This window comes from Notothenia rossii (genome assembly GCF_949606895.1).
Source record: "Notothenia rossii genome assembly, chromosome: 1".
NCBI classification, from domain to species: domain Eukaryota; kingdom Metazoa; phylum Chordata; class Actinopteri; order Perciformes; family Nototheniidae; genus Notothenia; species Notothenia rossii.
Window position 1 is genome coordinate 56,249,631 of NC_136912.1, and position 144,179 is coordinate 56,393,809.

General features: G+C 40.4%; 6 protein-coding genes and 2 long non-coding RNA genes across 35 annotated transcripts in view; 4 read left to right on the plus strand and 4 right to left on the minus strand.

Annotated features, from left to right (window-relative positions):
• Positions 1 to 8,516, minus strand: part of espnla (espin like a) — a 34,292-nt gene extending 25,776 nt beyond the window's left edge. The window contains exons 1-2 of the mRNA XM_079691827.1: positions 8,450 to 8,516; positions 7,865 to 8,341 (exon numbers count right to left, since the gene is read on the minus strand). Of these exons, the coding sequence (XP_079547953.1) occupies positions 7,865 to 8,164 (300 nt within the window). The 5' untranslated portion in view covers positions 8,165 to 8,341; positions 8,450 to 8,516. The remainder of the gene's footprint in view (positions 1 to 7,864; positions 8,342 to 8,449) is intronic.
• On the minus strand, positions 8,029 to 38,352 carry scly (selenocysteine lyase). 4 transcript variants are annotated; one of them, XM_079691765.1, is made up of 14 exons: positions 38,237 to 38,352; positions 34,519 to 34,620; positions 34,241 to 34,350; positions 34,002 to 34,102; positions 33,730 to 33,907; positions 33,228 to 33,355; positions 32,361 to 32,516; positions 32,168 to 32,274; positions 32,004 to 32,040; positions 30,573 to 30,656; positions 30,372 to 30,471; positions 30,146 to 30,221; positions 8,847 to 9,032; positions 8,029 to 8,052 (listed from the first exon to the last, which is right to left on the minus strand). In XM_079691765.1, exons 2-13 carry the CDS (start codon positions 34,608 to 34,610, stop codon positions 8,879 to 8,881), a joined length of 1,323 nt encoding a protein of 440 aa, XP_079547891.1. In that variant the 5' UTR covers positions 34,611 to 34,620; positions 38,237 to 38,352; the 3' UTR covers positions 8,029 to 8,052; positions 8,847 to 8,878. The 4 variants fall into 4 exon arrangements, with proteins under 4 accessions (XP_079547891.1, XP_079547890.1, XP_079547889.1 ...); XM_079691764.1 differs by lacking the exon at positions 8,029 to 8,052 and adding an exon at positions 8,348 to 8,510; XM_079691763.1 differs by lacking the exon at positions 8,029 to 8,052 and having other exon boundaries at positions 8,645 to 9,032.
• A 3,707-nt stretch (positions 38,353 to 42,059) lies between these two features.
• On the minus strand, positions 42,060 to 106,653 carry kif1aa (kinesin family member 1Aa; the record flags this gene model as incomplete). 23 transcript variants are annotated; one of them, XM_079691552.1, is made up of 50 exons in its annotated part: positions 106,330 to 106,653; positions 104,039 to 104,206; positions 88,409 to 88,482; positions 88,084 to 88,266; positions 87,932 to 87,997; positions 87,658 to 87,836; positions 86,973 to 87,084; positions 86,623 to 86,700; positions 86,386 to 86,451; positions 86,281 to 86,298; positions 85,817 to 85,895; positions 85,660 to 85,738; positions 84,616 to 84,758; positions 82,835 to 82,873; positions 80,717 to 80,919; positions 80,136 to 80,215; positions 79,904 to 79,979; positions 79,207 to 79,286; positions 78,551 to 78,657; positions 78,373 to 78,453; positions 77,917 to 78,097; positions 77,571 to 77,643; positions 77,050 to 77,140; positions 76,812 to 76,960; positions 76,543 to 76,721; positions 75,907 to 76,044; positions 73,530 to 73,838; positions 70,807 to 70,925; positions 70,600 to 70,706; positions 70,380 to 70,509; positions 68,184 to 68,343; positions 67,975 to 68,065; positions 67,768 to 67,886; positions 67,621 to 67,676; positions 65,704 to 65,812; positions 65,322 to 65,388; positions 65,152 to 65,236; positions 64,961 to 65,066; positions 62,700 to 62,726; positions 59,943 to 60,057; positions 59,711 to 59,844; positions 59,563 to 59,624; positions 59,339 to 59,484; positions 49,839 to 50,024; positions 49,569 to 49,640; positions 49,160 to 49,281; positions 46,573 to 46,713; positions 46,306 to 46,498; positions 45,297 to 45,415; positions 42,060 to 45,209 (listed from the first exon to the last, which is right to left on the minus strand). In XM_079691552.1, exons 2-50 carry the CDS (start codon positions 104,142 to 104,144, stop codon positions 45,167 to 45,169), a joined length of 5,478 nt encoding a protein of 1,825 aa, XP_079547678.1. In that variant the 5' UTR covers positions 104,145 to 104,206; positions 106,330 to 106,653. The 23 variants fall into 23 exon arrangements, with proteins under 23 accessions (XP_079547678.1, XP_079547689.1, XP_079547688.1 ...); XM_079691563.1 differs by having other exon boundaries at positions 70,600 to 70,685; positions 80,717 to 80,850; positions 106,326 to 106,653; XM_079691562.1 differs by having other exon boundaries at positions 80,717 to 80,850; positions 106,326 to 106,653.
• LOC307045854 lies at positions 88,538 to 93,747 on the plus strand. 2 transcript variants are annotated; one of them, XR_013810007.1, is made up of 4 exons: positions 88,538 to 89,915; positions 90,686 to 90,769; positions 90,850 to 91,020; positions 91,093 to 93,747. It is a non-coding gene; the product is annotated as an uncharacterized lncRNA (long non-coding RNA). The 2 variants fall into 2 exon arrangements; XR_013810006.1 differs by having other exon boundaries at positions 90,686 to 91,020.
• Positions 94,026 to 94,970, plus strand: LOC307045860. The gene is made up of 3 exons (XR_013810008.1): positions 94,026 to 94,504; positions 94,610 to 94,779; positions 94,890 to 94,970. It is a non-coding gene; the product is annotated as an uncharacterized lncRNA (long non-coding RNA).
• LOC307045833 (zinc finger protein 862-like) lies at positions 94,967 to 96,596 on the plus strand. The gene is made up of 6 exons (XM_079691805.1): positions 94,967 to 95,128; positions 95,216 to 95,473; positions 95,557 to 95,766; positions 95,843 to 96,073; positions 96,190 to 96,342; positions 96,410 to 96,596. The coding sequence occupies exons 1-6, from the start codon at positions 95,009 to 95,011 to the stop codon at positions 96,584 to 96,586; spliced, it is 1,149 nt and encodes a 382-aa protein (XP_079547931.1). The 5' UTR covers positions 94,967 to 95,008; the 3' UTR covers positions 96,587 to 96,596.
• Positions 106,654 to 106,884: 231 nt separating the features above from the next.
• Positions 106,885 to 110,185, plus strand: LOC307035414 (uncharacterized protein). Its single transcript, XM_079674690.1, has 3 exons — positions 106,885 to 109,025; positions 109,316 to 109,465; positions 109,707 to 110,185. Exons 1-3 carry the CDS (start codon positions 108,861 to 108,863, stop codon positions 109,797 to 109,799), a joined length of 408 nt encoding a protein of 135 aa, XP_079530816.1. The 5' UTR covers positions 106,885 to 108,860; the 3' UTR covers positions 109,800 to 110,185.
• A 9,062-nt stretch (positions 110,186 to 119,247) lies between these two features.
• Positions 119,248 to 134,388, minus strand: LOC307046912 (tetratricopeptide repeat protein 39C-like). 2 transcript variants are annotated; one of them, XM_079693579.1, is made up of 14 exons: positions 133,806 to 134,388; positions 132,468 to 132,516; positions 129,020 to 129,148; positions 127,935 to 128,049; positions 126,744 to 127,104; positions 123,373 to 123,541; positions 122,724 to 122,817; positions 122,524 to 122,631; positions 122,322 to 122,431; positions 122,097 to 122,220; positions 121,897 to 121,994; positions 121,707 to 121,811; positions 121,575 to 121,613; positions 119,248 to 121,449 (listed from the first exon to the last, which is right to left on the minus strand). In XM_079693579.1, exons 1-14 carry the CDS (start codon positions 134,033 to 134,035, stop codon positions 121,360 to 121,362), a joined length of 1,821 nt encoding a protein of 606 aa, XP_079549705.1. In that variant the 5' UTR covers positions 134,036 to 134,388; the 3' UTR covers positions 119,248 to 121,359. The 2 variants fall into 2 exon arrangements, with proteins under 2 accessions (XP_079549705.1, XP_079549706.1); XM_079693580.1 differs by lacking the exons at positions 126,744 to 127,104; positions 127,935 to 128,049; positions 129,020 to 129,148; positions 132,468 to 132,516; positions 133,806 to 134,388 and adding an exon at positions 125,672 to 126,743.
• Positions 134,389 to 144,179: the final 9,791 nt, after the last annotated feature.

Genomic DNA, 144,179 nt, shown 5'->3' on the forward strand with positions numbered 1-144,179 from the left:
GCCTGATTTGTGAGTACTTATAAAGTTGAATTAAATTGTACTTTTTCTTAACTTTCACATGCATTGTGTTCACAGAAACCTTTCACAGATCTTGTGCCCTGGGCCTTGGGCAAGTCTTGGTGTGGATGATGTCCAGGTTAGATTTGTTAAAATTATTCTACTGAAGAGTATGATGTAACTGTCATTTTTGACACTTTTGACTTTTCACACTACAGGGCCTACCTACCAAGACAAGGTTTCTCGAACAACTGTGGGGTGTTTGTTTTGATGGTAAGATACTGGATATACAGTATACATATAGTAGTCCTATTTTTCTGTTTATAATAATGTATACAAATGTATAATGCTTTCAGCATGCTATGCACTCCATTATTGCTCATAGTTAGGGACATGCTGTGATTTATTTATATCCAAAACAACATTCACGTAGGAATATTATTTGTCAATGAACACCATATTATCACAACAACCTAACATAATATACTATTTCTTTATTTACAGTACGCATTTTACATTGTGGCAAGAGCCCAATTTGATTTCAATGAGGTATGTATAAATAAGGGTTTAATATTTCAGTTCTTCATTGATATCACTTGTGGATACAAGACTTTTCAGGACATATGTTGTTGACCCATCTGGTTGTGAGCTTTTTATATTCCAAGACAAACTAGGAACTGGTTGTGCCTAGATCTCCTGAAAAACGTTCCCATGCCGTATGTTTCTTTAATTTTACAATTTACATTTGCATTCTTGAAACTATTTCTTACACTGTAACTAGACTATATCATTTTTAATTAATGTTTTTAATGTTTGTCTTTGATTCACCAAGGTCTGACTCTGAACAAGAGAGGTCGCAAGACTGCAAGAGGCGACGGGAGGACTGCAAGAGGCGACGGGAGGAAAAGGCAATGCAGGTAGAAGTTGTTGAATCACAAATGATAAAGTCTTGAACCAGTGTGAGTGTTAAACATTTAACCTCTCTTTGTCAAATATATTTCAGGATGAAGAGGTTCCACAAAAGAAGCAGGCCATAATTTGAAGGCGTCATGAGTGAGCGCTGCTGGGGGGGAACTGTTACAATCTGTATTAGGTTCACTAATGCCTCAAAATGTAATAGTCTGTTTTATTTTGTCCTGTCCCTGTCTCTGTGTTCAATCAAATTGAAAGTCCTGAACTCAAAGTGTTTCTTAAGTAAAAGAGTATAAGGATTATCAGCTAAATGTACTCGAAGTATCAAAAGTAGAAGTACAGTATGCCGAATGGCTCTGTTCACAGTATTATATTACCATTGATATTATCCTGTAAATTCTATCGATTTGTCAATACAATGGCAGTTTTTTAATATATTTTTTAAAATACTGGTAGGAAATACCGTACTATATGATTTCATTTATATCACATGTTTTTCAGTAAAAAGTGAGTAAATATACAATATTGCCTCTGAAATTAAAATTAAATTAAAATTAAGAAGGTGTACGTTAAAAAAACAAATATATACAGTGGGGCAAAAAGTATTTAGTCAGCCACCAATTGTGCAAGTTCTCCCACTTAAAAAGATGAGAGAGGCCTGTCATTTTCATCCTAGGTATACCTCAACTATGACGAGACAAAATGAGAAAAAAAAATCCAGAAAATCACATTGTCTGATTTTTAAGGAATTTATTTGCAAATTATGGTGGAAAATAAGTATTTGGTCACCTACAAACAAAAAGGATTTCTGGCCCTCACAGACCTGTAACTTCTTCTTTAAGAGCCTCCTCTGTCCTCCACTTGTTAACTGTATTAATGGAAGCTGTTTGAACTTCTTATCATTATAAAAGACACCTGTCCACAACCTCAAACAGTTACACTCCAAACTCTACTATGGCCAAGACCAAAGAGCTGTCAAAGGACACCAGAAACAAAATTGTAGACCTGCACCAGGCTGGGAAGACTGAATCTTCAATAGGTAAGCAGCTTGGTGTGAAGAAATCAATTGTGGGAGCAATTATTAGAAAATGGAAGACATACAAGACCACTGATAATCTCCCTCGATCTGGGGCTCCACGCAAGATCTCACCCCGTGGGGTCAAAATGATCACAAGAACGGTGAGCAAAAATCCCAGAACTACACGGGGGGACCTAGTCAATGACCTGCAGAGAGCTGGGACCAAAGTAACAAAGGGTACCATCAGTAACACACTACGCCGCCAGGGACTCAAATCCTGCAGTGCCAGACGCGTACCCCTGCTTAAGCCAGTACATGTCCAGGCCCGTCTGAAGTTTGCTAGAGAGCATTTAGATGATCCAGAAGAGGATTGGGAGAATGTCATATGGTCAGATGAAACCAAAATAGAACCTTTTGGTAAAAACGTGTTTGGAGGAGAAAGAATGCTGAGTTGCATCCAAAGAACACCATACCTACTGTGAAACATGGGGGTGGAAACATCATGCTTTGGGGCTGTTTTTCTGCAAAGGGACCAGGACGACTGATCCGTGTAAAGGAAAGAATGAATGGGGCCATGTATCGTGAGATTTTGAGTGACAACCTCCTTCCATCAGCAAGGGCATTGCAGATGAAACGTGGCTGGGTCTTTCAGCATGACAATGATCCCAAACACACCGCCCGGGCAACGAAGGAGTGGCTTCGTAAGAAGCATTTCAAGGTCCTGGAGCGGCCTAGCCAGTCTCCAGATCTCAACCCCATAGAAAATCTTTGGAGGGAGTTGAAAGTCCGTGTTGCCGAGCGACAGCCCCAAAACATCACTGCTCTAGAGGAGATCTGCATGGAGGAATGGGCCAAAATACCAGCAACAGTGTGTGAAAACCTTGTGAAAGCGTTTGACCTCTGTCATTGCCAACAAAGGGTATATAACAAAGTATTGAGATGAACTTTTGTTATTGACCAAATACTTATTTTCCACCATAATTTGCAAATAAATTCTTTAAAAATTGTGATTTCTTTTCAATGTGATTTTCTGGATTTGAGTTGTCATAGTTGAGGTATACCTAGGATGAAAATTACAGGCCTCTCTCATCTTTTAAGTGGGAGAACTTGCACAATTGGTGGCTGACTAAATACTTTTTTGCCCCACTGTATATATATATATATATTTATATATTTATAAGATAAGATAAGATATAATATGTTAAAATAGTTAATACTCTGACGCTATGATTAACAGAGGATGCAAAACGTCATCAGTGAAGCTTGTCACGCAACGCGTCATCAGTGAAGCTCGTCACGTGCCTCAAAGGTTGAGAAGGAGGGGCCTAGACAAACAGCAAGAACAGCCACGGAAACTGAATATGTGACGTGGACCATACATATATCAGCAATTAAACAACATCTTCCATTTCTTTTCACACAATACGTCTCCTTGCAGTATCAACCTTAATTCGGCTGACTTTTATATTTGATCCAATTGGTAGATATGTTATATTTACACCATAACGGTGCACAGCTGATAGAAAAGGACTTTTTCTTTGAATATAAGAATATAAATACTGAGTTGAGAGAATAGTCAGGGGATTTGGGTGATGGGAGACACATCTATGGAATCACAATTTCAATAGCTTACCATTAAATGAAGGATATACCTTTCTGCCTGTGATGTTTTACAAATCAGATATTAATGTTAGAAGTAAAACATGAGAAATAGTATAGCAATATCCTGTAAAATTATGTAAAAACATGAATAAAACTACACATCTTGAGAAGTTATACATACATAAGTGTCCTACACTAATAATACAAAGTTATTATTAGTATGCTGTGTGTACCTTGTGTGCACCGTCTAGTGGTTAAAGCACGTTATTGAATTATTTTTGTTGAATAATGTTATTTCATGAACAAAATATTAAGAGTACATACTTTCATAGGGGGAAAGTAGAAGGTCAATGATAGAAATATAGAATATAAAAAATCATTAAGATACTGTAAGTGATCTCTACAATAAAACAGTTTAGTGCACGATATACAAAGATATTAATATGAGGAGGTGCAAAACAGAAAAACGAATTAACCTTTATTTAAACATTAAATAATATTTTAGATTAAGGTCTTTTAAATAAGAAAAAAGCTTTGGGGGTATCTATCTACAGATAAATATTAAGCCTGAGAAAGTACTTAACGTCTAATATATTGCTTTCCTGCAATGTTAACTATGTTGAAGCACTTATTTTAACTGATATCATACATATTAAATATACTCTTATGTATGTAGATAGTATAAGAAATGTGCAGAATTTGACAGTTTAATGGTGGAGGTGGAGACACATATTGATAGATGTCTTGTAATGCACTGTTGAGGAACCTGCGACCCAAGTTTTTCATTCATTGCATAACTACACCGTAGTTGTGTATATGATATATCAATAAACCTTAGAAAATCTTGAAAGGGATGTGCAAAATAGTCATCATATACAGTTTTTAATTAACTATTAGTAGTAGAGTAGTGAATATACTTTATAGAGATCTGCAGATAAATGTTTAGTCTTCTCAAGCAACAACTACAGTATCAAATATTTCTCCTGATTGTTGGCACTTGACAATCACCTTCCCTACATTTTACTCAGGTATAACTAAAGTCTGCTTTAAGGGTTGTTTATATTTCACATCAATAATCAGAATGTGGGTATATATTAATGATGCCCATTATTGATAATAAAATCAATAATCTTGGCTTGATATTGAGTAATAACATGTTTTTATGGACCACACAGCTTCCGGTCTTCTCAGACCCGACCGTATCCATTTGCGTCTCATATGCACGCAAAACTCGGACTCAGAACTCAATGGGAATAGTTGGCGTATGATAGGCATGCAAAATCGGACTTTAGCGTATCTGTTGCACGCATTTTGCAATGTGTAAAGTCGTGTCATTTTTACGCAGACTGAGAGTAATGTCAAATGACAGTACAATTGACCATCATATCTTCCCTCTAAATGGGCGGGCTTTATTTTCGCAGAGCGTGCGTTGACGCTTCACCATTCACTTTGAATAGGGTGACTTTTCGCCGAACTGCATTGTGGGAAGCGATGCGGGGCGTTGCTGGCGTGGCTTGCTGCAAAAGTTGAGCAATGTTCAACTTTTGACGCCTCGGCAGAAGCGTCAGCCAATCGAATCATATGCCAGTACAAGCTCTAGCAAATCAAACCGCTGCTTGTGTCAGGGGCGGGAGATTCTTGTGATTGGTTGTTGGTCGAGTTTCAGACACGCCCGCCGGCAAGCGACAACGCACGCCGCTGTGTGGACGGGCCGTCCTAACACACGGAAGTAAGCTGCGCTTGGGTTCCCTCGACAGAAAGCAATGGGATTTCTCCTTAGGATTTTGGAAAATAGCTGTAAATAAGGTCTGTGGAAAGCGAACCTGTTAGATAAATGCACGTTTTGTTCAGCCGGATAATATCCACATGTCTACCCTACTTTTATTATTTTCAGGGGTCAGAGGGTCAGAGGGACTAGGTATACAGGACTGTCTCAGAAAATTAGAATATTGTGATAAAGTTCTTTATTTTCTGTAATGCAATTAAAAAAACAAAAATGTCATACATTCTGGATTCATTACAAATCAACTGAAATATTGCAAGCCTTTTATTATTTTAATATTGCTGATTATGGCATACAGCTTAAGAAAACTCAAATATCCTATCTCTAAATATTAGAATATCATGAAAAAGTATACTAGTAGGGTGTTCAACGAATCACTTGAATCGTCTAATTAACTCGAAACACCTGCAAGGGTTTCCTGAGCCTTGAAAAACACTCAGCTTGGTTCAGTAAACTAAATCACAAGTATGGGGAAGACTGCTGATCTGACTGCTGTCCAGAGGACCGTCATTGACACCCTCCATCAGGAGGGTAAGACACAAAAAGAAATTTCTCAAAGAGCAAGCTGTTCACAGAGTGCAGTTTCAAAGCACATCCACAAAAAGTCTGTTGGAAGGGGGAAATGTGGCAGGAAACGCTGCACAACCAAGAGAGATGACCGCAGCCTTAACAGCATTGTGAAGAAGAGTCGCTTCCAGAATTTGGGGGAGCTTCAAAGACAGTGGACTGAAGCTGGAGTCCAGGTATCAAAATTCACTGTTCACAGACGTGTCCGGGAAATGGGCTACAATAGCCGTATTCCCATGGTCAAGCCACTTCTGAACTCAAGACAACGGAAGAGGCGTCTGACTTGGGCTAAGGAAAAGAAGCACTGGACAGTTGCACAGTGGTCCAAAGTCCTCTTTTCAGATGAAAGCAAGTTTTGTATTTCATTTGGAAGTCAAGGCGCCAGAGTCTGGAGAAAGGCTGGAGAGGAGCAAAATCCAAGTTGCTTGAAATCCAGTGTGAAGTTCCCACAGTCAGCGATGGTTTGGGGAGCCATGTCAGCTGCTGGTGTTGGTCCACTGTGTTTCATCAAGCCCAGAGTAAATGCAGCTGTGTACCAAGAGATTTTAGAGCACTACATGCTTCCGTCTGCTGAAAAGCTCTATGGAGATGAGGAATTCATTTTCCAGCATGATCTGGCACCTGCCCACAGTGCCAAAACCACCAGTAACTGGTGTACTGACCATGGCATTACTGTCCTCGATTGGCCTGCAAATTCCCCTGACCTGAACCCCATAGAGAATATGTGGGGTATTGTGAAGAAGAAGCTGAAAGACACCAGACCCAACAATGCTAATGAGCTAAAGGCCGCTATTGAAGCATCCTGGGCATCCATAACACCTCAGCAATGCCACAGGCTGATTGCCTCCATGCCACGCCGCATTGATGCAGTAATCCGTGCAAAAGGATTCCCAACCAAGTGCTGAGTGCATTAATGGACATTTTCAAATGTTATATTGTGTTTTGCTGTTATAAATCTTTTTTTTTTACTTGGTCTGAGGAACTATTCTAATTTTTTGAGATAGGATTTTTGAGTTTTCTTAAGCTGTATGCCATAATCAGCAATATTAAAATAATAAAAGGCTTGCAATATTTCAGTTGATTTGTAATGAATCCAGAATGTATGACATTTTTGTTTTTTTAATTGCATTACAGAAAATAAAGAACTTTATCACAATATTCTAATTTTCTGAGACAGTCCTGTAAGTCACGGCTCGCCACTGTATTTGATAAACATTTATTTGTGAAAATATGGAGAACCTTTTATTTATTATTCTATTATTTAGATTCAAGAAATGATCCGGTGAAGAGTAATTTCTGTGGACAATGCAGTTTCTAAGCTAGTTGGACTTTTTTAAGTACTTAAAATGTTTTGATTATATTGCCATAAATAAAGTATCTTTGGTATAGATCATGATGCATTCTTGTTTTTAGTTTTTTTGTTTGTAGTTATTGTGAATGACATCACAACTGCAATATTAATCATATAGGATATTTTTCCACTTCACTTTATTTTATTGTCTTGTTTTGAGTAAAGCAAATGTATTTTTTGCTATATATTATTATTATTAATATAAAGGGCTGTATATCATGGTGTTAAACATTTAAATAATAACAACAAATCGAATGTATTCTTTAATTTAAGCTGAAAATTCAATCATGGATTTCATCATTTCTAGAGCCTTACTTAATAGCTACATTCAGTGGGAGCATCTGGACATAATTACATGTTCTACTTCATATTAATGGATACCCAGTTAGTCATCACCAAATGATGTAATGGAGGTTAAAAGGTAGTGTACAGTACTCTTTACAACTGCAGGGATGTAACCTCATACTGGGAGCAATTAGATGACCATCTAAAGCCACCGCCTGAATTTAGACTCACAGTCAGTAGAAATGACCAGAGAAGCTGAATATGTGGCACATTTCGAAGGTATTGAAGCTCTCGAGATATGTTCTCTCTCTCTTTCTCTGTGGAGATTGTACAGAGTGGATACACCTACTTCAATGTTGCAGCCCCCCAGGTCTAGCAGCCACTGCAGCTCCCGGACGTGCCCTGTCGCTGCTGCATCGTGGGCAGGGGTGGCCCTGTTGGAGGCCCGGGCGTCCGCTGCCATCCCCAGCTCGCTCACCAGGAACTGCAGGCACTCCAGGCGTCCACACCTCGCCGCGTGGTGCACCGGGCAAGCACCTTGAACATCAGTAATGGTAGGTGAGAGGTGACCGGAAGACGCCAGCTCCCTCAGGAGTGCGACATCCCCCCCTCGAGCAGCCTGGAAGGCCCGATGGAGCACCATCCTCATGGCTGCTTTGAGCTACTGATGGCCCACAGAAGCAGCTCCCTGCAGCTCTCTGGCTCCCACCAGGATATCATCTCTAACTCACTCATGCTCATTCAATAACAAAAACTCAGGCACTCATGGCCTCTTTTCTGAGCCAGGAAAGTGACACCTGAGCTGGCAGCCAGCTGGCCAGCATGGCTGTAGGGGAGAGGAAGGGGGGGTCAGTACGAGTAAGATAGAAAGGTAATGAAAGACGGTGGAGGCGCGTAACTCGCAGCCTCCCACTGTCCTTTGTGTGGCACTGACCATATGCTGGCACACGCACCAATGCTTCAGTGGAGATGGGGGAGCTGAGGCGGCACGGAAACTTAAGTAATGGGAGAAGTAAGAGGAATGGTGCATTACAACCACTGTTATTTTGTACTACTATTATAAATAATCATCTCAATGGGGATGGCTAAACAAATTACACATTTGCTAAATGATTGTCTACAGATCATATTTTATAGTTGATTGAATTTGTTTATTTCTCTCATAAAACTCATACATGTTGCCCTGACTCTAATTAGCTGATTAGCTCCTCACATGACATGATGGAAGCTGAGAACAGTCATCTCTCTATCATCCCTCAGGTTCCCCTTTATTATTTATACTCAATATTTCATCCATTTGACATGATCAGGTAGTGGAACAAAACACACACATGATGTTATTATTTGACCCAGAAGAAGGTAATCAGAGCATGTCTTCCAGCAGCTGCACAGTCTCTCTCAGGTCCTCCACAACTGCATCCACATCTGACTTGGTGGTCCCCCTCCCCACGCTCAGCCTCAGGGCGTTCGCTGCCCGCTCTGAGGGGACGCCACAGCTCAGGAGGATATGGGAAGGCCTGATGGAGAGACATTGCAGGGTAGAGGTATGTGATGACCAGGCTTGGGGAGTAACAGATTACATGTAATGGGATTACAAATTAGAATACAAAAAAAGGGAACTGTATACCCTTAAAGTTACACCTGCATTTTATTTTAGGTGTCTTCAGTGTGCAACTCAATTTTCACAGAATAACAACTGGTGACTTCTAGAATTGTGTGAGTAACATTCTGTTTTTAGACTTCTCTGTTTCAGTGTGTGTACTCTGTATAAATGCTCTGTAGTTGATCTGACTGAAATTGTGATTTTCAATCTCAAAACCGCTACAGTATCTGTCAGGCATAAACTTGGGACAAGTAATTTGACTGAAACCTTAAAACTGAACTAACTGACTGCTAGGGTTAAACTTTGATTTAAACATTTGTAGAATACTAAGAGCTTTATTGAGTAGGTGTAACTGTATTAAGGGTTAAACTCATAACTTTATAACTTAGGGTTTAATGTAATTGGAAAACCATTGTGACAATGAAAATACAATAACAACTCAGGAGGGAGCCAGTCTAGATTTCCTTTTGAGGGCCACTAGCTGCAGAGAGTTAACTAATTAAAGGGGCGTGGCCCCACAGCTGTGAGAACTCAGCAATCAGGTGTCCATTTTAGGCAGCACTTTCCTGGAGCGTTAGCGTCAGACAGACGAAGACTGACAAAGATATTAGAGTCCTGTTGGAGTCAGACTGACAAAGACATTAGAGTCCTGTTGGAGTCACAAGGGAGGCAAAGAGGAGGCAAAGAGGAGGCAAATCCTACTTTGATTGAGCTAAGTATCTCTAGTATTTTATTTTATTTGGTTTTTTAGCCCCTCATGCTATAATCATGTGTATTTTCTCCATTCCTGTTTATGTGTCTTCTCGCAATTATCACTGGCCCTGTGTATCTCCTAATCGATATAACCGGCCTACTCTCGTCTATCCCACATGCTCCACTGAGATCCAACATCTAGTTTCAGGGGGCCTGTGGAACTGCCAGTCAGCTGTTCCTAAGGCTGCCTTCATCTCTGGCTACGCTTCCCTGCAGTCTCTGGATTTCCTTGCTCTCACTGAGACCTGGATTACTCCATCCAACACATCCACCCCAGCAGCTCTCTCCACAGCATATTCCTTCTCCCACCCCGCCCTCTGGCAGAGGAGGTGGCACTGGTCTCCTGCTCTCTCCCAAATGGAGCTTTTCCCTCTTCAAGCTACCTAACTTCACTCCTTCCACCTTTTATTCCATGCCGTCATAGTAACCCATCCTATACAATTAACCATTGTTGTTCTCTACCGTCCACCAGGCGCCTTGGGGGACTTCTTGGAGGAGTTAGATAATCTCCTCTCACACATTCCTGAAACTGGCCCTCCCGCTGTACTTCTCGGAGACTTCAACCTCCAGACAGGGAAGATAGCTGAACTAACATCTCTGTTAACCGCCTTTGCTTTCTCACTGTCTCCATCCCCACCAACTCATAATGCTGGCAATGTCCTTGATCTCATATTCTCAAGGAACTGCACTGCTTCTAACCTCTCTGTAAACCCACTTCACACATCCGATCACTTCTTCATTTCATTCTCTCTACCCCTTTCCAAACATAACAAACTAATCTCTTCTAATTTTGCACCTGTCCGCCGCAACCTCCGTTCCCTCTCCCCCTCTACCTTTGCCTCATCGATGCTCTCAGCCCTCCCTTCCTCTGACTCGTTCCAACTCCTGCCTCCAAACTCTGCTGCAGAAATTCTCCTCTCTACTCTCTCATCCTCTCTGGACTCTCTCTGTCCTCTCACATCTCGGCAGGCTCGTCAGTCCCCTCCTGCTCCCTGGCTAAATGACGCACTGCGTGCTAAAAGAACCATCCTTCGGGCAGCAGAGCGGAAATGGTGGAAATCCAAAGACCATGACGACCTCCTAACCTATCAGGCTCTCCTCTCCTCTTTCTCTGCTTCGATCTCTCAGGCAAAAATCACTTTCTTTCAAGATAAGATCCAATCTTCCTATTCCAATCCCAAAAAACTATTTTCCATCTTCTCCACCCTCTTGGGCCCCCCCAAAGCCCCTTCCCCCTCCTCCCTTCTGTCAAGCGACTTTGTTAACCACTTTGACAAAAAGGTTGATGATATTCGCTCTTCTTTTTCTGACTCACCTTTACTCACCGCTGGGTCACCAGACCCACCTTTCACCCACACACTGACCTCCTTCTCCCCTCTCTCTCCAAGTGAGGTTCTTCTAAGCCTTCAAACCTCCTTCAAACTATCGCTCCTGATATTCTACCGTTTCTCACCCATTTCATCAACATTTCTCTAACTTCTGGTCACTTTCCAAACAGTCTCAAGGAGGCAAGAGTAAACCCTCTCCTAAAGAAACCCACTCTCAGCCCGTCTGATGTTATAAACTACAGGCCTGTCTCTCTCCTCCCGTTCCTGTCTAAAACACTTGAACGCGCTGTCTTTAAACAACTCTCCTGTTATCTCCATCAGAACAACCTTCTGGATCTGCACCAGTCTGGTTCTCAAGGCAGGTCACTCAACAGAAACTGCCCTCCTTGCTGTCACTGAGGAACTGCACACTGCTAAAGCAGCATCCCTCTCCTCTGTCATCATCCTTTTGGACCTGTCTGCAGCATTCGATACGGTGAATCATCAGATCCTCCTTCGCACTCTCCAAGAACTTGGAGTTTCAGGCTCTGCACTTTCCCTCCTCACCTCATACGTCAAAGACCGCACCTACAGGGTAACTTGGAGAGGGTCAGAGTCGGACCCTTGTCAATTAACTACAGGGGTCCCTCAGGGCTCTGTTCTTGGTCCCATCCTCTTCTCCTTGTACACAAACTCGCTCGGATCAGTCATTAGCCCGCATGGTTTTTCATACCACTGCTACGCTGACGACACCCAATTAATTCTGTCCTTTCCCCGCTCAGAGACCCAGGTCGTCGCACGCCTCTCTGCTTGTCTAGATGACATCTTTCAGTGGATGTCTGCTCACCACCCCAAGTTCAACCTTGACAAGACTGAACTGCTTTTCCTTCCGGGAAAAGATTGTCCCACTCTTGACCTAACAATCAACATCGGCACATCTATTGTTTCCCCGACTCAGACTGCAAGGAATCTGGGTGTGATCCTAGATAACAAACTGTCCTTCACTGCAAACATCGCTGCTACAACCCGCTGCTGCAGATACACTCTTTACAACATCAGGAGGAAACGTCCCCAGCTGACCCAGAAAGCGACGCAGATTCTGGTCCAGGCTTTCGTCATCTCACGCCTAGACTACTGCAACTCCCTCCTGGCTGGTCTACCTGCATGTGCCATCCGACCTCTGCAGCTCATCCAGAATGCAGCGGCTCATTTGGTCTTCAACCTTCCTAAATTCTCCCACACCACGTCGCTCCTCCGCTCCCTTCACTGGCTTCCAGTGACTGCTAGAATCCACTTCAAAGCAATGGTACTTGCGTACCATGCTGCAAATGGATCTGGCCCTTCCTACATCCAGGACATGGTTAAACCGTACACCCCAGCACGTGCACTCCGCTCTGCATCAGCCAAACAGCTCGCTGCACCCGCACTGCGAGGGGGACCTAAGTTCCCATCAGCAAAAACACGTGGGTTTGCTATCCTGGCTCCAAAATGGTGGAATGAGCTCCCCATTGACATCAGGACAGCAGAAAGCTTACACATCTTCCGGCGCAGACTGAAAACTCATCTCTTTGACTCCACTTCGAGCGATAGAACTATTAACAAAGCACTTGTATACTAATAAAGGACTGGCTTATCTAAAGCCAGTTAAGTAGCACTTGAAATGTTTTAGCTCTATGAAACCTGATGTAATTATATGATTCTGTTTTCTTCAAGTTTGTACTTTGTTGGTCGAACGCACTTATTGTAAGTCGCTTTGGAAAAAAGCGTCAGCTAAATGCAATGTAATGTAATGTCTTATTTGGTTTTCATTGAGGCTACCTTCATTCTTTATTTTGAATATATATATATATATATATATATACAGTTGCAGATTTTGTAAGTTTACCCACTTACAAAGAAATGAACAGTCTATAATTTTAATGGTATGTTTATTTTAACAGTGAGAGTAAGAATATGACAAAGAAAATCCAGAAATTGACATTATATAAAAGATAAACTGATTTGCCTTTAATTGTGTGAAATAAGTATTTGATCCCCTAGCAACCAACAAGAATTCTGGCTCCCACAGACAGGTTACATAAGTCCTCTTCCTTTAAGAAAGTACTCCTAATATCAACTTGTTACCTGTATAAAAGACACCTGTCCACAGAATCAACCAATCAGATTCCAACCTTTCCACCATGGGTAAGACTAAAGAGCTGTCTAAGGACCTCAGGGAGCAGACTGTAGAACTGCAACAGGCTGGGACTGGCTACAAGACCATGAGAGAGCAGCTTGGCGAGAAGGAGACAACTGTTGGTGCTAGGGATGGGTATCGTTAGGATTTTATCGATACCGGTACCGGTACTGCTTATCGGTATCGGTATTTTTCGATACTCTTATCGATACTTTTCAATAATTTGGTGCTCAAAATTATAGACATGAATACAAGATGTGAAGATTAAACAGTAATTGTATTGTAATTTTCTTGCAGAAATAACTGCATAACTTATACATTAGCTTCTCAGAAGCAGACACAAATAAATAAAATAACTTATAGGGGCCTGGCTCGCCCTATCATGCTTTTTGGGGTTTTCCCTCAGACAGAGGACGAAAAGAGGATTTTTTTTTAACATTTGTAAATCATTTACATCTTCATCCAGACATTTCAAACTGACAACCTAGCTCGACAAGAGATCCTTAAAATATTGTCCTACAGTGACATCATGCAAAACTGTGATATGAAGAAATTGGTCCAAAGGCTAAGATGGCAAAAAGATAAAGGCGAGTACTTATATTATTCCGGATTGTACTTTTAAATCATCACAAAATAAATGATGTGCTGAACTGAAACACGTCAAAATGTGTTGTGACGAAGGTAACGTCACTGTGGGACTGACGGCTTCGGGACTTGTAACTCAGCACTTTAGTGAACAGTTTTGCACTTTATTAGCGTGATTGCACAGTGCCGTTTGGCATGGCATATTTGCACGTTTTATATAATTTATGCTAATTATTGAGATAGTATTTATTAAAGGATTAAACCGTATTAATTGGGATGCCGTCTGGCAGACGCTGGTCGGGCTCTCGGCTCCACCTGGAAAGAAAGGGGAGTGATAGCGAGAGCGGCGAAAGTGCTGGTTTGTGTAGATTGACAGCGGTTAAGAATAATCCGGGTGCAAATAATATGTGGGGGTGTAGACATCATAGCGTTAAGTGGCATTCATTGTTCAAGTGCTGACTGCGTTTAGTTGGGTTTGTATGTGTGTACTTCTGTTCAGTTATATGTTTGTGTTTGAAAAGTGTTCCCCTTCCCGTTATGTCTGTTGCTTGATTGTGTGCACCTGGTGCCCTGTGTTGTCTCCTCCCCCCTCACCTGTGTCTAATTGCTGATTAGTGTGTGTGTTGGTATTTAGGCTCTGTTTCCCTGTCTGTTAGAGGCAGGGAGTGTGTGTGAGATCCTGGTGGCTGCGCTCACATGAACAGCAACAGCAACAGCAACAGCAACAGCAGGATTGAGGCTGTGGGTAATGTGTTCATGTTTTAATAAATGCCCACACCGGGTTATCATTTTGGACGTTCTGCCTCTGCCTCCTTGCTTGGTCGGGCTGCTCTATTGTCAGCTTCACATGTGTCTGAAGGTTTAAACATAGAACAACGTATTTGAGCTTAAAATATGTCAATTCTTGGTAAACGACCAACAATTGCTGAACCATACATTGAAACATTGACCTTTAACAACATTTAAATGCAGTTTTCAAATTCACAATGACATCTGTAAGTTTAACTGGTTTATAAAGCATTCAATGAAACGCCAAATTATTATAGGTGTAGGAGTTCACATTAATACACTGTCAGTGTTAATAAACAAAAAAAAGACAAGGCGATGTGCCTGTAAGACTTGTTGGAGATTTGGAGGATGTTTAAAACCAACCTCGTCTCCGCGTGTCGTTTTATAAGCTGGGTAAATTCGTAAAAAGGAAGGGATTAAGAAACACCAGAATACAAGTTAAACAATAATCTTGCTTTAATGATAAACAGTAACAACACAAAATACAGATACAAATACAAACACAAATACAAACACAAAGGAAGTACTTCCTGCTCTTCCTCCAATCTCACGGATCTGGTCAGTTTGAAGAAAAGAAGAGGCTGGTCTAAAGAAAACATCGGCTTATATCCAAAACCCCAGGAGGAGCTATGCGGCTGCCCCCCCCCCCCCCCCGAGGGGTCCTCCACTTAGAAAAGACAGCCAATCAGCGCGAGCCAGAGGCGACCCTTACATTCGAGATAACAAACCCCTCCTTGCAAGTTTCACATACTTTTGGCATTTTATAAAGATAGTTTTAAGATATAGTTTTTTATAGTTGGATTATACAAATAACACATGTGAGTTACCTTAACCTCAAACAATAATAACAAGAGGAAAACATCAGCTCTGATCTCAAGCAGTAAAAAGTACCGCACACTCATTTAGCCTGCAGCTCTTTCAGACACTTGAGCTATTGTTCTTTAAGAATATTCCCTGCAGAATCTTTATTTCAAATAAAAGGTTTCACATTGCATATTTCCAGCTTCCTTTACACATACTGTTATTATTAATACAAAGTATTCAACCACACACATATATTTAAAACAAGTAGATTTCCCTGATCATTTGACATGCTGCTTCCATTTCCCATAGAGTAATAAAACATGTTTAAGCTAATTTCTCCACACTGTTTGTAGCCCTCCAGTACCCACATATGAAAGAATAAAAGCAGAGGAATCAAATAAATCACTAATACAGGAATAGTTGATAAATGATTATACAGGACATCTGATCACAGTAAGAAATACACACACATATTCTCTAGGAAGTGACCCTGGTTATAGGTCCGAATGTCCTGTCCCCTGAAAGTCATGAGTTTTGGTTGATTAACAGAAGTTTAATTGTTCTTGTGGCTTAATGGCTTCCCTGAACTTCCCTTCACCCCAAAGTCAGCTTACTAGGAATGAATACATTTTATTGATAAGCTCAAAAGGACGTTTATCTTGGTTACTGCTGGGTGACCCAAGTCTCCAGGCCTGCAGGATGTGTAGGCGATAAACATTAATTCCACAAGACTTTAACTACATTATCTGAAAATGTATCTGGGACTTCCCCTGTTAATGGCAAGGACTATTGATAATGAACAGAGAGACCCTAGGGGCCTCTTCTTGGTATCTGCTAGGCAGAAGTCAATCAATGCAGAAATCACAAGTTTAACACATATCTTATATAAGGTGACATTAAAATGAATATACCAGATTTAACTTTCCTGCCATACCACGTTACTTTAATCCTTCAAATAATTCAAATAATCCTTCAATTTCCCCCTTTTGGTCTCGCATTAACGAGACCAACACACATAAGACATTTGAAACAAAACTACTGTCCTTCTTTGATACTGTGTCTGTCCCCCTTCATTAAACCTTTGGGAACAGAAAACAACCTCCAATGACAGTTAAGAAAGACCAAACTATGTTAAAAAATTGTGTCCTTGTTTGCCGAATCATCATACTCGTCCTCTCCCTCCGCATATGCCAACAAGGGCATTTGGTACAGTGGGGGAGGAGCAGCTTTTCCTTCAATGGTGGAAATGATAAGTTTGACACACAAGGAGCGGATGCACGGCACACAACAACAACCACATGTTATTAAAATGGCCACAAAAGTAGCTACAGAAATAAAGAGAGACATTATTAAACCTTTCCATTGACCAAACATGTTATATTGTGAGCTCCAACCCTTCTAGTGTCAGTATACGTCTACTCTAACCCCCAAGTTATTAAAAAATGCTGTGAATCACTGGGTCACTCAACCATGATTTTAAAGGTTACAATGTACATACAGCAGGGCGAACAAGTAGATTATTACTCCTAACACTAGTAGTGACCAACAGGTTATCAAGAAATTCAGGGCTCCTTCAGACATTTTCTATTCTTCTCTGAGAGGTTTTGGTCCCTGTGTCAGTATCACATGAGGTAAAAAGAAAGACAAATCCCTTAAATATAGATTTTTTAGAAAACAACTCCCTAAATTTGGGTTTATAAATGGGGTCTTCTTATAGGTTAATAAAGAACTTTAAACTGTGGATTAAGATACCACTTCCCTCAAAAAATGGGTTAGTAAATGAGGTGCTATGTGTAGCTTATAGCAACCTGATCAGAGGGGAGCAGGTTCCTCTGTCTTCCCGTGAAGTCCTGTGTCTTCGTGCTCCGGCCCGCTGATGGCGACTTCTGGGCTGTCGGTTGTAGGGATGTCCTCGTTGTCCTTCTCCTCCAGTCCGCTGATGCCTGCTTCCAAGTCGTCTGCTGTAGGGATGTCCGCGAGGTCCTTCTCCTCCAGTCCGCTGATGCCTGCTTCCAAGTCGTCTGCTGTAGGGATGTCCGCGAGGTCCTTTTCCTCCAGTCCGCTGATGCCTCCTTCCAAGTCGTCTGCTGTAAGGATGTCCTCGTTGACGATAGCCAGGTCCTTCCTGATGTCCTCCATGGTCCTAGCCGGTGATTTCCTCGCCGCACACTGGCTCCAGTAGTACCAGATGTCCCCCTTTGCTCCTCGGCGGACGGCATGAGATGTCCTCTGGGTCACTCTGTAGAGGCCGGAGAACCTGGGGTTGAGTCACGTAGGCCTGACGACCTTCAGCCAGACGAACTCCGCTGTGTCGGCCTCCTGCTCCTCGGGTCCCCCTTTTGGCGTCAGCAACCTGTGTGGAGAAATCTGATACCCACCCCTCAAGTCTACGCTCAGGGCTTCTGGGCCCTCAGGGGTTTGACCCACCACTGGTAGGCCGCTTCAGAATTCTAATACTTGGCCTGTGTCAACAAAATAAACCCCAACATCTTCAGGTGAACTAAATATCTCAATAGCTCTGAATTCCTGACAAGCATCTGTGTTATTATAAATGAAATCCTTGAGATCCCATTTAAAATCGAAATATAATATGAACTGCTAACGTCTCTGGTAATGGAACACACTAATGTTATGGATTAAAAACAACTAAAATCATGATACTGACAAAGTGAATAATTTCCAGGCGAGACTGCTTCTACCTGTCACTGCTTGGATATTATCAAGCTGAAAAATGAATACAGAAATCCAACATACTGTCATCAAATGTCTTTCTATTATGACTTTAAATTAAATGTACATCCCCATAATGATCTAAACAGTCTATGGCTTTTACTTCTTTACCAGGCTAGTTACAAGATGTTGTCTAAATTAAATTCTATCTCATTACATTACTATGTTTTAACTTAGCTGTAATATGTTCTTTCTACATTTCAAACCTCAGTTACTTTAATACCTGTTGAAATATTACCAAATTGTTTTCATTATCACCGTTCACCTTCTCATTCTCATTCTGGAATTACCTCTCTCAGTAGCCCCTTGGCCACTGATTCTGCATCTGTGTTACCTGTTATAACTCAATCAATATTAGAAACATGTCAACATTAATCAAACATTATCTTATCCCCAGATAGGGAGCAGGTTAAATCTAAAACTGTCAATCAATGGTCAGATTGAACATCTGAGTTGGGGCGGCAGGTTTCTTCCAGTCCCTAAATAAAAATATCCCACACTCCCCCTTTTTACACATGTAAACATGTGTAATAAAATCCTGTATGGGAAGAAAACCTTCAGGTAACCAGTGGTTATAAGAAAATACCAAACATCATTCACAAAAGTATATCCATCATTTTTCACAGTAAACACTCCAGGGAAAATAAGTGTTCATTTCCAGCTGGCAGTCCTAAAAGAAACAGGATCTTTAGATTTTAGTTTGAGTTTTACATTTGCAAACCGCCAACTCCTGTGGGAATTAGAAACGGGTCACATGTGCTTTTTTCCAAATGTGTGGAATTGTAGGAAACCTGTGTTTCCCATGGAGCTCCAAAATAATGTATTAGTCCAAAGACATGCTCGGTTAGTTATTGTTTTAGAATCATGCAGTTACACTGATCACATGCAGAAATTCATTCACACTCACACTGTCAGGTAGTAAAGTCAAGTTTGGTCAGCCCCAGAGTCAGTCATTGATAGTGCTGTTCTCAAGTCACACTGTCAGTCAGGGTCAAAGGTCATTTGGTCTCAGTTTCATTGGCCATGTGTCGTGCTCTGCAGAGACTTTAATATTCTACTAGCTGGAGTTGTACTAGTGACATCATTGTGTTGATGTCAACCAATGCAACAAAGTTTTTCTCGTGTTCGCAGCACCATTTTCTTCAGATGTTTAACAAACAAATGATCAATACACTTTATTAATATACCGCCCCTAGGAAACACAATACCAAATGTTCTGACAAATGTTCATGCAAGGCATTCTTAAGTGAACCTGCAGAAAACGGCCTTTTGAATTAATATTCCAAATTAATCAATAATAATAATAATCCATTTTATCAATTTGTTTACCCTTAGAAGTGAACATACCTCATAATGTTACATCAGGATGTTAAACTAAGCTTTGGCCAAATCAATCATTATTACTGTTTCAGATCTAACTGGAGGTTGAACACACAAAACCTTTTTTTTTGTTTACATCATGCAAACCACTAACATATTTTCCAATTTCAGCATCAGCCTTGTTACTCTCAAATTACATCCTAAATAGGAATATTAGGAATGAAACAAATATTTAATCTTCAGAAATGTTCTTAACAAATAGAGAGTAATGCCATCTTTCTATCTAGTGAATAGCCAACATATTTAAAAAATGTCAGATATACAAAAATAAGCCTAAATACTCTTTTACTATCAAAGTCTAAAGCTAGACCTAAGCTGAACAGTTTTGGTAATGGAAAATTTAATCTAGAAACAAAACAAAACTGGACCTGTGTTCTTGTGTGTTCTTCAAAATACATTAGTAAATACCTTGTGAAGTATTCACAATATAACTAATCCTCTCTAGGATATGAAATCCATTCATCTTTAACCAGATACTATTTCCCTATTTATTTTTAGTTCATGATAATAATGGTATAACGTCCACACGTTTAACCATAGCTAGTCACTATGTCAAGATTATCATGTGTGACATAATAATCAGATGTCTTGTTTGCCAAACAAGGATATTAAACCTTAACCCTTTCAGCATTCCAGACCATCATTAAACAATCAGCCTCCTTTCCTAAACACTAAGCATATCGTTCTACACCACCTTCTGATAAACTCTTGCACAGTTATGCTGTAAAATCATTGCATGATTTCTTCAGAGTCTGAACAGACTGAGACCAGCCTGTCTCAAAATCTTGTCATATTGAGAACAGTCAATGATTCATTGTCCTCTTCAGCTGTAGTCAGTGGCAGGGCCCCCAAAAAGCTAGAACCGGCCCTGGTCAGTGGGCTCCAAGGAAACTCTCTCTGGCATTGGGATGTCCTGAGGGGGAAGGGACCTCTGGATCAATGTGATACAATCAGCAGACACACGTTGTCCTCTGTGCCGCAGAAATCCCCCAAAACTGCAGTACCTCTTCACACCACTGTTGCCTTGACAACGAGGCACAAGCAAACTGTGAAACCCTCCTCTGAGATGTGTTCTTTGCACAGTTCTTCTGTTTGCAATGAGCAACTTTTCACCAACACCCTGATTCAGAGTACAACCCAAAGGTGGCGCACAACTATCCAATGCTGCTGTAATCACAGCAAATCAGCTACTGAGAAAAACTCAATGTAAATCTCTCCCCCAGCGGGTGACAAAATAAAACAGCTGAGTGTCTATATGGTCAGGAATGCTGAAACATGTGAATGTTAAACCCATTAATGGTAACAGTCTTCCTATTCTTCATTACTTCAGTTCTCAGTTAATAGGCAAAACAAAAAACTTTTCTTAACCCCTATAGATTCATCTTTAATCTTCTTGCTTATTCTATTCTTTTCAAATTGTTTATCGAAGTTGTGTGTTACAAGCATGGTTAGATTTGTAACAGAATACAAAACTAACTGTATCCAGCGCTATATATTTAAAACAAGTAATCTGACTACAGTTAATGAATATATTTTGGAACACTTAAAGGAATTATTACAAAATGTAATCTTCATTATTACTAAAGCTGAAACCTAAATAAATCATCACGGAACATTTTTCTGTCCTTACTACTTAATTGTTTCAATAAAAACTAAAAGCATTGTGAAAACTCCCATTTTTGAGAACATCTCTCAACACTTTTATTCCATCTAAGCACGAATGTTTATGACAAACTCGTCCTATTAATCCCAAACGGTCTTTAATGGTATCAATTGTGAACATTTCTTAATATTAATTGTAAATGCAACGTACGTTCTCTTTAGAACAAAGATAGGATAGTTGCAGCTGAAACTGGTTAATAGCAATGTTCTGTTAACCTAGATAAGCCTGTTGTTCTTATATCTAGTAAATATATTCTTATTTCATGTTACTCACAAAACAATATGACATTTTCCAGAATAGTAGTAACTCTATATAACCTGTACTCTCTCTATACTTCTTCAAACCATCTGACTTTTCTCTCTCTCTTCCTCTCTGCGCCCTGCAGCTGCCGGCCCAAGCTTCTCTCATCAAAACCTCTTTTGTTCTCCAACTGTGTGAGATGGCTTTTAGCCTCGTGCAGCACCTCTGTCATGCTTGAACATTAACAGATTCCCTCTGACAAACTTCCAAAAACCTTCTTTTTACTTTCTACTCCTTCTTCATCAATTAAAAAACACCATTGTGGTGAATCGTTTACGTTTTCAGTTTCCTATCTACTTTAAACAACCATCAACTGAGAGTAACTGTATATGATAACAACTCCTAAATAACCTTACAATATATATTTCTTCCAATGAGTTCGTTATTTCATGTCTAACAAATTCTCCTCTTTCCATGTCGTATTCTAGATGGAAAAATCCACCTATTATATCTAATTTGAATAAAGCCTTACATTTAATGTACTTCATATACTCAGTAAACCTCTTTTTACTTTCCCCTAAGGTTGATGTATGTAATATAATTTTCCTTGAAGTATAATTAAGTACAATCCTTAGTTAATGACAAATACCATGAAATTCACAACGCAATGCAACGGTATCAATCATTTCTCAAAGACTATGTTTAAATAGCAGCAAATCATTGTTTATTAATTTCAATATATCTACCACTTCAAATCACACCTTGATCTGTTAATTTTCTATGTATTTCAGTCCAACTTCAGATCACTAGAGAAAAAAGCAAGCAGACACCCTCCGGGCCGCTGCTGCTCTCGAGAGGAAAAAGGGTGGGGGGAACTCTCACAGACAAATATTGACACCCCCTTCTCTCTCTCCTGCTGTAGCTCTCAGCCTCCTTTGGAAAAGGAGGGCTTCTTTCAACAATTAACACTTCTGCTATCCTTTTATTCAATTTTTTTTTTTTTGTTTGAACCCACTGTCCTCGTAAGCTCTTAACTCACGCTCCTCTCATTAAAATTCTCCCTTCATTATGACTTCGTATCTATTCATCTGACTTAGGCTGTTTCTGTTACCAGTCAATATTCACAGACTTCATATATATTGATCTGACTTACTGTCCTTGTTACCAGTAAATATTCACAGAAAAAAAATCCCCGTACAGTCTATTCAGCTTTTATTGTCCGATGTTTATTCCAACAAGTTTAGCAAGCCTCTCAGCGCGCTTCAACACCGTCTTTCAACGATGTGACGCATGGAGCCGAAACTCAGGCCCACAGAACTCTTTATCGTGACGTTTGGCTTTATAGATTCAACCCCCACAGAACAAAGGATTAATGAGGTCCGGTCACTTCAAAATTGCTTTTTGAAGGTTGCGTTACTCTCCTTTGGATTTTACTTATAACTCAACTTCGATTCCTATGAACCTAAGAATTGTTATTCAGATTCGTCTCCTGGATGCCGTCTGAAAACGGTCACTGGACGTCCCCCAACGAGTCTTCAGCCGTCTCCTTTCTGAAAAAAGTACGGGGCCTTTCACCTTCGTCTTACATACCTCGTTGATTCACTTTTATGTTATATAACTTTCCTACCTATCTAAAATATGTATCTGTACTGTTACCATAAAAACACTGTAAACTTCGTCTGACAACCCTAAAATTTGGAATATGGTCAAATCACAGATTTCAAATTAAACTGGCATCTGTTTACCTGTTATTGTCAGAGCTCTGTTGTTAGTTGTCAGAAGAAGCCGAGATGTTTAGCCCTGGACTATTCCGTCCGCTTGCTGCTGGTGGTCTCTTCCCCGAAAACACCCCACTCAGACACGTCGGGTCACCACTTGTTGGAGATTTGGAGGATGTTTAAAACCAACCTCGTCTCCGCGTGTCGTTTTATAAGCTGGGTAAATTCGTAAAAAGGAAGGGATTAAGAAACACCAGAATACAAGTTAAACAATAATCTTGCTTTAATGATAAACAGTAACAACACAAAATACAGATACAAATACAAACACAAATACAAACACAAAGGAAGTACTTCCTGCTCTTCCTCCAATCTCACGGATCTGGTCAGTTTGAAGAAAAGAAGAGGCTGGTCTAAAGAAAACATCGGCTTATATCCAAAACCCCAGGAGGAGCTATGCGGCTGCCCCCCCCCCCCCCCCCGAGGGGTCCTCCACTTAGAAAAGACAGCCAATCAGCGCGAGCCAGAGGCGACCCTTACATTCGAGATAACAAACCCCTCCTTGCAAGTTTCACATACTTTTGGCATTTTATAAAGATAGTTTTAAGATATAGTTTTTTATAGTTGGATTATACAAATAACACATGTGAGTTACCTTAACCTCAAACAATAATAACAAGAGGAAAACATCAGCTCTGATCTCAAGCAGTAAAAAGTACCGCACACTCATTTAGCCTGCAGCTCTTTCAGACACTTGAGCTATTGTTCTTTAAGAATATTCCCTGCAGAATCTTTATTTCAAATAAAAGGTTTCACATTGCATATTTCCAGCTTCCTTTACACATACTGTTATTATTAATACAAAGTATTCAACCACACACATATATTTAAAACAAGTAGATTTCCCTGATCATTTGACATGCTGCTTCCATTTCCCATAGAGTAATAAAACATGTTTAAGCTAATTTCTCCACACTGTTTGTAGCCCTCCAGTACCCACATATGAAAGAATAAAAGCAGAGGAATCAAATAAATCACTAATACAGGAATAGTTGATAAATGATTATACAGGACATCTGATCACAGTAAGAAATACACACACATATTCTCTAGGAAGTGACCCTGGTTATAGGTCCGAATGTCCTGTCCCCTGAAAGTCATGAGTTTTGGTTGATTAACAGAAGTTTAATTGTTCTTGTGGCTTAATGGCTTCCCTGAACTTCCCTTCACCCCAAAGTCAGCTTACTAGGAATGAATACATTTTATTGATAAGCTCAAAAGGACGTTTATCTTGGTTACTGCTGGGTGACCCAAGTCTCCAGGCCTGCAGGATGTGTAGGCGATAAACATTAATTCCACAAGACTTTAACTACATTATCTGAAAATGTATCTGGGACTTCCCCTGTTAATGGCAAGGACTATTGATAATGAACAGAGAGACCCTAGGGGCCTCTTCTTGGTATCTGCTAGGCAGAAGTCAATCAATGCAGAAATCACAAGTTTAACACATATCTTATATAAGGTGACATTAAAATGAATATACCAGATTTAACTTTCCTGCCATACCACGTTACTTTAATCCTTCAAATAATTCAAATAATCCTTCAGACTGCACTCAGGTAAACAAAACATATTACCCGTGCGCAGCAGCTAACCTGCCTGCGAGCCTTCACTCAGGTCACTTTTACACACGGTGCGGCTGAAGCCCGCTAGCACTATTAGCACTAGCAGTATCGCTAGCACCGTTTTAGATTCAATGAGTGTCTCGTTTGCAAATGCTTCATTAAGTTGCATGTGTTACCCCCTTTACAAGCAACTAATTGAGTACATAGATTGCACCTTGCACTATCACCACTACATTTTTTTTAAAAGTGCACCCCGACCTTCGATCGCTTCGCTCTGTCCGCCAGCGGCTTAACGGTATACAAATACCGTCAAATCAGGTACCGGTATTGACTTAGTACCGGTTCTCGGTACCCATCCCTAGTTGGTGCCATTATTCAGAAATGGAAGAAAGACAAAATGAACATCAGTCGCCCTCGGTCTGGGGCTCCACACAAGGTCTGGCCCTGTGGGGTATTGATGGTCATGAGAAAGGTGAGGGATCAGAACTAACAGGAGGAACTTGTTAATGATCTTAAGGCAGCTGGGACCACAGTCACCAAGAAAACTATTGGGAACACACTACACCATAATGGATCAAATGAGAAGAGAAGAGAGATGCTGACTATAACCCCAGAACACCATCCGTCAGCATGGAGGTGGAAACATTCTGCTTTGGGGTGTTTCTCTGCTAAGGGGACAGGACCACTTCCCTGCATCGAGGACAGGATGGACGGGCCGATAGCCTCCTTCCCTCAGCCAGGACACTGAACATGGGTCATGGAGGGGTCTTCCAGCAGGACAATGACCCTGAACATACGGCCAAGGCAACACAGGGGTGGCTAAAAAAGAAACACATTTAGGTGAGGGAGGGGCCTAGCCAGTCTCCGGACCTTAATCCTATAGTATAGAACATCTGTGGAGGGAGTTGAAGCCTCAAAACCTGAAGGATTTGGAGAGGATCTTCAGAGAGGAGTGGACCAACATCCTTCCTGAGATGTGCACAGACCTGGAGACCAACTACAAGAAGTGTCTGACCTCTGTGTCCAACAAAGGTTTCTCCACCAAGTAATAACACATGTTCTGCAAGGGGGTCAAACAGGGGCGTGCACAGGTACGGGCTAATGTTGCCCGGGCAACGGCCCGTTTGGCCTTTTTGGCTGACCTGCCCCTCTGGAGAGAGCGAGACTTTGTTTTTCTTTTTTCTGTTGTGGCCGAATCAACATGATGAGCCCACAATTAGTATTGTAGCGTCTCGCTGCGGGAAACACACTTTGTCAGCGCTGTCATCTGCCGGTGCGATAAGACCACCTCAGTGTCGGATTTTGGAAACTTGATTTTGAATTGTCTCATGGCGCAGTTAGGGTATAAGTGACACACCAGGGGACTTTACTTCCTCTTGATACCGTCGGTTATTTACAAAAAAACACCTAAATATAGCCTACTTGTTGTTTTTGTGCTTCTGTCTTTCTGTGTCTTTTCATCTGTAAACTCCGTCAACGGGGCCGCTCGCTCTCTTTGCTTGATTTCCCTCTCACGGGTGAACAGTTCAATGTCCCGCTTCATTGTAGGATTTCTGCCATGTCTCTACCACTTTAGTTTGACCATCTCTGTTACTAAGTTATGGAATACTAAATAAATAAGTAATTAGATACCTTACCGTTACAGCGCTCATAAAGAATGATAAGAATAAGAATAATGGGTATTGAACTGGTTTCATTAATTAGTTTAGTTAGGGTAATTAGTTAGAAGCCCTATTTTATCAGTATGTCTGCACAGCAGTTACAATGGTCAAACTACATTAGAACAGAATTGTCCCCATTTTGTCTTCAATAGTTACTAACATTAGGATATGGACCGCAAAACAAAAAATGTCCCTGGTTTTCATTTTTTAAATCAAGTCACTGAATGCAAGTAGTCGCCTCAGCTTATTTGGTTATGAGATGTGAATTACTGTTCAATTCAGTTGATGTAATAACGTTTGGTTTCTTTTACATTAAAAACAAGTTACAATTTTCTAAAGGTCTTATGTTGTTTTATGGGGGGAGGCCCTTTTTCCAGTTTAGAGCAATAGCCCTCCAAATGTCTGTGCACGTCCCTGGGGTCAAATACTTATTTCACACAGTTAAATGCTAATACATTGTTATCTTTTATATAATGTCAATTTATGGATTTTCTTTTTGATATTCTTACTCTCACCGTTAAAATAAACCTACCATTACAATTATATTCATAGATGTGCTGCAAATATGATTACCAAATTAATTTGAAGGAAGTAACGTTGGGGTCCTTGACTTTGCTCCATGTTGGTCAGCGATCCTCCAGATTGTTTTTCTGCTTCAGCACACGGCCTCCTGTCGGTGTGCTCAGGGCCGCCCCTCCCTACAGGCCGATTACGCGTGGGGCCTCACCCAGGGGCGGACTGGGACTAAAATTCAGCCCTGTAAACTGACCCAGTCCGGCCACATGAAATGTCAAATGTTAGAAATCCGCTGTTTATTATTTCAAGTTTTACGTCCGATTCGCTCCTTTTTTCCTCTGTGTACACAGCTCCAGTTTGGGCATTGGCCTGTCATCAGATTTCCTTTTTAGTTGCTGCTGTAGTGGAAGTTTAGTACAATTATTATTGATGAAATACTCCAAATCTCCACCCTCCATAATTGCACTTACTTCAGTTGCTTGCTACTTTTTAAGGGTGGTGGTACAGTACAAACTGAAGTTGATGCGATTTGATTGGATTGTGAGGCATGACGTGAGCCTCATCTGATTGGTCAATCCCTCGATTTGTTTTCACCAAGGGAAGTCAATTTTGGCTAGCCTCCTCTCGCAACAGAGAGTACAATCTACTGTTACACCATAACATCTAGAGGGTCGCTGTTTCACTCTTTCCCTCCGGAGTGGAGTCATGACGACTGGATCTGAATTATGTTTTTGTATTTGGTGGTTTGTGTCCCAGCTGTCGATCAGCTCTGCGCAGCGTCTCCACTGCAGCAACTCTATATCCACCAGTTAAAGGAAATACAACTAATGTGTTGTGTTATATTAGCTGTACAATTTACCACATATGGTGTTCTTAGTTTCCATACCTCCTGTGTTTTATGAGCGACTTATCAAGTCTAAGCAAACGGCATAAAACATGATTAAACATGATAGTATATTACATTACATTACATTACATTGCATTTAGCTGACGCTTTTATCCAAAGCGACTTACGATACGTGCATTCGACCAGGAAGATACAACCTTGAAGAAAACAGAATCATATAAGTACATCAGGTTTAATAGAGCCAAACATTTCAAGTGCTACTCAATTGGCTTTAGATAAGCCAGCCCTTTATTAGTATATAAGTGCTTTGTTAGTAATTCTATCGCTCAAAGTGGAGTCGAAAGAGATGAGGTTTCAGTCTGCGCCAGAAGACGTGCAAGCTATCTGCTGTCCTGATTTCAATGGGGAGCTCATTCCACCATTTTGGAGCCAGGATAGCAAACCCACGAGTTTTTGCTGATGGGAACTTGGGTCCCCCTCGCAGTGCGGGTGCAGCGAGCTGTTTGGCCGATGCAGAGCGGAGTGCACGTGCTGGGGTGTACGGTTTACAGTAACCATGTCCTGGATGTAGGAAGGGTCAGATCCATTCGCAGCATGGTACGCAAGTACCAGTGTCTTGAAGTGGATTCTAGCAGTTACCGGAAGCCAGTGAAGGGAGCGGAGGAGCGGCGTGGTGTGGGAGAATTTTGGAAGGTTGAAGACCAGACGAGCAGCTGCATTCTGGATGAGCTGCAGAGGTCGGATGGCACATGCAGGTAGACCAGCCAGGAGGGAGTTGCAGTAGTTTAGGCGTGAGATGACGAGAGCCTGGACCAGAACCTGCGCTGACTTCTGGGTCAGCTGGGGACGTATCATCCTGATGTTGTAAAGCGTGTGTCTGCAGCAGCGGGTTGTAGCAGCAACGTTTGCAGTGAAGGACAGTTTGTTATCTAGGTTATATAAAACCATGCTTCTATCTACAACCTATAGAAATGCAAAACGGCGTCAGTTAAGACGTAATTCTGTCCTCCTGCTTACGCATAATTTATGAGAAAACATTTCATAACATTAACACAACATATTCGAGGTGATTTTAAATAACATATTCGTATTTATTTATTTCTCCAAGTTATGTTTTTGTGTGAACTGAGGAGTCTCAAACAGGCGTTTGTTTAATCATTTTAAGATTGGCTTTGATCAATGTTTGAAAAATAAATTCTTCATATATGATAAATGAGAGGTAACATTTTATTTATGGTATTATTTCCACATATTTCTCTCCATTCTTCCTTCTGCCAACGGTGTCGCAGTTTCTCGTCTCTCCCGTTTTTGTGCTTAGTGCGTACGCATGGGTTGGAGTTTGCGTGGAGGACCGCACGTTTTCCCGTCAAGTTAGTATTGTACAAATCGCAAACATTGCGTAGAAACTGGCGTACGCCATTTTTTGAGCGTATATCCCTTTATAAATGAGGCCCGTGAAGCGCAAATACGCCGCACCTAGAGTGTAAGCGCGCCACAGTTTTGCCGCTGCGAGGCTCCACTTGCACCCCCGAAGCTCGCGTCACAGAGGGCCTCATCATATAACTGCGTGGGGCCACGAGTTGGTGTTGGGTGTGCTACGGCTACTATTAACGTGGCTATTATAGTAAGGTGCTACTTTATATATCAACTGTGCTTTTTTCCCCCAAAAGTTGTAAATGAAACAAGTGAAGTACATGTAACAAAGCCGTGGAGGGCGGGAGTTTATAAAGAGTAACCACCCTTACGGGACGCTCTAATAAGTAAAGCGAACGCACCCGCAAGGACACCTGGCCTCCACAGAAACAGCCTGAGTGCGAGGCAGTGGCGGACTGGCCATGGGCCGGTACCGAAGTGGGCCGGTCAGAGGATGAGGGCCGGTCGGATAAGTCACTAGCACCAACCCCCCCCCCCGTTGACAATTTACTAGCGGTACCGAAGTGGGCCGGTCGAGAGTCCCGGGCTGATTTGTAGTCCCAGTCCGCCCCTGGTGCGAGGAGAAGGTTTTAAGCTGGAACACGGGAAATCTGTGCAAGCAGCAATATATCTGAGTGCAAGTGTACAGTTTGAGCAGAAGCAGAGCAAATCTAAGCGCAAGCAGGCACTATTTGAGTGCGAGGACAGGGTTTGAGGGAAAGAAATATATAATCTGAACCTGAAATCAATAAATTGTGCTCTCAAATTTAAAGACCACGCTCTTGAATAAAGATAGGGAATAACCCCCATACTCTTTTACCTGTTTCCACTGTCTGAGTGGCAGGCGGCCCCAACGCTGGCCAGCAGCCTCCTGCAGCTGGACAGCACCCTCCAGCCTGAACAGAGAGATAAATCATTTAAAGCCTCTGTGCTTTACAGCCCGCGCAGGTCATTACTTCCCTCTCACTAACATGGGTTTAAGGACACTGTTGTGAACTGTCAGGCAAAGCAGAAATAAGACGGAGACAGATGAGTGATGACATCACCTTGTAGTGTTGGGCCCAGGATGGATACGTTACATGTGTTGGGAAGGACATCAGAGCCCGGGAAGTGGCTGTTGAAGTGAATTTTGTCTTTGAAGATGGCCTGAAAAGAAAAGCATAGTGATGGTAGTTTTCATTAAAAAAATGCAACATGTATACAATATATACAATAAGAATATTAATTGGAATTGGAATCAAACTGACCTTCAGTCGTTCTTCCAAGTAGAGTTTGGTGGTTAGCATATGACTCTGATAATCAGACAGATGACAGGTCACCATATCCGCAGCCTAACAGACATATAATAAATCAGGAACTATAAATTATGCTTACCAACACAAGTATAGTGTCTAAATAAAGGAATTCTACCAATAGTAGTTATAGTCAGGGCTGGCCCTTGGCATAGGCAGTATAGGCGAATGCTAAGGGCGCATCAATCAATGGGGGCTGCAAAAATAAAATAAAAAAATTAATAAAAAAGTTAGAAAAAAGAAAAAGAAAATTGTATTTCATAACACAATTTCCAGATTTTGGATCAACAAAGTACATCTTATTATCTTATACTAACAGAACTACGCCTATGTTGCGTACAGCGCCCATAAACTATGGCGCACCCCCCCCCCTCAAATCAAGTTGAACTGCCCCAGCCCCAGTAAAAACCTGAGGTTTATGTGAAATAGTTCTTTTTTGAAATAATGGTTTTAGTGTGTAATTATAGGTTTTAAATGTTGTATTTGTATTAATTTAAAATAAATCAAACTCCCAAAAAACGTATACAGCTTTTATTAACATTGGAATTTACTGTGTAAGCGGCCGCGGGGGGGAGAGCTTTAGAGAGCTCTCTCCTGAAAGACTGAGCGGCTCTGATAACCTCAGCTCAGTGAGGTAAAGGCACACCTTTATATGATCATTATAGTTATACAAAAATAAGAGAATAGATTTTCATCTATTCTCTTATAGTATAAAATATTATATGACAGTAAAACAAGAATACAGTTTAAAAGGGGAGTGATTTGTAAAATATCCATAAAGAAAAAGAAAATCTGCTTCCAGTTCTGTTTCATATGGGTGTTGAGATATGTATCCATAGATCTCCTCATGTTGCTCTCAGAGTGCACCAGATTGATGCTTTTAACTTCAATATTTAAAAAAAAAATCTTCCCGGGGCGGGGGAGCATGCCCCCGGACCTCCCTATAGGAGGTGAGGTCCACCCCCCACTTAAATCATGCTCAAATGGATAGGATACTAAATACATTTGCACACATCTTGTGTCCATATTTTTCTGTTTTGGTGATGCCACAACCGTGCATGCATACGCGAATCATAGTGAGGGGGGGGGGGCGCCAGCTAAAATCTTGCCTAGGGCGGCAAATTGGTCAGGTAGCCCTGGTTATAGTCTTCCTTTAACTATTTTAGATAGAATAATAACAGCAACTTAATTGAATATGTCGTGAACGAGGTTTTGATTATGATAAAACAGTGCAGGAAAATAGCATAGAAGAAGTGTGCCACGAGTTTAGAGCAGACCCAACTGCTTTGACAAGTCATAATTCCTCACTCAAATGTGCACCATTGAATTAGGAACATATCTCAGACATTAAAAAGTGATATAAGTAAATATTCCAGGAGAACTTACCTTTCCCAGACCAGCAATCATTGGTGTATTTTCTGTGCTGTAATATTCAGAGAGAGAGAAAACAGACCCAATATGTAAATGCGCAGCTCTGATTCTGGCTGTTGTTTTATGCATATTTGGTATTTTATTGACTATTCCTCATGTAAGACCATATTGTATGTTACCCCGGTCTGAAGTTCCTCTCCTGTCCTCCTCCAAACAGCATGGGATACACAGGGGTTCTCGTCCCAGGGCCGTTCACATACAGAGCACCGATCCGAGGGGCATAGAACTAAATATTTAGAAAAAACATTTCAATCAAATGTTTTCCTTTTGTCCATCTGACAAACTATATATTTTATACAACAGATTCCTGACCTTGTGTCCTACTATGGTGAGGTAATCCACTCCCAGTTCACAGGCATGGACTGGTATTTTGCCCACAGCCTGAGCAGCGTCGGTGTGCAGCAGGATCTGCAGCCGCTCACGCTGCCTGTTCAGACGCTTTATCCTCTGGCAGATCTCTGGGAGTGGCTAACAGGAGGACGATGTCAGCATACAGGTCATTACACTGTACCGAGAGCTCTTTCTCTTTACATTGGAACTTCATTTCAATCGTATTCAATGCATGATACATGTAAGCACTAAGCTGCAACTGTCTGCTTCATCAGCACAAATTATTCCTTTTTAAAATGTCCAGATTGTTTATTCAACTATTTTTTATGATCATAAAAGTAAAAGGTCTTTGTTATCAGTTCGATACGGAAGCAATGTGATGAAAGTGAGGGAAAATAAATTTGAATGATCCTGTTTACAAGTCTAATCTAATTCTTGGTGAATTAGTAAACTATGTAACACTACTCTCATTTTTATCTTTTTAGTAGAAATGTTTGGTATATATGGTTGCCACCTTCTTGTGTACTGTGCCACCACTCCGATAATCCTGTATCCTGTATGGACCGCCTTCAAGTAAGTAATAACACATATCACAAACATTGAAAAACAGATTTTTACCGTTTCAATTGTTTCACAGATTTGAAAATGTAAGGAGTTTAGTAAGATTATCCTGGCAAAATATTTTCCCCACCTTTTCTCAAGTCATAAACACAGGGGGCAAACCACTCAGATCACTAAAGCGATCCCCAACATGTTCTTACTCACTTGCCGCTCAGGGCTTCCCTGACAAAGAGATAGAAGAGAAAATGAAAGAGAAGTACGGTTTGTAAGCCTCTATCTCCTTCTCACCATGACGACCCCGGTCTCATTGTTGGCCAGCATGATAGAGACGAGACAAGTGTTGGAGCGCACCGCAGCCATAATGTCCTCCACCTCCACACGGGCTGTCACCTTGGACACAGGCACATATGTCACATCTGTGACAAAAACAGAGAGAATGTGCAGGCAAGGAATCTAGTTGAGGTTAGTCTTTCAAATGAATCAGAATCAAGCCAGATACGTTTACACATACAAGGAATTTGCTGTGGTGTATGGTGGTGCAAACATAAACAACATAAATAAATAAGTTGTAAGAAAAGGTAAAAAATATAAAGATTATAAAAGAAAATATATTTTTTGAACAATTTAACATTAAAAAAGAATTATTTGTATTCAGACCAAACACACATAAAAATATAACACAATGAATATATGAGAATAAAGCCCGATTCCTTAAAAACAAAAAAGATAAGAGGAACATAAGATTTACTTTATGGATCCGAATTTGGGATTTTTTATTCTCTTCTCTTACCCGCCTTGCCCTCTTTCTGTAGTTGCTCAGCGACTAGTTTGACCGAGTCGTGTTCCACATTAGAGGTGATGATGTGAGGGAGGCCGCTGCTTCCATTCTGATGCCCCCCCCCTTCCTCTGCAGCCCTGCATCTCCTCCTGAAGTGCTCCACAGCAGTGTGGAGCACCAGGTTATTGGCCTGAAAGAACATTTCATTGTTATACCATTGCATGCACAATACTACTGTCCTGCACAAAATACTTTCCAGCAGCACACTTAAGGGTCAGGATTACCTCTGTTCCACCTGATGTGAAAATGATGTCTTCAGCTTTCCCTCCAACCATTCTCGCCACATTCTCTCTGGACTGATTAATTATCGCTTTGGCTTTAGCACCTAGAAGGCACATTTGTTTATTTCAGAAGTAATGCTTTATTGTTTGCATCCTTAGATAGATTATCTGAAAAGGCAAACAACGGAAAATATTACATTTCCATTCATCTCATAGTATAAAAGGTTTAATGATCTCTTTACCTGCTATATAACTGCTGCTTGGGTTTCCCCAGGCGTCCTGCAGGGCTTCAGAAATGGCCTGGATCACTTCTGGTTCCAGTGGTGTTGTTGCATTGTAGTCCATGTAGATCCTACATCCCATTCAGTACATTCATTGAAGAGAATATTTTTCAAATCGGCTGTGTTAAGCATATATGTTACTCATTAACAAGAACCGGAGCATAAAAATCATCCAGTCATTTTTTTGGAGTCAATGAATGAATGAAACAATGTGATCAATCCAAAACAGACCTTCTTACCTGTCCTGATTCATTTCTGAATAATGTTGAAAGGTATGGTCAGTGAAGGCGGGACCCTTTAACGAGCCGAGGTCATCATATTGTTTGGCCATAATAATACTCCTAGGGAAAAATAAAATATTTAGAAGGTCAAGTCAGCTTATTATTGGTCCCAGGTGGGCAATTTGTGCTGCCGCAGATTTAAAAAATATAATATATGTGTCCATCACAACCCCACATGGGCTATACATAATAAAAGGAAAATGTAATAATGTCAACATCACCTAGGCTTGTCACAATTACCAAAGTGATATACAACCCCTTCCACAGAATATGACTCATCTCTATGATTCTGAACATTAGCATCAAAGGCAAGAGCGTCACTGCAAATGAATAAATTGTAACTCCATACAGCACCAGGGAGCTCCTCCTGCCATCAGCATACCGTTTCAATGGAGACGGATGTCTGTTTAACATTATTACTCAATGTCCAGTATAAAACTACATTTCAACCCTATATTACTATTTGAATCAAAACCCTCTATTTTTGTACTTCACAGATTACATGTAAAGGGCTGTCATTACTTGGACAATACTGCGTTAGCATTGAGTGCAATGTGTTTTGAAAGTTGGTTGGACTGTAAGAGAAATATTTCTCCCAGAATAGGGACGACAGGTCATCAGCAGGTGTAATGCATGTGTCCTTTAGACAACTGCATTTATTCAAATGTCTCACCAAAAACGTTACTTTTAAAGATAACATTTGAACACATCATCATTTACCTTCATGTTATACTCATTTGTACATATATTAAAGAGTCACAATGTATCTGAATTGGACCTCTGATCACTGTTAACAAGCTCTCCTCCTGCTCATTTCAACAGGGATTTGATGTTCACAAGGTAGCATCATCAGTGTGGGAAGAGGAGAGCTTTGTTTAGCTCCATGCTTTTGGATAATGTTTTGTATCTCTCACTGAGACATGATACAGCATGTGTATTGTTTATTTGTACATGGCAAAATGTGGGAAAGCATTGATAAAATAAATCAAGAGTCACGGAGGAAACCGTTATCAACTGAAACCTGTTTTTCACTCCCACCCCTAACCAGGGCAGAAAGTGATACAACATTATTAAGTGGCCTCCAGGCGGCCCCTGCATGAAAGGTCCTGGACTGGAGAAGATGTAAAGCAGTGCCCCACAGGCTGCCCTACCATGGCCGGTTCTAGGGAGGGGCCACATGGGCAGGGTTGCCAACTCTCACGCATCTGGCGTGTGACACACGCTTTCACTCTCAATCTCACGCTCTCACGCTGCCCAAACTATTCTCACGCCAAAACAAGAATACCGAAGACTAGAAACGGTTTTGAAAACTTCTGTCACGTAGTGATCGTCTTCTCAATAGAACATCTTTGATAATGTCTTCTGGCCAATCAGAATCAAGATAACGGCGTGGTGTTGTTGCAGGAAGTCCCGACGGAGAATACTTTTGCTGTAGTAAATCTCTATACATGGATACAAAATTACGTGTTGATAGAAATCAACACCTAATGCAATAAGACCCCACTGTTTGATGATTGATAGGTGTGTGGGCTGTCTTTCATTTTGACACACAGAACAATGGGGGCTATATACCCTTATCCACAATGTAAAGTAATTCACACAGCCTCTTCCCTCTTCTCTCTGTGAGGAGCAGCAGGTTCAGCTTTCAGAAGTAACAAAAAACTAAAATGGCATTCATTTTTTTTAAATATGTCGTGTAGTAATAGATTTATTTATTTTTCTTCTCAAGAGAGTACCAGAATGTGCATTTGATGTTAGTATTTCAAAAAATCTCCTGGGGGAGAATCCCCCCAGACCCCCCTGCAAGGGTTGGGTTTTCAGCATGTCAACTCTTTCACCGGTGGTGAAATTGCAGGATTGGCTCCAGGTCACCCTTTTAATTTACTACAAGACAAATGTGCCTTTTTATTTCATACAGTTCCATTTGGATTGAGACAGGGAAATAATCTAAACCTCACACGTGGCGTTTCACTGTCAAGGGGAGCGTGTATGTAATTACATTGCAAATACTGACTTGAGCCCCACCACTTTATTGGTTAGGCCTATAGATTACCCAACAAAAATACTCCGGAGCCGCCACTGCCGACCCATATTGCGAATGCGCAGATCTAAGATCCAGTCGAAATTATAAAAAGTAAAAGTCTGCTGCTTATTGTTCTACTAGGCCAAAATTGATGGGGTTAAAGAGTATATGAGAGTGAGAGTGTGTTAATTCATATATTTCGCAGTTTGGAGTAAGTCTGTAGATTTGTTTGTGTGTGTGTGTGTGTTTCATGTATAGGCCTCTCACGATAATTCTCGATAAATCGAGTTCATTGTTATTTATCGTACGATAAGTCAATTAATTGCGTGTGTTTGACTTTCATTAGTGAATGAAACTGTGTGCCCTTTATAGTCTATATCCAATATTGTGTATTTTTATATATTGTATATATATGTTAAGGTCCCGCTACTGACACGATAGCAGTCATTTTGTGCGCATGTGTAATTAAACCCATCCATCCATCCATCCATCCATCCATCCATCCATCCATCCATCCATCCATCCATCCATCCATCCATCCATCCATCCATCCATCCATCCATCCATCCATCCTCTTCCGCTTATCCGTGGTCGGGTCGCGGGGGTAGCAGTTCCAGCAGAGAGCCCCAAACTTTCCTTTCCCTGGCCACATCAACCAGCTCTGACTGGGGGATCCCAAGGCGCCCCGTCCTAGGTCGTCCCCTTGATCTCTTCCCAGCTGGACGTGCCTGGAACACCTCCCTAGGGAGGCGCCCAGGTGGCATCTTAACTAGATGCCTGAACCACCTCAACTGGCTCCTTTCGACGCGAAGGAGGAGTGGTTCAACTCTGAGTTCCTCCCATGATATCAAAATCTCACTCCAGCCAGGTACCCAAAGTTGGCAACCCTGCACATGGGCCAGTGCACTGTAACACTGAGCCCCCCCCCTCTAGAGAGAGAAAAATAGTCTATTATTATTAGTGATTGTGTTGAAGCATCGATTGAGCCAAAGTTCTGGGAATTTGTTTGTTTTTGAAAAACAATTATTTAAGCTTTAAACATTTAACAAAGTTACTAACACAAATTCTGTAACTGAAAGAAATACCAATCATGGGCTTTTGTGGGTTTCTCTTGTGGCTATGACTTTACTAAACTAGCACTGTGTCCTGCATGCTGCCAGTGCCTTTTTTCATTTATTTTACCCCTGACCCTTAGACAGCTGGGATCCGCCTCTGTCCGGTACTGTAGAGACTACATGTTTTATTTACATGTATAGCCGACGTTTATGGTTCACACAACACACATGGAATCCGGTCTCCTCCATCAGCTGGCAGCACCTCTTCTGTCAGCACTCAGCAGCAGGGAGGTACTCAGCTAGGCTGTCGGGTAGCTTCCCGCTAACAACTGTGCTATGTTAGCACAGAACATGAGGAAACTTGTAACTGCAGCATGACAATGACAACAACCGCTCCATCTCTGCCAGACCTAGCTGGTGTTTGGCTAGCTAAGTACTGTAGCTAACATGTTAGCTTTGGCTAAAGCTAGCTGATGCAGGTAATTACTCCTCTTTGCTAGCACGGTTGCATTTAACTGATAGTCTGCTGTCAACATAACTCGGAGATGTTCCTCTGCGTGAGACACATAAGGCTGAGCTGCTTGGTTGTGTGTCTAACCTTGAGAAGTGATGTGAAGTTGTCCTGAAAAGGTTTACTGCTGTTTATCTGTGTTAATCATTAGCTAGTTTTAGCCTCTTTGGATGAAGCGCTACTCCACCGGGTTGCCAGGTGTCTTAAAGGGAAAGCTGCAATAAGAGGACGATTCAAATCATTTATAATAAAATAATATCATTTTAACTTTTTCATTTTACATTTGTGTATTTGTCATATTCATTGATTTCATCTATTTTTAGAACATAAGTAAATTAAAAAAAGAACATTCATAATGTGTACACAAAATGCTTGAACCTGTGACACAAAGGCAGGATGAAGTGTTTACTGACACGTTTTATTTATTGTGATATTGTCTGACAAGGAAGTTTTTCCTTGTACGATGTGAGGGTCTAAGGATAGAGGGTGTCGTTTTTCTCATACTGATGTGCTGTGCTGTTGTTTTAGCTGTAAAGTGTCTACTCTCTACCAGGGCCGTGGGAAGTAGGGGTGCTGAGGGTGCTGCAGCACCCCCTGGTGGAGGACAGGGGATCTGCACTTCCACAAGATATAATAAAAAAAAAAACGAATTTTCAGCCTTGATGTAACAACATTCATAATTAAATAAAGATAACACCCTTTTCACCCCGGTTACATTTTCCATTTGCCCTGTACGATGGGCGCTATAAGTGATGAAAGTGGGGGATGTTGGCTTAGCAGGCGCTCACAGCCAAAGTGAGAGAGATAGAGAGAGGGGATACCGCGGTACCGGCGGGGATTGTTGTTAGCTTCTGCTGCGCTAACGGATATAAGAAGCTGTTTCTACAATAATGTGGAGGGAGAGTTCTCCTGTCAGACTGAGAGGCTCAGTGAGGTAAAGGACTCTGAGGGCTTAGATAGTTCAATTTAGTCGAAGTTATCTCAGTGGGTCTCAAACGTTTTGATCACAATTTATGTAAACAAATATTTCCAAGGCACACCTTTATAATTATTAGGATAAATAAAAACAGGTTTCAAATCATTCCAATGTATACTATAGGACAGTAAACCAAAAATATTGTTTAAAACTGGAGAGATTTTAAAATATACATAAATAAATAAATGTTAACTGGTAAAATAAGATATGAATGAACAACACAAATAAAATAAGTTACATGTATTTGTTATTGGCTATGGTAGGTTATTGGAAATGTTCAAATACCTACTTATTTGATTAATAAAATGCAAACCGATCTTTTTCATATGGGTGTTTAGAGTTGTACCCCCTAGATCAGTCTCTAATTAGGCGCTCAAAGTGCACCAAATTGAAGCATTTTACTTTAAAATGTTAAACAAATCTTCCCGGGGGGGTATCCCCGGACCCCCCGAGAGGATGTGAAGTCCGCCCCCCCAATTAAGACATGTTATAATATATAATAAATTTGAAGCCTTGTTATATAAGCTGTGCACCATGTCAATATATTTCTCTTTTTGCAGTGTATTGGTCTTATGTAGAGGTTTTTCATTGCCAGCTAAAATCTTGCCTAGCAGCACATTGGTCAGAACCAGCCCTGGTGTCATCCCCACAGCACCCCCCATTTGAAACATGTTCCCACGGCTATGCTCTCTACTGTAGGGTATTTTTTATTATATGTAGGCTACAGCACTTTGGCTCGACCAAAAATCGTTTATAAATGTGCTATATAAATAAAACTTGATTTTATTTGTTTTGACAATCAGAGAAAAGCAAGATATTTGTCGAATTTGAAGAAAATCCTGGGAGATGATGTTAATTTGAGTCCAGAAGATAAGGATTACAAAAATAAAGATAAATGTTATATAAAGAGTGCTAAGACATGGCAACTCTGGATTCGGCACATACTCTTAAGGATGATTGATATCACTACTGATCCCAAACATATTCAAAATTATGATTGCAAACAATAACAACAATAAATTAAAATTACTCCTTAAGGAAAAGCTTTTTGGGGCAACATATAAATAAAAGAAACACACATCAAATATGTTCAGTTATTTGAGTATAGATGAGAGTAAAAAATGCGTCACTTCCGGGCAAAAATAACGGCTCCGCCCACTTTTGGGGGAAAACAATGCTGTCAGTTGAACGGCGGTCAATACAAATTCTGAAGTTTTTGCCAATCCGATCAGAAATGTAAGAAAACCGGAGATTTTTGGATCTTCAAAGAGCCCGATTCCAATGGCCAGACAGGCAAACAATTGCATTAAGCCATTAGAAATAGACGATCGGGCTCGATATATGGTGAAATATAGCAGTAGGCTATCGATTTTCATAGATGAGAGTAACATCTACGTCACTTTACGGCCCCGCCCACTTTTGGGGGAAACAACGGCTGTCATTTGAATGGCGATCGAGCCTGAAGCCACAGAGATCTTCTGTTACTGCCCTTTCTTCTTAAGACCCAGATACACTGGCCAGTCACCTGAGAAGTCGCCGACACCGACTGTTGCGTCGCCGGACTCTCCTGCGTATTTGCCGACTTTGCGCACTGGAACACACCGCAAATCCGAGCACGTATGAACTGCGTATGCGTGAGTGGCAATAACTCTCCTTACCAGCAGGCGGCGGTAGTGTGTATTAATCATTCAAAAGAGGCAACAACCGGAACAACCGGAAGACAGAGAAGAGCAGACGCCGTGATATAAACAAACAACAAATAGCGTTTTTCTTTCCATTTTCACTCTCGTGCATTGAAAACATGAACAAACAGGAGCTCTATAAACCGATGAGGTGAAATAGCCGTCCGTGTGTGTTCCATCTTCCATTTTAAATCCTTTGTTTACCTCCCTCACTTCCGTTAAAGCTTCTCATGCACTGATTCGCTAGCTGAACAGCCAATCAGTGTTATCCCTTTGTCCGACTTCCGGTGGTGTTCCCGACGCCGATTCAACATGTTGAATCGGCAGGAAAAGGCGTCAGGTCGGCAGAAAAGACCCGACGGTGCGGCGCACACACCACTCCGAATAGGGCGTGCCCACGCTCATGTTCGGCCCGACTCCCATTTACTGCCGATTCCGGGCCGGTGTATCTGGGCCTTTAGAGGAAGTACAGAAACATTGGGATTTGTTTTAATGTTTGAGGTGCAATAAACGACACAGCAGCTTTTTGGCATGATAAAACTATTATGTTCCGCCTTACTCATGAGAGTAACAGCAGGAGAAATTACAGCCTCGCCTACTGATTTTAATTTAACCATATATCAAGACTGAATGTCGATTACCAAAGATCGAATGTAATTGTTTGCCTGACTGGCCATTGTAATCGAGCTCTTTGAAGATCCAAAAATCCACGGTTTAAAAAAAAATTTTATCCGATGGGCAAGAACTTCAGAATTTGTATTGACCGCCATTCACCCTACTTTTGGACTAAATTACAATTTGCGCAAAAACATCATAACGTCAACATAGAGTTTAAAGTTGTGGTTATAGATTTTAAACATGACAGATTTAAGATTGAGATATTTGTAAATGTATAGAATAACCATGGCCAACTTTAAATACATAAATACCAAATACAATGTTATCCCCAATGTCACTGGATTTGCACTTAAAGTCTATGATTATACGAAGAACATACTACTGTCTACTTGTAAGGAGAACTCTTAAACGACAAATGTATGCCTATTATTATAGTTGTATTCCATTTTTAATAGAGATAGCCGAACAAATCTCCAAAAATACCCCAACATTTTTTATTTTAAGTCACTTTAAGTGCTGTGTATCAACTGGATCTGACCACAATTCATATATTTAATACAGTATTGTGTTCTTGAATGATAATACATACATGCTTGGTCAACAGTTTCAAAATCTAATTGAATTAAGAATAAAAGGAGGAGTCTGTTTCTTTGTGTTGCATAATGTCCATGTTTATTTCATATATGACAATGTGTTTAGTGTACACAAACATTTGACGCTAAACTCCAACACTCAGAGACACCGACCGAACTACTGCCCATTTCAGATTTAAAAGTGGGTGCAACTTTATAATACACTGTTCACAGCAATCATGTTATATACAATGCAAAGTCATTTGAAGAAAAAAAATGCACTTGTGCAACTTGAAAATAAATTAAGATGTGGAAGCATAAAAATGTAGATGATATCTTTCAAATGGGGTTAGAAAAAGTAGATGTTGTGAAGGCTGACAGCATGATGGTGAGGTTGAGATAAGAGTGAAAGTGTGATAATAATGAACCAGCCTCCCCTCTCATGTAAGTGGACAGACTACAAGAGGCTTATCCCACACTTTCGTTTAGTTCCCTGACAGTAACCCACCTACAATCAATCAGGAATCAGACTGTGAACACAGAAGACAACACAACCACTCCAGCAGAACAACTGTTTCCAATATTAATGTACATTCAGTGTGATTTTTTGTGTTTGACTGCACCAAGAAAGCTTTGGCTCAAAAGTGACACACAAAGAGGCCCATTAAAAACACGAGGAATAATCTCAACACAAAGATCAAACTGGAGCAATCCGAGGCTCACATTTTAAGATTGTGTTTGTAAAGGAAATGAGACACAATGAGTGCTTTTGACGGTGTCATTTACAGCAGGGCTTTCTCTCCATGTTGAAGCTGCGGCTGGATAAACAACAACTGCAGTCTCTGCCAGGAAAGTCTGTGATGGCAACAGGGATCACAGAACACAGCCAACAAAAGAAATGAACACACATTAGACCGCCTGATTAGCCACAACTAGTGACAGCTATGGAGGATTTACAAGGTTTTGAATGGATCACTTCAAACAATTGCCCACAACCGACAGAATACTTTCAAATCTCGGGATATATGCTTGAATAAAAACAAATACTTAAATTGCAGTTAGAATGTAATCCCCTGCTCCCATTTACTGTGCCATCTTACAACAAATCGTATTGTTAACAGTTGAATGCTTTGAGATGTTGTCTTAGTTTGCAGGTGAAATGTCTCTTCTGTAGCATGCTCTCTAGGCTGGCTGACCTGAGGCATGCTCATCCTTAAACTTCACACAACATCTCACACGCTGAATCTGTCACTAGTTCAGGAGCTGTTTCAGATTCATAATTATCAGGAATGCAATGTATACAAAATGCACTGTAGCAAAGATCGAAGGTAGCACATTTTCTAAGTCTGATCGAAATCATTTTCTTTTGTTACGAGTTATCAGGTGGAGAAAAAAGTTTTGCCAGGATAATCTTTCTTAGTTTCTACTTTGTTTTGATAGGAAAGTTTATTTTAAATTAGGGTTATTGGTTGTTGTTGTTGTTGTTGTTGTTGTAATACTCATTTAAGCCACAAGAGGCTTTAGTGCACCTCTACCATGTGTTTTAAATGGGATTCATGATTTCTAGCCAGAAGAAACATCACAGAAATGTTACAAACTGTACCTGAAAATCCCCTTAAAGAAGATTAGGCTTAGAAAATGCATCAACAAAATGATTTTCCTTCCTTTCAGGGTTCAAATCAGACGTTACGTCCTTGAAGTATACGCTGTGTTATGGACAATTAATGACAGCCGATTGCCAGTTAAGATATGTAATAGATTTCTGTCTGATAATGTAGGTGATGATGATAAGCAGAAAGTTATGATCCGCAGACACTTCCAGAACAGTAGCAGCATGGAGAATGTAGTTTCAAAGCAACTGGTGCTGAGGCACACTGTACAGTCTGATTGAAAAGAGAGGCACTACATTGAATCAATATACATATCATTCAGAAAACGAGTTTCTTATTCTGTAATGTGAGGAACATTTATACTTTTGATTATTTAACAAGGTAGCTTTGTGCAGCTGCGGATGGACACAATCGACCTTTTCAGATGTGTATTAGTAGGGGTCAAAGGTCAGGTGTGACTATCCAAATTTTACAGGGGACAGTATTATTCAAGTCATTTTCAGCTTCACAAAGAAATTGGCCAATCGTAAATGATTCAGCAGTTTAAATAGCTGTATGGGCACAACGCTGTCTTATTCAAACATTTAAGGAACTCATATTAAAAAGTGCGATGTGCAGAAATTGCACAGTACTACTATTTTAGAAATATAAATGTCTTTGTAAATAAATACATGCAGAAATAAATAATAAAGCTGTTAAATATCTAAATATATCACATTTTAAACAGATACAATTCAGGTAGAGAATGGGGTTCAATTGGGAGGATTATTGGTGATGACATTGAATTTCTTTTGGTGTGAATGTAGATACCCTCGGTGCTCCTAAGAGAAGCTAAAACATGACATGGATTGATCAGAATGCCACATAACATAAGGTCTAAGATGAGATGTTCCTTTGCCAGGCTGTGTGTGCTAAAGTTTCGGAGACATTTAGGAGTAGGACAGCAGATTGCTCCATGTAAGGATTCACGGTGCAGGTAAGAAGATTGTTCTAAAGAATTACACTCAACTGTCCTTTATTTTCTTTAAGCGTGTATTTTTTAGCTGAATGCAAACCAGTTTAGACACTGTATATACTGTATATAGCTGTAGAGAAGAGAACATTCTGGATGTTTTTTTCTATATTTACTGATGCAAATGAAGCAATGTGATCTCGCTGACATGACAGCTTCACATCAAAATAAACGTCACTGCATTTTTTTGAGGATTAAATGAATAAGGCTTGATGTGTCACCGACAACAACTACAGTACATTACCATACGTATGTAATCTGATATAAGAAACTGGTGCTACTTCCAGTCTTCTCCAATCGTCCAGCTATGAATAAACCTCAGTACAGGAAAGTGACAGCTTTTTGAAGAGTTTCTTCAGACTACAGTCACACCGCAGCAAAAGCCTGACACAAACATGGGCGCTTTAGGTGCTGAGGGCGTACAGGGGTAGGATAGTTATTGGAGACTGTTGTAGTGGGGCTGGGGGGGGGGGGGCAGCACAAGGGGAGGGACAAGGACAAGGATCTATGTACATCTTAGTCTCTGCGTTCATCCTTCTGTCTCGTCTCACATCCTCATCGGTCCGGCTCGTCTTCTCGACAGCTTTGACCTGAGAGGCCGAAAGGAGAATATATATTCGTATTAAGGATACATTTTCCACTTCTGTTTGTGTACTTTTAGCTGTAGTATTTTTTACCTGATAGTTCCTGCAAGGAGGGGATTAAACGCATAGAGCCAGTCATGCATCTCTTTGTCATTAATGGCTTGAAGCAATATTCCACGATGTTCTGTACACACGGCAAATGTGTACGGGGTCTGTGGAAAGAAAAGAAAAAACATGGAACCGTATCTGAGGCTTTCACCAACAAGAGCTGAGAGAGGGAGTAACAGATTACATGGAACAAAGGTAATGGTATTCAATTACAATTACATACAAAAATAAGTAATCAGATTACTTGTATATAAAAAAGAGATTACTACCAGGATAACATAGTTACAATACATTTTGAAATAAAGATCAATATATTATAGGTAGAAGTAATGAACACATTTTCTTTATGCTTTATATTTAGGCTACTTTAATTCTTCTTTAGAAGAATGACCGTGAAGATGTTTTATCTTCACGGTCAACTTATATATTTTCTACTTTCTAATGCTGTTTTATTTCTATTTTGAGATTTTTACAGTTTAGAATCGTTTATTTCTATTTATGTTTATTTTTTTCTTATTATGTGCAATGCCTTGTTTTACATGCTGCTGCAATGGAAACATTTCCCAATTTGGGATCAATAAAGTACATATTATCTTATCTTTATTTTAAATACATTTATTTTTTAATATAGTAGATGGACACCTGATGTATTAAACAAAAGGTACAGTCTATGCTTTTGTTTAATGCATTAAGTTTAAACAGCATTTTTAAACTATTACTGCATTTATTATAGGAAATATGTTGGTTTCTTCTTTTCTAAGGTTACATTGTTGCATACACTAAAGTAACAATCCTCTTATTGTTATTTATTGTATCGTTTTTATTTGCATTGCATTTGATATTGAGGTTTTCCAAAAGTAACGGAAAGTATTCAGGTTACATTACTTTTATATTTTGATACTCATATTAGGTTACTGATTAGATTTGTTTTCATGTAACTATTTATTGTAACGCATTACATTTTGAATGTTCCCTCCAGACCCTGATCACCGACCTTCAGCATGGCCTGCTGGTCCTCGCTGTACTCCACCTGAGCCGAGGACAGGTTGAGGATAGCGCGCTCCACAGAGTCTCTCTCTGTGTTGTAGATGTAGACGTACGGCCGCCGCACCACCACGTAGCGCTTCACCCAACCGTTAGTGTTCGGCTCCAAGAAATGTATGTATCCCTTCTTTGACACGATGGGGCTGCAAGAGTAGAGTTGAGAAATCAGCACATGTGAAACAGAAGAGTGTCTCCAAAGTCACTGAGGAACACTCACCTGACTCTGATCTCCTGGATGTCGGGGAAGAACCTGCGACTCCGGGCTCTGCTTTCAGAGGCCCTGGTGATGGACTTCTTCTCTGCGTCCTGCTGTGTGTCAGGACTGGAGCTGACCACACGGGAGCGAGGCATCGGGGGTCTGCGGTACAGGAACAAGAGGCTCATAAATCATAGTTATATGGCAGCTACCCACACCTGATGCAACTAAAGCACTCTGCAATGAGTGATATCACTGTTTTGTCAGAGCATCACACTACCAACAATTTTATTCAAAAAAAGGAATAAAAGAAAACAAAGTCTGCAGTATACAGAATGTGGTTAATCCAGACTCATTAAACAAAGGCAACGGAAACAAATACCCTGTGTGCCTCACTCCTTAAATGACAATGTCTGCATCCCTCAAAAATACAATCATCCAAAAATATGATGGCAGATTTTTTGATTCACAGTCTTGAAAATGCCAATGATTAGCAACAGCATATATTTTTCATACAATGCATAAAAACTGCAGTGCCCCATTATACAGCAGCATGTATTTATCCTGTAGCTCAATATGATGGACAATACTTATTTTGTACTATCCTTATATATTAATACCTACTATTGAAACTTATTTTCCTAGATTATTTATGTTTGCACCACCAGATACCAAAGCAAATTCCTTGTGTGTGTAAACGTACCTGGCAATAAACTTGATTCTGAATAGAAAAAACAAGAAAGCCAGGGCTCTGGATTGAAAGGCTGATGTACAGTGGGGCAAAAAAGTATTTAGTCAGCCACCAATTGTGCAAGTTCTCCCACTTAAAAAGATGAGAGAGGCCTGTCATTTTCATCCTAGGTGTACCTCAACTATGAGAGATAAAATGAGAAATGAAAAATAAATCCAGAAAATCACTGTCTGATTTTTATAGACTTTATTTGCAAATTATGGTGGAAAATAAGTATTTGGTCAATAACAAAAGTTCATCTCAATACTTTGTTATATACCCTTTGTTGGCAATGACAGAGGTCAAACGTTTTCTGTAAGTCTTCACAAGGTTTTCACACACTGTTGCTGGTATTTTGGCCCATTCCTCCATGCAGATCTCCTCTAGATCAGTGATGTTTTGGGGCTGTCGCTGGGCAACACGGACTTTCAACTCCCTCCAAAGATTTTCTATGGGGTTGAGATCTGGAGACTGGCTAGGCCAGTCCAGGACCTTGCAATGCTTCTTACGAAGCCACTCCTTCGTTGCCCAGGTGGTGTGTTTGGGATCATTGCCATGCTGAAAGACCCAGCCACGTTTGATCTTCAATGCCCTTGCTGATGGAAGGAGGTTGTCACTCAAAATCTCACGATACATGGCCCATTCATTCTTTCATTTACACGGATCAGTCGTCCTGCTACCTTTGCAGAAAAACAGCCCCAAAGCATGATGTTTCCACCCCCATGTTTCACAGTAGGTATGGTGTTCTTTGGATGCAACTCAGCATTCTTTCTCCTCCAAACACGTCTAGTTGAGTTTTTACCAAAAAGCTATATTTTGGTTTCATCTGACCATATGACATTCTCCCAATCCTCTTCTGGATCATCTAAGTGCTCTCTAGCAAACTTTAGACGGGCCTGGACATGTACCGGCTTAAGCAGGGGGACACGTCTGGCACTGCAGGATTTGAGTCCCTGGCGGCGTAGTGTGTTACTGATGGTAGCCTTTGTTACTTTGGTCCCAGCTCTTTGCAGGTCATTGACTAGGTCCCCCCGTGTGGTTCTGGGATTTTTGCTCACCGTTCTTGTGATCATTTTGACCCCACAGGGTGAGATCTTGCGTGGAGCCCCAGATCGAGGGAGATTATCAGTGGTCTTGTATGTCTTCCATTTTCTAATAATTGCTCCCACAATTGATTTCTTCACACCAAGCTGCTTACCTATTGCAGATTCAGTCTTCCCAGCCTGGTGCAGGTCTACCATTTTGTTTCTGGTGTCCTTTGACAGCTCTTTGGTCTTGGCCATAGTGGAGTTTGGAGTGTGACTGTTTGAGGTTGTGGACAGGTGTCTTTTATACTGATAACGAGTTCAAACAGGTGCCATTAATACAGTTAACAAGTGGAGGACAGAGGAGGCTCTTAAAGAAGAAGTTACAGGTCTGTGAGAGCCAGAAATCTTGCTTGTTTGTAGGTGACCAAATACTTATTTTACAGAGGAATTTACCAATTAATTCATTAAAAATCCTACAATGTGATTTCCTGGATTCTTTCCCCCCATTCTGTCTCTCATAGTTGAAGTGTACCTAGGATGAAAATTACAGGCCTCTCTTATCTTTTTAAGTGGGAGAACTTGCACAATTGGTAGCTTACTAAATACTTTTTTGCCCCACTGTAACTGAGTGCTTGTAAGCTGTGATGGCCATGGGATAAAGAAATGTGGTTTCAATGAGGACATTTGTGTCCTTAAGAATCTGAGTGTCTGTATTTTTGCTGAAAGAGCTGAGGTTGAACTCCCAAAATGCCAAATAATTATACACACCTGTGTATCCCATATGCAATAACACATTTAAAATTATAGACAAATTAACACTAAAAAGCCCAAAATGTTAACAAGTACTCACCTGAGTTCAGTGTTGCCATAGCAACCATCAACTAGCGAAGGGCATGTCGAGGAAGGTGTTATTGTGTTGAGAGCAGAGATTGAAGCTGAGTCTCTGAGCACTGTGATGGACATCTCTGAGAGCTGGACACACACACACACACACACACACACACACACACACACACACACACACACACACACACACACACACACACACACACACACACACACACACACACACACACACACACACACACACACACACACACACACACACACACACACACACACACACACACACACACACACACACACACACACACACACACACACACACACACACGTCAACTGTGAGGAACAATCAGACGTACATCATATCTTTTCTTTTTTTCATGTCTCGGTTTAAATGTGAGTGTTTTGAACACTACCTTGCTTTCACTGGCGCTGACACACACGTGAGTGTATTCTCGGTTAAAGGAGTGAGTGAGCAGCCGCAAACACTGTGAACAAAAGACAGAGAGTCTCTAAGATTAGATAACCGATAATGAAATCAGCAGATCTGTAATATAATCAAAATGAAGGTACCTTCAGCACAGATTTGACAAGACAGAGATCATAGAGTAGTAGTGTTACAAAAAACAATCAGGACTGCATGAAGTCAAAAATGAACTTCAGGTTTTATTTGTGATGTAGCTGACCTTGGCAGCGAGCTCCCTCTGCCTCTCGGTGATCTCAGAGCTGCAGCTGACCTCCTGCTCCACCTCGGGGGGCTGAGGAGTCTCATTCAGGTCCTTGGTGACGCAGGACTGCAGGGAATCCTGGCCCATGAGCATTGTAGACTCCAGTTTCTCCCTCAGCAAGAGGTAATGCTTGGTCTTCTCCACCTGATAGAATGGGAAGAGAAACAAGAGAAACAGCTGCTTTTCGTAACATAAATCATAACTGTGGGGGAAACTTCTGTAGCAATAGAGGAGTCAGGACTCAAAGAGAGACATGATGGAGAGCTGGCGCTCTGATGGCAAACACTGACGGTTTATTTGGAGCTTCGGCCAGAGAATTCACAAGACATGTTAAAGGGCCACAAGTTGACCACACGGTTGAGATGCCACAATCAATTCTGAAGACCCCTTCTGTAGCTCCAGGTTTTAACTAGTTCAGAGTGTAATAATCAACATTCTTCAATAGATAGACTAAACAGCTGAGGACACTGAATCACAGTTGTTGTCATCTACATCCCGAGAAGGATGTGTTCCAGGTGTGCCACAACAATAACTATCTCTGACTGAGAGTTGCCCGGTCACAAACTGGTAACATCAACAATATGCTAGGGCAGCCCCTCCTTATGGGAGATAACGGCTGCCCAAGGTTGGTCAGCTGCGTCAGAGGGCGAAGGAGGACATGCAGGGCAAATTATTCTCCAACAATAATCATAATGGATATTCTCAGAAAGGGTTTTGGTTTCGTATACTGTAAGGCTATGGAAAGTTTTTCTTCTTATGTGCTCATCTGACCTGTGGAGTCCCTCATGGATCCATCCTGGGTCCTGTCTTGTTCTTCCTTAGCTGTTAGTTATGCTGTGTCTCTGATTACTGATCCACCAGTGATACCCACTCTTGTGAAAACAGGGAAACGATCTAATTACAAAATTAAATCATTTGTTTCAAATGATGGTAGACTTAAATGTCTTATAGTTTTCTGCAGTTGAATCACTCTACAGATGGAGCACTGAATTTCGGACTCCAGCTTACAGCTTCCTGCCTACGGCCTGCCAAAGACCAGTATAGAGGAATGTTAAGCCCTCCCACTATTTTCCAAGAGGGCGTTGCCAGATTTTCAATTTCAGGTTTTAACCAGTAGATGGCGCTTCATTCACAAATACAGAAAGACAAGTTTCATGGACTTTCAGTTGTGTTTTGAAGAGCATTTGAACACATCAATATTTTACATCAACTAAAGTATATCTAATCTTGTAATTCAATAATATATAGTCTTTATATATTAAATAATCATAATTATAATGTAAATGTTTACATTACACTTCTTTATTTGTTATGCTCATACTTTAACCTTTACAATCGTTTGCTTTAATATGCAGTATATTTTTGTGTTTGCTTCCTCCTGCTCCCTTTCGGACACATACTGTATGATTTATTATTATTATTAATATGAAGATATTATTAAGATAAGATAAGATGTTACTTTATTGATTGAACATTTTAGTTTAGAATGTGCTGTCCCAGGGTAATTCAGAAGGCTCACAGGTCACATTCCGACCATTATTTAAACAATAGGTGCTTTCACACCTTCTACAGTTTGATTTGTATAGAGGGAGCTCTGTCAGTTTTCGAATTACCCATTTGCTTTCGGGGAGCCCTATTTTTCCGAGCACATCCTGCTACTAAATATGTCACACGCACGCTCTGTTGACTGGCGCAGCAGCGCGGATGCGATCAATTGCTATAAAAACACTCTTCTACTAATACAGACGGTGTCACTATGCCGGCGGATGTGGCCGTTGTTGAAGCCTCTTCAGGCTCCGCATCGGCAGGCCTCTCCCTCGGTGTGGAGCTGTCAAACTCGACCCTAACGCCGCTTACAGCCGGCCAACTAAAAGTTGTTTTCCGTTCACATTGTCATTTTTAGACTCCTTCGCTTCTTTGCTTGTGAATCCAAAAGCTGAGACGCTTGGCTGTTTTCGTTTTGCCATATTTTTTTATTACACAGCCAGAGTTAAAAAAATATCAATATGAACATTTCAAATACCGCGCCGGCATCACCGCCATAATCATAGCAACGTAAATAAGAATGCAGCGCCGCCACATACAGATGGCAACACCCAGACATATTCACAAATATAAAACAAATATTCAGAAACTGTAATGAACAATAACTATTATTTATTTCAAGAACTGTTATTTACAGAAACTCAACATTTCTAATCTGTGTGACACAAATATGCACGATTGTTTTGGGCTCCCCCTATTTATCTCAAAGTCAGCCTTCAGGGGAGCTCCCTCCCTCTTCGGGGGAGCCAAGCTCCTCCTAGCTCCCCCCCATTTCGAACAGTGTCTGTGGCTGAATGGCCAGCGATTAGGTGCGGCGCATTTGTCATAGGTGATCAGAGCTAACTGCCTGCCGTCAGATTTCATTTAAAAAACAGATCTGATTTTAAGACTATTTCTGCGCTCATAAAGAATGATAAGAATAAGAATAATGCGTATTGAACTGGTTTCATTAATTAGTGAGTTTATTTAATACTAGAACCGCCAATCGGGTCAATTTGTGTGATGTGTGTTGTGTGTGTGCAATGTCACTTTTTTTCAATAAAATATTAAAGTCTCCCAGTCCCTGACTTTTCCTGAAAGTGTGTTATGTAGCATCCTATGTTGTTAAAAATTGCATTCTAATAGCGGGATTTGACGGGTTTAGGTAGGCCTATACAAAAACCTCTGGCGGTTCTAGTGTTAAGGTAATTAGGTACAATAGAAGCCCTTTTTTTATCAGTAACGAATTTAGCAGTTGAACATAAAAGTCAACTAACTGAGGGTCACTTGCAATGACAGTGTTGTGTCTATTGTAAGCTTGTCACTCAGAGTAACCTACCGTTAATTTAGCTGCTGGAGAAGAAAGATCAAGGGGGGAGGGGGAGAGAGAGCTGTGGTTGATGGGCCATTAGTTGTGTAAATACACAGCTGAGAGCTGCCGTTTCATTCAGACTGTTTAAAAAACTGTAACAACGGACTATTTTTCTTAGCGGATGCATGTCAATTTAAATCAATACATACAACTATTTTTTAAATCAATACATACAACCACTGTTCGAAATGGGGGGGAGCCAGGGGCTGCTTGGCTCCCCCGAAGAGGGAGGGAGCTCCCCTGAAGGCCGACTTTGAGATAAATAGGGGGAGCCCAAAACAATCGTGCATATTTGTGTTACACAGATTAGAAATGTTGAGTTTCTGTAAATAAAAGTTCTTGAAATAAATAATAGTTATTGTTAATTACAGTTTCTGAATATTTGTTTTATATTTGTGAATATTTCTGGGTGTTGCCATCTGTACGTGGCGGCGCTGCATTCTTTACGCTACTTACGTTGCTATGGTTACGGTGGCGATGCCGGCACGGTATTTTAAATGTTCATATTGATATTTTTTTAACTCTGGCTTTGTGATAAAAAATATGGCAAAACGAAAATAGCCATGCCTCGCAGCTTTTGGATTCACAAGCAAAGAAGCGAAGGAGTCTAAAAATGACAACGTGAACGGAAAACAACTTTTAGTTGGCCGGCTGTAAGCGGCGTTAGGGTCGAGTTTGACAGCTCCTCACCGAGTTGAGTAAAGTTGGAACGATATTGGCAGATACAGATTTCACGGATCAATAACTCATGAAAAAAATGTTGTTCAGACTCAAAGTACGTCTCCTAAGTACCGTGGTAAGGTTGACAACGAACTACAGTCACATTTTGATTAAAAAAAAGCCAATACGTGCTGTCCTCCAAACTGGACACATAACATTGGTCTCTTACCGCAGCCGGAGAAGAAACGAATGCTCAGGGACCGTCTGCAAAGTGCAACTCCGAAAAAAGAGAAAACAATAATATTCAATCACTTCACATTTATAAAGTATATTTCTACCAAACTCACTACACACATCAATAGTCTCCTGTTGGTCATACTACAGCAGAGAGTTTGGAAGAATGTGCTTTTGAATAATTTTGGGGAATATTTATTATGTAAAATCTTCAATAAATATGGTATAATCTTCAATAACTTCACTATTATACAGTGGAGTGCTACCAAACTCACTACACACATCAATAGTCTCCTGTTGCTCATACTACAGCAGAGAGTTCGGAAGAATGTGCTTTTGAATAATTTTGTAGAATATTTCTTATGTAAAATCTTCAATAAACATGGCATCATCTTCAATAACGTTACTATTATACAGTATAAATATTCGCCAAAATTATTCCAAACCATATTCTTCCAAACTCTCTGCTGTAGTATGACCAACAGGAGACTATTGATGTGTGTGGTGAGTTTGGTAGAAATATAATAGTAATGTTATTGAAGATTATACCATATCTATTGAAGATTTTACATAAGAAATATTCCCCAAAATTATTCAAAAGCACATTCTTCCAAACTCTCTGCTGTAGTATGAGCATCATGAGACTATTGATGTGTGTAGTGAGTTTGGTAGTAATATACTGTATAATAGTGAAGTGATTGAATATTATTGTATTCTTTTTTCGGTGTTGCCCTTTGCAGACGGTCCCTGAGCACTCGTTTCTTCTCCAGAGAGACCAATATGATGTGTCCAGTTTGGAAGACAGCACGTATTGGCTTTTTTTGATCAACATGTGATTGTAGTTTGTTGTCAACCTTACCACGGTACTTAGGAGACGTAATTTTTGTCTGAATAACGTTTTGTTCATGAGTTATTGATCCGTGAAATCTGAATCTGCCAATATCGTTCTAACTTTACTCAACTTCCACACCGAGGGAGAGGCCTGCCGATGCGGAGCCTGAAGAGGCTTCAACAACAGCCACAGCCGCCGGCGTAGTGACACCGTCTGTAGTAATAGCAGAGTGATTTTATAGCAATTGATCGAATCCGCGCTTCTGCGCCAGTCAACAGAGCGTGCGTGTGTTATATTTAGTAGCAGGATGTGCACTGAAAAATAGGGCTCCCCCGAAAGCAAATGGGTAATTCGAACACTGCATACAACTATTTTTTAAATCAATAAAAGACATTTTCTAAATCCATAAAAGCATTTCAATTAATATTGGGAGTCATGTCGTTACTTTGTTGAGAATTTGGCCGTGTAATAAGCGGGATAATTTGCAGCGACTTGTTCCTTATGGGGAAAATAACACCCGTCATGTGTGTGTAGAGGTGTGTGTGGTTAAAACACTTTCATGAAGTGAAGGAATTTCCTTCTATAAAACAGCTGTGGGCAGCAGTGAGTGTCACGGACATGAATTCATAGATCAAGGCAGACTGGTGCACACACTCTCCTGTCCTGCCAGGCGACACGCCCGTTCTAAGCCGTGTCCCTCACTCCTCACATCCCAAGCATCCCCAAAAGTGTATTATGTTGTTACATCGTTTCAGATGTTATGTTTCAGTTGTGCTCTGTCTATGTTCAGTGATGCAAACTTGTCACCTTTCGGCTAAATTCGCCGTTTTGAATCCAAAATAAGTCGTTTGTGTGCTTCATGTAGATCAGCAATACAAATATTTTTGGGGTATGGGGGGGGCAGGGACCCGGAGTAATCTGCGGCCATGAGCTGTTATGTGCCATCATGACACGCATGGTGTTCTTTTTTTATATATTATAATGAAGTACGAGCTGTGTGCTCGAGTCTTCCTGCCTGTCGGCTCTGCTCATGGATGTATAATAAGGCTCTGCTGCTCCGAGATGATGGTCTAGCTTCAGCAGCTACATTACCTATGGGTGCGTTCGTTAATATTAACTGTGCGTCCGGAGTCACTGTGGCACAGACTGGACCGCTGGTGAACAGCTGTTAGAACGGGCTGTTGAGGTGCAGAGCTCCCTGTCGGAGCGGCAGAGCGTGATGTGAACTGAAAAGTTTTTCTGTGGCAATATTATTTAAGGAATCGTTGAGCTAGCTAGCTAGCATACATTGTCACTATCTGCTAACGTTAGCTTTAGCCTTCTATTTCTAATAGTTTTTTTCATAGGCTATAAACAGAGGTGGTATAAGTATATATATTGTACTTGAGTAAAAGTAGAAGTACTCAGATCTGGTACTTGAGTAAAAGTAGAAGTACTCAGGTCTTGTACTTGAGTAAAAGTAGAAGTACTCAGATCTTGTACTTGAGTAAAAGTAGAAGCACACAGATCTTGTACTAGAGTAAAAGTAGAAGTACTCAAATCTTGTACTTGAGTAAAAGTAGAAGCACACAGATCTTGTACTAGAGTAAAAGTAGAAGTACTCAAATCTTGTACTTGAGTAAAAGTAGAAGCACTCAGGTCTTGTACTTGAGTAAAAGTAGAAGCACACAGATCTTGTACTAGAGTAAAAGTAGAAGTACTCAGGTCTTGTACTTGAGTAAAAGTAGAAGTACTCAGATCTTGTACTTGACTAAAAGTAATAGTCCCAGAGTGTAGGAATACTCTGTTACAGTAAAAGTCCTGCATTCAAAATGTTCCTCAAGTAAAAGTAGAAAAGTATTATCATCAAAATATAGTGAAAGTAGCGACAGTAAAAGTAGTCATTGTGCAGATTGGTCCATTTCAGAATAATAGATATGATATGTTTTATAATGATTGATCATGAAAGTGTTCTCAAAGCTGCTAAAGGTGCAGCTAGTTTGAATGACTTTGTATACTGCAGGGTAGCTTGTGGATTTACTCCAGGTGGAACTAAAGTCTGATTTAACACTTGATTATATTTCACTTAATTAATCCAGATCTGTGAAGTAACTAAAGGTATTAAATACATGTAGTGGAGTCAAAGTACACCATGTACCTCTGAACTGTAGTGGAGTAGAAGAACAAAGTAGCAAAACATTGAAATACTTAAATAAAGTACAAGTATCTCAAAATTGTGCCCAAGTATAGTACTTGTTGAGTTGATGAACTTAGTTACTTTACACCATGTGGCTATAAAGATAAAAAGACTTAAGCCTTGCACAGAGGAATGAAAATACATTTTCAAAATGCTCAACAGTGCTGCCGAAATTATAAACTGACTGCTACACAATTTAAAATAAATGCTTTTATATATTTCTATTAGATGTGACTCTTTGGCGTTTCTGTTATTATTAACACTGCTGCTTTAGTTGTTCTGACTGCTAAAATCCTCTGTCATTCCGTGGGGTGGGGGAGCCGGGGGCTCGGATCCTTGTCACCTTTTTCATACCTGATGAGTTTGCATCCCTGTATGTTAAAAAGCCTCAGTTACTTTAATTCATGTAATAAAAACATCTCAGGTCAGTAACACTCAAAGCTAAATGTGCAATACCATGTTCAGCTATGTTACTATTTATAATGTTATTGTTGTTACATCAGAAGATGTACATATTGAAATGATTTCTTAACTTACAGTAGGCTATTTTTTACAATGTGTGTTGGAAGGATTTATTAAATTACAATGAATATTGTCATTGTTGAAGGCTTTTAGAGAAGGGTGAACTATAAGCCTGAATTACATAAAATTTGATACCTAAAAACATAAAAGCCACAATAAATAAGTCACAATTATTGTAGTTATTTTTACCTCCCGTATTGCTTTCAACCCACCAGCTTTTATGGTGTTGTTACATCACTAACTGTAAGCTTGACACATACAGTCTATGGTCACTCAGAGTAACCTACTGTTAATTTAGCTGCTGGAGAAGAAAGATCAGGGGGGGAGGGGGGGAGAGAGCTGTGGTTGATGGGCCATTAGTTGTGTAAATACACAGCTGAGAGCTGCCGTTTCATTCACACTGTTTAAAAAACGGTAACAACGGACTATTTTTCTTAGCGGATGCATGTGAATTTAAATCAATACATACAACTATTTTTTAAATCAATAAAAACATTTTCTAAATCCATAAAAGCATTTCAATTAATATTGGGAGTCATGTCGTTACTTTGTTGAGAATGTGGCCATGTAATAAGCGGGATAATTTGCAGCGACTTGTTCTTTATGGGGAAAATAACACCCTTCATCCAGATGAGGATCCCTCCGCTACACTTTGGGATCCTGATCGACCGACGAAACTCCATTAAAATATACATATTTTTGGTGAATTACTGAGTTTAGGCACGTTAATAACGTTTTAATGAAGTTGAATACAGTATATTCATAAGTGTCAATGATTTCATGTCAATTCGGCGAACATAAACATAAATGATCGTGGTGAAGATGATGATTAAATTAGGATTAAAAATCGAGAGCCAGGCTGCATTTCCTCCCGTTCGTTTTTTTCGAATAACAAAATTATTTTGTTAAATAACAACATGGTGATGTTTTGTAAATGATTACATGTCTCTTATTTAGCACAGTAGTATGATATCCGTGACATATGGATCTTAACAAAGTTCCGCTGTACATCCAGCGTACTGTATCTTACTTTATTTCACATGAGCTCCAGTGTGGAACCCCACTGCACCCCCTGGTGGATCAATGATCCATTGCAGCTGGCTTCAATATAATTACATTTATCTATCACGGGGGCGGTCTCAAGTCAAGCTGGAGGTTTTCCCTTGAGCGAGGGCAGATCACGTACCAATCACGGCCCTCGCGTTTCAAACCGTCTGAAATGAATCGCTACATCTGTAGATGTTTTTGTCTTGACATTTGTACACCTGCATGTAGGTTCCCTGGCTACTAACTTAAAGATTACATTACATTACATGTGAAAGATGAGCTATATAAACCTCAGATTCATTTATAGTCCCAGTTTAACTTAAAGAAACATCTTAGTGAGGTAGTCCTGTTATTTTTATTAAGAAACAATGCACTATTACGCCAAACACTGTAGCACAATTATCATTTGTTCAGCATTTGCTTTTCAAAGCAAAGTTTTTAAAAGCTTTCCTAATTTAGAACCTTTAAATATCCATTTAATGCTTATGGCATAAATATTGGAAAGGTTTCAATTTTATTTTCAATTTTGGAGGGATCAACACTAGTTCATTTGATTAACCTATAATAATGGGTGTAGACACTTCAAATGCAGACACTTCAAGAGACCCCCTAAAATATCTACATGAAACCCATTAAAGACAATGTTTGATTGCTATCGTAAAACCATGCATTCTGATTCTGATTCTATTATATCAGGCTGTTAATCCAGAGCCTTGGCTTCACATTTGTAGTTTATACTATTTCTCACCAAATAAAGCTATTTCTCTTGTTTTCATATAATGCCAATAGGATCTTTAACTTGTATCCACCTTTTGTTGCTGCAATATGGACAACTGCGTCAAACACTGCTTTGTTGTTGCTAATCACTGACATATTCAAGAATTAAATAAATGTCCTTTGATACAATAAAAAGAAACTGGCTTTTAAAGGGCTATGATTCTGGCAATGATTAATGTTTTGTAGTTATGATCTAAGACTGAAGTTGGTTATGAACTTTAACATATATTAATATATGATTTTGTATCATATATTCATCAAAGCAACACATTTAAAGAGATGTAAAAGGTGAAATAAAAATAAATTGCCGTTACATCTTGCAGAAGGCTGAGTTTCTCCAGCTCCCACTGGTGGTCCAGAATGAGGCTGTCACTTCGGGGCCTCCATCCGGCCAGGTTCTCCTCGCCGCGGACATAGGCCACGGAGGTGTCCAGCACCCGCCTACGTCTCCTCTGCATACCTGGAATGGTTAGAGTCAGTATTAGAAATGTCGCATAAGTGAGCAGATGCAAAATGAGGACTTAGTCTTGACGCTCACCTGGGCTTCCTGCATCTGCCAGGTTACACATGCTGACCTCATAAACTCCAGTAACACGGTTTCTACAAAGTCAAAAACAGAGCCCTACATTAAGAAAAATCACAGGAGCTGTTTTGATTTTTTTCAAGGTTTGAAGTTTAAAACTCACCCGTCTGCCGCTCTCAGGCTTCCAGTGCCAAAAAGGTTCCGGATGGAGCGCGAGGCTGAGAGCTTTGTGTCTCGTGAGTAAAACACCATGCAGATATCTTTGGTTATGATTGCGGGCTGGGTGCAGTTCTCCATCTTCAATTGATAAGAGAAAGAGGAAGGATATCAGACATGAATCACCTCCGACACTGTAAGAGCTATTTGTTCTCATGATCTCAGGCTCTGTGCTGTACCTCCAGGTAGGCCGAGAGGGTCATGTAGATCTTCTCTCCATATGGAGTGACTCTGTTTAGAAGCAGGGAGTTGTGCATGGAGCTGTCCCAAGCAGCCTCGAAGCGGAAGAAAGTCCTAAGTTGATCAAATGAATCAGCTGTTAAAATGTAAGTCCTTCTACCTGAACAAAAAATAAGCAGGCAGAGCTAAATACATGCTACTGTCTGTCTTTAAAATACATATATATGAGTAGGAGCTTGGAAGTTAGCAATGCACTGCTGTGGCCTCTTGAGAAAGGTCCACATAAAAAAAAATCAACATCAGTTTAAGCGTACACTTAATTAATTTTAACATGGAACTAAAGCTCTCTGCAAAGCCACCAGACTACTAAAATACAATAATTTGCAGACCTAGCAGAACACAAACGTTGTTGGTCTGCCGCTGCTTTGATCTGGCAGTTAGTTTGTATTATTGTGTGACTTTAGTGAATCCAAACTAACCCTTTGAATCATATGATTCAGTGTACATTTAAACAATGACAACATTTGTTGGGTGGTCATAAACATGTTTGCCTTTGCCCCCCATCCAAAGCAGTACATGTCTTAGCTTATTTACTGGTACTCCCGACTGCTTCTGCAAACTACGGGTGTGACAACTGCTATATTCTGTAATACTGTTTCTTATAGTTGAACCATCCCTTTAACAACAACTTTCAATATTAAAACATATTTCACAAACAGAAAGATAAAAATAGGATTTGGTAACATAATATTAGGCTTGGTAAAACAGATATTATCATTTTATGTTGTAGTAAGTATTCATCAAATGTAAGTCAAACAAAAGTGCTAATGAAAACTTTCTGCATGCAACAGGCTGATTTAGTTGAAGTACAAACCACGACAGAAATGCAAATAGAGCGGAGGTGACTTTTAGTACAGAAAAAGGAGGGGGGGGGGGGGGGGGGGTTGGGGTGAGAGACAGCCAGAGGAATGAGGGACAGGGCAGTGAAATACCTATGGTCAACTCCCGAGGAAATGCTGTGAGGAAGAAGAAATCAGCAAAAGAATAGAAAGTGAGAAAGTTTGTTTGTGGTTGTGCCGCGCTCGTGAGGCTGGGATAGTGTTTGTTTTCCACTCTGTTATCTCATTATGTTAACACAGATCATCTATAAGAGAACATGAGAATCCTGTGGAAGGTGCTCTAACCCTGCCCAACCATTGAGAGGGTTAAATAACGGCATTCCTGAAGCTAAACTGTACTGCTTTCTGCTACACTAATGTACACGTCTTTTCTCATTACCCCTGAGCGGAAATAGTCACACACAGGAAGCAGTTCTTTCACAGCATTAAACAGTATTTAAAAAAGATAATCCAAGCACGAATTGTAAAAGGAAACTAATGTTTTCGTAAGCCATAAAAACAGTCTGAAAGGAGTCTTCATGAGGTTCAGATGTTGGACTGTGACCTTGTCAGAGAGTGAACAATGTGTCACCCAGAATAAACAGACACAATGAACTGAGTGGACTCTGTAATGCAGAAACTCACTGTGGCTCTGTGTGAGTATAGCAGATTCACTGCAAAGATGGCCAGTTTTTAACTAATTAGCAAGTGCATTAACACCCACATCACACATATAGACACACTTATTTCCCAGTAGTAGAAAAGTGTTCACTTTCGTTACAAGGAAGCAATTTCCTCTGTCCACTACACCAACATGTGTTTCTCTGCCTTTTACTACCTCCTGCAGGAGCCAGGACTGAAGTCATGCTGGCGGAACATGCGAGGAGCCGTTTGTTCCTGGTGTTTGGCCAGTTTCAGCGAGGTAAACTGGCCACGATGTGGCAACATCGCAGACATTTTGAGAGGTGCTACTGGTGAGGTAATGGGTTCACTGGATTACATTTTAATAGCTGCATTTGAATGGCGTGCTGTACTGTAAGTGATGTGATCCATGTTACAGCACTTGAGTAACAGTGGATGACTAGTGTTCCTGTTAATACTCTGTTGCTGTGATGGGAACAACTCTCGAGGTAACTAACAAAATCATATCCATGGATTCAAAATATTTCTTCACTGCAAAGGTCCACAATATGAGAATAACAAACAGAGTGGAAAGGGCAGAACATGGTGAGCATTTTTTGTTTCAAAAGAACTGTGATCACTTCCATTCTCTACTGGCAAATGAATCTTACCAATATTGCATTTTTTTCAACCACATTGGGAGTGCAACCATGTTTGATGTGACTTTGCTGCATTTTAAATTCATCTGTTAATAACTCAACATCTAGAAACAATCAGGAAGACAGAGTAACATATATTTTAAATAAGATGTCTACAACATTTTAAAATGTCTTTTCCATCCAAAACAAATGCAGTGATCAAATATTGATTGTACAGTTTCTCACATCAGCCTTATTAGATAGTACAGCATCTGCTGAAGTGGGAACAGAGAGTGTGAGACTGAACACCACGACACCTTCAGCAGAGACACAGCCAACGGGAAGCAAAACCAGCGATGCAGACCCTGTCTATCATAAACCTGATAACAGCTCAAACACACACACACACCCAGCGCAGCAGCAAGAGGGGACATGCACAACCACACCCTGACTTCTCAGGAGGGGAGAAAACAAAGAGGCACGGATGAAATGCTGACAGTAATGGCAGAGTAGAAGAGAGAGTAACGACTTCATGGGAGGCTGGATTGCAGGGTGAGGAGGACGTTAGAGGGATGTTTGTGTCACTGAAGAGCATGAGAAGAGAGGCAAAATAATATACCTAGGCATGTCCGAATCAAGAAACTGTCTGCAAAAGCAAAAAAAACAACAACATTCCGTTAGTGGACTGGAGGGAAAAAAATGTTAGCATCCATTTACACCTTGATGTTAGTCTCGTCATGGACCCCCGTCTGGACCCGCCCCGCTGAGCCCTTACACCAGCATTATTGACCATTGAGGCAAAAGGAACGAGACGAACACTGAGGGCTGCGTGGAGCGTTCAGTAGATTTAGAGAAAAACTCAAAAAAATACTTTACAGTTTCCATAATTTGAACACCAGATAATGTTATAAGTTTTGCAGAAGGATATTAAAAGAGAGTCTAGACTTTTTTCTTTACATATAATACGCTGTAAATACACTGTAAGCACATATATAGTGTGATACCAATTAAGAGTTATTGTGCCATAAAACAGTGGTTATGGGAGGATAGGCAGGAGGATTGGGATGTTCAAAGACAAACCAGAAAAGAGTTGATTATGTTTTCATGCCATTAATATCTGTCATTCTAAAACCCAAGGTCTTATTATTTTGACTGTAGTCTTAACATAAATCTACTGCCATCTACTGGTGAGCCTGATAGGGACATTTTGGGCATTTTCATTGTTAAAGCATCTTGGCTGTGTTAATACATATGACAGAAATGTTGATCTCAGATATGTGACATTTTGGAATTAAACCAAAATGGCAATGAATATTTGGTAGTTATGATTAAGTTGTTCAACAGATTTTGCTTCGTTCAAAGTGGAAAATAATATATTATATATATATTTGTTTCTGACAGACATGTTTAACCCTCTAAGGACATCAGAGTAACTTGAAAAAAGTTACCAGGCCCATGTTCACAGTGGAAACTCCAGCAACAACATGTCACAGTCACAAAATGTTGTGGTTCATGTTAGTAAAACTTTTTTCATTTCAGTTTGGTATTAGCAATGGCATTGGTCTGTTGGGTTGTTGTTTCCTGTAATTGTGATTTGTATTTAGGCCACACCTTCTCCCCGCTATTCTACACACCAGACTGCAATCACACAACACCACCAGATTGATTCACATTTCTGCATTGTCATATCCAGTTTGGTAATGTTAAATATCAGGAGTTTATCAAGGGATTCAAGAAAGTGATGAAGACATATTGTTTCTCTTGAGTTCAAATACATAGAGTTTAGTGTTTTACACACAGATCCATGCTGGAGTTAAAAACACATGCAATTTTAATTTCGTATTGGTGTGCTATTGTAATAATTAATAAAGGCCTGTTCAGCAGTAAATACAGTGTGATGAGGGTTCTTGGTAAAAAACAAGTGGCTCTTAAAGTCTATAAGCAGGTGAGTTGGTAAATCTAATCTGTGTGGAGAAGTGACACGAGTTAGAGGTGAGGTGATAAACAAGGTCATACAGTATTCAACATGGAGGTACAATGATCAAACAAATGAAAAGCAAAGATTAACAACAAGGAGGGTCGCACAGCCAGCATGGACAAGGGAATTCATAACTGCTGATGAGGTGGAAAATAAATAACTCTTTGATTCACTTTGCTCATGCTCACTCTAGATATGTTATGTGTGGCCTCCTGCATTTAGAGAGAGGAAGCTATACTCATGCAGGTCATGATGATGAAGTTAACTAAATATCTAGGTGCATTCAAGCTGTGTCTCTTGCTATGCTTTGTCTCCACAAGTGCAGCTGGTTCCCTATGCCATGCGTTAGCCTGTGTGCTGTGTCTCAGTGCAGCTGACACAACAGTGAGATCCTGAGAGGCAAGAGAGAAAAACTATTCTGGTGATCCATTTTTTTAGTCTTCTCTAAACTGTTATCACATCTTTTACAGAAACACATCTTTCCAAATGATTTGCTATTTGTAAAAACAGCTGAAGAGAAAACGTTTTTGCAGATGTCAATGTTGTCTTGTACTCCCTTTGGGCAGGAGAGGCTGTGTATCAATACCCCATGAATTTAATATTACTCAAAACATAGATTTTCCTTCATATTGAGTCACCACTTGTTTTTCTCTCACCTGCCTCTCAAGGCTTTCTGTAGATAATTTTGTTGTTGAGATGTAAATCAGAACAATATAATGGTTTCCAAATTCAGCAATGCTGCCATAAACAAACATATATATATATATATGTCCACAAATATACGAATGACTACCAACCATATCATCTGAATCTGATAAAATGTGCAGAAGATGGGCTGGCCCTGGCTTATTCTCTATTTACAAAGATCTGACTGTTCACAGAAAGTGTAAAGCAGTACGTACCGGTCATCTCGCATGGGCCTGACATAGCCAGCAGACAGGATGTTGAGGGACAGGATGTTGGGGTCGATGATGGTCTCATCAGCTTCAGGCATGTTGCGGAGACGACCTAGGACGGCAGTCATGCCTCAGTTAGAACAGCTCGTAGACATACAGAGGCAATATGACTGATGATGCGATGGACCTTAACTTACCCACAACAAGCTCACGGATGTCTTTCCATTCCAATTCACCTCCTGACTCGTGTACAATAGTAACAGTGATTCTCCTCTGGAGGCCCTGTTTGTCAACAAATGATCAGTTGTCATGATAGGTTCATCTAGAAAACACTAAATGTTGTATTTGTTCAGTGTGATTTGCATACCTGATGCAGTAGGTATGTGCCATGGCAAGGCATTCCTCCTCTGTGGTCCACCACAGCAGGGATGTACCTGGGAAGACACAGATGAAAAACAGCTTCACGGATGTGGTCATGTGACGTTGTGACAGTGTGGAGACATTTGTTTCAAAGTGTGTCACGATCATTATAACTATTCTATGGGAGACTTTAGAGGTAAGTGAGACAAAAATCATATTTGATCATCTATGTCTGATACTAATTGTTCCATCAATTGAACTGAGAACAATTATCATAACAACAGGAGAGAAACAGTTTGGATCAGACTTTGAAAATAGATCACCAGAATTGATTTTCTTTACTTTTTCAAAGAAAACAAAACTGGATGTTTGTGATGCAGGACACTCACTCTCCAGTGGCCTCCAGCTCGCAGATTTCAAAGAACACCATGAGATCATATTTGCAGTGACAGGGTCCGGCCTGAGGGCGGGTCATGGCTGTCAGCTTGGTCGCCGGTACTGTGATGAAGAAGGAGATAAAGAGTGTAAGAGAGGTTGAGGGTAGACAGGGAGCAGACTAGTGGTAACAGCAAGGAGCTGCTCTAAACCTACAAGGAGAGTGAAAGGGAAGAAGAATGGAAATCAGTGATGCAGGGAAAGAGAGGAACCATTAGTCATGTAGAAGGAGCTCCTTTCTTCATTTACATTCTTTTTTTTATAAAACTTAACTCTGGTTTTGTGGGTTTCTCACTTTGCAACACAGCCCCTTGTAATAACAAATACTGTACATCCTGTGCATAAGGAAAAGTATATGCACAGACTTCTCCAACTCTACTTTATCAGATTTGATTTTGTTGATTGTTATTGATTAACTAATTCAATCTAGTCTAGCCTTGAGTTAAACGCAGTCCTTATACTCAAAGTAGTTCCCCAAAAGGAATTAAGAGAGGTTGAATTTGAAATCAGTTACATGCAGTTTAGCTCAATTCAGTATTTTGTACAGTATATTTAACATTGCCGACTGAGAGAGTATTTTTCATGACTGACTACTGAAGCAGAAAGGCGCCATGGTCCGGTTCAAAGAGGGAACTGCGAGGAGAATCCACCACACACACAGAACATCAGAGAGCCGATCCAACTGAATCCTGACACAATGAAACCCCCTTTTATATCAAGTCGTTTTTGTTTTGATGTAATACAGCTTCTAATAGTCATGGCAGTAGTAACCTCAGGTGTGGAATTTAAATGAAGAGCTCTGGGCCCCACCATCCCTCCTACAAACTGTATGAGAACGCACACTGATTGGTTGTTAAGCTTATTTTTGTTGTTGTTGTTTGTGTCTTTGAAGTCTCTTTGTAGTAAATGTGTGTATCCCTGTAGGCATTTTGTATTCCTTTGTGGTTTTTAGAATTTCTTTGAATTTACTTTGTGTATCTTTGTGGTCATTTTGTATTTATTTGTTGTCATTTTGAGTTTCTTTGTAGTTACCGTACTTGTTGTCTCCTTGCAGTCATGTTGTGCCTTTTTGTGGTTGTTTAGCCGAAGTAAATGTTGTTGTGATTCTCAGTATTTATTTACAGCTTTTTTGCATCTCTTTGTGGTTGTTTTGGTGACTTTATAGTCTTTTACATTTCTTTCTAGCTGAGTGTTTAATGTTCTTGTCTCTTTGAATTACATTTGATAGGTAAAGGACATACTGTAGACAGTTTGGGCCCTAGACCTGTCCCCGGTTGCCCATTCAGTAATCCTCCATCAGTAGATGTAATAAAAACATGCTCTTTTTTGTGAAACTCGCTTTTGTTTGTTGTCACGGTAGCTTGAGTTTTTAAACAAAGTTAAAGCTCATTAAATTGCAGTCAATAAGTTCATTGTAATGTGAAATGGCAAAATGTACTTGGCTTTGTAGTATTTTTCAAGTCACTTGAAGAAAAACACTTAATATAAATAGGCTTTCAGTGACAGGATACTCTTGGATCTGACATCATAACCAACCCGGATTCTGAGCTTTAATAACTGAACAGATAGAGGTGGGCGGGGCTGCCAGCTGAGCCTGCTCGTTTGCTTCCAGTAAGAAGGAAGCAGCCAGGCCAGCGGCAGACAGAGCGTGGCCTGACAACGAGTCCACCAGCGCCCCATTGAACACGTCTGGGACCAGGTATCGGATCAGATCCAGCGACTTCTCCCGCTCCGGCGAAGTGTCATCATCAACTGCTTATACCCAACAACATGGAGCTAAGATCACATGACTTCCAGAGAGACTAGTAATAATAGACAATACAACATACAATAATGGTAAAATAAGGTCGCTCTGGGAGGAGTGTGTTTACCTGGTTTGGACAGAGGCATCACTCTTGGAAACTGTCTTCTGCAGGGACGTAGTGGACTGGTAGTGGAAATAACATGTGTCATTATATGAAAACACAATGATATACATTGCATCTTTGTCTGTACGGTAAATCAGTTCTTCCAGGTACCTGATTATGTCTTTGCAGAGGGGGAGAAAAGGCTGTTTCTGGTAGTGTCCAAACACTTCAAACACAATGGGCTGAGTCTTGATGTAGTCCACAAAGGATTTAGTCACATCAACAGCAATCTATAAAAGAACACAGCATTGTTCAAACATGTCACCTATCAAAACAACACAGCTCTTTATTAAAGAGGATCTGAGTGATACTTCTTACATTCTGCACATGGTAGAAGCCAAGAGGGGGGCCGCAGCCTGTGTTCTTTAAGGGTTCAGTGGAGAAGGCCTCATCATGACGGTGGATGAAACTGAAATCAATGCAAGTCACATTGTTGAATTTGAAACATTAAAAAAAGTTACATAATGAATACTGGCGATCATAGGGCAAAAAATGTACAATGTAAACATTTTTGATGAAGTGCTTACTTGAACTGGCAGAAGATGTCAGCATATTCTGCAGAAATGCTGGAGGCTTGCAGAACAGTCACCCTGAAGGTGAAGACATTACCAATCCTCAGGTGCTCTAGGGCTGTGTCCAGTGGCCCATCCAGACTCTTTACTGGATTCTCGGGCTCATCGGCACCAGCTGTCGGGCCAACAAAAAAATCAGACACAGATGAAAGCTGGTATTCCAGGTAGTCAAGTGGATTTTTGGAGCAATCACGAGAAATTCCCAAAGAATGGATTCCAGCAGCTGATAAAACCAGGACTTGCCCTGTCCCGAGGTCTGACTCACAAAAGATATTGAGCACAAACACCATTATAGACTTATGTAGCTGAGTGCTATTTGCCCTTCTTTTGTGCAGGGAGAGGGAAGAATTTATTTTATCCAATTACGCTTAGCTTTATTCATTCTATTTAGAAGACCCATCTGTCATTGCATCATGTCACTGTCAGGCAAGGCAAGTTTATTTATATAGCACCTTTCAGTATGCGACAATTCAAAGTGCTTTACAAAATAAAAAAATAAAATACATTTAAGAATAAATACAGTAAAAACACATTATATAATGGCATTTTATAACAGGCATTAAAAGGCAAAGATAATAAGATAAACACAACAGTTTTACAATACATGAATAAAAAGCAAACTGCAGTGCGAATATGAGCAGTTCAATTAAAAGCAGTTCAATTAAAAGCAGCGGCAAAAATATATGTTTTCAGTCTGGATTTGAAAATAGTAAGAGTTTCTGCGAACGTGCACGATTCGGGCAGTTTGTTCCAGATTGTCTGGGCATAATAGCTAAATGCTGCCTCTCCATGTTTTGTTCTTACTCTCGGAACCGAGAGCAGACCCGTTCCAGAAGACCTGAGACACCTTGATGGTTCATAATTATGCAGGAGATTGTTGATATACTTTGGTCCTAAACCATTTAGTGATTTAAAAAGTAGCAATAGAACTTTAAAATCAATTCTTTAGCCGACTGGAAGCCAGTGTAAAGATTTCAGAACCGGACTGATGTGATCCACTCTTTTAGTGTTAGTGAGGACTCGTGCAGCAGCGTTCTGTATCAGCTGCAGCTTTCTGATGGATTTTTTTTGTCAGCCCTGTGAATACACTGTTGTTTTGTTTTATGTTGTTTTATGTTTCATGTGGAACCTAATTGCTGCAGGTCTCCCTTGAAAAAGAGATCTATGATCTCAAGGGACCAATCTGGTTAAATAAAGGTTTGAAATGAAATGAAATGACACTATTGCAGTAGTCGAGTCTACTGAAGATAAAAGCATGGACAAGCTTTTCTAAGTCCTGTTGTGACATTAGTTTTTTAATCCTAGATATATTTTTCAGGTGATATGCGGACCTAATAACTGTTGAAATGTGACTGTTAAAATTCAGGTCTGAGATTTCTTGCTTTATTACTTGTTTTGTAGTCTGCCAACTGAAGCTCTGCGATTACTTTTAATCGGTCCTTCTTTGCTCCAAAAACAATGATCTCAGTTTTTTGTTTGTTCAATTGGAGAAAGTTCTTAGTCATCCAGTCATTGATGTGCTCAATGCACTTGTCACTGTACCATGACAACTCTTTACCCAGCTACAGTCTGTGTGTGACATCTCTTATTGGGATAAATAATTATAAATGATACTGTAACTGTGTGTGGCTGTTAGCGCTGATCTTTGTGAATTAGACTGTTTTTGCCATAAGGCTCATTTGTATAGGAAGAAGGCATATTTTTTCTCAAATGCATGTATGTTGTTAACACATTGAAAGTTGTGCAAATAGCACAAGAGCATAGAGACGCTATTTGTTTATCAGCAGTTAGAAATGCATCTCGTCCTAAGTAGGTGCTTGGGAAATGACACATTTTAGTTTTTTCCTATTTGTGCAGGTTTATCGACCGCAACAAGGTGCAAGTCACTGATCAATTTGCCTCTCAGGTGTTTTGTTGCATGAAGAATTATGCATGCACGATCTATGTTTATGGTTTGAAGGCAATGATTTGGTTTGGGCACGGAATCATCCTGCCTATTCTGACTACAGAGCTACTGTCGTTCCACCTTGACATTTTTTTGCAGAAAGCATCAGTCTGGAGTGCCAGATTTAGGCCAAGTAGGAATATAGACAAAAACACACACTCCCAAACACAATGACACGCTCACCCATTAAATACAATTACCCTCACATGTGTTATTGTTGACCTCATCGGCTGAGGGTCCCAGCTCTGCAATCTGCCCCTCCCCCTCCACAATACGGAGCTCCTCCTGTGAAACCCCTGTGTGGGATAGTCCCACAGAGCAGGACTCGGACTGGAACTGCAAAAGCAGGTTGATGAGCAGCCTGGTTAGCAGGTGAGCATATCACAGTTCATCCTGTATGTTCTAAGTATGTTGTTTTTTCTCTACCTTTTCATATTGCTTATCCTCAAAGGAGATTTTGGCAGTGCCTGACTGCCTCACTCCTGAGCCGTAGTCTGGAGCTTCCTCGTCAGCTGGAGGAAAACACAGAGCACCTTCACTTCACTCCCTCAAGAAGTCACACACAACCTGTCCTTGTGATAGCCTCATGCCCCTACTAATCAAAAGCAGTGGGGCTAGGGATCCTGACCTTACCTGATATAGCCTGCACCGCCACTCGCAGGAAGCCCTTCACCTCGCCCTTCTCACTCACGATGGCCACCCGGTGGACCAGAGGAACTGGATACAGCAGGTTGCTCAGATAAACAAAAGCCCTGGATAGGAAGCAGAAAGAGATAGCAAGAGAGATGATACAATCTTAAAAACAAGTATTACACTTTTATTAAACATTACTGAACAGGACAACAGAACATAGAGCTGCAAAGCAACCAAACAGAAGCTGGGACTGCTCTTGCGACGGCCATGGCTGCCCTTTACTATCGCTGTGTGGGGGCTTCTCCTCACCACCCATAGATAAGGACATTAACAAGACAAGTATGGGTCTCATGCAGTATTGCTTAACTTGTACTGATGACATTTTGGTGAGGCTAAGGAGCATGTGTGTAAGGGTCAACTTTACATTCTTTAAATGAGTGCAAACTATGGTAAACCAGCTCACTAAGCTGGACAGCATTGCATATCTACTTATAAGCAATCAAATCCATCCCTGATATCATGTTTTTTTAATGTTTAATGATTATTAGCTACGGCACAAAGATTTGCATTGTGCTTCAATTTGAAAATATTACACTAAGTCAAGTGTATCATAAAGACTAACAATGTCTATCTGATCTAATAAACAATCTAATAAATGTGTGTTTACTCAAAATGCTACTATTTCCTGTTTTTTCGATATACTTGATCTTGCAATTAAGGTGTGCATTTTCTCATGGGGGGTAGACATGTGGTGACAAGTGTAAAAAGGGAGAGGCTTAAGACAAGATTGGTGAGGTGCAAAGAAGGCATGCTCAGGACAAAAAAAAGGAGAACAACAAATGCGTTCAACTTCTTGACTTAAATGAATCAAAAGCAAATGGAACAGAAATCATCATAGGTGACATAGCTCAGCCCGAATCAAAAGCTGCCAACAGTTTGATATAGTGACAGCAAAAAACTAAAACAAGAATGATATCAGAAAACAAAGTGCACCCCGGGCGGAAAGTGCTAATTTGTGCAGAGGGGCACTAGTTCCTCTTCAGATGAATTTAAGTAAAAAAATTGACAAAAAAGGTCAAAATGAAAAGACTTGTGCTCTGGCATGCCTAAAAGAGACAGCTGCAGTAGAAACCAGCTCTTTCATCTTGAGATTTTGAGTCTTCTTGAACACCATTTTGCTATTTCACGAGTCACTCATACTCATTCAGGTTTCACAGCAGGGAGAGAAGATTTTGCTGTTGGTTCCTGTGTTATGCAAATCAGACTGAATATTACTCCATGAGACATGTCAGTGCTTTATGAGTGAATGGTCTTCTGTAAAAGCCACAAGATTGCTTTTAGCCACAGATAAGTGAGACATACACTTCAAGCAGCGGTTGAGCATCAACTTTGCTTGAATTTCCATGGAAACAAGTGAATTGACCCCACCCTGGGCTGACATAAACAACTTGTTCTGAATTGTAATATGCAGAAAAAGAATTTAACCTGTTTAGTGCGAAAAACAAAACAGTTAGCAACAAAAGAAAACCAACAAAGACAAGCAACGTTCACATTTTTTATGAGATAAAAATGTAAAACAAAGGATAAACCTCAAAGCCCAGAAATGTCTACTCCAGTGTCTACGAATGCATAATCATGTTCATGAAAAAATATGTGTATTGGTGTGAAATTTGAGAACAATTGTCTCTTAAACATGAGGCAAAATGACAGTGACAGCTATGACGGAGAATAGAAACTAAAGTGGTGAACTGGACTTGCAGGAAGTGTTTAAAGGGTCAGTTCAGCTCAGGATCCAAAATACCTATTCTCCCTCTTAACTGTAGTGCTATTTATCAATGAAGATTGTTTTGGTGTGAGTTGCTAAATGTTGAAGACATTGAGCTGTAGAGATGACTGCTTTCTCTCCACTGCCACTAGATTACTAGTTTGAAAAAGTGCCGACAAAATATATTTGGAAAAACTCAACAGGAATTCCAGAAATCCTAACAAGGTAACTCAAGACCATCCTCAGACCTTGTGAGTAGTTTCCTGCAGACATTCTTTCTTTACCCACAAACAGTATCACATGACAGAAGAGGCTGGTGACAGTGAGCAGATGGAAAATTAGCTAGCTCTGGAGAGCCTTTGTCCATAAGTAAATGGATGCTTCATCGCGCGACGCGCTGTGAGAAGGTTGTCGGGTGTAGCTCAGTAGAAAGAATATGGATCCTACATAAAACTGCTCACAACACGGTTTATTGATAGCTTAAGTAACCTAAGCTTAAGAAAATAAATATTGCTGCTGCTAGTCCAATGTCTTTTTGCTGCCTTGAGCACCAGAGGCCGCTAGGGAGAGGGCAAACATATCTAAGAAGACCGATATCTCCTGGCAACAAACACCAAAGCAATTTATACTGATAAGCAATAGGGAAAACATGTATTTAGATTTTGGGGTGAACTGTCCCTTTAAGAATGTTTTTTCAAATCTACACTAGAGTTAGCCAACTTAAATGTCTCCATGTTGATATTACAGCTATTATTATTACTAGCTTCCTTGACCCAATTGGACAGTAGAGTGAAAAAGGGTCTTTGTAAAAAACCCTCTGACATCTGAATCTGTGTCATGCTTTGTCTTCAAAAATGTGGTTTCCTCTGTGCTGATGTCTACTGCAGGACACAGACCCCGTGTCTCAGCGTGAAAGAGCTAGTTTCCTCCACCAGCATGCTCCTGAAACCTCACCAACCTTCCCACTACACTGAATAATGGTGAGCGGTCGTAAAAGGGATCCTGGCCTTCGCCGGAGCCACGGCAGAGCTCTCTCTCATCATCATATCCATCATCATCATCATCATCATCCTCTCCCCCGAGCTCCGAGCACGGGTCGTCCAAAAAGATATCATCGTCCAGGTCCTCCAACTCTTCCAACTCCTCCTTCTCCCCTCGACCCTCCCTCTGCGGCTCAGCCAGCTCGGTAATTTCAGAGTTGGAGAGGGTCGGGGATGGAGTAGGGTCACTCATGCGCTCGCTCATGCATGTGTTGAAAATGGGGTTTCTGGTGCAGCCAGAGACATGGGAACTAGGTTAGAACAGTTAGAGAAAGTACACACTTCGAACAAGAGGGGGCTTTCACTGTCTGTTTCAGTGTGTACAGTGGAGACATAGAGGAGTACGACAGTGCAATAGGGCCATTGTAGGTAGGAAAAAGATGTACATAAATAACAAAGCCAGGGGGAAGTAATATTACGAGAAGAAGTCGTTCATTTCATAGAATTGCCTCAAATATTGTCTGAGGATATTGAGTCATTCATTTAGTCTTGTCAAGAATCCACCTTCACAGGTGCTGCATGTAAAAAGAGAAGCCCCCCTCACAGGTTGGTGAGGGGGAGCAGCAGCATGGAACTGTTGTGTTGCAGTTCCTGGTGCACAGAGGCTCATCAAAATCCCCATGTGGTTTCCTTATGAATAGTAATGAAAAGTGTGTATATTTATGATAATATGGTATTTCTGGTCTAAAATCATTTGTTTTTCCAAAAAGCTTTAACCAATAGCATTATCTAAATGTGTTCAGCTCATCCATTGCAGGCACAGTAATCTGTGGTACAGTATGATGAGGTTGACCCAAACTATTTAAAAGTGATAAACGTGGTTTCAAAACACAGAGGTTGTTTTTTTTTTAAATAAGACTATTATTCTAGGGAATGCTCAGGTTTTTTGTACATTTCGGATTTTTTAAATAGTAAACAGTACCACTTGAATCTCAGACATTATGAGTTTTCTCTCTGAATATTACCCCCCTCCACTTTTCTAACATACAAAGGCCCCAGTGCGCTGTTGTAGAGAACAGATGGGGCAGGACGAGCTTGCCAGGAAGAAGATGATGATTGACAGCCTGTAGAACAAAGATAAGCTTCCAAAGAAGCAAAGGTAGGGTGATCTTATTTGTGTTTATTCAAAAGCATTTATAAATGTGACAAATCATTTACCTTAAGTTATTCATAACTGCTGTTGTAAAATACTAAATGAATATGAGAATCATTTCAATACAGTATACCATCAATGGTCTATGAATAACTCTGATTGCTCTCCATCAGGAGTTTACTGAGCCTAGCTATCTGCTGGTAAGCTTACAAAGCTTTGGTGTCTTTAAAGTTCTAGGTGTGAATACACACACCAAATAAAAGGTTTGATTACAACTTTAGTTGATTGCTGGTAAGTCATTTGTCCAGAAAAATTATGTTGTATTACATGTGGTGCCAGTATTACTCATTTATTGAAAGAAATAAAAAACCTAATCAACATAGGGGACATTTTTCAGCCTAATAATTGTTGCTTGAATTGCAGGAGCTAAACGTTATTAAAGGCTTGATGATGTATTTTAAGTAACAGGGCCGTGTGAGAGAGAGAGAGAGAGAGAGAGAGAGAGAGGGAGAGGGAGAGAGAGAGAGAGAGAGAGAGAGAGAGAGAGAGATAGCTTGGTAAAGAGGTGTGTGCCAAAGTGTGAGAGAAACAAACAGCAGGCTCTGAGTGGGAGGACTGATGAAACCTTGCATTAAAATGTTTCACAGCTGATTTTCTCATTAATGAAGACATGCCTGGCAGCACGACATGTACCAATCATTACAATTGGGTGTCTGTATCTGTCCTTTGAAGCTGTGAGCTATGTTGAGGATAAATACACTGGTTATCAGAAAAGAAGAGTAGTTATTAATAAAGCACATAGGATGTACAAGTTGAAATTGACAGTGAGTTCAATCTTCTCAGGTATGAGAGGATATGGTACATTTAAATATGCTCAATTGATACTTTTTTGATGATACCAAGTTAGTTCTTCATACAAATACAATTTTCTTGAAACTTTCTTGAGTTGAAATAGGTTTGATGATAGTAATGCAAATGACAGCCATCAGTATGTTATAACGAAGATACCATAATGACTACTTCACGCTGATGTCTCAGTCATTATGCTCCATTAGTTGACCCCATTCACAACATGTGCTAGTCTTGGCCCACAGCCTCCCATCTTCCTGGATGGAGTGACTAACTTCTGTTTGCTCGTTGTTTTTGACATTTGTATGAGTTTGAAGGTTTTCCTGTGTAGGCCAATGGTGTTCAGCATTTACCTGCCAACCAGACGGAACCAGGGGAAGCGGTCATAAAAGGGGTCTCCTCCGGTCATCACATTTTCACCGTCTTCAGTGGTGTTGTTGGGTACATCAGCAGCGCGATCGTACATTTCTCTCATCAGGTTCAGTCTTTGCCTGCAAAAGCAGCAACAGTTGCCATATATAGATATATATATACATATACATACATATAGTCATCATGCTTAAATTAAGCAGTTTTCTTCCCATGAAAACTGTGATATTAATGAGGAAGACCCAGTCCACATGCAAACAGAATTTTAGGACCATAAAACTAAGATTTGTGAAAATGTCTTTGGAGAAACTAAGGCTTTAAGAATCTTGCACATGTTGACTGCATGAGGGGGTTGAAACTCTGACCTTCCAATTCCAATTGGAACAAAAGGGGAAAAGGTTCAGTAGACATGCTCGTAATATAGCATCTGAAGTCGTTGTGTGGTTCTTTTGTAGATCGTAAAATTAAGACAAATATATTTTTACATTAAGCTCAAAAATATCTTTCTACTAAAATGTCCATGCCATGTAAACATGGCCTAATGCTTTTGATAAATTGACGGTTTATCAGTATACTTTTAAAACATTGTTGGCTAAGGACTTCGGTACATGTTGATGTACCTCAGTTTTTCTAATGTCCAGTAGTGAGTGGCTCCATTTTTCTGATCCTGCACCTCCACGGCCAGAATGGTGCGTGGGAACTGTCTCTTCTCTATGTCCTTAGCTTCCTCTGGGGGCAGCAGGTCTGGAGGCAGGGGGGAGTAAAGGGTGTCTGTGAGCAGCACAAACTGGAACTGGACCTGTAGAGGCACAAAAACATTGCTTTTGTCAGAGGGATATAATATAACATCAATATGGTTATACGTTGGAATGAAGAGAGCACTATGGACCTTCTTCTTAAGCTCCACACTGATGGCGTTGGCCTCCTTCAGGAAGATGGCGTTCCCCCACAGCAGGTCCCTCAGAGAGGTGAACTGGTAGCAGCGCCACTTACGGAAGCTCCACACAGCCAGCTCTAGTTCCCTCTCTGTCCATTGCACTGTGCGGAGAAAGGATACAACATCATCATTTGGTAGAGTTGCATACTACCAACATCGATATGTGTGCGTCTCCAATAAAATGCACTACCTTCCTCTTCTGGCTCCTCCTCATCTTCAAGGGTTTCTGGGTAGTAACTGTCCACTTGCTTCTGAAGAGCCTCCAGCTTGCTCTCATAATCCTAGAGCATTCATTAATGAAGACCAACGTCAACAAAAGATACTGAGGAACACAGACAGTTTAATAACTCTGATGTCAGGGAGTCTGGTTGATTGTCATTATCGTTAAAAGGAGAAAGCAAAGTCCGTTGAAAAATGCTAACATGTTCCAACAAAATGAATGCAACGTATTGTTTTTATTGTAATATCCACATTTTCTTCTTGCTAATTTAATACTTTTATCTATTTTTCTATTGGGGGTTAGGGTTAAGGTTAGGGTTAGCATAACATATAACCTACAATGACAATCATTTTTTAATTTGTTTTATCAATGTTTGCTCTCTCTCTTTTATTTTACAGAAAAATACTCAGAATGAAGCTATATTAAACATCCACTTCCCTATGGCTTTAATATGTATTGTCAACAGCACACACAGCTGCTCATCACTGTACCAGTCTTTGCTGCTCCAGGAGGTTGTTTGTTTCCTCTCTTTCTTTACGATACTGGTCCTCCAGCTCCTGCAGCCTGAACACACAAACATCAGAGAACAAAACAGGTTCTAAGAAGTAATGCACCACTTTGGATTTCACACCACTGCTGGTAAGTATCTGGAGTGCACTGTACTGAAGGCTTCTTTCATTTGGCATGTATCAACGTTTGAACTACCAGTAATATTCCTCCATGTCTTTCCTTCTTATCAGTTCCTGTCTACAATATGGTAGTGAGGAACTTTTATGCCACGCCCAATGCCTCTCTTAAAAAATCCAATTAAATATCTAAGTGTTTCTCCCAAAGTACCTCTGTTCCATTTCCTGTTTCATGTCGATGCCCTGTTTGTCCAGCAGCTCCCTCTGAGCGAAGGCCCAGTCCACCGGCTCAGCGGGGGTCTCTGCACACGGAGTCCTCTCCCTCTCAGCCCTGGCCTGCTCAGGGTGGTTGAACCGGAACACATGGCTCTTCCCCAGGATGATTCGATTTCCTTTTGGGAAATAAATAATGCAAAAAAGTACATATACTGTAGAATATACCCCATACATATTTCTACTAGTTACCATGCGGAAACAAGCAAGATACACATATTCTCTCCTGTTTTGTTTTGAACCTGTGAAACAGATTACAGTTTATTCTACTACATTTTTATTTTTTTTATTATTTGTTAGTCCACAATCGCAAAGGAGATCATTCTCATCTTCTCTAAGGACTTCCGTAGCATCATGTGTAAGGAAAGATGTCATTCACAGAGGGCTTGCTGACCTGATTTAAGGACAGTGGGCTCTGCCACTCTCTTTCCGTTGACATAAGTCTCAGCTCCTTCACAGGGCTCCAGGACAACTGCTGTTAGGCACAGAGGGCAATATGAGGCTTCACTTCCTCTCTGTCAAAATTAAACTCTGCTGTACACAGGCCGTGAATGTAATATAAAATGTCTCACTCTCTCCCATTGGACCAGTAGAACTGGTGAAGGTGCAGTGCTCATCCTTGATGAAATGTCCGCTGAGGACTATATCCTGACGACTGTTGGCGTCTACACGACCTACCCTAAAACAAAAAGGGAGACATGATGTCAGAGAAAACAATAAGGTACTGAACATGCATTAAAAGGTCAATTGGACCATACTTGTTTTGTGTCTGACAACAATATGGTGAGGAGAGTACAACCTCATCAACGTGGTCGAATCAGCTGAATATTTAGCTCTGATTTAAAAAATATTTGAGTGAACCCCCAGCTACGCTTTCTTAACTCTAACATAACAAACTCTTCCAGGCACATCTCTCTCCATCTGTCCATCAAGTCTCCACTGTTAACTAAGACCTGGCAAGACGAAATGAGAAACAGAACAGATTTGCGAAAAGGTAGAATTCACTGTAGATCAGACACCTACAATAACAATCTGGGCCTGTCAGTGAATAAACTAGCACTTCAAGGGGACGTTCATTGATTGGGCAGAATACCCGATAGGACTACAAAGCAGCCCGTTTCACAGCTGACAGCTATACCAAAAAGAGTCCAGGTTGAAGAATGCAAAACCAGTCTTCTTTCAGCACTTCATCTGGACCTATAAGAACATCCGTCCATCAGTAACCAACCTGGTGATCCCGTCTTTAATGTAGTACAACAGGCACTCAGACATCAGAGGATCCTCGTTTAGATTCACCAGATGAGGCGTCTGTTTAGGAATAAAGGATAATTAGCTCATATCATTTACATAGATCATTCATTACCCATACTGTATGTTATGTACAATATAACATGTGCATAAAAAGCACATCAGAGAGCACATCAGAGAGCTGAAAGGCAATCTTTCCCAGTAACAAACATCAAACAATCAGAGCTAGTTAAAGCATGCACACACAGCTCCACAGCAGGAGTGTTTCAGTCTGCTGCTGTGGAGCTTCAGGCAAACAGCCATAAATCACTGAAATTGGGACACTAGCATTATCTTGTCCCTGTGTTTACACCCATTGCTGTCTTGAGCGCAGTGAGGGAGTGTTTGGAGTAAGTAATGAAGAAGATTTCAGATAACACTTAATGAAAAAGAGAAACCCTCGACTGATCTGCATCTGATGCTTCTGTTGAAGTGAGAGAGCACTCAGAGAAGGAGGCAGCTTTAAACACTTCACAGCTACAAACCTCGTTGGGGGAAAACAGCCCGACTGTGTCGATAAACACAGGCTGGGGCCTACTAGGGTTATCCGATGGCTTTGGGGTAAATAAACAAGCATTTCAGTCAATCGTTTCAATGGTAATCACAGAGGGCTTTACAGAGGTCTCATATTGGTTTACCTTCTTAGGAGAAAACACACCCACTGTCCCTCCGTCTTCTCGCATTGCTACACCCATTTCTGCCAGCAAGGCCTCTCTGTGGATGAACATCAGACTCATTATACAAAGAGGTCAAGATACCTCATTTATCAACATACAGTATGCTACAGTATATTGTTAAATACTTCATAAGTAGCTAAAACCTGAGGCCAAGGAGTAAAAAAAAAAGGCAATGTTATGTTGTTTATCTCACCTTTCCATTCTGATGGCCTCCGTTCGGCGAAGTTTCTCCTCCCAAGTCTCATTGAGTTCAGCAATGATTTTCTCTGTTTCCTGATATTTTAAAACACAGTGGTAATTAAAACAAGTCTTTTCAATAACAGCTCTAGTGTTCTATTTGTCTCTTTTTGACAACAAATGGAGTGGCATTCACAAATCATCAAGCACAATATTCGAGCCTCAAATCTCCCTAACCTTGGAAACTTTGAATCTGTGCTACAATGTGGAGAAATCCAGTAAAACCTACGCTGAAAGTGTGAGTTACGGCCCAAACAAACTGTATTTCTTAATATGTCCTTCTGGGCATATGCAAATATACATGTATAATAAAATAAACTAGAAAAGTTTTTTAAATATGGAAAAGCTTTCTCAACAATATTGCCTTTTTCAAATAAAACATTTATATTTTAAAAAAGCTTCCCAAAATACTCTTAACTTAACTTGACTTGAAATGTATCTTGATATGATCTGACCATGTGTGGCTGCTACCTGCAGTACAGTCACACTGTGTAAACGTGGAGTTAATAAACAGCAGAGTGTTTTATCCGCGCTCACCTTCAGCCTCTCGATGGCCTCCTCGCTGCCCGGGCTGAACATGATGCGGTCGTGCAGACTGGCGATGGATCCGGCCCGGCTGGAAAGGACTGAGAGAGACGGAGAGGGACTCATCCCCGTCATGGCATTGGTCACTGTGGAGAAATCATCCCTTTGATTCACAGCTTGGCCATTACAGTTATTGTTCGTGTGATCGGATAGGTCTGGCGGGGTGTGCACAGGAAGTGGGGTTGGGGTAATCAATAGTATTGGAGTAAAGTAATAGAGAAATGCAAACATAAAAGGAAGAGAAGAGAAGGAGAGATAGGAAGGAAAAAGAAAGAAGATATGTGGCTTGAAACAAGTCTAACCCACAGAGAGAATATTCAATTGCTAGTGTGCAAGCGAGGGCAGCAGCAGCAGAAAGCCACGCACAGGGGGGGGGGGGGCGATAAGAGATGCAACAAGGATACCGTCCAGCCAAGACCAAAGAAAAAGTAGGTATTACATAAAACCATCAAGCAGGAAATATTTAAATGAAAAAAATGCTATTACCTGAATAAACATTGCTTATTTGCTCTTCGAAAAAAATAACATCTTCTTTTAAGGAATGAAATTGCTCCAACCCAATCAAGCAAAAATAAAATGAGTCATGGAATATAAAATATATTAGCTGGGCAGCCCTTTGTGCACAGACAGAATGACTCATTTGTTATAGGGTCTCTGTCACGATTTTAGTTTTGTCTGTTTAGTCATGGTTTTACTTTGAAATTCTGTTCTCCCTGTGTCTTGTTTTCCTTCCTGTGTTTTTCTTCCTCTGTTTGATTGTCTGATTGTGTTCACCTGTTGCCCTTGTTTTTCTGCCTCCCCTGCCCAGATGTGTCTTGTCCTGTGATTACCCTTCTGTGTATTTAGTCTTGTCTTCCCCTGTGCTCCATGTCGGTTCGTTGTCTTTTCTCACTCTCCATGTTTGTCACTTACCTCATGCTACCTGTTCATGATTCATGGTTTTTGTCTTTTCATGCCAACAGCTTTGTTTAAATAAAGCTCACTTTTGTTTTGAAACCCGCTTCCCTTTTTAAACTGCATTTGAGACCTAATGTTCGGTGACAGTCTCATTTCCTGCAGAGAACATTGGGAAGCCAGAACTCTAAATGAAGATAAATATCTAAAAGAAGCAAGATGCATGTCATGCTGAGTGTGCCTTACAAATTATAAAATGTCAAACCAATGACTGAAAGCAGAAATCCATTTCTCTGACAGAGGTTCAGACATGATGGTAAGCTTATTTTGATCGCAGTGAAACTTCAGTCTTCAGTGGACATTTATGTTTAATTTGTATTTAATCAAGATAGTCTACCAACACAGCTCACTTTGCATAATGTTTCCTGTTTTCTGTTCAGTGTTTTATTGTTGTGGCACCTTGAAGGCATATGACAGATACAAAAAAAATATCAACCCTGCAGCTGCTGCTATGGCAACACAGAGCAATACATTGGAAAAGTGTACCACAGCCATCCATCTGGACAGGCTGCTGCTTGCCAAGATGGATCACATAATATCGCTTTTGCAGTGCAGTTAATAAAGTTATGTATTATAGGAAGACAGTAAAAATGTACGGAAGCAAATTAGATGATGAACTCGCGAGATAAGGGATTATAATCTGTGTGACTGATGCTGCAGCAGCATCTATGAATGCCACAGGAGGCGATAGTCAGGGAGATTTCTACATCAGGGAAATCAAAGATAGAGATTAAACATTTCTCATTGTCCATAATCTTGCATATAGTTGCTCTGCGATGTTACTTCATGAACAATTAAGATATGTCCCACCAATGCCACTACCAATGCCACTGCAATGAAGCAATACAGAGATGTATACTGCCCTATGACATGGCATATTCAAGGTAAGAACCAAAAGAAAAATATGCTTGAATCCCCCTCACACCGGGACTTTGCTGTGTATATGACATTAGTATTCCCGTGCGACTTGCCTAGGAACATTGTGACTGATTCTTTATGTCGTGCTGCTCCAGATCACACAGAAACTCTAATGTTTGCGGTCACATTAAGCGCTTGTGATGTTGAGCTGCCAGAAGAGCAAAAGCAAAAGCCAGAAAACTAAAGCAGGAAACACACATTTCAAACCCTCAATGTCAGCACCAGACGCTCGGTACGCTGGGAGAAGAGAAGAGGAAGAGAAAAACAGACAGCGTGACACCTTAAAGAATATTCATGGATTCTGATATTCTCTTTAAGTTGCTGGGGAACATAAACACAGTTTTGACTAGATGTGATTTAATGTAACATTATATCTCTTTCATTTACAGGCAGACCAGAATTCACACCTCTGTCATTCAATGAAGAAGAAGAAGACAAAGTGAATATACTTTTTGTGCTATTTGAATAAAATAGCTAGATACATTTACCCTAATGCACCTGAAGAGCATCTTTCCATTAGACCCTCCGTGTTAATGCCCACAATTTCAAACTCCTCTCCTCCAAAAGACCTTCTTACACATTCTAACGCTAGCTAGCCTGAGGTACAAGCTCCAGAAAATCACCCTTGTAACGAGGTCACCCCTATTCTCCCAGGGTCCTATGTTCCCCCCCGCTCTATAAAAAACACAATGGGAAACCTGAAAGATGTTCCCCAGCTCTGTATTCACTTAATAGGACATGGAATATAGTGGGAACTCATTACAGAGGTTTTCTGTTCTTCTTGTGGCCTTTCATTTAGTATTCCAACAATTTGGCTTAATGCTACCTCAGCTGAAACCAGACTAGCACACTCACACTTCACCTCTGTCTTCTAACTGATATAAAAACATGACATCATGTTATAAATTAATATATAACATAATTACATTTGTATTTAATAAAAAGCCTAAAAACTAAACAAAATTATAACTATTGGTTTTGTTGTGTTTATATAGCTGTTTTAGGGCCTTGTTTCAAAAACTGATAATGTAATTTATATTAACAGAACATTGAACTGGGGAACATTAGCCGCTTTCACACCAAGTACTTTGCCGTACTTAGTTCCCAGGACTTAGTACCCCCATGGAACTAAGAGCCGATCGCGTTCACACCGGAATAAATTCCCTCAGGGAAGATTACGCAAATGGAGCCGCTGAAGCTTCTGCTTTGGGTTTACTGGCAGGCCGCAAACAACTTCACGGCGTATAATGCCACCCGATGTCCCCGGCCGGAATTCCCCGGAGTTGGGGACTGTCTTCAGTAGAAGCTGCTGGGCCTTCCGAGTAAATCGCCAGAACGCCAACACCTCCTCATCTCCAAAGTTTTTTTTGTGTTGGCATAAGTTATTCTCTCTCCGTTGGTGCGCGGGGCTAATGCCAATGCTAATAATGCTAATGCCAGCAAATACAATGGCGGCTTCAAAAAAACGTTTCCGAGTTTTACGGGGCGTGGTTCGCAATTCAGAAATTGGAACTCTTTTCTCCCCGGGAAAGTACCACCTCTCTATATCAGGCACTAAAAAGGGGGTAAAAGTTCTCATGAACTAAGTTCTCTTTTTGGTGTGAACCCAAAATCCCAGGAACTATCAGAACTAAACGGGAGAAGTACTCCGGCGTGAAAGCGCCTATAGACCCCTGGGAGCAAAGATCAGCCTGTAACCCTGCCCATACTATTTCCTGTCCTGCCTGTATTTGCCACAACATGGGCGTTAACTGCATTTTGCCCATTCTGGTCTCAATGCAGTCTATATAGAGCATCAGCATGTGTCCATCTCCATTCATGTCTTTACAGTGTTTGTTCTGCACTGGCTCTTCATTTGCTTGGTGATAAGAATCACAGAGTATCATTGAAAACAGTTTGCATCTCAACAAAAGGATTTAAAAGGTAAATCGCACTAATAGCACTAATGATCATATCAACTAATAAATGATGTCTCTTACAGTCGATGATGTCCCCCAGGCCCTGGGAGCAGAGGAGGTCTTTCAGGCGGAACACCTCTTCCTTCAGCTCGCGCACCAGCCGGTTGTTGGGGTCCTCGTTGATCACAGCGTTGCAGCGAATCTGTTTGGCTCGGTCTGCATACCTGCGGAAATAAGGGAGGGGCCATTGAGCATGTGACAGAAGTGATGGACAAAACGTAAGTAACACAAACACACATACACACCAGAGCTATTATCGTCAACTGAAACAAAAGCTAAAAAATAAACGAAAATATTAAAATTAAACCTAAACATTTAAAACTACACTAAAACACTAATGCCTAGTTCGTTTTTTAGCTATAATACAATAAGACTACCGAAAAAAGTAGACAGAGTGAAATTCCGTCAACTCAATTGACGTCAAACCACAGCAATTAAAGCGACCTGACATTCCAGGAGATGGCGCTATGCTGCGATTCCCTCACAATTATACTCTATTATTTTACACGTCTTGTAGAATTATATACCAGACAATAATTTACATCATTTTGTAGAACAAATACCATTTAACCGAGAGATTCAGCTCAGGTCTAATGTTCATTTACTGCAGTCTTTTTCTTCTGAGTGTGTTGGTGAAAAAGGACTCAAGTTGATTCCCAAATGAAAATATTTGAAAATCATGCCTTCACTGTTTTTGATTTATTCTTATTGTTTTGGTATATGTAGCCACATAGTTCTGACTAAAGTATGATGTATGAAAATGAAACCAATAGCAAAAACAATAAACTAACATTTAACTGAAAAGTCAAAACTAAAACAAAACTAAAAATAGATGTACTCTTATTAGACGTATATTATAATATAATACCCTATAACAAATTAAAATCCATACTATATCACACATCCACAGGTCCTGCAGCTCCTACCCATGAAGGGTGTTCGATGTGAGACACTGATGCATGGGAGCGTGTTACGCAACACTTTGTCTCACTGGCATCAGTGTCCTTTAGAGCCACATTCAGCCGCTGTGTGGAAGGGAGACAGACGCAGACAAATGTTCTCTACCTGAGTGTGCTGAGGGTCTCGTCATAATTGATGTCAGCTGGACTCAGGGCAGCAACCATGGCAGTACGAGAATTCCCCCCTGACACGGTGAAGATTCACACTTTAGTCTCAGTTTATAAATAATATCATTAAGAGCAAATAAATAATGTGTTCATACCCAAATTTTCTCTCAGTAGCCAGGTCAAAACTGAGTCTCTATAGGGGATGTGGTGTTCCACTTTCTTCTTCTTTTTGTTCTGTTTATTCAATTAAAACACAAAGTAAAAAATCAATATATATATTGGTATTTATATCAAAGCCCTGAGAGGCAAGAGAGGAACATATGGAGATCTATTTAAGTCTGAGCTGAAAATGTTCTCCTTTTCTAGGATACTCTTTTGTGTTTGTTGTTGTAATACTTATATTTGCCACAAGAGCTTGAAATCGCCCCACTAAATAAGACTAAAACATTTTAAAAACTTATTCTCACTTTTTCCTAAGTCCTAAACACAAAATACTTTTTTTTTATTAGACCAATACATTTAATTACCGGTTATATTTTTCTTACATTCCTCTCAGGGCTTCATTTTGGTTAAGAAAAACAATACATTCATTACTATTGCTAAAAATATAATAACTTACTTTGTTTGACCCAGAGTCCTAAAGGAAGCAGACAGTACAATGAAATCATTGATCAAAAAACAGCTTTATCTTATATTATAAAGAATGCTGAGATATAATACATACCACTTCTGCCAAAGCAGAGATGACTTTCCCCAGTGTAGTGAGAGATTTATTGATATTTGCTCCTTCCTGTGATAAAGCAAGAAGAAGAGTGTAGTATTTTCTTCTAAAGTAAATATACTGATAAACTGCTTTAATATGGATGTAGTCATAGTGATCTGTTTCCCAGAGGCAAGGACATGTAGTAATGTGTGTTTCTGTATTTATACATCCAAAATGCATTTCATTCAAACATGTCACCTTCAGCCTGGTCCCTTTGGCTCCAGTAGAGTCTGCCCTCTCACTGCCAGCCAAATCCACCAGACTGATTTTGCTGACCTGCAACAGAGCATGCAATAAAAAGACTCCAATAAATAAACTCCAACGCATTAGCTGACAACAAAAAAGCTAAAGCTATTCATCTTTATCCAGAGACGGCTCTCATTAAAAAAACATCTGTTACCTTATCGTCTACACAGTATGACCTTCATGCGATTATTGATTTCCAATTTACGACAAGATTTAAATCAGAGTCATCAATCAGCTCATAGATAAGCAGAGGCAGCAGCTGAATGTTAAATCAATCCTGTGAGGGTGTGATAAAGGTGTACCTTCTCAGTGGTGTTATCAGTCTCAGCATCGAGGCGTTTCTGAGTGAATATGATGTTAAAGACGGCATGAGAGCGGCTGCTTGTCTCATTCATGTTGGTGGCAGCCACAGTCCTGCACACACAGTGAAGACATTTCATCAGATTGTGCAGCAAGCATTTGTTCGCTCCACATTTGTGCAGAAAGAGAATGTGACTCTTACAATGATAGAGCAAATTACAAGTCCTGCTACTTATTAGCTATTGTGCGTCTGATAAACCTATCAAAGACACAACATTGAAAGGACAGATATGTAGAATAATCAGCTCAAACGTTGCATACATCATAAACAGATGTATATGTCCTCTCCTCTACCTCAGCCAAAATGTCTTTGTTATTTGTGATGTTGGATGTAGGACTTAAAAAAGGAACAGATACATATTTTTCATCTGACCTGTACTGCTAGTCATCAAGTGGGTTGTTGTAGAGATATTCTGTGTCTAAAAAAACTTTTTTCGAAAAACTCAACAGCAACATTTCTATCCAGAAATCACGAGTGCCATCTGGTTCCATTATATTGGAGAGAAGGCAAAACTATCTCCAACACTCAGCAAATGATAGCAAAACATCAAGAATAACAAATAGCACTACAGGTAGGAGGAAAAACACAGCGAGTGAAGGGACTGAATGAAAACACAGCTGGGTCACCTGGCCTTGTTGCCAGAGTCCATGAGGTCCTGGATGTCGTTGTAGGAGGTGACAGCCAGCTTGGACAGATCCTCCACATAGGGCCCCATCAGAGGATGTTCTCGCACTCGCAGGTTTCCTTTGTTCTTGGGGTTCAGTAAGTCCCGCACACGTTCACAGTAGATTTCCATGTAGCTTACCTGTTCAGATTCATAATATTTCATTGAACATGTGTTACAGCACAGACGTTATACCTGTATCTGCTTTAGTGTATTAGCATTAGTCCGACGCTTACCTCCACAGAATATGACTTGCTGTTGTCTCCATTGTCATTGAACTTAGTGAAAAGGTCTTCACACAGCTGGAAGAAGAAGAAAAGACATGTATTACCACAATGCTGAGACATTTCAAATCAGGACGTCTTAAGTAATCCCAGGGAGTGTGTACCAGGGGAATGATTCCTTGTTGGTCCTTGACGTCCTGCTTCCCCATCATGGTGTAGGACTTGCCAGAGCCTGTCTGCCCGTAAGCAAAGATGCAGACGTTGTATCCCTCGAACGCGTGCAGCAACATTTCCTCTCCGATGTCTTTGTACACTTGCACCTGGGAGGCATAATTGATGTCCTCTGGCTGTGGAGAGGGATCAATATTTAGTCACTTACATCTTTAACTTTCTCATAAACCTGACAGACCTGACATATGGGGATTCATCGAGATGCAAATGTGTCTTTGTCAGAGTGTCTGTGTGCAGTGGGGGTGCAGGAAAAGTTACCGAGGTATGGGACCAGTAGGAGTAATCAAAGTTGAAGCTCTTGTTGTCTTTGGCCTGCTTGGGGTTGACGATGGCTGAAAGATAGGACAAGGAACACGAGTTACATGTGAAACTGAATCTGTTGTGCTAGCAGAACCGGAAAAGCCCTGGGCGCCTCCTCTTTCTGAACCAACAGTCACTTACTGTTTGGGCTCACACTGCAGTTTTGGGACTAGAAACTGAGAAACACATTGTCCCCCACTGTAGGTGCTAGCAGGGACTGAAATAGATCCTGGTATATCAGCATGAGCTCATGATTGCATATTTTGCAAACAAAATACCATAAATTCTCAATTTGTATAAAAAACAAATGATAATATTACAGTTAATACAATAAATATTTAATACATAATATCAAATAGAATCTAAAAAATACTTGTGAATATATGTGAGCATTTGATCCAAAATGCTGTAATACTCATTTACAATAAGTCATTTCAAAACATGAACGGCTATCCTTTCTTCCTTCTTTAACTCTTAAGCCCCAAGCCTGTTTTTCAGGTTTCAGGCTCGAAAATGACATTCCCAGAACAAATGACCATATCTTCCCTTCTAAAAGGGTTAAATTAATAATCTTTTTTCTCAAAGTAATGATAAACCTGTGAGTTGGATGGAGAAAAGTCAGAATCAATGTAGATGTTTTTTATTTTAAAGAAAATTCAGATTGAACATGATAAAAAACTGTAAATTATAGTGTCCGTCCCAAAAATATTTTGTACTTATAGTGAAAACTAACCTTGGATGATGGGTTAGTAGACTAAAAGCTTTAGGAATCCAAAGTACAGCATATAATAAGTACCCTGTATCAAGATTGATGCAAAACAAGTGATATTTTACCTTTTTAGACAGATTTAGCAAAAAAAACTCTTCTGGGGCCATTTGGGTGCATTTTCCTTATCTCTGGCCCCCCCTTCTTTGATTTTGACATGTGACATCTCTTTCTGAGCATTAGAGCCAATAGAGTTGAAGGGAAATCGCCCTGCACACACTCAGGTTAAAAAAAAAGGTTGCGCCTTAGTGCATTCAATCTTTCTACAGAGCGTAGGAATGGCCTGCTCTGATATTTGAAAACGGAATTGCAGTTTTATTGCTTATAGATTATCAGAACATTTCAAAGGGGACACAGACCAGTGTTTCCCACACAATGTTAATACTTGGGCGGGCCGCCCAGGTATATTAAGGCCCGCCCAAGTATATTTCTGACCTTTTTTTATTTTTTTTATCCGTCCGCGAGCGACGCCATCTGCGAGTGATTAACTAATGGACAATGAGCCCTCGCTCTACGTCTCCTGTGCCTGTTCGCTCTGCGGTTGATTAACTAGGGGACAATAATCCCCCCCTGTTCGCTCTGCGATCGATTAACTAGTGTATGATCCCTCGCTCGACACCTCCTGTTCGTGCTGCCATCGCGTGGAGGGAAACGAGAAACGGAGAAGACGACGTTAATTTAGAAGACGCGGACACTAAGGTAAAGTAACTATTTTCTCGTTATTGTGTTGTTGTTTTCTGACTTTGGTAGGAGATTCAAATTATTTGAAGTTAGTGGCAACTAAGAGTGTATTTAACGTAATCAGGCCAACTTTGCTGCGTGCAAATTACGTGTGCTAAATTAAATATAAAAAAGATTATAATTCGTTTTCTCTTCGGGCTATGCCAGTTAGAAGGACACAGATTAACTGTAGCTAAGGTTAGACTGTTAATTTCCCCTGCATTACTCCTCAGATATGAGTATTCAAAAATATTTTAAGAGAATACGGCGTGAGGATGAGGAGGAGAGACGAGGAGAGGAGGAGAGACCACAGGTAACTTAGCCAATGTTAGCATTTTGCTTGCAATGGCAATAATAAATGCATAAGTCTCAATAATGATATATGTCGGTTCATTTGACCTGAAATTATACAATTGCGGTCAACAGTGAGTTGCAATGCAGAGACCAAACTAAATTCAAGCTTGTTTTCAATTCTAGCCGGTGGTCAGTGAAGATGCTGGCACAATTAGTCAGAGTACTGAGGGAGAGGCAGCAGGTCCCAGTGTGGTAGAAGCAGCAGCAGGTCTCAGTGTAGAAGCAGGTGCAGGTCCCAGTGTGAAACAAGCAGCAGCAGGTCCCAGTGTGGTACAAGCAGGTGCAGGTGAACAAGCAGCACAGTTCCAAGCATCACAGACACATACACAGACATAGTATAATAGCAAGGAGAACTCTACCATTTAAATGCAGTAATAACAATACATTATTTTCAGATTCCAAGCATCGCCACTCAGGATGGAACCCTGATTGGCTTAAAATGCCACAGTTCAAGAATTGGCTCTACCTCACCCAGCATGGTATGAATGGCATTTGCAAGTTCATATTTGTAATAAAACTTATTTTTTGTAAGAATTAACACGTTTTTCTTTTTAAAAAGGAATGTTTTGCCGAATCTGCAGGCAACACAAGCCTCCAATAAAGAAAGGCCCCTTAAAACGGGCTTTCATAGAAGTTGGGATTCTTGTTTTCCGCAAGGATTATATCGAGCGCCACATCTCCTCAGAGCCTCATCAATATAGTGTTAAGCATCAGGTCTCACTTGCATCAGGTAAGCTAATTTCTGCAACCTATCAACCATGTTTGGCTCATATAATGAATTATGTATTTGCCCTTGGTCTAGGCTACTCAGTGATGCAGGCTTTTGATCCCACAGTTATTATGGAGCATGAGGCCGTCATAGGTGGATTCAAATGCCTTTACTGGCTAGTAAAGAACGAGATTGCTCACCACACCAACTACCCTAAGCTCTTAAGGCGAGACACGGCAGGCAAAAACATCGTTTTTCATGCCCATGTCAATTTTGAGATTTTGTGCTATTTTGATTCAATAAGATGTTTTCTTTCAGGCTTTTGGAAGGAAAACGTACAAAATACACATTTAGGTGTTTATTTTACTATAGTTTGTCTATTTCCGTCGGTAGATTTCTCCTAAATTCACCAAAAGTTAGCAATCTAACGTAACATAAAGTGCCATGACCGCTGTTTGCTCCATGTCATGAGAGGTACCGTTGGAAAGCTCAGGTTCTCCTGCACAATCTCATCGGATCCAAATATGGTCATTTCCTTTGTATCAGCAACCAATCGTGAAAGTACAAAGGGGTCATCTGACCAAAGAACGGAATCTTATTGGCTGGTGTCAATTTCTGACAACGTGATTCGTTCAGATGCGTCACGTGGTGCGCCATGACACTTCCTTGTTTATATTTGCGCTGAAAATTTAAATCTCAAAATGCCGAAACATCCGCGAAAAAATCGTTCAAAGAGAAGAGGACAACAATTGTCACTTGCACGTAGCAAGGTAGAAGACAAAACAAATGACCCCGAACCTGAAAAACCTTCACTTAGTGCGTCAATGCGCAAGCTGTCACCCAAAGAGCAGGAGGGTTTAGATAGCGCCACACAGCAGTGGCTGATAATACATGTAGCGCGGCTGAATGAACTGCTCAGTGGGTTGATTTGCCCAAATTGCGCAGGGACAGGGCTCAAAGTTAACATCGATCCGCAAAACCATGGTTTCTGTAGCAGCTTAATTTTAGAGTGCAGTCTGTGTGATGGTGGGTACCGCAAAAGTGTGTACACATCTACACGTCTTCAAGACGAAACCAGGAAGGATGTTGCTTTTGATGTGAATGTGAGAATGGTGCTCTTAGCGCACGAGTTAGGCTTGGGCTATGCAGCTCTGAAGAAAATAAGCAAAGTGTTGGGGATTCCTGCACTTCATCTCAAAACCTATCAGAGACATGACAAGAGAGTGAAAGGTATAGAAACAGGATTGAGACCAAGAAAACTTGAACTATTGAATTCAGAGTATAACTTATCAGGACATTCAGTTGACTTATTTTTTTCTCTTATTAGTGGCAGAAATAGAGAGAGGCCTGGAGTCACTTCACAGGACAAGGGAGCAGGTCAGGCAGGCTTATGCAGATGTGGACCCAGATGTTGCAGAGTTGCTGAGGGAGGATGCAGAGGCAGTTATAAACATCAGCGTGTCATTTGATGGCACATGGCAAAAGCGAGGCTTCACATCCCATTATGGGATCGGTGTGTGCATTGACATCCTTACTGGATTGGTGATAGACTATGAAATCCTATCATCCTATTGCCATGCTTGTGCTCTAAAGGGAAATGCCAAGCAAGAGCAAAAGATTACAGAAGAGGAGTATGACAGTTGGCGACAGACACATAGTGATTGTGCAAGAAACTTTGCAGGGTCAAGCAAGGCAATGGAGCAGGAGTCAGCCAAGAGGATGTGGGCCAGGTCTGTGAATCGCCACCAGGTGCGGTACACAGAGATGTTGTCAGATGGGGATAGCGCAGCATTTAGGGAGGTGGTTGCACTGAACCCATACCCTGGGCATGAAGTGGTGAAATTAGAGTGCATTAATCATGCCCACAAGCGAATGGGTACAGCACTCAGAAAAATGAGTTCACAGAAAAAGTTAGGAGGGAAGGGTGTAGGGAAGCTGACTGCAAAGAAATGCAAAACTTTGCAAAATTATTACAGGGGGGCAATTCTCAACAACCAGGGTTCAATCGATAAAATGAAGGGAGAAATATGGGCAGGTCTCCTCCACGTCTACTGATGACAGCCCCTTACACACCAGGTGCAATCCCTCCTGGTGTTGGTATAGGAAAGCAGAGGATAATGGGGAAACACCTGGTAGCCACAAAGAACATGCTGGAAACTTTTTAAAGCGAGAGGTGGGGGAGAAGCTTATCCCTGTGTACCACCGCATGTCAAGTGACAGCCTGCTCCAGAGAATGCAGCATGGAGGTACTCAAAATGCCAATGAGTGCCTCAACTCTGTCATATGGGCGCGGTGTCCAAAAACGGTCTTTGTGGGGAAAAGCAGGGTTGAGGCAGCTGCAAGTATGGCCATCTCCACCTTTAATGAAGGTGCCTCTGCCATGCTGGCTGTTATGGAGAAGTTGTGGCTCCAGAGCACAGCTGTTACTGTCAGCGCAATGAGACAAAGTGATTTGCTGAGAATTTCAAAAGCTGAGGCCATTACATCTGCTAGTTTGAAATATAGGCGCAAGAGTCTAAGCACAGCAAAAAAGGTGAAAAGACATCAGCAGGAGATGCAGGAGGGGCCTACTTATGGAGCAGGCATGGACTAGGGTGGCAGTTCTGCAGTGCGTGTGTTACTGTGGTCGTAGTGTGTGTGTGTTACTGTGGTTTTGTTCATCAGGTACATACTGTGTTACTCAGTTTTCAGTTGTATTGTGTTTTATATGTTCTATATTGTTGTTGTTGTAAGTATTAGATTAGATATTGTGTCTGAAAATAGTCTCTTCCAATAAAAAAAATATGGAATTTGACAATACATATCTTTAAAGGTCGTTTTCTCAAAATGAGTTTTTTCTCCTACTCTGAGCACAACATTTCCACTTCAGTAGCACGTAGACACACCAAACCTTCCAGTTATATTCCTATCCATATTCTGAAGGCTTTTACAGAAGGGTTTGTTCATTTATCATTCATAGCCTGAATTATATAACATTTTATACCTAAAAACATGGCGAAAATTGATATTTTAGGGCTGTTGACAGTATTTTCTGATCTATTTAGTGATAAAAAGAGATATAAAAAATCCCTTCTGTAAAAGCCTTCAATTCTAATATGACAACAAAATGAAACAAGAATTTTGAACCTGGCTTTATCCAATAAAAAAAATTCGTTTCCTGAAATGTGTTAAAATATGCGCATATTTAATGAGATTATGGCTAATTTGCATATTTAAATATGCTATTTCTGAAAACTTGTAATACAAAAAACAATTGCCTTATTGTAAGTATTGTAAAAAAATTACCCTATTCACCTGTAGTGTCTCGCCTTAAGTTTAGCTCAGCTTTTGGGTTGTGATTACTTTGAAAAGCTGAAGGTAAACCTAGTACAAAATGATGCTTGTGAAACTAAGAACTTTAACCAGCTAAATGTTAAATGATCTCTTTTTCTCAGGTGGATCAAAGAAACAATTATCAATCACACAGAATAGTATCTGTAAACCGCCAGCTGGATTTACATGTTAGGTGGGGTATTTTTTAAAGGAATGATGTGCATTTAAATAAAGATGTAGGCCTAGTTAAACTTAATATTTATTAATATGTGTGAAAACCTATACATTTTTATTTTAGACACCTGGATAAAGAGGGTTATGTTTTCAACCACTTCCTTGACCTGGTAACTCTGGAAGATGGGAAAGCTGACAGCGTTGTTGCTGCCATCAAGAGTGTACTACAGAAGAAGGATCTCCCGGTAGACAGGCTCTACGGACTCGGGACAGATGGTGCAGCAGTGATGATGGGTATGGAGTTTATTGTTAAATCTAATGGATTGTGTGAAATGTGTATTGTCAGCTGTTATTAAAGGAAACAAAATGACGCCCTCAACACTGCATTTAATTCTTAAACTTAGGCCGTCTGAATGGAGTGGCAAAGCAGCTCACAGACAGTTTTCCAAAGCTGGTTTCTGTAGCGTGTGCTAATCACAGACTAGCACTGGCATGCAAAGATGCCTCAAATGCTGTCAGGTATATGGCAAACTTCAGGAACCACCTGCAGGAACTGCACCTATTCTTCCGAAATAGTGCAAATAGGTCAGCCACACTGAGTGCTGCCGCTACCACTCTTGGTCTGAACGACTTGAAAGTCAAGGTGTGTTTTCACCTATTTTCATAATACTATTGTGGTGTCATATTATTTACATATATTTTACTTACCAGTGTTTCTACTTGTTGTTAGGAGGTGAAAGATACAAGGTGGCTATCGCAGCACCTAGCCGTTCAAAACCTCCAGAGGAACCTTCCAGCTGTGCTGGCTGCTCTGGCGGAAGAAGCGAGCACAAGGAAGTGCCCAGTGGCCAAAGGTCTATACACCTTCTGTGCCACATACCGCTTTGTGGCTGCCCTCTACCTTCAGGCAGATGTGCTGCCCCACATTGCAATGCTGTCCAAGGTGTTTCAGAGAGCTGATGTGAACTTTCTCCACATAAAGGAGCAGGTAGATTACAAAGAAATGCATTTGATGCTCCCAGTTATTTGCATTATCCATCCTATTATATTGTTGTCTTTTTCCACATTTAGGTGCCAGTCACACTTGTTACTCTGAGGAGAATTCTGGAGGCAGGCGAGATCCCACTCCCCGGAACGTTCCTTGCTCGCCTACACCAAGACTTGGACAACCCAGGCGGACTTGGGGCGTTTAGCATTGCCGGAGAGGAGGAGAGGATCAGGAGGGGACACGGAATTCTGGAGCGCCCCCGGGAAGATATGTGGGCCAGATTTGTCAGAGATGTAAATACATCCCTTCTTACTTTTACATTCCAATATTTATTTTCCTTGAACTGAAAAATGTATAATATCATTCCAGGTCCTCAAACCTTACATCTGCAGCCTGGAGAGCAACATTGAGAGCAGGTTCCAGCATATTGAAGTGCTGGGGGCCTTCAGTGTCCTGGGTCCAAAGGCAGTTACCTCAAATGATGTAACCAACATTTCAATGTTGCAGACCCTTGCCAACAAATTCATCCCAGGGCAGGATGCCACAGTTAAACAAGAGTGGACCTCCTATAAGCAGCATGTTCTTGAAGGAACAGTTAAGGTTGGTAAATACCTAAATTAATATGAACTTGACGGTTAGAATTGCTTGTTTTGACATCTGTAAATGTTTCAATTATACTGTATACTCATTTGCCCTGCCTTGGCTAATCTCTGAAGGACAAGACGCAAGCTGAGATCATGCAGCTCCTGGCCAGTGAGAAGGACGAATGGGCAGAAATATACCCAAACCTCAGCCTTCTCTCTTCAGCGGGGTTGGTCATCCCTGTCTCCAGTGTAAAATGCGAGAGGGATTTTTCTACGATGAACAGGGTAAGTGTCATTCCCTGTTGCATGTCATTCTGTATAGTTCATTTAAAACAAACTGTCTGTTTTACAGGTGAAAACTGACATGAGAAACCGACTGAAAGGGGAGCACCTGGCTGCATGTATGCGGATAGCAGTCAGTGGACCAGCACCAGAGGCATTCCCATACACACAGGCATTGGAGCTGTTCTTCAACAAACCCAGACGGATTAAGTGCTCTGACAAACAGTGCCATCTTTGTACAAAATGAATATTGCCATACAGTAATTTAAAGTTAATGAATAAACATGTTGTTAAAACTTGTTGTTTGTCACATGTGTTGCACGTCACAAAGCCCGCCCCGCGGTCCGCTCGCACCGTGCTCCGCTCGCAGCCCCCCCCCCTGGCACCTTCCCCCCCCAAGTATATTTCAGATCTGTGGGAAACACTGCAGACACATTGGATATTAACCTATGGATTAACTACATCATCACTGTAATCGTTTTAATGCCACTGAAGACCAGTTTAGACCAGACAAAGACGAAGGTAAGCCATGTTAGCGTTGTGGGCTACCTAGTGCCAAATGTTTTGATGTACGTTTTTGTTCATAACGTCACGAGTTTGTATCTTTCAGTGTTGAGGTGGGCACCGTTAGATTCTGTGTCTTTACGATCATAAACGATGTGTTGGATGTGCAGCTAGGATAAGTAATAAGGGAGCTAGGAGTGATTCTCGGTGCAGTAAAAGGTTAGCGTTCTTCGCTCGGGGCTAATTCAGAGGGTCATTGTTAGCATTGTGTGTTTTTAAAAAAAAAGAAAATGAAAAAGATCAGTTAAATGAGTTCTTTCCCGTTATATGGATATAAAATATTCATAGTTTATTAAATATTAAGGCTCCTTAGACGTTGTTTCCTGCAAATGACGCGATTTCGGCCCCGGAACCGGGTCCGTGGGGCTTAAGAAGTTTTAAAATGTTAAAGTAGGCCTGATGGCGGTGCTGGATTAGGGGCCATGCTGCTGCCAGGTTCCCTCTCTACCTGGGGCCATTTCAGGCCCGCTCAGACTCAGCGTGTCAGGCTCAGTTGGTCTTTCAACAGTTTCAGCGAGAAACCATCCTCCGCTCTGAGCTGCAGTTCATCAGACACAGCGTTCCTCTGTGAGCCTCCAGAAGCGTTCGACTTCAGTGAATCATATTAAATCCATTTAGGATAGACTGTCAGAGAGGTGCTGGTATAATCAGTCTATGTAAGGCACAGGTGTCTGATCATCACCAATCTAAATGAGACAAATCAGCCAATAGACCCTCAATGTTACTCTCATACAGAAACAAATATATAATACATTATTCACTTTAAATCACCATAATTATTATGTGTATTTTTATCATTGATAAATGATAAAAGTCCTTTTTTTTCTTTTATCACAGAGAATCTGATGCTCTTATATTATTTTCTGGTATATTTAAATCCCCTATAGGCCTAGACAATGATCACTGTGATCAAATCTCTATATTAGATATGTCTGCTCTGTAATCTGCTCATTCACTTTAAGTTTCACTCACTTGCCCAGGTTTACATTCTGGAATAATAGGTTTATTCTGACAACTTGGCAAATTCAAAAAAAGCTTTACATGAATTCACTACAGATTTTGATCAGTTTTCTTACAACACATTGTTCTGGTGTAGTGTGAATGGACTACAACTAGAGTTGATTGTGCAATCCTGTGTCGCAGAATGACAATACATGATAATTGAATTATATTCATAAAGACAATCTGCAAAAACAATGACGGTTCAGTAGAAAAATGCTTTTAAAAAAAAATACAGCCTGTGTAATGAGCCCACTGTGTATTCACTCTAATAATTTAAAGACAATTGTAGTTTACATTATTTACTTAAAGGCAAAATACGTGATCAAAAATAGGTAGTTATTTCTAAAGGTAACTATCACACTCAAGTAATGAAATCAAGTTCTGTATATGAATATTGCAGCAGATGGTATTGTGCCCACACAGGAAGAATATATCTGCTGTGGTCTGGTGATGCCAGCTCTCAGATGCTCCTCCTGCTCCCAGAGCTCCAGACACCATTTTCTCTGCTAATGCACAGGCGGTCAATAATAGAGGGAAAGGCCCAGGGCTCTCAAGTACTCTCCCATGTTACTGTACACACTGTTATTTCCTTTCTACACATCCACTGTGTTTGCAGCTATGAAATATAGGCCAGTGAGACCGACCCAGGTTTCCGGTTTCAGGCCTATGACAGAAAGATGAGGCCTCATTTACCAACATGATGTGAGCAGGTAGCCTGTACATGGCCAAATGTGAACACAGACGTACTACAGCTTACACACTGTTACCTCTTCCTTAATGATCTAAATTCCACACTTATAATTGTTATTAAATACATGACGTGTGATGCTAACCACAGCCACCGAATCAATTAGCTACAAATGTTTTCCATTCTGCTCATTTCCCATACTGTGCACTGTCTCCTGCCGCAAATGGTCTTTTACAGTAATGTGTTTTGACTTCAGACATCACAGTCACAATCCAGTTCGACCTCAATAATGTCTTAGAATTGACAGAACGGTGAACATTTAACAAGCAATGGTTATTAATCCCTCCATGTTGATGTTCCCCCTTGTTACCTGTTCCAATTACAAAGCCAGACCGCTCACAATCGATTACTTTCGATTACTAATCGATTACTAATACTACATTTCTGATATGCAGATTAACACAGAACAACCCTTCCATTATTGATGAAAAGCTGGTGTTTAAAGACACACTGTAAAAAGCCTCTAGGTGTGCATACTGTATAAACTGTATTTATCTAACACAGCTGAATGAATGAAGGTCCTTCAAGGTCTCAAGCTGCCACGTGGTGAAGACAGAAAATACATTTATTGGGTTTCTTGGTAAATAACGCTGACCTCGTTCTATTGAATCTGGCTTCTATAAGAGAATAAAGATTTCAAATAAACCCAATTGAAAAAAGGAAAATGGACAGATTACCTAACCAAAGCTCTAAAAACATTCAAGATCTGACTCTTACCCAGATGCAGTAAGACATCCCTTCCTTGCTTACTCGTCTCTGATTGCGGTATGATTCATACAACACGAACCCCCTCCCATACCTCCAGCACCGGAAAGCGAAGCGCCTCGCACTCAGAGAAGGTAATGACTTTAGTGTGGCAGATCTGGGCAGAATGTATGAGTGTTACGTTGAGACGTGGGAAAGAGCTTCCTTTTATAATTGCACTGAGCGGCATTGCTGACGTTCTAAGCGGTCACAGTCTGCGTGTCACAGTAATCCCCACCTGAGGCCACTTTGAGCACACAGCACGTCTCCCATCTTCATCACACTCCTTTTACTACCTGTTTTCTCTTTTTAAACAATGGAAATGTTGACTTCATAGATAACGCCAGGTCTAGAAGTCATGTAATTAGACGGGATTCAAAATCAACCCTTCCAAAGGTGTGCTCACACAACACAGGAATCCAATATGTCATGTAAAGCAGACCACTGATGTTCATCTTCAGAGTTAGCATTATAGTCTTTACAGCACAAATCACCACTTCTCATAAGGGAAACAATGAGTCAAAAAAAAGTTATGCACATTCTTCAGATTTTATGAGCCTGCTACCCAAAGTGTGATATTAATACCCAAAATTCAATCCATCCAAAAAATAAGACTATGTAGAATAAATGGAAACATGCTTTAACCTTGTTAAGTGAACTATGTGGAGTGGCAGAATGCTTCAGCCACTTAGCATGAATTAATGACTGAAAACAGACACCACAGACTTGACACTGGTGCAGTAACATAGTATCATGCAGTCTGTAGTTTTGCTTATAATCCTTGCCAGCCGATAGTTGGATGTTAGTGGGGCTGCCATTAACTGTTATTTTCTTTCTCAAATAATATGCCAAATATGTATTGGAATGTTTGAACATTAAGTATCTGAAAGACAGAAAATCTGAATCTTTCAAATTCCTTGTTGACATGGTAATATTTCTTGATTTGTCCAACAAGAAGTGCAAAAACCCTTGAATTATTAATTGTAATAAGATACATGAAAACAATAACATGAGCACATATTAAGATTTTTAAATCTGGTACCTGATATTTGCCTAAAAAATAGCTTCTAATTATTTGAGGATCGCAAGTATTTTCCATATGTTAATATAACATTAGTGCATTCTTTTTTTTATTGTATGGGAATTTGAAAAAATAAATATACTGTATATATTTGAATGTACTGTATGTATTGCAAAGTGTCTGCCTTCTACTTCCAGTAGGTGCGATATACTGCTATGAAGACACTTGATTCACTTCAGGTTCTTTAGGTCATATGCACAATAATTACGAAGAAGCAGTCACTGGCAATCCAAATCTGAGACCTCAGTTTTCCTCAAAAAATTCAATAAAACAAGTTTAGTAGTATTTGACTAAAGCACACTTATGCTCGTCTCTATAACAGTCAGTGATGACCAAATCCTTGTTCCTATTCAATTGGTGATTATCTGCTCCAGTTTAATTTGAGCTGTTATACATCATATTTTCAGCATCCTGGAATGGCATGTTGTCTTCATGAGTGTGAGTGTGATGCTGCTCAGACTCTTACGGCTGACCTGCCCCGGTCAAAAGGAGGAAATGTGGCTGTGTCAGCAGGTCTGGCAGAGGGGATGTGAACCCACTGACAGAGGCTGGAGCAGAGCCACGGAGAGGCTATATTCAGCAGCACTGGATGTGTGTGCTCTGCTGATTCATGCTGGACTTTTATCCAGGTTTATAAAGCCAAAGTCTTTAAGACGACAAGACGACTGTCTATGCCAAAATTATCATTATGGAGTAATATACAATATGCTAATTTGCATAGAAGTTCAAAGAAAAAGTATGAATCTACTAATTTTTCCCAAAATAAATGAGATGTTTATGAAGAGAAAGATAGTCAGTTATGAATAAAATTTCATACAAGTTGTTTTTCCTGATATAAATCTAAATCTATCCACGGAGTATACTGTATGCAATCAAAACCCTTTGAAGAGAGGCTTCCTTTTCTGCAGGTCTGTCCCTGCATCTTAATTAAGCAAGCGTGGGAGGGGAGATCTCTCACACAACCAGATTACTGCCATTCTCTGCTTTGTGGGAACCGGGGTATTGACCCACTCTTAAGTGACAGAGAGCACAAAGCAGAGAGTGAGACGCCCACAGAAAAAAACACTCCTTCTTCTTCTATGTTTCCTCGGCACAGAGTACTAAAAGACAAGGAGGCATTTATACCCTGTTTCTGTACCCCCTCCAGACACTGCATCCAATGGGCTCTTTCACAACATCAGTCTGTTCACAGCCTCCAGCCCAAATCCAGAGCCTTTGACTCAGTTTGGAAGAGAATCTGCTGAAAGACCTGCAGCTCACTGAGAGCAGCTTTGTGCTCCTGGTGGGTCGGACCAACAAGTTCTCTGGTACTGTTCAATCAATCAATGTTTATTTATATAGCCCAATATCACAAATGATACATTTGTCTCAGTGGACTTCACAGTTTGGACAGAATATCAGTATGACAATACGACACCCTCTGTCCTTAGACCCTCACATCGTACAAGGAAAAACTTCTGGAGAAAACCCACAGTTTAAAGGGAAAAATGGGAGAAACCTCATCTATTTGGGGGTTACTCTTTAGTTATTCAAAATATTTCATGTTCATTTACCCTGAAACTCACTGCAATGTATCAATGTACCTTCTTGTAGAAGTGTTTTATAATGTGGGGAATAGTCAACAAGCTCCAGGATGGACTTGGGTGCAGTCCTGAGAAGAGGTTTACACATGTTTGTGTTACTTATATGTGTTATTCTAACCATTTGACTGTAATTAGATCAGAAAAACCTACTTTTCTAAAAAGTGCCAGAAGCAGCCAAGTACCAAGTATTTTCTTTGCAGTCAACTTTGAATTGTTGCCAAAATGTTTTACATGTCATGCTGTGCTTTGACGACCTGACTGACTGTGTATACAGTAGAATAAGCATCAGTACACAGTACAGCATTGTGTTGGGTCCAGGGGTTCTCCCAACAAACACTATTTAAGAATAGGATAGTGAATTTTGCAAATAATGAAAAAAACAAACATCATGCTAGCATGACAGTGGCAATACCTGAAGCTCAAGCCTTTTTTAAGTTGCATGTACTTCAATGACTTGCTTAATTGAAAACAACAAACCAACTTTGTGTGATAACAGAAATTCTAATTGCAGAAAGAATCTAACGGGACATCTCCAAGGAAATTTTTTTGGTATCCTCACTGTAAATACAGTCGCTCTGGATTACAGTGATCTCAATTCACACAGCTGAAGGAAACAAGCTGGAGGCAAAATACTCATCATCTGATTTCCACTGAAATCCTGGAGGGACTGTGTTACCATTCCAACCATTAATTGGAGATTGAAAGTATTCAGTCTAAAAGGGAGCTACATCACAAAAAGCAATACATCATACAGTTAAAATAGTCGGCCCAAAAAAGCTCCCCAGCTGGATGTCTAGTCACCCATGACATGAGGAAGGAGGGGGGAGACGGCTAAATTAGGCCAAACGGTAAATATTTCAGGAAGCCTCATCCATTATTGACATACGGCTTTACCTTCCTAAGCAGACTCCATATCGAGTATCCTTCCAGTCTCCTCTCAACCAGAGTCCTCACTCTGCACTGAATAACCCAAGCAGTGTGGGCTGCTCTCAACTTTACTTAAAAACATACAAAATATGACCACAAAAACAAATGGAGGCTGCAGGAGAGTATACTGTAGCTATGCAAGTACACAAGTGATTATATGGGTTATTTTTATTTTATTATCTGCTAACTGAATATCTCCATTAATTTCTAAAAGAAGGAAAGATGTTGAAAGTGTTGAATAAGGAGCTTTTTTTATCTTGCTTAATTTGGCCACAAATAACAATAGATATCAGGTCAGCTATGCACGGGATTATGTCACCTACAGCATGACGTTCAAGAGATTTACTGTGAAAGGGATTTCACAGTTTTCATTTGATAACTGCGAGTAATTACAAAGTTGTCAATCTTGCATAAAATCTCAACAGGATGACATTTCTCAATAGATACATTAAAATTAAGACTACAACAAACATCGGCCAAATATTTACTGAATTAATGGTTTGGAATACAATGTCAGAAATGTTCTTTTGTCCAAAATTGAAATATTTGTATGATATCAAACAGAGAAAAGAATACATTTCCAAAAGCAAGCATTTCATGCACATTTGTTATAACGAAGTAGTTTAAGAATGAATCAATTATTAAAAAATGCCAATTACTTTTTCTGTCCATAGAATAATCGATTAATCATATAGTTGTTGCATCCAGACTGTCCGTCATCTTTTTAAGAAATGAAAGCTTATTCTTAATATATTTCCTGCTTATATCATGTCTTGGGATAGGTATTGCTAGTTCACAATGCATGTCGTTAATGACTCAATAAAAAAGGGAATTTATCTTTTCCGTAATCCTCTTGTGCTGGGGGGTCGGAGGTCAAGGTCAGCAGTAGGTCAGAAAGGGCCGTCTGTTGGAGAAGGTTACAGCTTGGTGCCGTCTGAAAACCACTTCCCTTCTGATGCAGTGTGAAGCAACTGTTCTTACAATCTATGTTTATCCCTAAATTAAAGACATTACACAAATGTAACGGGTACATATAAGAGAAATACTTACTGGTGGTGTTTCCAGTCATCTGAATGATGCATTTGCTATCCTTTCCGATCTCCCTTGAATTGAAGGGGCGGACACGCACCGCCACCTTCACAGAGGCCCCTGCCATGCTGCTTTCTGTCTAGCACCTTAAGGTGCCTTCTCTAGTGCCCAGGTGTCAGGCCTGCAGGTCTGTAAAAACAGCAGATCGTAAATATTAAAATATACAATTACTCGTTTTATCTGTGTGTATCATATGCAAATGTAGGAAGAGGATTGGGGCGAGACATAAGAGAAATAAAACAATAAAAAATGTCACTTTGAAAATCAAGTCAAAATGTTGAGTTAATGGTATTGGTTAATGATTAGTTAAAATATACTTTCAGTATGTCAGCTAACGGTAGTATTGATTTACTGTCACCAGTTTGATTATTATATTACAACTATAATTAATAAAAATACATAATTTTATGCATGACACTTATTCATAAACAACAGAAACATTTCCCATGGGTTATAACTTTGTGCCTTTTTCTCAGTATGCAATGATTTAAGAAATTACAAAAATATTCCTCCTCTCATTGTTTCCCCTTATTTCTGGCCCTTATCCCGTGTATACATGACATGCTGCAACAGTCTTATGCCACCAAGACATGTTGTATTTTGTTACGTAAAAAACGGAGGACTTTTTTTACATTAGTTTTAAAGTTTTAAGAGTAGAACATTACACCTTATTGTTGACGTGAGGAGCACAAAAGAGAGGGCAGGGCTGTGTGGCTGTAACATGAAAAGACCATGCGTGGTCAGCTACAGCCGAGGGAGATGGCTAATAAAGCTTGCAGTAACAAAAGAAGTGCAGCAGCAGTTAAATGTCAGGCTACTTCTCTGGATGACAATGGCACTGAAACCAGTCACAAATCCAGGCTCTTTGCAGCAGTTAGGTTTCATTAACAACCCGTAATACTGCCTCCTAAAGACTAAATATGAACATTAAATCACAGTGTTTGATTTCTGAGGGTGGTGTCACATCAGTCTATTGAGGCTGAGCATGACTCATCATCTGTAGCGATGAGATTACAATCGTTTAATGTTTTCATCAATAAGATGTAAGAAGGAGCAATACGATACAATTAGCTTTCACTGCATGCCTCAGGTGCAAATAGTTAAAATGTAACATAACGTATAGCACATCAATAAGGCAAAATGTATTTCTTTCACTTAAATATGCCCAAGATTTAGGATATTGATAGTTGTCGCACAAATATTCAAAGTCTGTTCGTACCTGGTTAGTACATGCTTTGTGACTCATGTGTCCGTCATCATAATTGTAAATCTGCTGTGTCACCCTGCTTCCTGTTACACCCTTTTCTCCTGGCCCCAAACTGTTTAATTTGGGAGATGTACGCAGATTGTAACAATGGAAAAAAACGTATCTGACGCTATTTCGTTCTGATGTCAAATTAAGATTAATAATCCAAATAGACAGATAGAATATAAAAGATCCGTCATATAATTCAGAAAACTTTTTATATATGAAATGAGAGAATGAAGATAAAACGTAGATGGTTAATTTGTACATGTGCTCAACCACTGCAACATAATATATTTGGTAAAAAAACACAAGAATGCAAATTCATAAATCATAACATTATAATCTGTTAGCTCCATCAACCATCATCATAATCTCACAGTGGTGCTCAGACCATCAAATGATGATGCAGCTCAGCTGGGCGGACACCATCTTCCCGGCGACAAAGGCTAATATAATATAATGTTTCATGCCACATTGGTTTGTGTTCAAACATAACGACAAACAATTTGACCTTGTCACCCCAAGAAAAATAAAGATTTATCTGGTAGCTTTTTGGCATGACAGCAGGTTAACGCTAGTTTAGGGCCCATAGGCTTTTAGGTTGGGCTCAAACTGACACTTCACTGCCGTCATGACTTTTCCTAAAAAATATATTGCGTCACCTTCAGAGTTTATGATATAGGCTAGCATCTTCTCAATAATAGCTGAAGGAACAACACGTCTTTACCTTTCGCCCAATGACAGAGCATATTTTCCAGTTATCCTGCTCACAGAAATAATATATATTTTACCAAACAGTACACACTATAAAATAATATAATGTTCTGTGTGACAGTCCTCCTCCTGTCTTATCTTCTCCGACACTGACAGCCTCCTCAATGGCCGCACCCTATGCTCATCTCTTCCCAGGAGATTTAACACCAAGTAGTAAATAGGGACTGTCTCGTTAAAATTGCATTACCGGCGGGACAATGGGAAAATGCAAAAAAGGTAACCTACCTACGCAGTGCCAGAAACGTTTGTCTCCCGTGTAGAGACTGTTTATCAGGGGTCGTTTGTCTTGTTTAGCTCCGAGGCTACTTCCCCCTCCGCCGGTGTCCTCCAGCTCTGCCTCCCGCTAGCAGCCTCTCCTCCCCATGAACACCGAGGCGCTGAGGTTACGACTGACGGTGTCAGTGTGGGACCCAGAAAGGTACGGAAGGTGACCGGTCGGTTGATTGGATGTTCGGCCGCTTCTTCACACTCTAAAACGGTCAAAATGACCCTATTGTCTGGCTGCCTGTGTAAGGATGCTGGAGCTCCAATGAGCCGGTGACATCACCACGGAGGGAGGTAACAGCATCAATGCAGCAGCGGGGAGGGAGAGGGAGAAGTAGGAGGAGAGAAGGGGAGGGGAGGGGGATGCTGGGAGCAAGATAAGTCCTGCTAAAACACTACCAGGGCCCAGGGGTGAAATGTAAATGTAACTAAGTACATTTACTCGAGTACTGTACTTGAGTTTTATTAAAGGTCTCCCATTTTACTATTTTTCCACAATATATTATAGGTTGTAGTGATCACTAATTATCTAGGTTACATAATTCACTCATGGAACTATGGGTTTACTATGGTATTGTTTCCACACGGACACATATGATGTTGACTACTTATTGTGTGCCCCCCTTTCTTCTTTCCCTTCTCGCCTCATGCACACGGACTGAGGCTCGGTGCGCCCTCCGCGGAATGCTAGAGGACGTCGCTCGCCATTCCCATATCGTTTCGGCGCTGGGAGACAGCAAGCCTTCCGACCACATGAAGACGATACACGACCTGCTAGGTACGGAAGAACCCGACTTCTTGTTCATGGGACTGTTTCTTCGGGACATGCGGAGCCTGTCCATGCTGCGCTCGCTAACAAGGCTAGTGTGGAGCCCCGTGCTTTAGCTGAAGAAGCTGACCGGTTTTTCCTGGCCGCCCAGGGATTTACCCCTGGGGTGCTGGCCACTACACGTAGCGGCACCTTCCCTGGTAAAGGCACGCCGCCTGGCAGAGACTCCGGGGCCGACGACATCGAATAACGGCTACCGGCTTGCAGCTAACGGCCGTCGACAGCGGCTAACAGCTAACGGCTTACAACGACGACTGACGGCTAACAACGACAGCTAACGGCTAGCTACGGCTAACAGCTAACGGCTAACAACGGCAGCTAACGGCTAACAACGACGACTGACGGCTAGCAGCTAACGATGACTGACGGCTAACGGCTGGCTGCTTCCATGTGTTAATATCTGACTGTTAAAATCTGCTAAGCCCACAGGGGGGCCCCCCCCAACGTTTTTTTTTTAGACTGTGTCTCAGGGCTTCTTAACATTTATGAAACTATTAATATGTAGCACCGGATTAACGGGAATAATCTCAGCTAACTGAAGATATGAACCATTTTTACCAAAACAAAACACAAGTCTCATAAGAAGCGTCTAATGGCACGTTTCCACTACAGCGCGGAGCCCCGTTTAAGAGGGCTTCGACATCAGCGGATTGTGTCAGAGTTCCCGTTAGCCGGTAATTACCGGACTATGACCGGTAAACTATGCTGAAGACCGGCAAATCTAAATCTCTCTGGTCAAAGTGACCGGTCAAAATAATTTCCCCTTAGCGCAATACCGCACCAGTTGTGCAACTTGCGCCACTTATGTGACAGACAAAATAGTATGTGACAGACAACAATAGTCAATTCTAATGTCTAACACGTAATGTGGAGAAAGAGATGTCCTGTATGGGTTGATTGTGCGTTGATCTGTTGGTAATGCCTCGGGGTTCCGGTGGGCATGTAAACAAATGCATAATGCTGCGCTATACTTTGTGGCCTCACCCGGTTGCATAGCGACACTTATTGTTTAGGTGTCTTTTAATAAGCAGGTAGTCCTATAATTAGCTAAATCTGATCAATATGGACATAAACGTTAGTGAAGTCTAAACTGACGGGAGAGAGAGAGATCAGCTGTTGCTGACGAGTCGACACGCAGCTCCGCATGATCACATGCAGCGGTGAGCGGACAAAACACACACTTCAGGTTAGAATATCACACGTAGCTATTTTAATGACCTCTCAAACTACCTAAACTAGTTATAGATATGTTTAGTTTTACTGTCGGGTCACTCATTACTGATCCGTGAGCTGCATAATAGATTGCCCGATCGGGCCACCAGCAGGTGAGGCTTCATTGCCCGAGCTAAATACTAGATGGCCCCGGGCCATCGGGCAATACTTAATGTTGAGCCCTGATATATATATATATATATATAGCGAAGCTTGCAGCATTTTTATAAACAGCATTTTTGTTAACAGAGGATCAACAAAAATGGCAAAGAAAAGCACACCGTTGTCCGCCGAGGAAGTTACGACGTTCCTACACTTTATTGTAGATGACAAGATCCAGCGGGAGCTCGACGGGACAACTCGCAATAGGAAAGTATTTCAGGAGGTCTCTACACTGAGGTGCAGAAGCGGTTACTCGAGGACTGTCTTGCAGTGTAGGGAAAAAATTGAAAAAGATGAAGAGTGAGTATCGCGTAGTGAAGGACAACAACAACACGAGTGGTGCCAGTAGGAAAAACTGGAAGTGGTTTGACCTAATGGACACCATTTACGGCCATAGACCGGCTAGCGTTGGGAGGGAGGTCTGGACTCAGCAACAGTGGTACTGGAGGCTCTGCATGGTAAGTTGTTGCTAACACTCTGTTTGCTTGAAAGCGTTGTGTCCCTATCTGTTCTAAAGCTCACTTCTAACAAAGTCTATTTTATCCTTACATTTATGTTCGACAACCCATGCTTGTATGGAGCACCGAAGGCTAGCTAGCTAGGCAGATAGCATTAGCTAGAGCTATTGTTTGCTAACACCATATGTGCCATTGTTACGTTCAGTTTTTCTTTTCGATAGTTGTTGTTGCTATTTTAGTATTGTGCTGCAGTAGTTTGTGGAATTAACAAGTCATGTTTCTGTTTCTAGATGATAACATTGGGACTAACGAGGAGGAACAGCCCTCAGCTTCAACGTCCTCTGCATCAACATCATCAACTCGACAACTGTTCGAACAACAAACCCCTACACGAGGACAGCCACAACAAACCCCAACAAGAGCACAGACACCAACGCCTAGTAAGTAGCTAGTACAATTGTGTGTGACATCCTATCATATACATATATTTATATTCATTATCAACAGGCTGGAAATTCACAATCATTGTAAACATCTAGGGCCAGAACTTTCTTTAGTTCATCCTTAAGTTGTTCTGATTATATATTTGTATTCTTATATCCTTGTGTGACCTGTACATGTCCTGTGTTTTTCATTGTTATTGCTAATTATTATTATTGCTATAATTATCTTGTCACCCAGGCAAGAGGAAATGAGGGGGAGAGGATCTGGCCCTGCTGGAACGGCAACTGGACCAGCAGAAGGAAGACCGGGCCCAGCAGGATCAGCACTTGAACCGGACCTTGGGAGAGGCGAGGGAGTTGGAAGCAGCCTTGAGAAGGGAGGAGATCGCTCAAGCAGAGAACTTTTTTTATTTAGCCTTCCTGCGCACTCTTGGCCAGGTGCTAGGGGGAATGGGCAGCTGACGTGCCCCGTCTCCTCCGCCTCTGTGATAGAACAAATAACCTCTGACTGAGATTATATTGTTTATTTACATTTGTACTTTCTTGTTTATTTTTTATATTTAAAATATTTATTTTTACAATCAATGCCATTTCTTTTTATGCTGCTGCAATACAAAAAATGTTTTTATTATTATTTGTATTGTACAATGTCATGCCTTTTTATGTTGCTGCAACAAAACACTTCCCAAATTGGGATCAATAAAGTACTTTTTGACTTATCGCTTCTTGATAAATAATTGCTCCCCAGTGATGCAAATTAGTCGCTTTTCGGCGGCTCCCGCTTTTTTAACGCTGATTTGGGTGACTTGTGTAATTCCTGGAGAACCGAAGAGTTTTCGTTTTGGGGGGCGTGGGGCGTCTATCCATCCGACTGACGGACAACTTCTCACTTCAAAAAAGAAGAAGAAATCTAGATTGCAAAATAATTAAACAAGCGAGTGCCTGTTTTTCATGGCCGAGGACAGGTTCCTTGAACACAACACGAGCGTAACGTGTATTCACGTGGTTTGTCTCGTCTGAAATGAGTGTAGACTAGACTAAAGTGCTTACGGAGAGCACCGGCGCTTCAGCTCTTCAAATATTGCAGTTCCCATAAGGAGCCGTACACACCGCAGTGTTTGCGTGGCTGTGTCTTTAGTTGTAGGCACAGTGGCGATCTGTTGTTATTAGCATCTGGTTAGCTAGCTATGCTAACGAATTTAAAGAGCTTTTCTACAACCAGGTGGAAGAGAGCTCTCTCCTGACTGAGGATCAAATAACCTCAGCTCTGTGAGGTTAAGGCACACCTTGATATGATCATTATAGTTATTAATGAGACATTAGAGACTAAATGAAAAACAGGTATAAAATACTATATGACAGTAACAAATAAGTTGTTTAAAATAACAAGAATAGAGTTTAAAAGGGGAGTTTGTTTGTTTGTAGCCTTTATTTAAGCAGGTGAAAGCCCCTTGAGATCAAAATATCTCTTTTTCAAGGGTGACCTGCAAAAGTGATTTTTAAAATATCCAAAAAGAAGAATCTGCTTACAGTTCTGTTTCATATGGGTGTTGAAAGATGTATCCATAGATCTCTTCATGTTGCTCTCAAAGTGCACCAGATTCCCACTAGAGGAGGTTAGGTGTGTCGTCGTCGTCATCGTCGTCGTCGTCGTCGTCGTCGTCGTCCCCCCAACACATTTAAATCATGTTCACATGGATATGGAACTAAATAACTTTGCACACATCTTGTGTCCACATCTTTCTGTTTTGGTGGTCATGCCACAACCGTGCACGTGAATGCATGTGCGAGTCATGGTAAGATATCTGGATTAAGAGGTTGCTTTTTCTTTGCACAGCATGAAAGGAAGGCCAAATGAATGCGCTGTGATTTTAGTATTTTTAAGCAGAGGTTGAGTTCAATAATTTGTACGGCCCTCGGAGGATGTTGTAAAAATTGAAAGGAAAAAGGTTTCCTACCCCTGCTGTAAATAATAATAAAACCCCTTGATTTATAACTTAATATCTCTGTCTCCTATTGATCTGAGTATATTATAAAGAATAGCCAGTTAATTGAAGCATTATAGCACAGGACTTTGTCAGGTAGTATATTACGGTGTTTTTTTTCTGCTTCCAATAGTTCTCTCTTTTTTCACCATACCTGTGTTTGCATCACTGGCTCCCAACAGCGATCATACAGAAAGATGGCATCATGTAGGCGCCCCTCTGCAGTCAGAAATATCATAAACACCATCATCGTCCACAATGCACTGTACAGGGGTTTATGGATTTAAGAGAATACTTATCACAGTGAAACATTTATCATCTGTTGCAATTAAAGCAAATAAGAGAATAAATACTTGGTTAAATAATACATTTTAACTCTTTTGCAGGACAACTCTGCATACTGTTTGAAATTGAGTTTGCTAGCTTGAGGTCCTCTAAAACATAACATTACATATTTTGTAATGGTGTTAACAATACATGATAAATAAATAATACATGTAGTAAAAATTGCTCAATTGTAATACCCTCGTTGTGCTAGAACTCAAACAACACATTGCTTATATATTTCAAAGAGAGCAAAAGAAAAAACCTATACAAAAGAGCGGTGCACAGCGCTTAATATTTACTTGCACTATATTTCTGTTTATCTGTTATTGTGTTGCACTGTTGGAGGAGCCTGTGACCTAAGATTGTCATTGTCATAACTACACTGTAGCTATGTTCGTATGACAAAATAAAAAACCTTGAACCTTGAGGCTGTGTCTTTCAGACGAACCATCATAATAATCATATATTATTTTATGCTGTGGATACTTTAGCCTCCATCCATGTTTAAACATTTTTACACTTGCATCTATGAATATAGTTTTGCTGTGTTTTACACTTTTGTATTTATGTTTATAGTTTGCTTTGATATTTGCTTAATTTATTAGATTATTATTATGGGGCAGTAAGTACTGGTGCTTGAAATTCAAATATTTACTGAATAGTCAATTCTGTTAACATTTTTTGTTTAAATCATTTGACAAACACATGTATGTGAAAAAAATAGATTTATTTATGTTCCATACAATGAATATTTAGGTATTACATTATACATTCTATGTATTCAGGGAGCGCATCAGACCCTCTCGTATGTCCCTGCCCTCCTCCTCTTCTGAAATACACAAACAAAAGCATACATATTTTAATACATATAAGTGGTAGCTACAATTAATTAAATACTTGAAAAAATGTGGTCGTATAGGGAGCGTGAGCCTAAACACATTGCTAGTTAGCGAACGTTAGCTTACCAAGTAGCATTGTAGTCTAGTAGTAGTGATTCGAGTCGTCCTGTAGTCTCTGCGGCGTTGTAGGACAACCAAAACTCTTGCGTCAGCTTCTTCTATACCTCGTCTTGCTATAAGCTGCCTCTTTCGAAAAAAACTTGTGCCTCTTTGTTGTGATAAGAAGCCACACAGCAAAAACAAGCAAACGATCGCTTCCACATCCTCCATTTTTGTGTGTGTTGTGTCGCATTGAAGATGACGTCACGGCAGTTTTAAGCAACGTCGCTCAGCCCGCCAAAAAGCTGATCGCTCCGCCTACACTGCGTTACTATAGATACTACCCCAGTTCCTAAACTGTAATGGAAACGCACCATAAAGTTAGCTGGTCCTAACAAGGCCTAACGAGGCCTAGCGAGGCCTAGCGAGGCCGGGCTCCGCGCTGCAGTGGAAACGCGCCATAAATGACCACTGCGCGAAAAAATGCAAACTGACTTTGGCACAGAACTCAAGATAAAGATACCCTTATTACTTATCGTAACTGCACATACAATATATCCGATTAAAGCTGAGACTCCACAGATTATATAGGTATAGTATCATCACTGAGCGATCCGAACTCGCGACAGGGGAAGCAAACACAGACATCACAACACATACCTTTACGGAGCGTTTACGGGAGATAGTCTCACCGTAGCTGTCAATCTGATCAAAAGACATGTTCAATGGCATTAAAACGAGAAAAAACGCGGCTGAATCGGTTAATCCATAGGTTAATAATGAGTCTGTCGCTTTGAAAAAATTATTTATAATCCATAATTCAATTTTTATGTAAAGATCGGTGAAAAAAAGTTAGCTGCTAATGATAGCCAACAGAGTGTATGCTCTCCATCCAGCGCTCCAAGATGAAAACATTTGGCAACAGAGCCTTCAGTGTCGCAGCCCCCACCCTCTGGAATTCTCTCCCCTCTGCAATCAGGAATGCAGACACTCTGGACACCTTCAAAAAACACCTCAAACACCATCTGTTCACTCAGGCCTTTGGCCTCAACTAATATACAGTACTCAGTAACCTGTTCCTGTTTTGTTTTCTTCAGCCTATGTATCTGTATGATTATTATTACTTTTTGTTTTGTTTTTTTGTTACTTCCCATTGTAAAGCGTCCTTGGGTTTCGTGAAAGGCGCTATATAAATTGAAATTATTATTATTATTATGCAGCTTCCGGTTTTGGCCACACGTCACTCTCACTCCTTATTTGGGAACGTGTTTGTGTGTGTAGAACGTTCCCTCGATTACATTGGCTCTAGCCGTTATAAAGAGATTTCATTCGTCAAAATCGACCAAGAGGGGCCAGAGATATGGAAAATCCACCCAAATGACCCCAGAAGTGTTTTTTTGTTGCTAAATCTTTCTAAAAAGGTCAAATTTCTCTTGTTTTGCATCAATCTTGATACAGGGTACTTATTATATGTTCTACTTTGGATTCCTAATGCTTTTAGTCTACTAACCCATCATCCAAGGGTAGTTTTCACTACAAGTAAAAAATAATTTTTGGACGGACACTATAATTTACAGTTTTTTAATATGTTCAATCTGAATTTTCTTTAAAATAAAAAACATCTATATTGATTCTAACTCTTCTACATCCAACTCAGGTTTATCATTATGTTGAGAACACAGATTATTAATTTAACCCTTTTAGAAGGGAAGATATGGTCATTTGTTCTGGGAATGTCATTTCTGAGCCTGAGACCTGAAAAACAGACTCAGGATTGAACAGGTTTTAACCGTTTTTCGACCAGGCCTGGTTGACCTCGCGTGGATCCTCTCACATTTTCGCCCACCTGTTTTTGATCGTGGACGGGACGACCCTTTTGAGCTTTTTCCGGTGCCTGAGAGGAGGTTCGATCAGACGGTCTACCTCGTGTGGACACTCGCTTTTTCACCACCTCGACTGCGGTTTCGGACGTCGCCCACATTTTCATTGGCGCACGGGTGGCGCACTTCTGGACCCCTTCTCGCCTCGACAGTTTCGGACGTCGCCCATGCTTTCATCGGCCCATGGGTGGCGCGCTTCGGGACCCTGTCTGGCCTCTTCCCTCGCCTCGGCAGCAATGTGGCAACAATCTGATCAGCTTATTTTCAGACAGATTTTTATATAAATGGATCAGGACAAAAAGTTAGAGAATCTTTTTTCCTGAAACTTTCAGAATCTCTTTACACAGGGACACATGTTTATGTATAAAAGACATTAAAAAGTGGATTTTGCATAATAGGTCCCCTTTAACAAATGATGCTACTTTATCATTTCACTCCACTACATATTTGTCAGCAGTTGTTTTACTTTTTACTGTAATAGATGTATTTGACATATTTAGTTACTAGATACTTTCCAGATTTACAGTAGGTTAATACAAAAATATAAATAGGCACATACATTATCATACATTATTATAGGCTAAGCTATCCAGTAGTGTATCAAGTAATTCAAATAAACCCAACTATTAACCAAGTACACCATTGAAGTGAACAACACATTAATTCACTTACAATTTTAAGTAAAACAATCTTGTGCTTAAATGGGCCACTCTTCACAACAAGTACTTTTACTTTTGGTACTCAACCCCTGTGTTGTCTTCCTATCAAATTGTTTCCTCCTGGTTTGACTTCTTATAAAGCATATTTGAATAAAACCCAAAACACTAATAAAAAGCGATCATTATTATTTGTACATGTTTCCGGCACTAAAATACTATAAATCTTTATCCCGACATAAAAACATTTGGGAAATCTTACCCAAGGAAAACAGGAAGGTAAAGTATATTTTGATGCCAATACTTTTGAATGCAGTACAGTACTTTTACTTCTAACAGTATTTTTCCACGGTATTGCTGCTTTTATTTAAGTAAATCATCCGAGTACTTCTTCCACCTCTGAACAATACATACAAAAACAGAAGATGTGGATAGGCATGTGGAAAATATGAAATTGAAAAATGGCACTAAAACAAACAGGACATTTTTACCTTACATTTCGCTAAGAAAATTATATTTTCATGAATCACAAATAAGAAAATGTTTGTGAACATCCTTTTTTAATGAATAACAAACATTACAAAAAGAACTGTCCCACTGCAAACAAAATAAATAGGAACATTGTGTGAGTCTGTTCTTTCTGGTCATTCTGGATATATTAAATAATCTACCATGAAAGCAAACTAGACATCTTTTTGAAGTCACTCATATAAGGATATTGACTATTTATCCTTATAACTGAAATGTAACGCACCATAAAATTAACAATTATCTCGATAATGGAATGGAAAAAATGATGGCAAATCACCAGGACCAACTTATTTTGTGTTGAGGGTTTTTCACATGATCCGTGATGAAAGATCCTATAGGCTGCTGTCCTATTCCTATTGTGTAACATATTTTAACTTTAATTTTTTTTCAAAGATGGCACATTTGCAATAACCCAAACCCTAAATGGAATATCCATAGTTTGGTTTTTATTGAATCAGGGGGAATAAAGGAGCACAAAAACTAAATTGTTGTGAACAGAGTTTATTAGTTCAAGCCAGGGACATCCAGCTAGACATCCAGAGACAGACAAAGCATGTCTCTGCACTAAACACACTGTTTGTTCAGTGGAGCCCACAATATAGCATCTCCAGTCTGGCCACAGAAACAGGATCATAGCATAAATATTATCATGTTTACTTTGCTAACGTGGTGTTCCTGTATGCCTCTACCTGTCGTGCATTCTGAAGGAAGTATGGTCATATGTTTCCCTGCTCCCTCTGTTTACTGAAATAAATACTTAAAGTCAAATGGTAATCTACAATACATAAAGACCCATACATTTTTTTAGTTTTTTTATAAGAATTCATTCAAGTTGACTATTATTAAAATATAAACTAAATAAATATTCTAAAAAAATGTGTCTCAACAATTTCTTATCAAAAAGAAACATACAAATATTTTGTAGAACAGCGTGTGTAAAGGTGGCCCTAAAAAGCATTGAGTGAAACAGAGCTGAGATGCAGAAGATGTTTCTGTAGTGAAGCTCTCAGAAAGTCATTGAGCTGATCTCCCAATTGGAGATGTCAGCGTGTCCTTGTACAGCTGACCCCTGCACTGCAGTGTGCTCATGGTCTGGTGGCTAAAGAGGGTGTCACTATAAGATAAATTCATTTTCTTTTTACTGTCATCCATCTAAAGACATCAGAATAATTTAACTTTTAATGTTGTACATTTAATGTTTTTGCATAGACGTACTATCTGTTATTCACTGCAAATTCTGTATTTTAAGATTTATATGAATGTTTGCTATTGTCCTATCTGTAAATGGAGCTAAACACACACAATTGTACAGGTGTGTATAAATGAAGGCTGCATTTGAAGATGGGTGGGGTTCAAATAAGGTTAGCAGGGAATGATTGAGGAAGGCCCCTATATTAGCAGCACATTGGGCAGATAATGAGAAAGAAACGGTGTAAAAAATGAACCTTTCTTTCCTTCTTTTGCTTGTATCAATATAAAAGTGGATCGCACATCAGCGTTAGGAGCAATAAAGACCAGTGAACAGGAACTCTTTCTCGTGGATGGATACTGTGGCTGCTCAGGTTTCAGCCTGAGTGAAACACAATGCAATTGTTTTGTGACCTTGCTGTTTGTACAGTCTCTCTCTGCTCTCTCTCTGCTCTCTCTCTCTCTCTCTCTCTCTCTCTCTCTCTCTCTCTCTCTCTCTCTCTCTCTCTCTCTCTCTATCTCTATCTCTCTCTATCACCGAAACACTCTATCATCCTTGTATAGAAAATCATATCGTTATTGTCTACAGCAGCACGCAGAGAATATGAGTGAGAATCAGAACAGATAAAAAGGAAGATGTCACTTGCATGAATCATACTAAATGATGTGTCCCATATACACTTGTCCTCTTGGTTTTTAAGGTGGGTCAAGCTAAAGGCTCGGTTCTATAAGTGAGTGTAAAAGGAAATATATTTAGATTATTTAGAAGTAGCTACCAGCGGCCACTACAGTAAATGCAGGAGGAGTGGTGATATTGTTTCCGGCCTTCCTCCCAGCTCTGTTCTGCCATGTCTAAACTCAGTAGCACAGGAGCCTGAATAATTCATTGGTTCAGTGAGCGGCTGCATTCAGCCCGGTGTGACGGACACGTTTTCTTAAAGAGACTCTCTTGGTGTGTGTCTATCAAAGCATGTCAGGCAAACTCCCACCACGACCACATTCAACATGGAAACTGAATATCATTAATTAAAAGATAATTAACAAATCCTTTTCTCATGGTCAATTAAAGGAACTGCTGATTATTATTATTATTATAGATTTTTGGATTAAACAATTTAAAAAAAGAAGAAAACTTCAATTTCTTTACTTTAAATTGCCTTTTTATTTAATTTTTTTAATAAATGACATTTTATGGACTATTATTGGGATTATTATTATTATTAAACATTTTAACTTAATGATTGGTTATTACAATATCTCCATATGTAAAGTAAATGTACTGATTATATATCATTATGGCCCATTTCCCAAATTAAATATTAAATATAATTATAATTATTGATGCATAAATGTGTAGCCGTAACTTTATTGTGGCAGCTGGCAAAGGTAAAGCTAATTTTAACTACTTACCATACTGCTCTATGTTATTGTTTGGTATAATCACAATAAGTAATTTTTGTATTTAATAGTATAACTCTAGAAATATCATGTACAAGTGGTCAAATAAAGTGATGGAATTTAAGTAAAAAGTAAAATATTTCCCTCTGAAATAAAATGGATTAGAATTATTAATTGAAATAAAATCTGGAGCATAAATACCCCAAACATTTTTGTAAATACTTGAGTATATTTATTCTTAGTCAATGTTTCGTCCTGCTGTCATCAGAACCAAAGTGTGGGATTTTGTCTGTGAGATAAGCTCCCTCTGGTGGAATAAAAACAAATAGACACCGTAGATTGGTACAATGTTTCAAGGTAAGAAAACATTAAACCACTTTCCAGAAGGTACAATAAAACCTCTGTCTTATCATTAGCTCAGAGCATTTGCCTCACTGGTCATGTTATGGAAAGATAAATAAAGGAGGACAGAGTATTGCCGCAAAACAGCTGCAAAGAGACCACAAAGGGTCTATAAAAACGGGCAAAACAACCCCCAAGCGAAGAAAGGGATTAACAAAAATCAGCGACACAGAGATACAAAATGACAGCCAAAAGACCAAAATAAGTTAAACAAAACATTTACAAAAAGAAAGAAAAGAACTAAGAGGCTAAAAAACGATACAGTCTGTGTGTAGGAAAGGTGGTGGTTTGGATCTCTTCCTTTATTGTTATCTCTGGGCCCATTGTCTCATTATCCACCAGGGCCTTGTACTGTATATATTTATTTTGAAATGTGAATATTGTGTAACCCTGACACATTTGAAATAACATCAACTGTCATAAGTGCAATTTCAACAGAAAATGTATCTCAGAGGCAAAGAAAGACAGCACATATTTGGCGAGGTTAATGGAGTTTATTGAGTTCATTGACACATTGGAACATCATCATCCTGACATGTACAATCAAATTCAACATAATGTCATGACAAAAGGAAATATAATTATAGTGACAGAAGTATTTGGTATGTTACTGACATTTCACCGCTACGTTACTTGCAATCGCACTGACCACTTGCACAGCGGTCAAATCCACATTTACCACAGTTTACATCCATTACAGCCACAGGGGGTGACAGCTCGGCATTAGTAAAACAAATGTCTACAACTTTGAACATGGGATGAAAAACAGATATTAATTGTTGAAAGCCTCTGCTGTAAGATTATTTTTCTTATATTGCTAGCCTGACGAATAATGACAAAAGGCAATAACCTGCACATAATGATTAGTATAGTACAGTGTGAAACTCTGTTGAGAAAGGTTTTTAAAATCACTCTTAACACAGAAATATTATTCTTTGCCAAATTCTAAATCATACTTTTCAGCTTTATCACAACACTGCAGTCTGTCCCGCTGTAAATAACATTTGCAAAAGTATTACTTCTGTTGTATTATAAATAAAATTGTCACTATTATGGACCATTTCAAAAGCTTGTACTACTAAAACACTATTAAAATAAATTCACTAGTAATATATGTTAATTAGGCTGACATTTAACAGCACCTTTAAATGGTAACATTACAGTACAGAGTGTACTGTGTTATAAAACCGTATACATGTATTTGCATGGATGGACATACGCGTACATCTGACTTCAATACAGTGTTATAGCCACTGTTACCCTGCCATACCATGCATAGTGCACAGGACCAATGCCCACTGTTTTCACATAAAAAAACAAAGTGTGGTGATTCCTCAATAACTATAAAGGTATGACATCTAAGTACTTCAATTATTTGTTTTTAGGTGACTAGTGAAGTATTCCCACAGTACAGTACCTAATTTTTTCTATATGGTTTGTGATTTTATTCCCACAATTAATATACTAAGTGGCCCCTTTGTGAAATGACCCAACATTCTTTTGCAATATGACCAGCTGTCTGATAATTGAATTTGGAAAAGAAGTGGAAATTGTTGACGAAAAATGATCAACCCATGGAGTATGGAGTCCTTTAAAATAATATTTAAAATCAAATATTCAATTTGACTTTTATTTCCCTTATCCTTTTCATGATATGTGATTAAGTTAGTCCCATTCACCAGTCATTGTGAAGTTGATATTTAGGGAAATATTATCTCATAAAAAATGTACTTTTATGTTCTGAATTTCTCACTGAAGGGAGGGGGAGGCAATAGTGAATTCCTCTTCATACACAAGCTAATGAGAAAACATTTTACTAGCTGTAGCTAATACATTAGGTTGGAAACAATTAAAGAAACAGTTAAAATGGTGGGTCAATGTTCTTGTTTGTTGCTGGGCACAGTGTCTATATCAATTCAATCTCTGTGTGTCCTGTGCAGAAACAGCCTGGTTTAGCACTAGGTCTTAAAGCAAGGGGAAACCGGTAGCTAATTAGCTTGGCCAGACTGAGAAAAAAATCTCCTTTGAAAAACCCTGAAGACGTCTTTTTATACAGAGCATTCTGTGTTTGAACACACTATAAGACAAAAATACAAAAATGAGGCCTGTGTCTAAATTTGAGTTTTGTGTCTGTTTTTGAGCTCCTAACGTTAAGTGCGGAGCGCTAGACACTTCTCATCCTTGATTGTAGCCATCTTGTCTATGTAGCGGAAGGCAATCCACCCACAAAATGTATTGGTGACTACCTTGCTGGCTTAAAATATATTCTGTACCGCTATAATTGTCTAGTTTAAGTTTTATGTTTAGTTTTTAACTTGCTAGCCATAGCTTGGCTAGCCTTTTCCTCTTTATTTCTAAGCTAGCATGAACACACCTACAGTAGCTATTTCTGTACAAAATGCACAGAGATCACACTTCATATCAATCTGACTGGGTAAGATTACAAACAAATGTATTTCCCCAAATACTTTAAGAATGAAAAAGAGTCTGTTCACTGGGTTGTGATACAGTCATTTTGATTGGTTTAAAACTTGGTGTAAAAAGCTATGAGCATAGCTTTAGACATTGCAGCTATCCATGCTGGAGTCATTGAGGCACAACTTCCTTCAGAGTAGCCAGGGCTGAATGGATGCGGACATGAAGCCTGTTCTCAAAGTCATAGTCCGTAAAGTCCTCCTAAGATAGATAAATGGATGAATAGATCAAACATGTTATTAGACACCTCTTACATGCAATACATTTATAATATTTTAATAAACAAATTAATTCTAAATTAGAATATTGCTGTGTCGATATTTTACCTTAGCTTGAAGTAGAAATGACCTCCCCTTTCCAACAGTCTGGATTGTAATATAGAAAGGACCAGGTTATAACTGTGCATGTAGTCACATCATTAAAGTCTAAATAAAAATGTGAATGCTGTGAAAACTGACCTCCTGTTTGGCAAGGAGTATGCATCCAAGCTCATAGACGGCATATGGCTGAACATAAGAGTTGATCTGTCGTCCATACTCATCTCTTGCAGCCAGCTGGAACGACTGGATGACAGATCAAATGGAAAAAAGAGTGAGCTGAGAAACATTCAAAGAGCAAAGTAATTCAGTGCTTAATGCCGACTGATACCTGAACAGCATCCCTCATATTTCCATGACATTTGTGAACAGCACCAAGAAGAAGGTGTTTCAGACCCCTGCAGGAAGCCTCATCTAAACTCTGCAACACTGAACAGAAATACAGAGAAATAACACAGGGGTAAAAATAATTTCTTAGACATCCAGCTGCAGCTCACTTTTACTGCTATACAACATGAAGGTTACATTTACCTTGATTCATTATCTGCAGTTTAGATGAGGAGCAGTTTTGAAGTGCTTTCCACAGATACAGCACTTCAATTACACCGAGGATGCATAACTCTCTGGTGGGAGAGATCTTTCTCAATCTCTCAGCCTGCAGATAGGCACCGTAGAGAGAAGGAACACTTTTGTGACACACTTGTGATGACCTTGGAAAAAGAGGGGGAAAAAGGCTAAATCTGCAGCAAAACTCACTCTTTTGACTGCAAACTGCTCTATCTGGTTGTTTTTTCTCTTGAACAGCTTCTGCACATCTTTGAAGACACCGTTGGCTCCATCCAGGTCACCTGAAGCACCCTGACAAACTGGAAAAACATAAAGAATACAAGGTAACATACTTACATACAGTACAGATATCCAAGCAGTGTAAGCATATGTTATGGTGGGACAGGCTTACCTCCGGTCAAGTAGGCATAGTAGCACTGGGACCAACGCGACTCATTCTTCAGCCTCTCAAACGCTCTGTATGCATCTTCAAAATTCATCTCTATCATGCTACACCAACCTGAAACAAAAATAAGAGTCAAATGAATCCCTCGCTGTGATCAACGCTTAGTGGCCAGTATGTCACAACTAACCTAACATATAAACACATACCAATCTCATAGAGACACACATGCTGGATCTCTCTTTGGTCTGATGCAAGCTCTAATGCATCATGGAAACAGGCCAAAGCACTGTTGATATGGCACTGTGGACAAAGGAGAGAGCACACATCAGCAGAGGTTCTGTTGGACACACACGACATGCATGTGTTGAGTAATGGAGGAATACAAATAGATTGTGGATTAGATGGTGAGTTAATGAGCCATCTGACATGCATGTTTTACTTTTTCGTTTGTAAAAAAACCTTGTCTTTTTTGTTTTAATACTGATTTTGGCCAGAAAAGGCAACCAACATTTTAGAATTTATCCTAAAATAAAAACACACTCTGAAGGCGTTTCCGTTATGAAACAAAAATACCCAAACAGGACAACGACGTGTGGTAGCGACCTGTCAATCACAAGGTAGCCACACCCTAAGCATACGCTATTTATAATCTAAGACAGTAAAAAGTGCTTAATCCAGACAAAGATCATTTCACCTGAAATTTGATCACTGCCGCCTCTAAGGGCTTCTGAGGACTCTTTTCAGATTCTTCTATAATAAAAAATGTCTTTCTATTTCCCATCGAATGTCTTTGTCTAACATTACATACAAAAATAAATCACTTCAATGAGGTTTGATAGAGTCTGCTGCACATACCTCTAGCCTGTGAACTCGTCCTTTAAAGAACATGAAGAGAGATGAGTTGGGGTAAACCACAGACTTCCTCTGCAGAATTGCTTTGGCTTCCAGCAGCCCCTCATGTGTGTCGGAGCCATCCAGAGCAAAGAAGGGCAGCACTACTGTGTGGTACCACAAGAGGGCCAACCTGAGCAACACAAGAGGCACTCTGTCAGTCAGAAAACTGAGATCTGCAGCTCTATCAGAATCTGTAATACACTGAATAACATGAAAGGTAAATGTGACAGAGCACTGTTAGTTGTATTTACTTAAAAAGGCATGAAATGTTTTTCAGGTATGTATAAACGTAGGCATGTGAGCATGAACATGTTTACAAATTATAATAATTACGTTTTATATGTGTAGTATTTTTCATACACCTGGTGCAGCTCAAAGTGCTTTCGTAACATGGCACACATCACAAATTAAAACAGAGAACAAGAAGTTCACTTCAGGTCAGACGGTAAAACCTTTTTGCACACATGCAGCATAAGAGCGAAATATAACAGTTCAACGGACACAGGGAGGTAAAAGGTACGATAATAAAGAAATAAAAATAAACTAATAATGAAGATTAAAAGACCAATTAATTTATATTTGAGAACTGCCATCAAAGTTTAATTTACAGTTTGAAGATCAAGCCCAAGCCATTATCACCTAAACCAGCGTTTCTCAAAGTGTGGGGCGCGCCCGCCCCACTGGTGGGGCGCAGAGATGTGATAGGTGGGTCGCGAATGGACGCGATGAACGGGAGTTGTTTTTTTAATATATATATACATTTTTTGGACCTCAGGCCGGAATCGAACCTGGGTCCTCAGTGGACTGTTACAACCGGAGACTCGCAACGGCGGTGGACTTTCACAGCATCGGAGCCGCCGGAGCCGCCGGAGCCGCCGGAGCCGCCGGAGCCGCCGGAGCCGCCGGAGCCGCCGGAGCCGCCGGAGCCGCCGGAGCCGCCGGAGCCGCCGGAGCCGCCGGAGCCGCCGGAGCCGCCGGAGCCGCCGGAGCCGCCGGAGCCTCGCAACGGCGGGTGTTTGAGGCAGTGGATACGGTACCGGCGCAGCGGCGCTGTGAAAGTCCACGGCCCACCTACGTCAGAGACAGCAGCCCACCAAAGGCAGCGGCCCACCGGGAAAAGTCCCTAATCTGGCCAATCCGAGCCTGCTCACACACACACACACACACACACACACACACACACACACACACACACACACACACACACACGCACGCACGCACGCACGCACACACACGCACACACACACACACACACATACACGCACGCACATACACACGCACGCACGCACGCACACACACGCACACACACACACAACAGCGTTGCAGTCGGGAAGAAAAGCAACGTGGAGCGGCACCTCACCACCTTATAATTGGATGACCAGACGTCCCCGTTTTCCGGGGACAGTCCCCGTTTTCCGGGGACAGTCCCCGTTTGTATTGGCCTGTCCCCGGTTGAAACTGTCCCCGGGAAATGTCCCCGTTTTTTTAATATACGTTAAAAACACATAGCAAGGTGAAATAAAACGTTTCATGTCAGGAAACACTGGGTAAACAGACTGTGGTCAAGCCAGCCCCCACTTCTGAAAACACAGTCAAGCCTGTCCGCACGTTGAATTGCGGTGCGCGTATATCCTATGCATTACGGTAGAGGCCTGTAAAAACTGCCTTCAAAATAAAAGCGTTTACTCGGTCAATAACAAATATACCTAAAAAACACACCAAACATATTCATATATACTGGAGCTTAAATTAAGAAATATGTACAATATAATGTGATCAATAATAATTTAAAACAAACTATGTATAACTACCACATTATAACTGAGTGAATGTAAGGATACAGTTATGAAGACATATCTGACATTTCCACTGGGTGACTAATTTCTATTGATGTTGACAACATCTCACAACACTCCTAAAATAACATTAGTTTCTGAAGCTAAGAAACGCCTGTGATCAACCTAAACCCTGCTCTTTCCGTCCCTCTTTGAACCCTGTGTGAGCGGAGAGGCTCACACATACATTTTCTTTTAGTAAACATTGAAAACGGGTCCCACAGACTCAAACAGCACACAAAGGTTAAAGGTAAGCATATAATAATGTTCAAATGCGCTAAATATATACACTGCAAAAAAACAAAAAAAGAGGAGTGAAAGTAGCTCACGACTTGTTTTGTTTTTTTAAAGTAGCTCTCATCCTAAAAAATGTTGGAGACCCCTGTTATAGAACGATACATTTGACAATTTTAAGCTTGGCCTACCATTTTATTGGAGCGATGAGGAACAGGTGGGGCTTGAAAAGGCCCACCTCCCTGTCCTTGGAACAGCAGATGATGGCGGGTTGAAGGTCACACATTAGTAAGTGAACCATGTCCATGCCCTCTTCACATGTGAATCACAGACATACCCTTATTAAAATATATTAGCATGTCCAGCAGCAGTGGAATCAAAAGGTTATCAGAGATGCTCACAGAGGGTTGTTATTATGGGGGCCAGGATTAGCATAATTATTGTATTAAAAAAATATATTCCTAGTTAACAAATGATGATGTCTAATTTGAGTGATGTTCCATGATATATTGTAATGGGTTACAAGTGAACATTCATTTTAAAGAGTTACAAGGCAACAGCACCGAGAAACACTGATTTAATTCATACTAAAAGTTCCCAGGATCTAGTGATAAAGGTTCCCGGTTATAATATGCTGCTGGTCTGGGATATATTGCTTACCAAAATCAAAATACATATTTAGGTGCAATTTTTGAAAAGTAAGCGTTAGATAATGCCTTATATTTTAACATTTTAACCAGTATGTGTTACAATCCATATTTTTAAGGACTATTTCCTAAAATAACATTCTTCTAATACTAAGAGTAGAAAAACTGAAAAACAGAAATCTCCACTCATTCATATCGTTATTCTGTTGAGGGGTTTGGTTAAATCTTGTTAATAGCCCGATTTATTTTCACTTATATTCCTTGAAAATATGGCGATTTATGATTTTCAGATTTTTGGAGTGACACAATGATTCTGAAAGCTTCTTCTGTAATATGGCAACAACATAAAACAATAATTTTTGAACCATGCTTCACCCAAAGGTCAGTTTAATGTTTGCGGAAATGTATAATAATAATAATCACATATTTCATAAGATAATTCCTCGTTTGCATATTTAAACATGATAAAAGTTTAATAATTGTCTTAATATAATAAATGAACTGGGGAAGTTTGATGGTAACATTTATTATGGTTTTCAGTTCAGTTCCCCCATCAGCACCAATGCTGTGTCTCTGTTATAAAAACTGAATAATAATTAAAAGGAAGTTTACTCACGTAGCGAGTGGTGCCTTCATGTCCTTGCTCTCGCTTGCATACATGAGGGAGGACAGGCCCTGGTGACGGTCGCCGGGGAAACCCAGCAGGTTGATGATCTTGAGCAGGTGAGGCGGTACCATGGAGATGCACAGGTGGAAGAGGCCGTAGCCGAAGCTGACGGAGCCCTTGAGCCGGTCCAGGGCCTCGGCCGTCACGCAGCTCTCCACTGGGGCGTTGTGGTTGGCGTTGTCCGTGGTGAGGGGCTCCTGGTGAAGGGAGGACCTCTGCTCACTGCCCGCCTGCAGCTGGCTGATGTCACTGTGGCACTTGTTGTACATCTTCCACGCCTTACGGAGAATCCAGCCTCCTTTGATATAAGCTGGTAGTGGAAACAATAAACTTTAGAATAATTGATGTAATTAAACCAACCTAGGTGATCTCTAACCAGTGGTTACCAACCTTTTTTGTCTCGTGTACCCCTTGAGCTGGTCACCATTCCATAAGAACCCCCTCACTCATCTGTCTTGTATTAAACCCTTTGTAATTGTATTTAACCCAACTTTTTACCCACACTCCTGTTGTGTTTGGTGTTCTGGTGCCGCTGCAGGGATGGCTTCATATAATTATATTCCAGGTCTTGGCCAGCCTCCTAAACCCGGTTCAGCAGCGACGGTACCGCCGGCTGTATGTTTATCCCTGGCTAATCATGCATCCATTCTTACTGCCACTTTGCAGCTAATGTAAGCTAATTGCTATGTGCGGCGCCACAGTGTGAACACGAACTACAGTGGTGTTACAATCCACACCATCCCGGGAGGAACTGTTACTTGCGGAAGCAGAACTAGACCACCGACACCAGGCTTATTTAAAAATGTTTTTTGTGTGGAAATAAATTGCATTCCCTTATTTTTCTACAGACCCCCTGCAATCCCTGCAAGTACCCCTACAGGTCCCCGTACCTCCGGTTGGGAACCACTGGAGTAGTACACATACTCATGTACAAATGTAATTAATTGTTTCAGTTATTTAGAGTATATTGCAAGTTATCAGTTTCCTCACTTGATTATTTATTAATACAGTCTGTGGTTCTTCAAACTGGGGGCGTGTCAACCGTTCTTTACTATTGGTAATTTACTGAATATGGAGTAGTTCCCCCACAAAAAAACGTTCTTTTAAGCTCACACTCTCTGGTCTGTTTGATTTGATTACCTGAGAGTTCCTGCTTGACGAAGGAGAGCACGGCGAGGTACACCTGACAGTCAGCAACGATGATCTGTCTCTGCAGGCGGTCCACCACCACCACGCCCGACCTCTGTGAGTCCATCTGCAACACACACACACACACACACACACACACACACACACACACACACACACACACACACACACACACACACACACACACACACACACACACACACACACACACACACACACACACACACACACACACACACACACACACACACACACACACACACACACACACACACACACACACACACACACACACACAATATGCGTTATAAATATGCCACTTTACCCAGAGGCTGGCAGGGTTTCTTGAATGACCCGGGGCCCCCACACTCCTCACTCTGTCTGCTGATTACATTTCACAGAAGCAATAATTTAATCTGTGAGTGGGCTTGGTATGATCTCACCGCTGCCTGCATCATTAGGCACGATGCAGAGGATATAAACCTTGTTATCTGAACAGCAACCTGCTGTGGCGGCAAGCGACGTGGAAAACCTCAATTGGTGTTCTTGCCCCTCAACTTTGACGAAGTTTAGTTTTAAGGTTCAAAGTTCAAAGGTTCAAAAAACGTCATTGTCATATGCACAGATAGTGTAGTTATGCAATGAAAAACCTCACAGGCTCCTCCAACAATGCAACATAGATATGTATAAGACATAAAAGAAAAGAAAAAAAACAAATACAAATAGTGCAAGAAGAAACAAAGTAGAAATAAAATAGCACAAGAGAATGTCGCAAGAAGAATGGGCAACTGAGTAATGCAGGAGAAGGTAACTCTAAGTAAAATTGAATAAGATGAGCTGAAAATACAATGTAATGTGAAATGCTGTACAGTGAAATCAAAATACTGCTAATTGTAATAATAGATGCATATGTGAGATGTAAAGAGATGAATGTTATGAAGCTGTGATGGCACAGAACTCAGGAGTTAAGTCTGATGTGCGGGACGGCAGCAGACATAACAGTTTGCTGTGAAGGTGTCTTAATGCCATGTGTAATGTTTATATATTATATTTATTTTTTTATATTTTGAGCTTACACTCTTTTTAATCTTGTTCCTGATTGTCTCGATGACCCCGGCGCTGTCGCTTTCACACAGCTTCTCCGTGGTCCTCAGGTCGTCGCAGGCCGTCTGCATCTTCTCCTCCTCAAATGTCATCATGGCGTTCTGAATCAAAATGCAACGAAGAGGTTTGGTTCTAATATATCTTTAAGAAGAAACAATGTACTGCATTTTTATTCTGGGCGATAATGCAGCATCAATTACATCTTTCAATAAAATCATGTTGTGATGAAATCACATATCAAGCATATGCTAACTCAAGTTTCTCAGAAAATCTGATGTCAAATATTTTGATGGAGTATCATTTTAAGATTTTCTTTTTGTTTTTACATCACACTTTATATTACCACTGATTTGAATGCAGTGAACAAAGCGGACTCCAACAGGCAACTTTCATCTATCTCACGATCAGGTTTATTGAACGCTCTGTTAACACAGACACAGCCCAGGACGTGGCTCTCTGCAGAATGATGGAGGATTATCATGTGTGATGGTCCATGTGGATACACACTGCTGATGCTAAGTACAGCAGTGTGCTAGATTTTCATCACCCAACAATTCTGCTTATAGGAATACCCTGGTAGAGTTACATTAACAATTGACTTAACCCATTTAAACATTGTCAGTTTACAGCAGGAAATAAGAAAATAGGCTTTACAGTTGGGTAATTTATTTCGATGTATGCATGAATGTATTGCATTGCCAGACAAACACTATTGGTATGCTATTGTGATAGATATTGTTATCCAGATATTAAAACACCTAAGTGGGGATAGAACATTTGGTCTTGTTGAACAGAGCTATGCTTGAGCTGGTTTACAAACAGATGTCCTGTTAAAGGAGGAGAGGAGTGTAACTGTCTTGAAAAGGACAAAGGGCTCTTTCTGCATCACAATGAACAGAGGAACACAGCCACATCCGTACAGCTGTGTGTTGGAGTCAGAGAGATGCTGCACATAATGCCAGAATCATGTTTTACTAAAACCTTTTAGAACCATTAATGAGTGAGGACATAGTCATGTATACAAGGTGCAAAATGTAGAGATATATGAGTGACAATGTTTTCTTTTTCTTGTACGATGCATTAACTGAATATCCCTGTGCACGTCCGGTCACACCCCCACAGCCTTCAGGGCCAATTACTATCTGGGGACCGAGGATGACATCATCTCTGGATTCATGATGTGTCTTTGTGTGTGTGGGTCATCACGAGGCGACAGAGAGAGTGTGTGTGTGTGTGTGTGTGTGTGTGTGTGTGTGTGTGTGTGTGTGTGTGTGTGTGTGTGTGTGTGTGTGTGTGTGTGTGTCTGTGTGTGTGTGTGTGTGACTGTGTGTGTGTGTGTGTGTGTGTGGGGGTCATCACGAGGCGACAGAGAGAGAGAGAGTGTGTGTGTGTGTGTGTGTGTGTGTGTGTGTGTGTGTGTGTGTCTGTGTGGGTCATCACGAGGCGACAGAGAGAGTGTGTGTGTGTGTGTGTGTGTGTGTGTGTGTGCGTGCGTGCGTGCGCGTGTGTGTGTGTGCGTGCGTGCGTGCGTGTGTGTGTGCGCGCGCTGTTGTGATGCATCCATTATGTTAATGTGGGAAAGCAGCAGAGAGGAAGTCCGTGGTGACAATGGTAGCAAACACTTAGACAGTTTGGGTTATCCAAGGTGATTCTTGGAGTTTTTCTTCATAAACTATAAATCTTACTATATGCTATGCTGATGTACCAAATATAATCATTATTTTTCCCCTTTTGCATTCATTTGGAGGGGACATTAAATATTAGGGATGCACCGAATATTCGGCCGCCGAAAATTATCGGCCGAAAATGGTTAAAAAGGCCCTTTCGGCTTTCGGCCGAAAGGGTTTTAGCACCGAAAAAATATCACCGAATGTCAGGGAACAGGGTTACGTTGGTAAACTAACGTGTTGTTGTGATGACGTAATCAAAACGCGGCGACAAGCACGGCGCGCGACCATGCTCGCGGCTGGCTCACAGCTAACATGTCTGGCGCTTGGAGATATTTAAAAATATCAGAGAAAGAGGCGCGGATTGCGATTTGTAAAACGTGTTCAGCTGACATTTCTCGAGGGGGTGTAAATGCAAAGACTTTCACCACTTCAGGATTACTCCACCACTTGAAATCAAAACACCCGGACAAATATGCGGAGTAAGATCAAATCACAAGCACTGACAGCGAGAGACTGTTCAGCGCTGCCTCTCATGTGCTTGATGAGAAGAGGAACAGAATTATGGCTGATAAAGCAGAGAAGCTAATGTTCATTAAAAAGAACCTCCCACTTTTCCTTAATAAGTAGACAAGGCTGGCTTATCATAAGCTTATCTAGTTCTACATGTCTACTCTATACCCACTTTCCTGAACAATTTTCATTTTGAGTTATAATTCACCATCTCAGGTTATCATTAGGGGGAAATGACAGCAGCACAGTGTTCAATATATTGTACTTTCGGTATCTAAATGATACAATGTTGTTTACATTGCTCATGAGGACAGACCACCTTATTTGCAGATTCTTGAAATTGTAATTTAATTTGTAATTGATTGTGGATTTTGTATCCAGTTTTCACTTTATGTATCTTTATACAATGTTTACTACTTTGCTTATGAGGACAGACAGCCTTATTTACAGATTCTTGAAATTGAATTGTAATTTCATTTGTAAATACCGGTAGTTACATTCATGTGGATTTATCCAGTTTGCACATTTGTATGCATGCACTTATATGTGCATTTGTTGTTGTTGAAGGCCTGGCTGTTAGTCTTTATTTACACTATTTTGTAGTAGGCCTACTGGCCTAGATGTTTATGCAGTTTTAAAGCACCTTGGCTTTGTTCTGAATGCACTTTGTTGTAGTTATCCTACAGAGAAAAGAAAATGCACTTGACTTGGAATTAATGTACTGTATGCATTCAAAAGTGCTGAATAAATGTTTTATGGACCCATAATAGTGATTATTATTTAAGTTAAGTTTTGCCATAATCATGTCTTTTTCCATAATCAGGTAGCTGAACAACATTGGTAAAAAATGTATATATATATATTTCTATTAATCATTTTCGGCCTTTCGGCTTTCGGTTTTCGGCCAACCGTTTCCTATTTTCGGTATCGGTTTCGGCCAAGAATTTCCCATTCGGTGCACCCCTATTAAATATGCCAATATACTAACTGAAATGTTGAAATGGTTTTTATTAAAGGTTTTGTTGTTACAAAAATGAATGGTGTTAATAAAGAAAAATGGTGTGTACCCAAAAGAAAGCAAGATAACCTTTGGCCTTGCCAAAACATCAGTTAACAGTTCATTACAAATCATTTTCCAACATCCATTTTAACATCCGATATTTTTTATCATACTGTTTTGTTTTGATTCCTCTGGCCAGATGAATCACAAAAACAAACCACCAACTGAGAGGAAACTCACCAGGAAACTGACGAAACTGGCCCCAAAGCTCATCAGCGGGCTGTGGGTCCTACACAGAGAGGAGAGAGAGGAGAGATCCAGTAGACAACACCAACTGAATTGAATACTCTGTTGAGAAATGTAAGTATATGAAAGGAGCCACAGGGCTCCTGTTGAGCTCCTGGGCTCTGCCAAGGTGTCATAGTTCAAATAGTATTACAATTTGAATATATGATGATGGATTATTTTTTAGAATCTGCAGATGTTTTTAGTATGTATTACATTATCTTTCTTAAACATTTCTCTTTACTATAGAAATGAAGATAATAGACTATGTCAAATTATTTCAAGGGACATATATACTGTATCTGAATCAGAATATCTTTATTCTCATCATACATACACACACATCTCAATGACATTTCCTTGGCATCTCTCACTGCAGTAATAGAAATAGACACACATAAATAAAAGCACTGATAAAAGCAGAGGTTGCAGCAATGAGACGGCACTAAAATGAAAGGAAATGTCAATACTGTATTTACACATTTTACACACTATAACATTTAAAAATACAAAGTAAATATAACTGTGTTTTCATAAATAGATGCTAAAAGTAACCATTAGCTTAACAAATAGCCATACATATTTATAAATACTTGTGGTTACAGTCCGTATATTCTCTTTTTGATGGTGGCGAAACATTTGAGACGCACTTTGAAGGAGAGATACCTGGAAGCCTCACTCATGAGGAACAGGCTTTAACATTTAACACCTAATGACCATTCATTGAATCATGCCGTTATCTGTTCCATGAAGCAATGTTTGAACGGTTTGTATTCATGTGCTCCACCTTGAAGTAACCACATATTACATTGTTCCTGTAGCCTATCTTTTTGGACCTGCAACATACCGAAACACAGGGGTGTCAAACATAGGGCCTGCATACACCTGCCAAATAATTTCCCAGTTTGGGATTAACAAAGGATCTATCTATCTATCTATCTATCTATCTAGGCTATCTATCTATCTATCTAGGCTATCTATCTATCTATCTTTCTATCTATCTATCTATCTATCTATCTATCTATCTATCTATCTATCTATCTATCTATCTATCTATCTATCTATCTATCTATCTATCTATCTATCTAGGCTATCTATCTATCTATCTATCTATCTAGGCTATCTATCTATCTATCTTTCACAATGTACTTGTCAGCAATAAAACAAAGGGAAACATTTGGAGTTTTGGTTATTAATAGGTTATTTTGCTATGATTTTACTGGCCCACTTGAGATCAGGGTGCTGTATGTGGCCTCTGGTCTGAGTTTGCCCCCCCTCATTAACATGTGTTACCTGTATCTCCTGAAGAGCTCGTCGCTCTCCTTGAAGCCGTTGTTGAGCAGCATGTTGATGCCCTGCAGAGCCATCTCAGCATCATCTATGCGCTCCGCCTGCTCCTCCACCTGCTGCTGGCACTGCTCCGGACCCGCCATGTTTATCACAGCGCTGTCCGCCGGATCAGTACAGAAAGGATGGTGAGGATCAGAATGTGAAGGCGTTTCTCTTCTAAAACAAACCCGCATTGGTTTATTCCTGCAGAAAGGAGACCAATTCAACCTCGCATCTGCAGAAAAAGCAGAATGTTCCGCAGGCTGCAGACTGTGCGGAGGGACAGGCCCCTGGTGCCCAGACCCGGCTCTCACACTGCGGCCCGGCGACCTACACCCAGCATTGTTCTCTCCGCCGGCAGCCGCTCAGACATCAGCCAACTCGCCGTTATTTATCAGTAAATTAGCCATCCGTCAGTCCTCCGCTCCTCTCCTCTTGCAACAGCGTTACATAAGCAAGATCCGGTGCTGAGTCGACAGTCTCACGTAATGCAGCCCCGCGTCATAACGCACAGCACCGTGACAGGATGGAGATGGAGGGATGGGGAGGCTGAGCTGAAGCTGCATCCTGCCAGCCTCCACCCCTCCATCCCCCTGCGGGCACACGGCGACAGACAGATGTACAGAATCAACACATCTCCATCCGTCCGTGTATATCACGATTCACATTAAAACACATTTTAAAGGAAATAAAGGAAATGTTTTTCTTGAGATAAATCTGTCGTTTTTCCTATTTTACCTTAAAAAGTGCTATTTACATAGAAGTTATTAGTACTATTATTATTTGAATTATTACTTTTGAGTATATGCTCTTACTTTGAAGCATTTTTGGGAGTCAATAGTGTTCTGTTTCCTCTATGTATCTGACAGCTTTAGTAATTTAGTAGATTCAAATGATTAGCTCCAAATCATAAATAAACTCATACATAATTTATGATACAACGACGGATTAAGATATCCAGCGGTATTCAAAGTAACTGATCTCCACTTTAGCCGTGATACATTAATGCATCAATAATCATAATAATCCAGTAATCTGATACATGATTATGAAATTAAAACCAGTTTTACTTATACTTGTTGACTTTGTTAAGTGCATTTGATGCTTATAGCTTTTACTTTTCAAATGCAGTACTTTTACTTAGGTACAATATCTGAGTACTTCTTCCACCGCTGACTGTTTGCCACCAGTTTGTGATTTCCCTTTTGTCAGACAACTCCTGGTCCGTTGTAGCCTTTAATGACCTCGACACATGTTGCTTCTTCTTTTGGCTCTGAGTTGGACAAGGGCATCAGCGTTGACAAGGCATACGGTGATTTGTCTATTTGTCCTCTCAGTGTAAGTGCTTGTGATGTCCCCGTATACTTCCAAGCTCTGCACCTGCTGAGGCTGTGTTGGAAAGGGATGACACAGAAGTACCCATGAAAACCGTTGGGTTTCCTTGCCTTGATGATGACATTGAACGGTCCTGCGAGTATTTACCAATCCCCTTTCAATCACATTAGTACGGTGGCCGGCAGGTGCGAACGCGGAACAACGGCCCAAAACGCATACAAAAGCAGGAAACACCTGCAAATAATGAAATGAAAAACAAACAAACCCTGAAAACAAATACAACAGAAAACGCTGCATTTACAGAAATGATGCAAACCAAATACAACACACAAACCCCGAAAACAAACGCAACAAAAAAACGCTGCAAATACCAAAACGATATGCAAAGTCCAAAGCACGTACAAATCCCAAAACACATACAAAAAAAAAACATTCCGGAAGTGCTCCAGGCCTCTAGGGGGCGCGCTACGTGGAACAAATTGATGTCGGCCCAGACATAGAGAGAACAAACAAGAGTGATGGAAATCGGAGGAAAGAAAGTTCAGAGAGAGTTGAGAAAGATATAAAAAGGTACGTTTTGTTTTTATACATAGAGCGTCATATTTATATAGCTAGCGTTAGCGTGCCTAACTACTACACCAGTTGAGGAGAGGAGAGCTTCACGTGAAGAGAACATAAAGTGAGGGAAGAACATTATTAAAAGAGATGACAAATCAAGTGCAGGCAAATAGCCCGGGCCATAGTGAGAACCGCGGAGTGACAACATGTGAAGAGGGAAAAAGTAATGACAGGATATTGTGCATTAGACATGCTCAAGAACAAATATAGAGAAGACATTCAAGGAGAGAGAGAGACAAAACACAGATTCAACGGTAAACATGATGTATCTTTCTATTTATTTAGCTAACCACTATTTAGACTATGTGTTTTTGATTGACTTGATTAAATGGATTTACTACATCAATGCATGTGTTTTCAGGCTGCCATGTTTTGTCCTTTCTGTGGCCAACATCTGGGCACAGTTCAAGTGTTCTGTGGCTCCTGTGGCAAACATGTACAGTTTTTGGCAGAAGTTGAACACAACAGTAAGTTCACTTTTTTGTATTGTATCTGTTTCAAATGCAAGAAATAAGGATTCAACACACTACTCTGTTTAGAATACTAATTGGCAGGTGCATAGACTAGTTATCAGCATGAAGGACACATTTTTTCATTGTCTGTTTCTGTGAAATATGTAGAAGCCATCATTAAATTGTAGACCAATGCATGATTAAATACACAACGCTTATATTATACATTCATAACTGTGTATTAGCTCTATCTTTATAGAGAACATTATACATTTAGAATCAGATTTTGAGACAGTGAGCGGCTGGGAAAGTCACACCGCCATGGGGCACAAACAGTTGCTGACGTGATGTTTTCTTCATTCTCAGGCATTCCATAAGGAGGGTCAGGAACTCACGCTTGGGACCACCAGTGTCCACTCCATCATCGGTGAACTTAACTGACATCTCATGTTAGGGGTCGAATGAGGCACCTTTGAAGCCGCGGATTGCTGCACACATTGGCTCTATTAATATTGAACCTGCTGCAAGATGTATTTGTTCTTTTTGCAGAGAGTTTTGCAACAATGTCCTCCGCAGTCAGGTATCCTGTGCTGGGAAACACAAAGTGATGTATTGTAATATTAAATGATGAAGCTAGTAATAAGATTTACAGTATAGAATAGAAAAATTAAGTGGTAATAGTAACAATTTATAATGTTGCTCCATTTTGTCTTCTGGCTCAGACTGGCTATCAATAATGATAGGTGCATACACATTTTTGTAGTTGCTGCAGTGAGAAGACAGTTGAATAATTCTTTTCAAATACATAATACACTGAACAAAAATATTAATGCAACACTTTTGTTTTTGCTCCCATTTTTCATGAGATGAACTCAAAGATCTAAAACATTTTCTATATACACAAAATAACCATTTCTCTCAAATATTGTTCAGAAATCTGAAAAAATCTGTGATAGTGAGCACTTCTCCTTTGCCAAGATAATCCATCCCACCTCACAGGTCTGGCATATCAAGATGCTGATTAGACAGGATGATTATTGCACAGGTGTGCATTAGGCTGGCCACAATAAAAGGCCACTCTGAAACGTGCAGTTTTGCTTTATTGGGGGTGTCTGGGGGGGGGGTCCGAAAACCCTAGGGTTAAACCCTAACCCTAAACCTAACATGTCACCCATCTCCTTCGCATAGAGTTGATCAGGTTGTTGATTGTGGCCTGTGGAATGTTGGTCCACTCCTCTTCAATGGCTGTGCGAAGTTGCTGGATATTGGCAGGAACTGGAACACGCTTTCGTATACGCCGATCCAGAGCATCCCAAACATGCTCGATGGGTGACTTGTTAGGGTTAGGGTTAGGGTTTAACCCTAGGGTTTTTGGACCCCCCAGAACCCCCCCAATAAAGCAAAACTGCACGTTTCAGAGTGGCCTTTTATTGTGGCCAGCCTAAGGCACACCTGTGCAATAATCATGCTGTCTAATCAGCATCTTGATATGCCACACCTGTGAGGTGGGATGGATTATCTCGGCAAAGGAGAAGTGCTCACTATCACAGATTTTTTCAGATTTGTGAACACTATTTGAGAGAAATGGTTATTTTGTGTATATAGAAAATGTTTTAGATCTTTGAGTTCATCTCATGATAAATGGGAGCAAAAACAAAAGTGTTGCATTTATATTTTTGTTCAGTGTATATGCATGACAGTCATATTTACAAAAGGATGTCGATCCTCTTCCTGGTTTTTTTCAATACATTGGGGTCTAAACTGACAACAGCACTTTTGTCATACTCCTGCACAATCCTTGTAAACATTTGAAATGGATGCAACAAACAATATCTGATCTTTGAAAAATATTTGTGGGTGTTTTTTGTATCGTCTTCACTAAGATGTCAGATATTGTGGGTGTCATTTGGAAATGTATTAAAGTATAATTGTTCTGCTTCCTGGCAATGTTACCCACTGTGATTGGAGTCTATACAAACAAACAAACAAATGTAAAATAAAGATACACACCACACAACTGTGTCACGATGCAACTGTCAACCTTGTTTACCTATAGAAGTTGTTCTGACCCGGGCAGACTGGACCTCTTCCTGGAATGGGGTTGGTGCTCTATCCTATTTTTACCCAGGAAATAAGTGCACACAAAGGTATTTATTGATTTCATGTTCACAAATTCAAACCTACATGGTATAATTACATTTTTAATTAGTCTTACCCGATCAGACGCTGGTTGTGGGTGCCTGAGAGGTCTGATAAAGGTAAACAACAAATATATTCAAACTACTGTACTGTTAAAACATTATGCTTCTTGTGGCACAAAATAATATGTTGACAATGTTTTATTTTACTCTGGCAAACTGTTGTCCATTCGTGGAGTGCTCACTTTTGGAACATTTGGAATGTCCCACACCTGCATACACACAAATGACTGACTGAAATAAAATTAATTCACTTTAATTAAGAATAGATGCCACGATAAATCCAAAATGACCAAGGTACATTATATTGTTGACCGTCCTTTAACTCTCACATTAGGATTTATATTGGGGCACAATAAACCAACTCCTCTTTGCACCTAATATATAGATATGATGTCAAGAGTTCATTTAGGTGCACAGTGCTGTCTCTTGTCTTGCAAACTCTTTTACCAAACAAGCTAACGCTAGCTGGGTAAATATGACACTCTTTGTATCAAAACAAAACGTACCTTCTTATATATCGACTTTTTCCACTTCGATCAACTTTGTTTCCTCCGGCTTCAATTTCCATCACTCTTGTTCGTTCTCTCTATGTCTGGTCAGACATCAATCTGTTCCCCTAGAGACCTGGAGCACTTCCGGAATGTTTTTTTTTTGTATGTGTTTTGGGATTTGTACGTGCTTTGGACTTTGCATATCGTTTTGGTATTTGCAGCGTTTTTTCGTTGCGTTTGTTTTCGGGGTTTGTGTGTTGTATTTAGTTTGCATCATTTCTGTAAATGCAGCGTTTTTTGGTTGTATTTGTTTTCAGGATTTGTTTGTTTTTCATTTCAGGATTTGCAGCTGTTTCCTGCTAATGTATGTGTTTTTGGCCGTTGTTCCGCGTTTGCACCTGCCGGCCACCGTACATTAGTATGCATAAAAAGTAACAGGTGCTGTGACAGGTCACACCTGCTACTACTTATAAATTGACAGGTGCCTGAAACTGTAACTACTTATGCTAATGACCCCTTTGTATGCTAGTGACCCCATAAGGACCCCATTGTTTAGAGGTGTTGAAGTTGAGCAGAAGATAGTGAGTGTGTGTGTGTGTGTTCGTGTGTGTGTGTGTGTGTGTGTGTGTGTGTGTGTATGTGTGTGTGTGTGTGTGTGTGTGTGTGTGTGTTCGTGTGTGTGTGTGTGTGTGTGTGTGTGTGTGTGTGTGTGTGTGTGTGTGTGTGTGTGTGTGTGTGTGTGTGTGTGTGTGTGTGTGTGAGCGTGTGAGCCTGTCCCATACCCCCTCCTCCCCCTTCCTGCCATCTTATCAGTAGAGAGAGGGGAGATGGAATTTAAAAACAGCTACCTTACACTTGTATTGTTCTCTCTAAAAAACAGTGTCTGTAAAGTTGGGGGAGACTGTCTCCCCCCTTCCTGCCATCTCTCTGTTTTTGTTGTAATGCCAGTAGACAGAGTGGTGGAATTAGTTTAAAACGGTCACCTTACACTTTAGTTGTCCTCTCTAAATTAGATTGAAGGTTTTGTAATGATTAGTTTTAATTAAGGGCTATTGTTATTTTGGTTTATAAGGGGATAGGAGTTAAACTGTAAAAATGCACAGGATCATTCTAAGAAGAGTGAGAGGGCTAATGAGCCAGCACCATACTTCCTCTCTGCGTTTTCTTGACCTGTATCTGATCTTAAAAAACTCTGGTAAGTACTTTTTATTTTATTTTATAATATCATGTAATTATTTAATGTTGGTTGGTGTGTGTTAAATAACCTCTGTTGTATTTATTTTGTAACAGCACTATGGCTCGTAATGGTTTAGAAGCTTTTGGGAAAGTACCCGTACAAATAATGTGGTGTAGATTTTTAATCAAATCTTTTTTGTGTGTGTTTCAGTTCAGGAAAGTCTGAACCAAATATGAATTGGAATATTAGAGAGGATTAACTATTTTGGTGGAACCCCATATGATTCATTCCCTGTGGAAAGTGAGTATATATGTCATAGTCTGCTCCATCATTCACCAGTAGTTTTCCATTCACCTGTCTCACCTGTTTTCCACACCCACTCGTTAGCTCACTCTCTTTCTCTTCTGCACCCATTAGCTTCTGCCAGTATTTAAACCCACACCTTACACACACTCTTTGCCAGATTGTACTTGTCTTTCCCGTGTCTGATACTAGATTGCCTACCCGGTTCCGACACTGCCTGTCCCCGATCTGCCTGCTCTGCCTGTTCCCTGATCCTGCCTGTCCCTCGACTATCCTGTCTGGCCTGTTATCCGACCCTGCCTGTATCTACGCTGACCGCCTCGCTTATTCCCTGACTCTCTGCCTGTCCCTGACTCACCTTCTGCCTGCTGTCCTCCGGTGCTTTAAACTGCTCGGTTGGTATTCCTCAGATCCAGTGGAATCTCCAATAAAGTTTATTACCAATTCTCCTTGGTTTCTCGAGTGCTGCATTTGGGTTCTCCTTAAGGCTGTGACAGAACAATCTGGCCAGAACATGGACCCAGCGCACTCCTCTTCACCTAGAGACCGTTTCGAGAGAGTTGAGGACGCTCTCCAGAGGCAGGAAGCCTCGATAGCCGCCCTGGCCACCGAGGCTCATCATGCTAACTCTTCACATGACCAGATGCTAACCTATTTATCTGCGCAGCTACAGCAGCTACAGCAGCTACAGCAGCTACAGATGTAGCACTTCATTTCCGACTCCAGCTTACAACTTCCTGCCTACGACCTGCCAAAGACCAGTATAGAGGAATGTTAAGCCCTCCCACTATTTTCCAAGAGGGCGTTGCCAGATTTTCAATTTCAGGTTTTAACCAGGAGATGGCGCTTCATTCACAAATACAGAAAGACAAGTTTCATGGACTTTCAGTTGTGTTTTGAAGAGCATTTGAACACATCAATATTTTAGATACTATACTAAAGTATATCTAATCTTGTAATTCAATAATATATAGTCTTTATATATTAAATAATCATAATAATTTATGTTTACTTTACACTTCTTTATTTATATTAAAGTCTCCCAGTCCGTGACTTTTCCTGAAAGTGTGTTATGTAGCACCCTCTGTTGTTAAAAATTGCATTCTAATAGCGGGATTTGACGGGTTTAGGTAGGCCTATACAAAAACCTCTGGCGGTTCTAGTGTTAAGGTAATTAGGGATAGGAGAAGCCCTTTTTTTTATCAGTAAGGAATTTAGCAGTTGAACATAAAAGTCAACTAACTGAGGGTCACTTGCAATGACAGTGTTGTGTCTATTGTAAGCTTGTCACTCAGAGTAACCTACAGTTAATTTAGCTGCTGGAGAAGAAAGATCAGGGGGGAGGGGGGGAGAGAGCTGTGGTTGATGGGCCATTAGTTATGTAAATACACTGAGAGCTGCCGTTTCATTCAGACTGTTTAAAAAACGCTAACAACGGACAATTTTCAGGATCCCTCCGCTACGCTTTGGGATCCTGATCTGCCGACGAGGCTCCATTAAAATATAAATATTTGTAGTGAATTACTGAGTTTAGGCACGTTAATAACGTTTTAATGAAGTTGAATACAGTATATTCATATTTGTCAGTGATTTCATGTCAACTGTGTGTGTGTGTGTGTGTGTGTGTGTGTGTGTGTGTGTGTGTGTGTGTGTGTGTGTGTGTGTGTGTGTGTGTGTGTGTGTGTGTGTGTGTGTGTGTGTGTGTGTGTGTGTGTGTGTGTGTGTGTGTGTGTGTGTGTGTGTGTGTGTGTGTGTGTGTGTGTGTGTGTGTGTGTGTGTGTGTGGTTAAAACACTTTCATGAAGTGAAGGAGGTTTTCCTTCTATAAAACAGCTGTGGGCAGCAGTGAGTGTCACGGACATGAATTCATAGATCAAGGCAGATTGGTGCACACTCTCCTGTCCTGCCAGGCGACACGCCCGTTCTAAGCCGTGTCCCTCACTCCTCACATCACAAGCTGCATCAAAGTGTATTATGTTGTTACATCGTTTCAGATGTTATGTTTCAGTTGTGCTTGATGCAAACTTGTCGAGATTCTACGTTTTGAATCCAAAATAGGTAGTTTGTGTGATTCATGTAGATCTGCAATACAAATATTTTTGGGGTATGGGGGGGTCTGGGACCCGGAGTAATCTGCGGCCGTGAGCTGTTATGTGCCATCATGACACGCATGGTGTTCTTTTTTTATATATTATAATGAAGTGCGAGCTGTGTGCTCGAGTCTTCCTGCCTGTCGGCTCTGCTCTCATGGATATATAGGCTCTGCTGCTCCGAGATGATGGTCTAGCTTCAGCAGCTACATTAGCTACGGGTGCGTTCGTTAATATTAACTGCGCGTCCGGAGTCACTGTGGCACAGACTGGACCGCTGGTGAACAGCTGTTAGAACGGGCCGTTCAGGTGTTCAGAGCAGAGCTCCCTGTCGGAGCGGCAGAGCGTGATGTGAACTGAAACGTTTTTCTGTGGCGATATTATTTGAGGAATCGTTGAGCTAGCTAGCTAGCATATATTGTCACTATCTGCTAACGTTAGCTTTAGCCTTCTATTTCTAATAGTTTTTTTCATAGGCTATAAACAGAGGTGGTATATATATATATATTGTACTTGAGTAAAAGTAGAAGCACTCAGGTCTTGTACTTGAGTAAAAGTAGAAGCACACAGATCTTGTAGAGTAAAAGTAGAAGTACTCACAGAGCCGTGGGAAGTAGGGGTGCTCAGGGTGCTGCAGCACCCCCTGAGCAAGATTAAATGGAAATATAATACAAAAAAAACGAATTTTCAGCCCTGATGTAACAACATTCATAATTAAGTAAAGATAACACCCTTTTCACCCCGGTTACAGTTTCCATTTGCCCTGTACGATGAAAGTGGGGGATGTTGGCTTATCAGGCGCCCGCAGCTCACACACAGGACAGATATCAGCTGTCTGGACAGGACTGATAGCCAGACAGACTGAGAGGCTCAGTGAGGTGAAGGACTGAGTGTTTAGATAGTTCAATTTAGTCTAAGTTATCTCAGAGGGTCTCAAATGGTTTGTTAACAATTTATGGAAACAAATATTTCCAAGGCACACCTTTATAATTATTGGGATAAATAAAAACAGGTTTGAAATCATTCCAGTGCATACTTTAGGACAGTAAACCAGAAATATTGTTTAAATCTGGAGAGATTAAAGAATATGCATAAATAAATAAATAAATGTTAACTGCTAAAATAAGAAATAAATGAACAACAAAAATAAAATAAGTTACATTTACTTGTTATTGGCTATGTTAGGTTATTGGTTATGTCCACATACTTATTTGATTATTAAAATGTAAACCGATCTTTTCGATATGGGTGTTTAGAGTTGTACCCCTTAGATCTAGTCTCTGGCAATTCAGCTCAAAGTGCACCAGATTGAAGCATTTTACTTTATAATGTTGAAAAAAAATCTTCCCCCCTGACCCCCCTAGAGGATGTGATCCCCACAGCACCCCCCATTTGAAACCTGTTCCCACGGCTATGAGTACTCAGGTCTTGTACTTGAGTAAAAGTAGAAGCACTCAGATCTTGTACTAGAATAAAAGAAGTACTCAGATCTTGTACTTGAGTAAAAGTAGAAGCACTCAGGTCTTGTACTTGAGTAAAAGTAGAAGTACTCAGGTCTTGTACTTGAGTAAAAGTAGAAGTACTCAGGTCTTGTACTTGAGTAAAAGTAGAAGTATTCAGATCTTGTACTTGAGTAAAAGTAGAAGTACCAGAGTGTAGGAATACTCTGTTA

Coding starts and splice junctions, on each gene's coding strand:
- scly (XM_079691765.1), bottom strand. CDS start 34,610: ATGGCCAAACAATATGATGACCTCGGCTCGTTAAAGGGTCCCGCCTTC. Junction 34,103..34,240: donor AAGCAGCAGTTATATAGCAG/GTAAAGAGATCA, acceptor TGTGCCTTCTAG/GTGCTAAAGCCAAAGCGATA. Junction 30,472..30,572: donor ACTTGGAAGAACGACTGAAG/GTCAGTTTGATT, acceptor TTTTCTTTTCAG/GCCATCTTCAAAGACAAAAT.
- LOC307045833 (XM_079691805.1), top strand. CDS start 95,009: ATGGCAAACTTCAGGAACCACCTGCAGGAACTGCACCTATTCTTCCGA. Junction 95,767..95,842: donor GGGCCAGATTTGTCAGAGAT/GTAAATACATCC, acceptor ATATCATTCCAG/GTCCTCAAACCTTACATCTG. Junction 96,343..96,409: donor ATTTTTCTACGATGAACAGG/GTAAGTGTCATT, acceptor TCTGTTTTACAG/GTGAAAACTGACATGAGAAA.
- LOC307035414 (XM_079674690.1), top strand. CDS start 108,861: ATGAAGAGTGAGTATCGCGTAGTGAAGGACAACAACAACACGAGTGGT. Junction 109,026..109,315: donor GGTACTGGAGGCTCTGCATG/GTAAGTTGTTGC, acceptor TTCTGTTTCTAG/ATGATAACATTGGGACTAAC. Junction 109,466..109,706: donor AGCACAGACACCAACGCCTA/GTAAGTAGCTAG, acceptor CTTGTCACCCAG/GCAAGAGGAAATGAGGGGGA.
- LOC307046912 (XM_079693579.1), bottom strand. CDS start 134,035: ATGCGGGTTTGTTTTAGAAGAGAAACGCCTTCACATTCTGATCCTCAC. Junction 128,050..129,019: donor GGAACAAGATTAAAAAGAGT/GTAAGCTCAAAA, acceptor TGTGTGTTGCAG/ATGGACTCACAGAGGTCGGG. Junction 121,995..122,096: donor ACTGCAGATAATGAATCAAG/GTAAATGTAACC, acceptor ATTTCTGTTCAG/TGTTGCAGAGTTTAGATGAG.